General features: G+C 32.9%; 8 protein-coding genes and 1 pseudogene across 8 annotated transcripts; 2 read left to right on the top strand and 7 right to left on the bottom strand.

Moving 5' to 3' along the window:
• Nucleotides 1-4,485: 4,485 nt before the first annotated feature.
• On the bottom strand, nucleotides 4,486-19,126 carry LOC128192976 (failed axon connections homolog). Its single transcript, XM_052866119.1, has 6 exons — nucleotides 18,869-19,126; nucleotides 18,069-18,192; nucleotides 17,460-17,662; nucleotides 16,278-16,480; nucleotides 5,035-5,151; nucleotides 4,486-4,697 (listed from the first exon to the last, which is right to left on the bottom strand). Exons 1-6 carry the CDS (start codon nucleotides 18,976-18,978, stop codon nucleotides 4,594-4,596), a joined length of 861 nt encoding a protein of 286 aa, XP_052722079.1. The 5' UTR covers nucleotides 18,979-19,126; the 3' UTR covers nucleotides 4,486-4,593.
• Nucleotides 19,127-25,852: 6,726 nt separating this feature from the next.
• LOC128192977 (failed axon connections homolog) lies at nucleotides 25,853-31,101 on the bottom strand. The gene is made up of 6 exons (XM_052866120.1): nucleotides 30,782-31,101; nucleotides 29,993-30,116; nucleotides 29,384-29,586; nucleotides 28,040-28,233; nucleotides 26,339-26,455; nucleotides 25,853-26,022 (listed from the first exon to the last, which is right to left on the bottom strand). The coding sequence occupies exons 1-6, from the start codon at nucleotides 30,889-30,891 to the stop codon at nucleotides 25,919-25,921; spliced, it is 852 nt and encodes a 283-aa protein (XP_052722080.1). The 5' UTR covers nucleotides 30,892-31,101; the 3' UTR covers nucleotides 25,853-25,918.
• A 7,719-nt stretch (nucleotides 31,102-38,820) lies between these two features.
• Nucleotides 38,821-46,159, bottom strand: LOC128192975 (failed axon connections homolog). The gene is made up of 6 exons (XM_052866118.1): nucleotides 45,951-46,159; nucleotides 44,978-45,101; nucleotides 41,783-41,985; nucleotides 41,261-41,466; nucleotides 39,301-39,417; nucleotides 38,821-38,990 (listed from the first exon to the last, which is right to left on the bottom strand). Exons 1-6 carry the CDS (start codon nucleotides 46,058-46,060, stop codon nucleotides 38,887-38,889), a joined length of 864 nt encoding a protein of 287 aa, XP_052722078.1. The 5' UTR covers nucleotides 46,061-46,159; the 3' UTR covers nucleotides 38,821-38,886.
• Nucleotides 46,160-58,956: 12,797 nt separating this feature from the next.
• Nucleotides 58,957-72,503, bottom strand: LOC128192974 (uncharacterized). The gene is made up of 17 exons (XM_052866116.1): nucleotides 72,241-72,503; nucleotides 70,098-70,335; nucleotides 68,783-69,005; nucleotides 68,550-68,672; nucleotides 68,198-68,423; nucleotides 67,866-68,004; nucleotides 67,343-67,776; nucleotides 62,144-62,532; nucleotides 61,497-61,711; nucleotides 61,052-61,216; nucleotides 60,804-60,954; nucleotides 60,549-60,706; nucleotides 60,278-60,405; nucleotides 59,882-60,006; nucleotides 59,612-59,767; nucleotides 59,437-59,496; nucleotides 58,957-59,331 (listed from the first exon to the last, which is right to left on the bottom strand). Exons 1-17 carry the CDS (start codon nucleotides 72,315-72,317, stop codon nucleotides 59,138-59,140), a joined length of 3,201 nt encoding a protein of 1,066 aa, XP_052722076.1. The 5' UTR covers nucleotides 72,318-72,503; the 3' UTR covers nucleotides 58,957-59,137.
• A 336-nt stretch (nucleotides 72,504-72,839) lies between these two features.
• LOC128191922 (vacuolar protein sorting-associated protein 26C-like) lies at nucleotides 72,840-78,732 on the top strand. The gene is made up of 9 exons (XM_052864294.1): nucleotides 72,840-72,936; nucleotides 74,527-74,673; nucleotides 74,901-75,050; nucleotides 75,555-75,641; nucleotides 76,302-76,376; nucleotides 76,472-76,552; nucleotides 77,192-77,288; nucleotides 77,578-77,703; nucleotides 78,007-78,732. The coding sequence occupies exons 1-9, from the start codon at nucleotides 72,883-72,885 to the stop codon at nucleotides 78,087-78,089; spliced, it is 900 nt and encodes a 299-aa protein (XP_052720254.1). The 5' UTR covers nucleotides 72,840-72,882; the 3' UTR covers nucleotides 78,090-78,732.
• Nucleotides 78,733-80,363: 1,631 nt separating this feature from the next.
• On the bottom strand, nucleotides 80,364-84,435 carry LOC128191923 (haloacid dehalogenase-like hydrolase domain-containing protein 2). The gene is made up of 7 exons (XM_052864295.1): nucleotides 84,123-84,435; nucleotides 83,444-83,652; nucleotides 83,035-83,119; nucleotides 82,609-82,691; nucleotides 82,101-82,234; nucleotides 81,190-81,253; nucleotides 80,364-80,859 (listed from the first exon to the last, which is right to left on the bottom strand). The coding sequence occupies exons 1-7, from the start codon at nucleotides 84,272-84,274 to the stop codon at nucleotides 80,756-80,758; spliced, it is 831 nt and encodes a 276-aa protein (XP_052720255.1). The 5' UTR covers nucleotides 84,275-84,435; the 3' UTR covers nucleotides 80,364-80,755.
• Nucleotides 84,436-84,448: 13 nt separating this feature from the next.
• On the top strand, nucleotides 84,449-95,566 carry LOC128191915 (uncharacterized). Its single transcript, XM_052864287.1, has 9 exons — nucleotides 84,449-84,626; nucleotides 86,599-86,783; nucleotides 88,128-88,240; nucleotides 88,455-88,534; nucleotides 92,248-92,437; nucleotides 92,731-92,832; nucleotides 93,397-93,525; nucleotides 93,652-93,748; nucleotides 94,316-95,566. Exons 1-9 carry the CDS (start codon nucleotides 84,571-84,573, stop codon nucleotides 94,423-94,425), a joined length of 1,062 nt encoding a protein of 353 aa, XP_052720247.1. The 5' UTR covers nucleotides 84,449-84,570; the 3' UTR covers nucleotides 94,426-95,566.
• Nucleotides 95,567-102,038: 6,472 nt separating this feature from the next.
• On the bottom strand, nucleotides 102,039-104,373 carry LOC128191924 (brevican core protein-like). Its single transcript, XM_052864296.1, has 4 exons — nucleotides 104,325-104,373; nucleotides 103,791-104,063; nucleotides 103,164-103,364; nucleotides 102,039-103,073 (listed from the first exon to the last, which is right to left on the bottom strand). The coding sequence occupies exons 1-4, from the start codon at nucleotides 104,371-104,373 to the stop codon at nucleotides 102,844-102,846; spliced, it is 753 nt and encodes a 250-aa protein (XP_052720256.1). The 3' UTR covers nucleotides 102,039-102,843.
• Nucleotides 104,374-116,151: 11,778 nt separating this feature from the next.
• LOC128191927 (brevican core protein-like) lies at nucleotides 116,152-118,193 on the bottom strand (annotated as a pseudogene).
• Between the last annotated feature and the right edge of the window lie 2,084 nt (nucleotides 118,194-120,277).

Raw genomic sequence — 120,277 nt, 5'->3', positions numbered from 1 at the left:
CAATAATGCATGCATTCGCGTTTATTTTCTACATTTATTTTTATACTATTGACAGATTATTAATTCTAACTCGGGACAGTGTTAAAATCTTTAGTTAAATTTGACTTAAAGAACAAAATACGACGCACTGTACATCCCTTCTACGTTTTGAAAAAAAATCTTATGCATGTATATGCGATAAAGGGCTGATATTAAATGCAACAGATATTGCTAAAAATAAAAGTATTTCCAATTGCAAGGAGAAAAATACATTTAAAACAAACTGTCGAAAGCCAAAAAAAGTTGGTAAATTTCCAGTCAGCTGCATGCGCAACTCGGACGGGCGGGGGCGACCCTGTAAAATTCAAATGTATCAATTTCACAATGAATATTTGCTTAAATATGCCTCAGTCTCCGATAAAAATAAAAAAAAATTCTTGTTCGGCGCATGAGCTGCAACAAAGGGAATTTAGGTCAAGTGCATGTATATTAGATTTTTATCCCTGCCAGCTTCTATGAATATCCAGGCATTTGAGGTTTTTTTTAAATTTTATATAATAGGTTAAGATTTTTAAACAATAAAGGCACGAGAAGTTGCGATTGATAATTTCACATCCTTTTATTAATCTATATACGTTATTTCTATGATATTACAAATAAAATCATAACTTGATCTTCACATTTTGTCATTTGTTAATTGTTACCAACATACACTGTATATAAATATTTACGTACATGTATGAATAAATAGACAACATTATTAACTAGCTAGTGAAACGCAGACTCGTTGAAGCTCGTAACTGAAACGAACATACGTGTACGTTAAAGAACATCATCAAACTGAAACTTTTAATTCTATTCATACTTATTTTACTCGCTTCTTCCGCCATTTAAATACCAGAACCAAAACTATTCCCAATATACCAGCAATGCAAATCTCTTTATATTGTGTTTTCAACAAGTTTTTAACAACTTCCATTTCGAGACGCAGATTTGGTTTTGCCAATTTCTACTGACATCTATAACTATTATTACATAAGAACGTTACGAAGGCTTGTTCATGTCATAACTCATCAGATTATGGCTAATAAAGCTGACATGTTTTCACAACAGCATATGGTATATTTTGCTATATTACATATAGATTCGACCGCTATTCAACTGCCACTGGAGTTAATATATCAGTCGAGAAAGTCCCGATCGGTTGCTTTCCGATCGACACATAGCCATTTAGATTGCATGGACTTTCAAATGCATAAACTCACATTGAAGAAATATGTTTGTATAAAAGAAATAAAGAACTACGATCAATAAACATTTAAATATGTTATATTTTTTTGAAAGAATTTCCAAGGTAACCGTATTATCTTGCACAGATAACTAAGGCATCTTCGCTAGCAAAGGATGACTATATTGGAGTCTGTTTTGTTGCGTCTTTAATTGAATAGTGCTTACGCGGTTTTACAAATATTTCCGTCCAATGGAACGAAATTCCCGAACGCTGAAATTCTTGACTTTGATAAGGGTTTAAAGTTCTTCATTAAACAACTTCTACACAAAGATTAATTCAGTTCACACGGGATGAACATCACTGATAATTATGTAATTCAATTCGTTTTGCTTGCACAAGAAAAGCTTGATTTTAGAAGAGAAAAACCCTCGCAGTATGTCAGTACATTCCTCGGCAATTAAAATTTAAATCATGGATTCAATTATTGTTTTATGCCCATTTATAATCAGTTCACTTGCTCCTTTACATCCTTGACAAACTCATCCTAGATGTAGCATTTTTAAAGACTTGTCTTCAGCGAGATTTTTAAGGTTTATAATCTGCTACAAAATACATTTTTTTTTAAAATCTTTAATGAACATTTTCAAAAATCAATTGTGATATAAAAAAAAAATATTTAAATGCCTCGTGGGGTTCTCATATTCTCAAAAATTGAAGATAAACATAATCATAAGATGAGATAGAAATCACACACTGTTAAAAACACATTTTATTATCAGAGATTGAAAATTAAAATATACACTATATATACCAACAAAGTATGTTGTCTTGAGAATATAAAACAATACATAAAATGTAGGGAAACTGTGCGTCTTTTGTCACAATAAATTTCTCAAAAATTCTACATAGGAAATTTACTTTCCTTTTGACAGAGTTACCTTTAATGTAAATTAAAGATACAACACATATAATGATTTTTCTATTCTATTACAGTTAAGTTTCTCACTAAAAACGATGAAAACTACTCTCTTGGCCATTTCTTCTGAATGTTATTTCGAAATGGTGTACAGATATGATGATGAAATATTATTTGCCTTGTAAATTAACATTGCTTAAAATAAGGGCTATCAAAGTATCAAATGTTAAGTTCCTGTTGCGCTGAAGACTACAAATATTGAAAGAACTTTCAGTAGTAAATTTTTGTTTTAATTGATTCTCATTATTTTACGAACTTGCAGTTCTGTAAGTTGCTGCAACACCTTGCAATCTTCACGGGATCTTTGCATTGTAAACGCAATGTGTGTGATGTTAAAAATGCTAGAAACCAAATTTTTAATAGACAACTTTAATTTATCTTTCTGAAAATGATTCTCTAAACAACCTCTTATAAAGTAAAATATCCATTCATGTCAAAATGATCAACAATTTGAAATTCATTTTGATACAATGAACCGAAACACAGTAATACACATCTATACTACTATATTAAAATAAAAGACTCGAATTTTTGGGCTTTAATACCGAGAAATCGGAAGAGTACTGTCTTTTCTTTTTTTATATATATTTTGAACATCATTAGTACAAAAAGATTTTTATATTTTCTCAATCAAACTTTGCGTATTAATAATCAGCGAACATTCCTTTTAAAAATCCGGAAATCATCTGGATTTTACAATCTTGTGCATGTGCATCACATTCATGCTAAATCACCGGAGGCTCTTTAGTTTATGTTTTCCACAATATCACATTTGCATGGATGAACTCAGAGACGAAATTACAAATACGTGTAAATTTTCATTGAAAATTTGTCGTAATTTTATTCTGTTCATCAAAGAAAACAAGAAAATACGGGAGATAACTCTAACTCAGTGCATCTAATATAAAAAATCGCGAGAGTTCAGAATGTCAACATGGTGTGTAAATAAGAAGCGAGTAAAACGTTGGTGAAAAAGTGTTAATTTGTTCATTAATATAAATTAATTAAATTTTTTAATGAAAGGTATTTTAAAACCTCAAAATGGGTTGTTTTGAATAATTTTACTGGTATTTTTAATCTAGCTTCATTAATTTTCTCTAAAATCGTTTCGGAGCGATTCTGCAATTTTTGGCAACATTACAGGTATATGGAAGGCATTTTAACTGGATGAAGGTCCGTCCCGTAATGTAATGATATCATAGCATTATTGTAGGCTTAAAGCTTCGTTATGTAACTGTCAACAATACGGTGTGTCGATGTATCTATTACGTAAATGTCCGATTCCATATGCAATGTCAACCCGCGCACGCACGGGTCAAGGTCTAGTATTTTTGATATTTTGGGGAAAAAATGAATGAACAGACTACATAATGAAAAATTACAATAATATTATTATAACAAATTGTCAACCGTCTCGAAAATCCAAATAGCTAAATACAAACTCAAAGCAGAGCGAACACGGACCTCTAAAAAGATAGAGGTGGGATCAGAAGCATAAAGGGAGTAAACCTCCCCTGCCGACCGGTTGCACCCGCCATGTGCTCATTGTCATGATAATGAAAAACGGAAGAAACTGTAGTCAGTATGGTGTATAAATAATGGTTTAACAAGTATGAAAATCGTCAATCAGGATGTGTCTTAATAAAAAAAATTGTACCTGCTGACAAGGTCATTATATCGACCATAGAACTAAAAAAGATTATTTTAACCGAGGTTCTTGATATTCTTGTTTCGACAATTTGTATAACGATTTAGCTGAGACACATAAACCCCATAAACAAGTGATGATGGTATATTGTTACATAATTAAGGGGAGTTAACGATGGAAAAATTAAAATCATCACATTTATCATACAGTTTTGTCGTAAGATTACCAATTACGTCTTTTTTTAAATAAAATATCCAAATGTGAAACAGATATCTGAGAATCTGTGGTATCAATAGTTTATTAACGATTTAAGATTGTTATCGTTGGACTGTGTTTTGTTTGTTTCATAAATATTAACCATTTTGATAAAAGTTAAAAAAACAAACTCGCTCTTCACCCCACAAGATTTTACAATTATAGTGATGTCTTCAATTATAAGAAGTGTAACTTATACTTGAAAAATGATAATCCTTGCTGAAATATTTGAAAAGTAAGCTCTAACATAAGAGATTTATTTATAGAGCATTTTTATAAGAGTATTTTATTTCTCAATATTTCTTCTTTATTGTAATGTATCTTAAAATTGATTTATGCGAGGTGGTCCTTATTGTTTTCAGTATTTTTAACCAAAATAACAAACAAAATTTGGAATAGATTCAAAGAAAATTTATTTAAATATTTGTATCATCACACACCAAAATGAGAGAAAAATTCATTCGTCCTTCAACATTTATCTCGATGCAATTTTGCAACATTCAATCACTTGGAAGCTTTCCTCGTCCCACCGTGGGTAATACAATCGTCCCAGTCTGGCCAGAACTCCGCCTTCATCCGTTCACAGTAAGCGCTCAAATTTGGATATTCTGTATTTTAAAAATATCTTAATTTTAAAATAAATCAATTAATAAGACCTTATGTATTTATTATCTATCAGATATCTTAAACTTTGTCCTTTAGTGTAGTTAACATTGCTCATTTTACATTCTAGAGTGCATTTCTACACGTAGATTTTGCTAAAATTTCCTTAATGCGGATACATAATATCCTTTGCATGCAACAGTATAAATGTATTATTATAGACACTCTCCGCAAACTATTAATTCTTACTTTGGTACATTTTCTCTGATGATGATTAACAATTTGCAAACTTCAAACCCTTACTGTTGACAACCTCCCTGCTTATATTTTATTTACACTTACTTTTGTAAAACTTTTCTGATGCACCTCCACAGCCGTGCCAGTGAATCTGAGATAATATTCCAAACACCGCACAATCAGTCTGACTGGCTTCTTCACCCAGCATAAACTTCTTCTTACCTAAAAGTAAAATTGTAGTATTTAAACAGAACATTTGACTAATTATGGTAAACATAAATTACATTAAAGTATTTCTTTTCTAAATACTAAAAATGGATTGTTTTCCTTTTTCATTACCTGTCTTATAATATTAGAATACACATATCTAAAATATTTTCGTGAAATTTAGAACATACAACCACCGTTTCTCTATAGAGGTTGATCGCTGGCACAGAGTTGCACGAACTGTTAGAATGTTACATGTAAACTTCATTTCGAAAGACTTAAAGCGAGAAAATATTATATTGAACCTTTTATTCTAAAGTTCTGTAATTTATTTTGTCAAAAACCAACCCTGTATTTCTTCTTATAAATGTATACTCGTATCTAAAATTCATGTCTGTTCTCCACAAACATAATGATCTAGCTTTGCTCATCAAGAATGGTTATTTTTTTTTATGTAAATATGTTTATGACTTAAGCCTCATGTGTTAGCGACATAGCAGAAAATAAATATACATTACCTGCGTATGCAGGTTATGTAAGTTTTTCTTTAATGATCGCAACCCTCATAATCCGAATGAATCATCAAAGACAACATTTTATTGTCTACACAGGTATTTATATCTTTCTTGTAATAAATTGTTTAATCATAAAGAGTAGGTAAAAGTAACTCAATTACTGTTAATGTACATCAGTACGTTAGATAAAAGAAATAGCCAAGTCTACTTATATGGAAATTTGAGCCTGACATCTCATGATTATTTCGTGCAATTCGTGTTTTGTTAGGTTGCTGAAAGTTTCGACCAATCGATAAATTGGTTAGAAATTGATCGCGTAGATATCAATCCTGTCAGTATCTATAGCGCTGTGATCATGAATTACAATAGAGGGAAACATACTCAGTGAATGTAAATATAACTCTGTGGTGTGCTGTGCATTGGAAAATTACTGCAGTATATTATTTCAAATTTTGTTCTTTAAGTAAACTATGTTAAGTCAGTAACACCAGTGATAGCGTGAGTTTGTGTTTGATATACACAATGAATAAGTAATTATCATTATAAATGTCACGCCACCTGCTGACTAATTGTTCAAGAGTGGAATGACTTGTTATGTAAAACATGCTGTTGACACAGGATGAATGACCATCTTTAAGTCCTCCTTAAAGATAGCTTAAAGGTGTTTAAAGGTAGCTTAAAGACGATCTTTAAGCCACCTTTAAGCTATATGTGTTGCTTAAAGGTGGCTTAAAGAAAGCGTAAAGATGGCTTAAAGGCAGCTTAAAGACTATCTTTAAGCCACCTTTAAGCCACCTTTAAGGACAACTTATAGGTCCTTAATGTCCAAACTTCTTTAAGCCACCTTTAAGACACCTTTAAGCTACCTTTAAGCCATTAAAAAAAATTTAATTCAATATTGTGCTTAATTTCCAACAAAATGTATTAACTTTATGAAAGAAAAGGTATTAAAACGGTTTTTGTTCTAGAAAGAAAAATAAAAAAAAAACACAAAAAAATCCGGCCATGGCGAGAATTGAACCCGGGACCCTTAGTTTACTAGCTTCACCACAGTTCCTCTGCGCCACGGCAACTTACATAAACCTGGTCTTCAGTGAACAAAAATATATTATACCTAAACGGAAACCGTTAGGTTCACTATAGTAGGCTTTGTAGCAACCTCTAATGATACAACGTCCACTAATGATATAATGTTGCATTAGTGGTCAGGATGTTGACCACTAATGATATAATTTTATCATTAACGAACAACCTAACCGTCCGCTAATGATATAATTTTAGATTTGTATCATTAGCGGTCAAAAACCGTAACCTCTAATGATATGGAAAAAAATGACAAATAAGGACTACCTTGACCACTAATGATACACATTTGCACACATTTTTAATTGCATTAGTGGATGGATTTGCAACCTTTAATGATATAAAATGATATAATTTAATATAAAATTATATATATATATTTGATTTGATTTTCATACGATACTGCATAAGAATTGGTTAATTTTTTTTTTTTGGTGGTGGGGGGGGGGGGGGCGTTATTTGATCATATACATGTATTTTGTCCTTTAAAATACACCATTCTGACATTACCCTGATATTTTGCCTTTTTACTTGAACTGAAATAGTCGCATACAGACAAAATACATACCATTTATGACTTCGTCTGTTTACTTGAAGATCCAAATTGATTATCATTAATCAAAAAGGAGTTGTGCTAAATATTTTTAGTTGAAGAGAGTTTGAAGAAAAGCAATTTTACGATATTAAAACATTATTGATAAACTTTTAGCGGGATTTTATTAACATGAAAAAGGTCCAATTCATAAGACTTATTCTGCCTGGTGCAGCAGATAGCTAACCTTGCACAACGCAAACAAAAGTCACACGAGTTTCATATTTTATTTTGTGTGGAAACCTTGCCGTCATGAATAATATTGGTAAAAAACTACAACAAATAGAAATAACAAATTACTAAATAGGAAAATATAGAATTTAACTTTATACCTTTAACTGTAAATTACTTTAAAGACCATAATGGTGTGCCATACTTTTAAGAATGTTTTATCTGTAAAATAAATTTCCATCTGTAACTATACTTCAAAAATACAATTTAATACTAACAAATTTGAGCAATTACTTCAATAAAAAACTTAAAGACTTACTTAGTGGTTCGAGGCACGCATCTAACAAGATTGAAGACGATTGACAAAGTGAGACCGGACTGGTCAGTAAGGCTGACAGGAAGTGAGTGATTGACCAGATATAGTTAACTTGTACCAAAAATGATTACCGGGTATATTAAACTCAAAGTGGTTAGCTTGTAAAAAAAATATTTCTGAAGAATTTTAAAATTAAACCATATACAACACAAGACTATTTGCTATTGTGGTCTGTAGCACAATTGAATCACTAATTTATTGTTAAGTTGAATATGTGGGTTTGTTAATTATACCTTAGAACAACAAAGAATATGAAATAATATTGGTTGAATTAAAACTTCTTCAACAATGGTGATTATGTCGGTGTAACAAAAAATGTTAACCCGGGTTGAAAATTGACCCGGGTTTGATAAAATTATATCATTAGTGGTCAACATTCTGTCCACTAATGCAACATTATATCGTTAGTGGACAGTGTATCATTATATAAATAGTGCCTGTTTGGGAGGGTAACAGTTGAAATTGACACCCCGAGAGAACCATTGTCAACCGACGCGAAGCGGAGGTTGACAATGGTTTTCGAGGGGTGTCAATGTCAACTGTTATCCTCCCAAATAGGCACTATTTATTTTATTATACTGAATGTCTTAATTTTAAAGAAATTTTTCTGCTTTTGTATAGAAATGACGTGAATTCTACGGCGAACTGTACGCGCATAATTTACGCGCATGTAACAATTCGTTGTGTTACCCGTTGCCAAGTGTGTTGCTAACGCTGAGGGTAATAGTACAAATTATCAACTGCGTCTAAACAAATCAGATTTCAGTATTTAACATGAAAGTATAATAAAAGAGGTTGCTACATACCACGTTTTCAGTCAAATGAAATATTAAATGATTGAAGTCAGAAAAATCAACCTTTGAAATGTCAAATTACCCAAGACGGCAAATATAGCGGATAGTATGAAAGAGTTAAAGTTTTGAAACCGAAACTTTTAAGTACACACATGTACAATTAAACTGTGAAGAGCAAGTTACACTTCTGTTCAAAGACAGTTCAAAACTCTGAAGTCGGAGTCAATTTTCAACAGGGTCAGTTTTCAACGTGTCGATGTCCTTAGAAGTTTGAAAAATATTTTTCAAGCTGTTGAAAACTGACCCCAGGTATAATTTCACGACTTTTGGTATCAATTTTTCAACGTTGAAAAATGATATCCGGGTCAAATTTCAACCCGGGTCAAGATTCCTCGTTACGCCGGCGAATGCGTCATAAATGTCCAATACTCCCTAAACACACCCACGAAAAAGTTTCTGTGTAGTGTTTGTATCTGTATTGAACACATTTCAATATTTTTTTCTGTCAAATCAAGATAAATAGCTTATTAATCATAATTTTGTTAATCTTGCAAGTTTAAGAAAAGTTATTGTTAAGTTGAATTAATTAAATAATCACTGATCGCGACTTGTCTGATAAAAATATGAAAACTGCTCATTATTGTGCTGTCAGCTGTTCATGACTTCTCAAAATAAATTAAAGTTGAAGCGATTTACCGGAAATATAACATAAACGGCCGGTATTGGTTTGACAATCTTAGCAAACCACGGTCAACATGAATAATCATGGTGGAGAGATATATATATATAAAAGGACACCGGACCATGGCTTGAGACGATGTTGTTTGACATATATTCCTTTTAGCTCTATCTACACAGTTTAACAACAAGAGACAGAGTTCTTAGTCTTAATAACAAACTGTTGCTATCGGGAAAAAAAACCCAAACAAAAACAAACAAAAACAAAAATCCATATCGGCATGAATATCGGACAATATTAGGAATTAAAACATTGAGCTGAAATTTTTTATCAGATACAAAATAATTAGGTAGAGCAAGTTCCATTTCAGAGACAGTTCAAAAACCTGTAGTTGGTCAATTTTCAACGTGTGAGGTCATCAGAGATTAGAAAAAAAAAACTTTTTTGAGCTGTTGAAAAATGACGTTTGGTCGCAGTTTTAACGTTAGAAAAGCCCCCGCCCTCCTCCCCCCCCCCCCCCGCCCCCCAATATCCCAAATCAATAATCAATGTTGAAAAATGAAATCCGGGTATACATTTCACGACTTTTGGTCTCAGTTTTCAACGTTAAAAAAGCCCCCCACCCCCACCCCCACCCCCTCCCCGAATCAATAATCAATGTTGAAAAATGAAACGCGGGCCAATTTTTAACTTGGGCTAATATTCTTTGTTACAACGACATGATCCCTATTGTTTAAGTAGTTTTAATTCAACCAACTTTAATTGATATTCCTTGTTGTTCTAATCTATAATTAACAAACCCATATATAGATATATATATATATATATATATATATATATATATATATATATATATATATATATATATATATATATATATATATATATATATATAATCCAAAATGAGTAAAGTTAATCCACACAAGTATTAAATAATTTCTTTAAAATTAAGACATTCAGTATAATAAAATAAATAGTGCCTATTTGGGAGGATAACAGTTGAAATTGACACCCCGAGAGAACCATTGTCAACCGACGCGAAGCGGAGGTTGACAATGGTTTTCGAGGGGTGTCAATGTCAACTGTTATCCTCCCAAATAGGCACTATTTATTTTATTATACTGAATGTCTTAATTTTAAAGAAATTTTTCTGCTTTTGTATAGAAATGACGTGAATTCTACGGCGAACTGTACGCGCATAATTTACGCGCATGTAACAATTCGTTGTGTTACCCGTTGCCAAGTGTGTTGCTAACGCTGAGGGTAATAGTACAAATTATCAACTGCGTCTAAACAAATCAGATTTCAGTATTTAACATGAAAGTATAATAAAAGAGGTTGCTACATACCACGTTTTCAGTCAAATGAAATATTAAATGATTGAAGTCAGAAAAATCAACCTTTGAAATGTCAAATTACCCAAGACGGCAAATATAGCGGATAGTATGAAAGAGTTAAAGTTTTGAAACCGAAACTTTTAAGTACACACATGTACAATTAAACTGTGAAGAGCAAGTTACACTTCTGTTCAAAGACAGTTCAAAACTCTGAAGTCGGAGTCAATTTTCAACAGGGTCAGTTTTCAACGTGTCGATGTCCTTAGAAGTTTGAAAAATATTTTTCAAGCTGTTGAAAACTGACCCCAGGTATAATTTCACGACTTTTGGTATCAATTTTTCAACGTTGAAAAATGATATCCGGGTCAAATTTCAACCCGGGTCAAGATTCCTCGTTACGCCGGCGAATGCGTCATAAATGTCCAATACTCCCTAAACACACCCACGAAAAAGTTTCTGTGTAGTGTTTGTATCTGTATTGAACACATTTCAATATTTTTTTCTGTCAAATCAAGATAAATAGCTTATTAATCATAATTTTGTTAATCTTGCAAGTTTAAGAAAAGTTATTGTTAAGTTGAATTAATTAAATAATCACTGATCGCGACTTGTCTGATAAAAATATGAAAACTGCTCATTATTGTGCTGTCAGCTGTTCATGACTTCTCAAAATAAATTAAAGTTGAAGCGATTTACCGGAAATATAACATAAACGGCCGGTATTGGTTTGACAATCTTAGCAAACCACGGTCAACATGAATAATCATGGTGGAGAGATATATATATATAAAAGGACACCGGACCATGGCTTGAGACGATGTTGTTTGACATATATTCCTTTTAGCTCTATCTACACAGTTTAACAACAAGAGACAGAGTTCTTAGTCTTAATAACAAACTGTTGCTATCGGGAAAAAAAACCCAAACAAAAACAAACAAAAACAAAAATCCATATCGGCATGAATATCGGACAATATTAGGAATTAAAACATTGAGCTGAAATTTTTTATCAGATACAAAATAATTAGGTAGAGCAAGTTCCATTTCAGAGACAGTTCAAAAACCTGTAGTTGGTCAATTTTCAACGTGTGAGGTCATCAGAGATTAGAAAAAAAAAACTTTTTTGAGCTGTTGAAAAATGACGTTTGGTCGCAGTTTTAACGTTAGAAAAGCCCCCGCCCTCCTCCCCCACCCCGCCCCCCAATATCCCAAATCAATAATCAGTGTTGAAAAATGAAATCCGGGTATACATTTCACGACTTTTGGTCTCAGTTTTCAACGTTAAAAAAGCCCCCCACCCCCACCCCCACCCCCTCCCCGAATCAATAATCAATGTTGAAAAATGAAACGCGGGCCAATTTTTAACTTGGGCTAATATTCTTTGTTACAACGACATGATCCCTATTGTTTAAGTAGTTTTAATTCAACCAACTTTAATTGATATTCCTTGTTGTTCTAATCTATAATTAACAAACCCATATATAGATATATATATATATATATATATATATATATATATATATATATATATATATATATATATATATATATATATATATATATATATATATATATATAATCCAAAATGAGTAAAGTTAATCCACACAAGTATTAAATAATAAAAAATAACTGAGAAATAAGTACTACCTTGACCGCTGTTTTGAATCGGCTTTCTGTTATTTTTTATTATATATATATATATATATATATAAATATATATATAATCTTTTATCATGTTTTATCATTAAAGGTTTCAAATCAATCCACTAATGCAATTGAAAATGTGTGCAAATGTATCTCATTAGTGGTCAAGGTAGTACTTATTTCTCAGTTTTTTTTTCCATATCATTAGAGGTTACGGTTTTTGACCGCTAATGATACAAATCTGAAATTATATCATTAGCGGACGGTTAGGTTGTTCGTTAATGATAAAATTATATCATTAGTGGTCAACATCCTGACCACTAATGAAACATTATATCATTAGTGGACGTTGTATCATTAGAGGTTGCTACAAGGCTTTCTCAGTTAATAAATTTAAACCGAGTAGATATACGTTCATCTAATTTATAGCTATAACAATGTAAGAAAGAAAATGAAATCATTTTTTTTTTATTAAATGCATTGATACTATTAGGGTATTTGTTCAATTTCCCGCAATTTCCCGGTTTTCATGATCGCGGCGCCGTTCCAATATGTTTAAATATTTACATGTAATTGTATGTACATGATTTTTAAACTATCAATTCTATAACAAACAAAATTACCAATTACCGGTGACGTATTTACTGCATGTGGCAATTGCAAATGACTTGTACATACAATTGTATGATGTGCCAGGCCGGGTATATTTGACATATTTACCCTTATACATATACCGGTATTTAAATAATCAACCCCTATTTATGATCACCGGTACACTAATCAATTAGCCTCAAGATTTTACTCTTACATACATGTATCGTTAATTTGTAGACGTAACATCTTTGAAACCCAGAGCTAGGAAATAATACTTTGAAAATGAATTACAAATGTAAATTAACTTTTATTCACTAGACTTATCGTATACTCGTACATGTACATACTAAGATTCAACGCCTTTAGAAACCCTGACGTGCACCTGGGCACACGACACACCTGTTGTGTATATCTTGTATATTCTGTGTTAGTTCCAGGGGTTTTCTTAAGTTGGACAAACAATAGACTTTAATTGGATATACACAAACATGCACCTGGGCACACGACACAACTGTTGTGTATATCTTGTATATTCTGTGTTAGTTCCAGGGGTTTTCTTAAGTTGGACAAACAATAGACTCTAATTAGATATAAACAAACGAACAAAACTATGTCTAGACAAACAAAGCAGTAATATCCTGCCCGATATAACAAAGGCAGTTGAGAGTCTTTTCATCTTTAACATGTATCTAGCAGATCTAGAGTTAGAAATAATGAAAATTGAAAAAAAAAATACAAACCTTCAACCGATTATCAAATTAAATCATGCATTTTTGGTTCATTATCTTTATTTTGTTTAATAACCGGATGAACTGAGAGAGAGAGAGAGAGAGAGAGAGAGAGAGAGAGAGAGAGATTTTTCACCGATTAATTTATATAGGAAACAAACATACTTTAATTAGTTTTATGCACATATTTAGATACAGAGACTGCGCTCATCCCTACAATAATTTTGAAACCCCCCAAAAATTATAAAGAATTTTCTAACGGCAATCTGTGTCCATCGGAGCGGTGCTGATGATAGCGATATGTGTTTAATGGAGCGACGATTAAAACCGCCTGGAACACCCCCCCCCCTTCCTTGGAAATTATATTATCACTCGGATGACCCCCTCCAGTGTAAAGAAAGCGTAAATGCCACTTAATGATACTTAAAGGTGGCTTGAAGAAGTTTGGACATTAAGGACCTATAAGCACTTGCTTAAAGGTGACTTAAAGGCGGCTTAAAGGTTGTATAGCCTTTAAGCTCCTTTAAGTCACCTTGCAGGTTGCACTACAGCATTAAATTCTACTATATATTCTTACCAAAATTGCACAACTTTACATACAGATTAAAAATTCAAAACGAACTTCTGGAAAAAATCCTCTTGACATCTTTTTAAACAACGCTTCATTTACAAGTTTCTAGCAAAATACACACGTGCATCCAGCAAGGCGTGCGACTTTGTTTACATCGAAGTTACACATGTGCTTGAAAATCAAGCCCGGGACTTTTCACCCCCCTCCAGAAACAACGCGCATCAAAAATTCAAATGACCTCGCATTATTACAAAACTGGGATAGTTAGACCTCTTACACATTGTTTTTCATCTCATACAAAAAATCAGCTCCTGTCTCGAGCGGAACCGCCCCGAATTCAAAGGAAAATTCGGGAATTATTTTGGCTCAGCCATGTTTTGACGTGAACCTTCAGTGAAATGCTGTTATGACACCTGCAATATAACTCATTTTTTGTTATCGCAAAATCAACATTAATAAATTGATTAATACTCATTGTGTTGTGTGACTAAAAAAAAATTATGAAGATATCTACTCATTTCAGAAAGTTATGAGCGATTTTTAAACACCACGGTGTACACGGTGGCCACTGATTTATGAAAATATGATCAAAGTTATACTGTATGCATTTACACGGTGTTTTGATATTCAGTGATTTTTTGGTTTTAAATTGACAAGTGATGTATGAAAATGTATAAAATGACGCAAATTAATTAATATCATGTGGACCCCAGAAATTATGTCGGCCAAAAATTCAATGACCCTGCCTCTGGGGGGTGGGGTAGAGAAAACGTCATTATTTCATACAATTTATGAAAATGGTGAGAACCTTTGTCCAAAATAGCATGGTATTGTTCTAATCTAACTAACATGAGTGATACATCTCAGCTGTTTTCCGCTTTCGTATCAATATTTCTCAATTTTGGACATAAATTGAATATTTCTTACTGTAACACAAGGGCCTAAACAACCGATTTTATTTGATATTCACACCCCGTAGAATATTTTGATGTTTACGACGATGAATACTACATCGTATTTGATCTGCTAAAAATTTTCCGGACAGTTTAGACGGTCCGATCTACTATAAATGGCTCATTGTTTTGAGGCAGTAGAACATTTCAGAGGAAATCTGGGCTAATTTTGTATGCATCATTAAAAGCAAAATAAGCGTGCTGCTGGCTACAAAACCCCATTGTTTGTCATTTTTCGTCTAAACACACTGATTTAACACCTAAAACACAGGTAAAACAATTTTCAACATAGCAAACCCGTTTTCCTGCAGGTTGCACTACAGTATTAAATTCTACTATATATTCTTACCAAAATTGCACAACTTTACATACAGATTAAAAATTCAAAACGAACTTCTGGAAAAAATCCTCTTGACATCTTTTTAAACAACGCTTCATTTACAAGTTTCTAGCAAAATACACACGTGCATCCAGCAAGGCGTGCGACTTTGTTTACATCGAAGTTACACATGTGCTTGAAAATCAAGCCCGGGACTTTTCACCCCCCTCCAGAAACAACGCGCATCAAAAATTCAAATGACCTCGCATTATTACAAAACTGGGATAGTTAGACCTCTTACACATTGTTTTTCATCTCATACAAAAAATCAGCTCCTGTCTCGAGCGGAACCGCCCCGAATTCAAAGGAAAATTCGGGAATTATTTTGGCTCAGCCATGTTTTGACGTGAACCTTCAGTGAAATACTGTTATGACACCTTTAAGCCACCTTTAAGGACTTGCTTAAAGATGGTTTTTCGCCCTGTGTGATACCGTGAATTAATCTATTGAAAAGATTTTTTAAGAATTAAGAATTTTCATTATTTTAATTTACTGCAAAGTTATTACCCTGTCTACGTCACAATGATGTTTTCAATAATTAGTTATTCTAATTTAGTATTGAAACATTTAGCATTTATTTATAATTGCAATGAAAAAATCAAACGTTTAGTCCGTAAATGTCTTTGGTGTTGTTACAATTTTGGTGAGTTCCTCATTGATTTCAGAATTAAACGAAAAAGATATACAATTCTACAACTTTTCTCCGTATATTAAAATGATGATACCTAGGAACTTTGACAGGGCATGTAGATCTTCATCCATCACTTGCAACACTTCTTCCTCGGTATGTCTACCTACTCCCTGTGCATAACTCTGTTTCTTTGCAAAGAAGACTCCAAGGGACATAAACCACGACGAAAAACCCAGCTGTTTTCCGACATCAATTCCTTGCCTGGGGTCATAAACCCAGCGTATTAAGAAGAGGGGCCTATTTAGACAAAGATTTCATATAAAAGATAAATAGTCCGGTTACACTATCATGGTACTAGTTTTGTACATGTATTGATTTCAAGAGATTTATAGTCATATTCAATAGACTAGTACTCCTATGCTCATCAAAAGTAATATCTAATCTTACATGTATCTGTGTAAATTTTTGCCCTCCTACTGTTTTCATCGATTTTTCAATTTCATTTAAATATCGCGTTTCGCCAGTAAGACCCTATTTTCAAGCGAGATTGATGGTAGTGGAAATTTTTAGGCTATATTTACCTTTTTAGGCTATATTAACCTTTTAAGGCTATATTTACCATTTTTAGACGATGAGCTCTGTTTAAAGATAAAGAAAATGTTCAAATTTTGAAGCTGAGATTTTTAGATTTTTTCTTTACTAAGTCATTACAGTTTATAGCCCAAAATGATTATGATATTCAAAATTTTATGGCAGATGTGATGAATATTTATTTTTTACCTTCTAACCACCTTAATTTAGATAATGGAATTTATGTTGAAACTTTTTAAACGTCCAAGGCAACATTGAAACTTGTTTGTTTCTATAATGTACATGTTATAAAAATAGAAATGCATAACATAGCCATTATTAATTTTGAAGAAAAATAGAGACACATTATTACATGTAACTACAGCAAAAGTGTCTGGAATACCCACAAAGAGTGGACTACAAAATATATAACTCTAAAACAAAAGGGGTCACTCAGCCACAAAAAATGCTATATAATAACTAGTACACATACTAAAAACTGCAAATTCGAATACAATAGAAACAAAAGTGTAATTAAAAAAGAATGTATGACGAATTAAACTTTACCCAAACAAATGTCCACATCTCTCTTATTTAAAGCTTTACTACATATTAGTATATTCAAATTTTACATTTCCGAAGCTTTCTTCTTTAAATGAAATGCGTTATATAGAGACACAAAGAAACATTCGCCTTCATTCCTTACCAGTATAGATGTTCATCTACCATCCTTTGAATTGCTCTACCTGCCCCGATTTCCTCATCAGAAAAGTTTTTATCCAGATCAATGTTGAATGTTTTGTTTATAAACTTGATACAAAATTCTGAGTCTGCTATTTCTTGTCCATTGTACTCTATCCAGGTCAATTTACCTTTAGAACTTCTGTTGGTCAGACTATCATGTTCATTCTGGAAACGGAAATATAAATTTTGGTTTAAAAAATACCAATACACAATTTTCTTTTGGATTGTCCAAATTGTATTATTTTCGCAGTTGAGTATTAGGTTAAGTAATGGGTTGCAGTATGGTAAGAGGTAAAAGAAAGGCTTAAAATATCAATAGCAGACCCCCAAGTAAACCCATAGCAGACCCCGAGCGCACCCCGAGCATACCCGAATTTTTTAAAAAGGAGACCCCGTGCAAACCCAAAGATGACCCGGGCCGGAGTCAACTTTATGGGGTCTGCTTTAGTGTTAGGTTATGTCTGGTCGGTACTGTACCTTTTCGCACCTCAGTTATAAATGTGGGTAAACCCTTAGCAGTAGCAGTATAATTTTTTGAATTTATGTGTTTATGGAATATGTTAGATACTACCATAAATGGGACTTTTGTCATCCGTAAATAAGTCTCCAGCTTCACGGCAAACGGTGTTATACTTGGAGCATAAGGTCCTCGGCCGATCTGGTGGTGAATGATGGTGTTCGGTGGATAATTCTTCCTAGTAAAAAGTAATGAGATTCTTGGAGTCATCTAAGTTCTAATTGAGAAATTTGTTTCTATAGATCTTTCTTTGTTCTCTAAAAGTATTTATTGTTAATCTGTGGTAAAATAATTGATTTTAGTTAGATATTGTGGTCATTTTAAGGGGGCTGGTCAACAAATTAACCATCAGATCAACCTAAACTTTTAAGATATGATTTGTTTAGCTATTAACTATTTTTAAGGAAGAAAAAAATCCATTTATTTTGCCTTTTTAATTTTGATGTTTTCCGATGTTTTTATATAACGCTCTTCTTTTAAGGACCAATAGTCTAAAATCGAGTTTTCTTTATTCACTAACAGGCCACTATACCTACAGGAACAATAAATCTTCGGGAAAATTTAAAAGCCCGTGATCTGAAACAACCAGAAGCCCGCGAAGTGAAGTACACAAAAAATGCATACGTCATTCTATGTACTTTCAAATAGCAGCCGCGTAGATAGATAGATAGATAGATAGATAGATAGATAGATAGATAGATAGATAGAGAGAGAGAGAGAGATAGAGAGAGAGAGAGAGTGAGAGATAGAGAGAGAGAGAATTTTATCAATGCATGTAGCTGCACGTAGCTTGTAAAACATAAAATGTTGAAGGACATCATCAAACTTGTACTTTAAATTATATTCTTACTTACTTTACTCGTTTCTTCCGCCATTTGATTACCTTCACCAAAACTATCCCAACTGTAGCAGTAATGCATATTTCCTTATAGTGTGTTTTCAAGAATCTTTTAATATCGTCCATTTTGAGACACAGGTTATGTTTTGCCACTATTTTCCTACTGCCATTTATAACTGACACGACATCATAAAGTTATGGAGGTTTGTTCGTGTCATTACTCCTCAGACTGCGGCCTAAAGATGACACATTATACCTCTCAACTGTTACTGAGGTCTATATACGGGTCGAGAAAGTTACGGTCGGTTGCTTTCCAATCGACGCATTCAGGCTGCACGGACTTCTAAATGTATGAACTACACATTTAAGTAATATGTTTGTAAACAAGGAAATAAATAAATCTACGATCATAAAAAAGTAAAAGAGATTATATTCTTTGAGAGAATTTTAACGGTGTCTGCATTATCTTGCACCGATACTATTAGTCATTTAGGTCCAATCAAGGGTGTACGGGGATTTACCCCGGGTTGTATTCCTTACAATATATGTATGGAATACAACCCGGGGTAAATCCCTGTACATCTTTGGCTGGAGCTGGATAACGAATTTATTTCTTATGTTATACAAATTTTAATATTATATTGTTTTAACAATGAGATAAGTTTGATATAACGAACCAAAAATTTATATTAATCGAAATCGTGCTGATAATCAATTATTCATACCAATAGCCAAATTATTAAGAAATTGGGATTTTGACATATTATTTAATCACTTACTTCATTAAACGTTAAATTATTTTGACCAAAGATGTAAACAAGAAGTGCATTGTGACGTCGAATTTTATTTACAACCTGCTTCGGAAAGTGATACGGAAATTTACACCCGGCTTGTTACCCAATCATATCTTGCGTTAAAAGCGACGTAGAAAATACATGTAAATGTTGTGCTGCGTTACTTCGCTTGCACATCGAACAAGTGTGTCGTTTATACAGAGTGAATAATTATAAGGTCTACATCTTATTCTAGACGTCGGTTTCCATTACATCCAACCCAGTAGATAAGTGATAGTAAATCCAAGAAAGTAACAATATTTTTATTAGTTTCTACAAAACACTCCTTTTTTCTGTAGTTCTGCTGTCACTGTTTGATTTGCTACAAAGAGTGTACGTTTGCGCAGGTGCAATGTTATTACAGTATGACATAGGAAATCGAGGATTTTTGAAATATAACGGTGTGTCCCTGGATTTCAGTCTATCTTGTTTCTTCTTTCATTGGATATTCCTTGACAGTGCATGATAAGTGGTTGTCATATTTTTTTCTAAAACGTGTTTTTACAAACCTTTCCGTCCAATGAACGTGTTTGGGTGAATGAAATACCTGTGGTGAAGCATAAATAGTGCTCTCGGCCTTATCTAAGAGGGTATAGCGATCGGCGCAACAACTAAAAAGGCGGTAAATGGAGATACAATTGTAGAAGTGAAATAATGCGTGTTTATAAATTCATGTCAACTTGAATGTATTAGCCAATCTAATAGAAAAGTATGCACTTTGATCAAGGATTAAAAATGATGCATCTGTTTTCTGCATTTAACAACCTTTTTGACAGGGAGTATTCAGTGCACACGTGTGCTGGCATAACTTCTAATTAACTCATAGAGATACATTTTAATCCATTTTACTTGCTCAAGTAAAGCTTGATTTCAGACAGAAAATACCTCGCACTATGGTTGGTACATTCCTCAGCCATAAAAACTTATATCATCAATTGAATTATTCTTCTAGGTCCATTTATAATTTATTCACTAACACCTTATCTAATCATTTGGAAAAGAAAAACTATTAAAAAGAAATTTTGTACTGAAGAAACTTATTTTCAATTGATTTTTTATAGATTAAAAGCAAAGGAGGGCAAATCTTCAAGAACAAGAAAAGGTCATATATAAAGAAATTTCCCGCTGACACAAGAAAAGTATGTCTATGTAAACTGGGTATTAAACCCATATATATCTGTTATGCATCAAAACTTACTGAATATAGGGCTACATGTACTATCATGTGGATTATTCAGTACTAGCTCAAGCAATGGGTTCCTTCATGTACATGGTGAGAGGGTAAAGGTTAAGGCTATACCATTTCTGATTTGTGATGGTTTTAGATTACAGATAAGGAATATATCAATGCGAGTTTATCATCATGGTGAACAAATTTAAAATTGATTTTATTTACTCTTTATGAACAATTATCACCCTAGCCCCCTTCAAATACTGCAAAGGAGTCACGTGTGTGCACTCCTCAATTCTGTTCACAAATATCTGGACATAATTAGATATTGATGTTTTGCCTTTGTATCAAATGCGTAAAAACGAGCATTGATATTAGATATTAAGACATATTTGGTTTCCTGAATTCATCATCGTTCAAGTTATGTCAAGTGATCGATTAAGATTAAAAAAAATATAATACAAACTTATCTACCTTAAGTTTCCATGCCTTGATAATAAATATGGTTAAACCATCAGCTGCAGTCGAAATGTCTAACTGTATATGATTAAAGAATATGTAAGATACCTAGTCTACCAAAAATGGGACTTTTGTCATCCGGAATATATAAGATACCTAGTCTACCATAAATGGGAATTTAAGTCATCCGGAAATAGGTCTCCAGCTTGACGGCAAACGGTGTTTTACTTGAAGCATAAGGCCCTCGGCCGATCCTGTGGTGAACGATGGATAATTCGTCCTAGTAAAAATTAATGAGTTTTTTTTAGTTATTTAAGCCTTGAAAGATTTGTTTTCACAAATCTTTATTTATTTTTTAGAAGTATTTAATAATAACTAGAGTCGCTGACGGTAATTATACAAATAATTATACGTTAATTAAGAAAATATAACCCAAGAATTTGTCTAAAATTTGAAAATAATGGATACACATTTTTCTTCTAGTGACCTAGAACTTGTTCAAATGAGAATAGCTCATATAATATTTTCAACTTTTTATTTCAAATCATTCACCATTACAAGATAAGGCACCGATATTGCGGGATGAATGATTAAGAAAGTGTAGGGCAAGTTCATTTTGCATCGGGCAATCACTTTGGATCGGCCAACTTTGGTTTAAAATAAACAAATACTAGTAAATTGAAGAAATAAAATAGGCTAATTCTTTTTTTGAATGCCTGATTTTAGTTTTGATGGGAAGAAGATTCCAGAGCGTGGAAATCGATTGACTAATTGCTAGTAACATCATGGCGGAAAATGTTGGGCAAGTTCATTAAGCGTCGGGCAGATACCTTGAATCGGACAACTTTGATTTTAAAAATATCAAACAAATATGCATGTGTTCTCCTCTATTTATTACATACATTTCTTAAACCATTGACAGATTATGAATTCTTACTTGGGACGGTATTATAAATCATAGTGACATTTGACCTTAAAAAATTTTTTTTAAAAGAGATACGACGCACTATACTCCCCTTCCATGTTTTGAAAAAAAATCCTTGTGCATCTACGTATATATATGCGATAAAGAGTTGACATTAATGCAAAAGAAATATTATTTCCAGTTGCAGGGAAAAACTATATTGTAAACAAACTGTCGAAAGCCGAAAAAGGTGGCAAATCTCCAGTCAGCTGCATGCGCGAATCCGAAGGGGGGATCCTGGAATGTTCCAATGTATTAAATTCACATTGAATATTTGCTTAAAATATGGCCCAGACCTCCCAGGAAATTTATTTTTTTGATCGGTGCATGAGCTGCAACAAAGGGAATTTAGGTCACATGCATGTATATATATTATATTTTTATCCCTGTCATCCAGCAAGTTGTATTTCGATTTTAATTTTATAAAATAGGTTTAGATTTATCAAAAATGGTCCGAGAAGTTGCGATTAATACGTTTACATCCTTGTTATAAACTCATATATGTTAATTCTATGATATTACAAGTAAAATCATAACTTGATCTATACATTTTGTCGTTTGCTACTGTAATTGTTTTCAACATTTTGTTTAGACACATTTACCCACATGTATAAATAAATAGACAACTTTATTAACTGCGCAGATACGTACGTAAAAGCTACTGAAACGAACATACAAGTACTCTAAAGAACAGCATCAAACTTAAAAACTTTAAATTCTGTTTCCTACTTACTAAACTCGCTTCTTCCGTCATTTAATGATTAACCAGAACCAAAACTATCCCCAATATGCCAGTAATGCAAATCTTTTTATATTGTGTTTTCCAGAAACAATTCCATTTCGATACGCAGATTTTATTTTGCCACTTTCTACTGACATTTATTACTACTATTACAAAAAGTTACGGAGGCTTGTTCGTGTCATAACTCATCAGACTGTGGTTTATAGCTGACACGTTTTCTCAACAGCATATGGTCGCTATATTACATGTAGATTCGACCGCTGCTATTCAACTGCCACTTGAATAAATGTACCGGTCGAGAAAGTTCAGAACAGTTGCTTTCTGATCGACGCATAGCCATTTGGATTGCACGGACTTCCAAATGCATAAACTCACGTGGAAGTCATATGTTTGTATAAAGGAAATAAAAAAAACAACGGTCAATAAAAAGTTAAATATGTTATATTCTTTGAAAGAATTTCCAAGGTATCCGTATTATCTTGCACAGATAAACAAAGCATCTTCGCTAGCAAAAGATGACGATCCTGGAGTCGTCTTTCATTGGATACTGCTAACGGGGTTTTACAAGTCTTTAGTCAAGTAGAGCAAAATTCCTAAACTCGGTGAATAGTGTTCTCTCGGTCATATCGGGGGGGGGGGGGGGTAGCGATGAGCGTAAGAGTATAATATGGTGGTAGTCGGAAATATAAAAAAAATGGTTATTTATAAATTTATCTCAGCTTATGTAGCATATGATCATACTAGAATAGAATGTACTGTAACATGTTAGACAAGGAGTAATTCAGTTCACACGTCATGACATCACTGATAATTATGTAATTCAGTTCGTTTTGTTTGTACAAGAAAAACTTGGTTTTAGAAGAAAAAAAACCTCGCAGTAAGTGAGTGCATTGCTCGGCAATTAAAATTTAAATTATTAATTGAATTATTGTTTTAGGTCCATCTATAATCAGTTCACATGCTCCTTTAATCTACCGTGACAAAAACTATCCTAGATTAATAGCATTTTTTAAAGACCTGTCTTCAGCAAGATTATTAAGGTTTATAATCTGCTAGAAAATACATTTGTTAATATTCTTCTAATTAACATTGTCAAAAAGCACTTGTGATAAATAAAAAATATCTGAATGCTGCTTGTGGTTTTCATATTTTCAAAAATTGGTGATAAGCATATTCATAATATGAGATAGAAATCACACACTCTTAAAAATATATTTTGATATTAAAAATGATTAAATGATCATTAAAATTAAATCATTATTATTATTAGATTAATTATTAGATTAAACATAAAAATAAACACTATATATACACCATGGTGTTAAGATAATATAAAACAATGTAGAGAAACTCTTTGTCTTTTATCTCAATATATTTCTCAAAAATTCTACATAGGAAATTAAGTTCAATTTGCCAGAGTTCATGAAAATCAAAGAGACAGCATATATAATGATTTTTCCATTCTATGACAGTTTATTTTCTCACTAAAAACAATGAAAACTACTACCTTGCCATTTCTTCTGAATGCCATGTCTAAATGGTGAACAGATATGATGATGAAATATTATTTGTCCTGTAAATTAACATTGCTTGAAATAAGGGCTATCAAAGTATCAAATTTCTGTTGCCCTGAAGACTACAAATATTGAAAGATCATGAAAAAAGAAAGAAACCGTAGTTAGTCTGGTGTAACAATAATGGTCTAACAAGTATGAAAACCGCCAGTCAGCAAGTGTCTTAATAAAGATTTTACCTGAAGACAAGATCATTACATCGACCATAAAACTTGAGTAAAGATGATTTTAACCGAAGTTCTTGCTATTCTTGTTTCGACAATTTGTTTATTAGAAGCTTCCCTCGTTTAAGTAAATGTTCGATGTAGATCATGCTCTTGCATAACAAATAAGCTGAGACACATAAACCCCATAAACAGGTTATGATGGTATATTGCTACGTAAGTAAGTTAATTTAACGAAGGAAAAATTAAAATCACGTTTATCACATAGAAATGTTGTTAGATTACCAATTACGTCTTTTTCTAGCAAAATATCCAAATGTTAAACAGATTTCTTAGAATCTGTAGTATCAATAGTTTATTAAGGATTTAAGGTGGAATAACACATCGTCACAAAATGGCTGACCTCTGTTGGAAACGACATTTTGTTTGATTAAAAGGATTTTATCGGCGGCAACAAATAACTTACCTCATAGCCGAGTGGATAAAGTGTCGGGTTTGTGATCCGTACATAATGAGTTCGAATCCCTCAGGGGCTTTTGTTGTTATTTACTGAATTGATTTTTTTAGATATTCATTTTTTATTTCCAATTTGCAAATTTTTTGGTTATTTAACATATGTATAGTTTATTTATCATTATATCTTTCATAATCATAATCAAATAATTTACAGTTAATTCGAATGACTTTTTCCACGTGTGTTATTCCACCTAAAGATTGTTATCGTTGCACTGTCTTTTGTTGTTTCAAGAATATAAACCATTTTGATAAAAGTAAAAAAACACACTCGTTCTTCACTCCACATGATTTTACAATTATAGTGATGTCATCAATTATAAGAAGTGTAATTCATACTGGAAAATTTACCATTCATGCTGAAGTATTTGAAAAGTAAGCTTTAATGTAAAAGAGACGTCATTTATTAAAACAGTATTTTATTTCTCAATATTACTTAATCAGATAATAATGTATCATAAAATTGATTTATGCAAGGTGGTCCTTATTGTTTTCAGTATTCTTAACCAAAATAATAAAGAGAATTTGAAATAGATTCAAAGAAAACTTATTTAAATACAGGTATCATCACACACCAAAATGGTCATAAGGAGAAAAATTTATTCGTCCTTCAACATTAATCCGAGTGCAGTTTTGCAATATGCAATCACTTGGAAGCTTTCCTTGTCCCACCGTGGGTAATACAATCGTCCCAGTCTGGCCAGAACTCCTCCTTCATACGTTCAGTGTAAGCGCTCAAATTGGGATATTCTGTTTTTTTAAAAAATCAATTTAAATAAGACGTTTTGTACCTATCATCTAACAGAAATCTAGAACTATGTTTTGTTATTGTAGATAGCATTACTTATTTTACATTTTAGATTTCATTTCTACATGTATATTCCGTTAAAATTTCCTTGATACAGATACATATAACATATATCCTTTGCATGCAATCCGCGTATCCTTACAGACACCCTATGCAAACTGTACACACTTTCTTTGGTACAATTTCTCTGATTATTAACAATTTGGCAAACTTGAATCCCTTACTGCTGACAACGTCCCTGCCTACATTTACACTTACTTTTGTACAACTTTTCTGCTGCACCTCCAAAGTTCTGCCAGTGAATCTGAGATAACATTCCAAACATCGCACAATCAGTCTGACTGGCTTGTTCACCCAACATGAATTTCTTCTTACCTAATTTTTAAACAAAAATGCATCTTATTGTTGACAATATTTGATGCCCTCATTTCAATATTATATATAATATTCAGTATTTAAGTCTTCAAGACTCTCTATATACTTCTGCAAAAAATTGTATCACTCAAACAAAAGCATACATGTGTCTTTTCCATTAGGAGTATACTTCTTATACTAAATACAAGAAATGGATGGATGCAAATGTTTCCTTTTTATTACCTATTATTATAATGTTAGATTATATGTATTTGAATATTCTCGAAAAACTTTGAACAAAAAAATCACCGCCTTTTTATAGAGGTTGGTCGCTGGAATAATCAAACTGAAGACGAGTTGTAAACAATATTAGTTAGAATGTTCAACTGAATACAATAGAGTTCTGTATTTTTTTATCTAATACTATCTCTGCATTTCTTTTTAAAAATGTAATACTATACTCGTAACTAAAATCCATGCCTGTTCTCCACAAACAAAACCATCTAACTTTGCTTATCAGGAATGTTTTTGTATATTTATTTATAACATATTATGTTAAGATGGCTTGTACGTCTTGTTCTTGCGACTTTGCCAAAAAAATGCATAACCTGCATAAGCAGGTTATTAAAGTAAATTTTGTTACAGATTGCTACCTTAATAAACCGCATTAATCATCAAAGATATATTTTCTTTTCTTCTTGGGTAAAAGTATTTATATTATAATTGTACATCAGTACATAAGATAATAATGACATCAAAGCAGTATTTTAATTATTATCATAATTTTTTCGTGCAGTCTGTGATATATACTGTAAACAAGTTTTTATTCGCAGCGACTTTGTTTCGCAATTAACTGCCGATTAACTGGTTCGCGACCAAGCCTTATCCAGACCTGTTTTGTTATAAATCTATATAGACGAAGGATTGGTTCGCGTCGAGAAATATTCGCGACGACAAGACTCTCGCTAACCTCGCAAAAATTTCTCGCACGCGAATACAAGTTGTTTACAGTATGTTGAAGGTTTCGTCTAATTAAAGTTTCGATTGATCGCGTATATTTCGGTCCTGTCAGTATCTATAGCGCATTGAATAACAAAAAAGGATAAAATATTCAGTGTGCTTTTTGAAATTTATGAAATTGCTACAGTATATGATGTCAAGTTTTGTTCTTATGAAAAACTATTTCAGGCAGTAACACTAGTGATACCGTATGTTTGTGTTTAGTGCGTACTTAAATAATAAATATTAATGTCAGGCTACCTGCTGACTAACTGTTAAAGAATAATGTAAACTGTTTACTATAACAGTTTTTTGATAATGTGACCTAAACTTTTGTAAGAACTAAGAATCCTTTAAATTGTTTACAGATACCGCAAAATTATGACCCTTCAAGATCTACGTCACCATGGAGTTTTCAATTATTAGTTCTCCAATTTTAGTATTGAAATTCAACTAGAAATGGTAATTAAAAAAATCTAACGTTTAATCCGTAATGTCTTTTGTGATGTTATTATACTAATAAGTTCCTCATTAAAATTTCCTCATAATTCAACGAAAAAAATATGCAATCCCACAACTTTTCTCCGTAGATCTAAATGATGATACCTAAGAACTTTGACAGGGCCTGTATATCTTCATCCATCACTTGCATCACTTCTTCCTCAGTGTGTCTGCCTACCCCCTGTGCATAAGTCTGTTTCTTAAACATGTTTTCGACTCCAAGAGACTCGAGCCACGACAGGCCCAGGTGTTTTCTTCCGTTCTTCGGGTCAAAAACCCAGCGTTGTAGAACCAATGTCCTATTTAAACAAATATTTAATAGATAAGAGCACCATATTCCATTATACTATTGCAAACAGTGATATTCATTATATCTCTTGTACTCTTCTAAACTGTATATATTGTCCAATCTTGTCTATGCAAATTTACCCCAATATTAGTAGTATATCAATGACTTAGATATCGCTTTTAACAGGTAAAACACACCTTACATTTAATATAAAAATTGGAATGTATTTGATGAAATCTCTCAACCTTCTTAATCACATCTTCGCTAGCCAAGGGTTTTCGGTCCACTTTGCTCCCCATAAACCCTTGGCGGATTTCATTACGAAAACTCGGTGATGTGGTGGCGCTATCTAGCGAGCAACTTGAGTTGCGTCCCTTGCATATTTACATTTTAATCGAATTAAACAATATGTTATATACACACTACGTTATTAATACAACTTGAAAACATGTTGACTACCGAATATCGGAACATAATTAACGATGCTATTAAATACGAATTAAGTTATAACCTAGGGAAAGCACGGAATGTTTTATTCATAGTGTTTTGTAAGGACCTGAACCGAGAGTGAAATGTCGCCGATTTATATGAAAGCTTTCATGCCATAAAATCAGGTATCGTTGTCGTGAATATTGCGGACCAAAGAAATTAAATAAAACAGAGCTCACTGAACCTTTAAAAGCAATAACCATAAGCAGGAACGTATATACTAACGGGATAGGCAACTTCTACATTCGCCATGTTTACTTCCCATGCTATCACGCGAGCCTTGACAAGTTTGTAGAACTATGGTCAACCCCAGTAAAATATATAGGTTTTTAAAACGATCTGGTTAGATCATCGTTGGGAAGGCACTGTACTCGAGAACTTGTGTCTCAATTTGTTAAAAGCACCGAATGTTTTACCAAAGATCACACATGTGTTTTCTTTTAAAGTTTATATTTACAAGCACTGCGATTGGATCAGCTACTCGCAGCTGCAGCCAATCATAAAACAGATCTTGTCACCGAGTTTTCGTAATGAAATCCGCCAAGGGTTTATGGGGAGCAAAGTGGACCGAAAACCCTTGGCTAGCGAAGATGTCTTAATCAAAGGCTCACACATATTCAAAACAGATCTCATTTTACATTTTCTAAAACATATTCGCCTTTAGTACTTACCAATACAGATGTTCATCTACCATCCTTTGAATGGCTCTACCTGCCCCGATTTCCTCATCAGAGAAGTTCTTGTCCAGATCAATGCAGAATGTTTTGTTTATAAACTGGATACAGAATTCCGAGTCTGCTACTTCTTGCCCATTGTATTCTATCCAGGTCAATTTACCTTTAGAACTTCTGTTGGTCAGACTATCATGTTCATTCTGGAAACGGAAATATAAATTTTGGTTTAAAAAATACCAATACACAATTTTTTTTTGGATTGTCCAAATTGTATTATTTTCGCAGTCGAGTATTAGGTTAAGTAATGGGTTGCAGTATGGTAAGAGGTTAAAGAAAGGCTTAAAATATCAATAGCAGACCCCCAAGTAAACCCATAGCAGACCCCGAGCGCACCCCGAGCATACCCGAATTTTTTAAAAAGGAGACCCCGTGCAAACCCAAAGATGACCGGGGCCGGAGTCAACTTTTTGGGGTCTGCTTTGCTGTTAGGTTATGTCTGGTCGGTACTGTACCTTTTCGCACCTCAGTTATAAATGTGGGTAAACCCTTAGCAGTAGCAGTATAATTTTTTGATCTTATGTGTTTATGGAATATGTTAGATACTACCATAAATGGGACTTTTGTCATCCGTAAATAAGTCTCCAGCTTCACGGCAAACGGTGTTATACTTGGAGCATAAGGTCCTCGGCCGATCTGGTGGTGAATGATGGTGTTCGGTGGATAATTCTTCCTAGTAAAAAGTAATGAGATTTTTGGAGTCATCTAAGCTCTAATTGAGAAATTTGTTTCCATATATCTAAAAGTATTTATTGTTAATCTGTGGTAAAATAATTGATTTTAGTTAGATATTGTGGTCATTTTAAGGGGGCTGGTCAACAAATTAACCATCAGATCAACCTAAACTTTTAAAATATGATTTGTTTAACTATTTTTAAGGAAGAAAAAAAATCCATTTATTTTGCCTTTTTAATTTTGGTGTTTTCCGATGTTTTTATATAATGCTCTTCTTTTAAGGACCAATAGTCTAAAATGGAGTTTTCTTTATTCACTAACAGGCCACTATACATACAGGAACAATAAATCTTCGGGAAAACTTAAAAGCTCGTGATCTGAAACAACCAGAAGCCCGCGAAGTGAAGTACACAAAAAATACATGCGTCATTCTATGTACTTTCTCTTTCAGTTAGCAGCCGCGTAGATAGATAGATAGATAGATAGATAGATAGATAGATAGATAGATAGATAGATAGATAGATAGATAGATAGAGTGAGTGAGAGATAGATGAGAGAGAGAGAAAGATTTTTATCAAATGCATGTAGCTGCACGTAGCTTGTGAAACAGAGAACGTTGAAGGACATCATCAAACTTGTACTTTAAATTATATTCTTACTTACTTTACTCGTTTCTTCCGCCATTTGATTACCTTCACCAAAACTATCCCCACTGTAGCAGTAATGCAGATTTCTTTATAGTGTGTTTTCAAGAAGCTTTTAATATCGTCCATTTTGAGACAGAGGTTATGTTTTGCCACTATTTTCCTACTGCCATTTATAACTGACACGACATCATAAAGTTATGGAGGTTTGTTCGTGTCATTACTCCTCAGATTGCGGCCAAAAGATGACACATTATACACAGTTTCGATTGCCTCTCAACTGTTACCGAGGTATATATACGGGTCGAGAAAGTTACGGTCGGTTGCATTCCAATCGACGCATTCAGGCTGCACGGACTTCTAAATGCATGAACTACACATTTAAGTAATATGTTTGTAAACAAGGAAATAAATAAATCTACGATCATAAAAAAGTAAAAGAGATTATATTCTTTGAGAGAATTTCCAAGGTATCTGAATTATCTTGCACCGATACTATTAGTCATTTAGGTCCAATCAAGGGTGTTCGGGGATTTACCCCGGGTTGTATTCCTTACAATATATGTATGGAATACAACCCGGGGTAAATCCCTGTACATCTTTGGCTGGAGCTGGATAACGAATTTATTTCTTATGTTATACAAATTTTAAAATTATATTGTTTTACCAGTGAGATAAGTTTGATACAACGAACCAAAAATTTATATTAATCAAAATCGTGCTGAAAATCAATTATTCATACCAATAGCCAAATTATTAAGAAATTGGGATTTTGACATATTATTTAATCACTTACTTCATTAAACGTTAAATTATTTTGACCAAAGATGTAAACAAGAAGTGAATTGTGACGTCGAATTTTATTTACAACCGGCTTCAGAAAGTGATACGGAAATTTACACCCGGCTTGTTAACCCATCATATCTTGCGTTAAAATCGACGTAGAAAATAAATGTTGTGCTGCGTTACTTCGCTTGCACATCAAACAAGTGTGTCGTTAATACAGAGTGAATAATTATAAGGTCTACATCTTATTCTAGACGTCGGTTTCCATTACATCCAACCCAGTAGATAAGTGATAGTAAATCCAAGAAAGTAACAATTTTTTTATTAGTTTCTACAAAACACTCCTTTTTCTGTAGTTCTGCTGTCACTGTATGATTTGCTACAAAGAGCGTACGTTTGCACAGGTTCTATGTTATTACAGTGCGACACAGGAAATCGAGGATTTTTTTTTAAATATAACGGCGTGTCCCTGGATTTCAGTCTATTTTGTTTCTTCTTCCATTGGATATTTCTTGACAGTTCATGATAAGTGGTTGTCATATTTTTTTTCTAAAACGTGCTTTTACAAATCTTTCCGTCCAATGAACGTGTTTGGGTGAATGAAATACCTGTGGTGAAGCATAAATAGTGCTCTCGGCCTTATCTAAGAGGGTATAGCGATCAGCGCAACAACTAAAAAGGCGGTAAATAGAGATACAAATGTAGAAGGGAAACTAGAGCAAAGCTCGTTGCGAAGCAACGAGTGGGTCTTCCGTTAATGTCGGAAGTAAAGCCGGAAGTTCCTGTAAGAAGCAGAGCTCTTAAACCAACAACAAAAGTAATTAAAATAAAAATATGAAAAAATCGAATTATTCCTGGTACGACTTAACAAAATCCGAATGATTTTAAGTTCGAATTAACAAAAACCTTTCTGATTTCAAGAACGACTTGACAAAAAAAATCCGAATGTGTTCAAGTACGACTTAACAATTATTTTTGGTACGAATTAATTTTACTTTGAACATTACGCTATATTTTAATCCAAGGACGCGGAATCAAAATTTCCGGAAAAATCAATTTTTAAACCCCGATATCTCTGTAATGCATCGTCCGATTTTCAAACGGATTTCAGATTTGAATTCACCATAGCAAGTTCTATAAGACTGTAGTATTGTCTTATTTTGTCCAAAAAAATGAAAATTTCCAAAAATTGGAACTGCTTCCGGTTTTGAGCAAAATTGATGAACAAAATTTTAAACCCCCCAGTACATTATAGAATTGATACATCTATCATCAGTAAAAAATTCAAAGCGATATCTTTAAAGTTTACGGAGATTTCTTCCGGACAAAAACACTTTTTTTAAATTTAAAAATGGTCGCCAAATTTGAACGGAAGTGACGTAAATGCTGAAACTTTAATATCTTTTAGGTACGGTAACTTTACAAAAGCTCTGGAAATTTCATTGAAATCGGATGAAAACTTTTTGAGATATAATGTCAAGAAGGAGTCAGAAAAAAATAAAATAATAATAACAAGAAACCGAAGAAAAACAAGAGGGTCTTCCGTTGGAAACGGAAGACCCTAATAATGCGTATTTATAAATTCATGTTAACTTGAATGTATTAGCCAATCTAATAGAAAAGTATGCACTTTGATAAGGGTTTAAAAATGATGCATCTGTTTTCTGCTTTTAACAACCTTTTTGTTGGGGAGTATTCATTGCACACATGTGTGATGACATAACTTATAATTAAGTCATAGAGATATATTTTAAGCCGTTTTTATTTGTTCAAGTAAAGCTTTATTTAAGACAGTAAATACCTCGCACTATGGTCGGTACATTCCTCAGCCATAAAAACTTATATTATTAATTGAATTATTCTTCTATGTCCACTTATTATTAGTTCACTCGCACCTTATCTATTTATTTGGAAAAGAAAAACTATTAAAAAGAAATCTTGTCCTGGAGAAACTTTTTTTACAATTGATTTTATGTAGAGTAAGAGCAAAGGAGGGCAAATCTTCAAGAACAAGAAAAGGTAATATATAATGACATTTTCCGCTGACATAGTGATACTTAAACAAGAAAAGTATGTCTAAGTAAACTGGGTGTAAAACCCATATATATCTGTTATGCATCCAAACTTACTGAATATAGGGCTACATGTACTATCATGTGGATTATTAAGTACTAGCTCAAGCAATCGGTTCCTACATGTACATGGTGAGAGGGAAAGGGTGAAGGTTAAGGTTATAATACCAATTCTGATTTGTGATGGTTTCAGATTACAGATAAGCAACATATCTATGCGAGTTTATTATCATGGTGAACAAATTTAAAATTGATTTTATTTACTTTTTATAAACAATTATCACCCGAGCCCCCTTTAAATACCGCAAAGGAGTCACGTGTGTGCACTCCTCAATTTTGTACACAAATATCTGGACATAATTAGATATTGATTTTTTGCCTTTGTATCAAATGCGTAAAAAACGAGCAGTGATGTTAAATATTAAGAATATTTGGTTTCCTGAATTAATCATCGTTCAAGTTATGTCAAGTGATCGATCAAGATTAAAATAAAAATATAATACAAACTTATCTTCCTTAAGTTTCCATGCCTTGATAATAAATATGGTTAAACCATTAGGTGCAGTCGAAATGATTAAAGAATATGTAAGATACCTAGTTTACCAAAAATGGGACTTTTGTCATCCGGAATATATAAGATACCTAGTCTACCATAAATGGGAATTTAAGTAATCCGGAAATAGGTCTCCAGCTTCACGGCAAACGGCGTTTTACTTGAAGCATAAGGCCCTCGGCCGATCTGAAGGTGAACGATGGTATTCGATGGATAATTCGTCCTAGTGAAAATTATTGAGGTTTTTTTTTTGTTACTTAAGCCCTGAAAGTTTTGTTTTCACAAATCTTTATTTTTTTTTTAGAAGTATTTAATTATAACTAGAGTCGCTGTCGGTAATTATACAAATAATTATACTTTAATGAAGAAAATATAACAAGAATTTGTCTATCGGAAAAGAATGGATACACCATTTATCTTTTAGTGACCTTGAACTTGTTTAAATGAGAATGAGAAGGTCGGGACATATTTTCAACTTTTTGTTTCAAATCATTCACTATTACAAGACAAGGCACCGATATCACGGGTTGAATGATTCAGAAAGTGTAGGGCAAGTTCATCTTGCATCGGGCAATAACTTTGGATCGGTCTACTTTGGTTTAAAATAAACAAATACTAGTAAATTGAAGAAATAAAATTTAAAGCTAATTCTTTTTTTGAATGCCTGATTTTAGTTTTGATGGGAAGAAGATTCCAGAACGTGGAAATCGATTGACTAATTGCTAGTAACATTATGGCGGAAAATGTTGGGCAAGTTCATTAAGCGTCGGGCAGATACCTTGAATCGGACAACTTTGATTTAAAAAATATCAAACAAATATGCATGCGTTCTCCTCTATTTATTACATACATTTCTTAAGCCATTGACAGATTATGAATTCTTACTTGGAACAGTGTTATAAATCATAGTGAAATTTGACCTTTAAAAAATTTTAAAAAGAGATTCGACCCACTATTCTTCCCTTCCATGTTCTGAAAAAAAAAATCCTTATGCATCTACGTATATATATGGGAAATAGGGTTGACATTAATGCAAAAGATATTGCTTAAAATAATAACAATTCCAGTTGCAGGGGAAAAACTATATTTTAAACAAACTGTCGAAAGTTGAACAAGGTGGCAAATCTCCAGTCAGCTGCATGCGCGAATTCGAAGGGGGGGATCCTGGAAAGGTCCAATGTATCAAATTCACATTGAATAATTGCTTAAAATATGGCCCAGACCTCCCAGGAAATTTATTTCTTTGATCGGTGCATGAGCTGCAACAAAAGTAATTTAGGTCACACGCATGTATATATATATATATATATATATATATATATATATATATATATATATATATATATATATATATATATATATATATATATATATATATATTAGATTTTTATTCCTGTCCGCTTCTCGAAACATCCAGCAAGTTGTATTTCGATCTTAATTTTATAAAATAGGTATAGATTTATCAAAAATGGCCCGAGAAGTTGCGATTGATACGTTCACATCCTTGTTATAAACTTATATACGTTAATTCTATGATATTACAAATAAAATTATAACTTGATCTTAACATTTTGTCATTTGCGAATTGTTTTCAACATATTGAATAGGCATATTTACCCACATGTATAAATAAATAGACAACTTTATTTACTGCACAGATACGTACGTAAAAGCTACTGAAATGAACATACATGTACGCTAAAGAACAGCACCAAACTTAAACTTTAAATTCTATTCCTACTTACTTTACTCGCTTCTTCTGCCATTTAATAATTAACCAGAACTAAACTATCCCCAATATACCAGTAATGCAAATCTCTTTATATTGTGTTTTCAAGAAACAATTCCATTTCGAAACGCAGATTTTATTTTGCCACTTTCTACTGACATTTATTACTAATATTACAAAAAGTTACGGAGGCTTGCTCGTGTCATAACTCATCAGACTGTGGTTTAAAGCTGACACGTTTTCTCAACAGCATATGGTCGCTATATTACATGTAGATTTGACCGCCGCTATTCAACTGCCACTTGAGTAAATATACCGGTCGAGAAAGTTCCGAACAGTTGCTTTCTGATCGACGCATAGCCATTTGGATCGCACGGACTTCCAAATGCATCAACTCACATGGAAGTCATATGTTTGTATAAACGGAATAAAAAAACTACGGTCAATAAAAAGTTAGATGTGTTATATTCTTTGAAAGAATTTCCAAGGTATCCGTATGATCTTGCACAGATAAACAAAGCATCTTCGCTAGCAAAGGATGACGATTCTGGAGTCGTCTTTCATTGGATACTGCAAACGCGGTTTTACAAGTCTTTCGTCCAGTGGAGCAAAATTCCTGAACTCGGTGAATAGTGCTCTCTCGGTCATATCGGGGGGGGGGGGGGGGGGGGGGGGTAGCGATGAGCGTAAGAGTAAATATGGTGGTAGTCGGAAATAAAAGATAAAAACGTATTTATGATTTATCTCAGCTTTAATGTATGATATGATTATACTAGCCAATCTAACAGAATAGTATATACAGTTAACACGTTAAATTAATTGACTTTGATAAGGGTTTAAACTTTTTCATTAAACAACTTCTAGACAAGGAGTAATTCAGTTCACACGTGATGACATCACTGATAATTATGTAAGTCAGTTCGTTTTGTTTGTACAAGAAAAGCTTGAGAAGAAAAAAAACCTCACAGTAAGTACATTTCTCGGCAATTAAAATTTAAATCATTAATTAAATTATTGTTTTAGGTCCATCTATAATCAGTTCACATGCTCCTTTAATCTACCGTGACAAAACCCATCCTAGATATAGCATTTTTTAAAGACCTGTCTTCAGCAAGATTATTAAGGTTTATAATCTGCTAGAAAATACATTTTTTTAATATTCTTCCAATGAACATTGTCAAAAAGCACTTGTGATATATAAAAAACATTTGAATGCTGCTTGTGGTTTTCATATTTTCAAAAATTGATGATAAACATATTCATAATATGAGATAGAAATCACACTCTTAAAAATATATTTTGATATTAAAAATGATTAAATTATTATTAGATTAAATCTTTTTTTTTTATTAGATTAATTATTAGATTAAAAATAAAAATAAACACTATATATACACCATGGTGTTAAGATAATATAAAACAATGAATAAAATGAAGAGAAACTGCGTCTTTTATCTCAATAAATTTCTGAAAAATTCTACAGAGGAAATTAAGTTCATTTTGCCAGAGCTACCTTTCATGAAAATTAAAGAGACAGCATATATAATGATTTTTCCATTCTATGACAGTTTATTTTCTCACTAAAAAACAATGAAAACTACTACCTTGCCATTTCTTCTGAATGCCATTTCTAAATTGTGAATAGATATGATGATGAAATATTATTTGCCCTGTAAATTAGCATTGCTTGAAATAATGGCTATCAAAGTATCAAATTTCAAGTTTCTGTTGCGCTAAAGACTACAAATATTGAAAGATCATGAAAAAAGAAAGAAACCGTAGTTAGTCCGGTGTATCAATTATGGTCTAACAAGTATGAAAACCGCCAGTCAGCATGTGTCTTAATAAACATTGTACCTGCATACAAGATCATTACATCGACTATAGAACTTGCGTAAAGATGATTTTAACCGAAGTTCTTGCTATTCTTGTTTCGACAATTTGTTTATTAGTAGCTTCCCTCGTTTAAGTAAATGTTCGATGTAGATCATGCTCTTGCATAACGAATAAGCTGAGACACATAAACCTCATAAACAGGTTATGATGGTATATTGCTACATAAGTAAGTTAATTTAACGAAGGAAAATTTAAAATCATCACGTTTATCACATAGAAATGTTGTTAGATTACCAATTACGTCTTTTTCTAGTAAAATGTCCAAATGTTAAACAGATTTCTTAGAATCTGTGGTATCAATAGTTTATAAAGGATTTAAGGTGGAATAACACATCGTCACAAAATGGCTGACCTCTGATCGAAACGACATTTTGTTTTATCGACGGCAACATATAACTTACTTCATAGCCGAGTGGATAAAGTGTCGGGTTTGTGATCCGTACATACCGAGTTCGAATCCCGCAGGGACTTTTGTATTTATTTACTGAATTGATTTTTTTAGATATTCATTTTTTATTCCCAATTTGCAAATTTTTCGCTTATTTAACATATGTATAGTTCATTTATCTTTATATCTTTCATAATCAAATAATTTACAGTTAATTCGAGTGACTTTTTACAGGTGTGTTATTCCACCTAAAGATTGTAATCGTTGCACTGTCTTTTGTTGTTTCAAGAATATAAACCATTTTGATAAAAGTCAAAAAACAAACTCGCTCTTCACTCCACAAGATTTTACAATTATAGTGATGTCGTCAATTATAAGAAGTGTAATTTATACTGGAAAATTTAACATTCATGCTGAAGTATTTGAAAAGTAAGCTTAAATGTAAAAGAGACGTCATTTATTAAAACAGTATTTTATTTCTCAATATTACTTAATCAGATAATAATGTATCATAAAATTGATTTATGCGAGGTGGTCCTTCTTGTTTTCAGTATTTTTAACCAAAATAATAAAGAGAATTTGAAATAGATTCAAAGAAAACTTATTTAAATACAGGTATCATCACACACCAAAATGGTCATTAGGAGAAAAATTTATTCGTCCTTCAACATTAATCTGGATGCAGTTTTCCAACATGCAATCACTTGGGAGCTTTCCTTGTCCCACCGCGGGTAATACAATCGTCCCAGTCTGGCCAGAACTCCTCCTTCATACGTTCAGTGTAAGCGCTCAAATTGGGATATTCTGTTTTTAAAAAAATCAATTTAAATAAGCCGTCATCTATCAGAAATCTAGAACTATGTCTTGTTAGTGTAGATAGCATTGCTTATTTTACATTTTAGACTTCATTTCTACATGAAGATTCCGTTAAAATTTCCTTGACGCAGATACATATACCATATATCCTTTGCATGCAATCCGCGTATCCTTACAGACACTCTATGCAAACTGTACACACTTACTTTGGTACAATTTCTCTGATTATTAACAATTTGGCAAACTTCAAAGCCCTTCACTTACTGCTGACAACGACCCTGCCTACATTTACACTTACTTTTGTACACCTTCTTTGCTGCACCTCCAAAGTCCTGCCAGTGAATCTGAGATAATATTGCAAACACGGAACAATCAGTCTGACTGGCATGTTCACCCAACATGAATTTCTTCTTACCTAATTTTTAAACAAAAATACATCTTATTGTTGACAATATTTGATGCCCTCATTTAAATATTATATATAATATTCAGTATTTAAGTCTTCAAGACTCTCTATATACTTCTGCAAAAAACTGTATCACTTAAACGTAAGCATACATGTGTCTTTTCCATTAGGAGTATACAAGAAATGGATGTATGGATGGATGCAATTGTTTCCATTTTATTACCTATTATGATATTAGAATATATGTACTTGAATATTCGCGTAAAATTTAGAACAAACAAATCACCGCCTTTTTATAGAGGTTGGTCGCTTGAATAATCAAACTGAGGACGAGTTTCAATACCAGTTATAATGTAACATATCTTTCAATCGAGAAGTTTTCTTAGCAAGAAATATTATGTTCAACTGAATACAATAGAGTTCTGTATTTTTTTTTTGTCTAATGCCAAATCTGTATTTCTTTTAAAAATGTAATACTATACTCGTAACTAAAATCCATGTCCGTTCTCCACGAACAAAACCATCTAACTTTGCTCATCAATCATGTTTTTGTATTTATAACGAATAAAGAATCATTCTTTCAGTATTATGAGGTGATAATTTTGGTCGGGGCGTTATCAAATCCAATAAAGCCCAAAGGGCTTTATGATAGATTTGATCACGCCCCGACCGAAATTATCACCTCATAATATTCAAAGAATGAATCCTTATTACTTATATTTATATAATTTTAAGCCATCGTATGATTAAATATTAAAAATATAAGTAAGCAAACCCCGCTGACGCCTCAATTTGGCGTCATTTGTATTATGGGTTATATAGTACAAAATCGACACGTAGTGTTATCACAGGCAAAGACACTGGGAAATATAAATATTTATTTATAACATATTATGTTTAAATGGCTTGTGTTTCTTGTACTTGCGACATTGCAAAAAAAAAAAAAAAAACATAACCCGCATAAACAGTTATTAAAGTTAAATTTGTTACAGATCGCTACCAAAAATAAACGGCATAAATTATCAAAGATATATTTTCTTTCCTTCTTGGGAAAAAGTATATTCATATTATAATTGTACATCAGTACATAAGATGTTAATGACATCATAGCAGTGTTTTAATCATTATCATTATTTTTTCGTGCAGTCTGTGATATATATGTGGAAGGTTTCGACCGATTAAAGTTTCGATTGATCGCGTAGATTTCAGTCCTGTCAGCATCAATAGCGCTGTGAATAACAATAAAGGATAAAATATTCAGTGTGCTTTTTGAAATTCATGAAATTACTACAGGATATGATGTCAAATTTTGTTCTTTAAAAAAACTACTGTGGTTTCATCAATATTCGTTGAAAACCAATTTTCGTTGATTTCGTTGTTAAGTTTATCCTTGAAATTAAATATTCATTGAACTGCAATTTCTACTAATATTTTGTATTGATAAGGTCATTGGCCACGAATTTACGTATCCTTGAAACTGTGGTTTTCACTTTATCCACGAAAATTGATACCCTTGAATATTAATGAAACCACAGTATTACAGGCAGTAACACCAGTGATAGCGTATGTTTGTATTTAGTGCGTACTTAATGAAGAATTTTTAATTATTTAAAGATACCGCAAAATTATGACGCTTCAAGATCTACGTCACCATGGAGTTTTCAATAATTGGTTTTACTAATTTAGTTTTGAAATTCAACTATAAATGGCAATAAAAAAATCTAACATGTAATCCGTAAATATCTTTGGTGATATAATAATACTAATTAGTTCCTTTTTAAAATTTCCTCATAATTCAACGAATAAAATATGCAATCCCACAACTTTTCTTTGTAGATCTAAATGATGATACCTAGGAGCTTTGACAGGGTCTGTAGATCTTCTTCCATCACTTGCATCACCTCTTTCTCGGTGTGTCTGCCTACCCCCTGTGCATAACTCTGTTTCTTTATGTTGTTTCGGACTCTAAGAAACACGAGCCACGGCACTCCCTGGCGTTTTCTTCCGGAGTCAATTCCGTTCTTCGGGTCAAACACCCAGCGTTGTAGAGCCAATGTCCTATTTAAACAAATATTTAATAGATAAGAATACCATATTCCATTATACATGTACTATGGCAAACAGTGATATTCATTATATCTCTTGGATTCTTCAAAACTCTTGTCCAATCTTGTCTTTTCAAATTTACCCCAATATTATTAGTACATTAGTGACTTAGATTTCGCTTTTAACAGGTAAAACGCACCTTACTTTTAATATAAAAATGGGAATGTATTTGATGAAATCTCTCAACCTCTCTTTTTCAAAGGCTCACACATATTCAAAACAGGTCTCGTTTTTCATGTTCTAATACATTTTCGCCTTTAGTACTTACCAATATAGATGTTCATCTACCATCCTTTGAATGGCTCTACCTGCCGCGATTTCCTCACCAGAGAAGTTCTTGTCTAGATCAATGCAGAATGTTTTGTTTATAAACTGGATACAGAATTCCGAGTCTGCTACCTCTTGTCCATTGTATTCTATCCAGGTAAATTTACCTTTAGAACTTCTGTTGGTCAGACTATCATGTTCATTCTGGAAACGGAAATATAAATTAGAACTTCTGTTGGTCGCACTATCGTGTTCATTCTTTAAACAGAAATAAAAAATCTCGTTTTTAGTCAATAAATACCCCAACTAGATACTAGTATATTATGAAAGTCAGGTTTACATTGTGTTTCCAAACTGAATGATTTTCGAAGAAAAAACCTGGTATGAGCAGGGGGTTAGTAAGAGGGTAGAGTTAAGGTGTAAAATACCAATTTACAAATTCTGATTTTGTATGTTTTCATAGTACTATCATGGAGTGAAATTTGAGTAACTGTTATCTATTCATAAATATACCTTTCCCTTTGTACAGGACAATAATTCACGTCAGTTTTAATTGCTTAATTATGTTATTAACTCTTACACCTCACCTTTGATTTAATTGACTCACTCATATTGAAGTTTTACTCTATGACATATGTCACTCGTGCTTAAGTGCTTATTTCTATTGTTTTCAATTCTTATTTATATTGTGTTATAAACCATTGACGAAAGAGAGGAATTAGGTTTCGGATTGTTCGGGTGTAGTTTTTGGATTCCCAGAAATCACCCATACCGACCTAAAGTTCAAATAAAGTGCTTTTTAACATCTAGAGCATTTTAGTCTTTTTGTCGCCGGATATATAGAAACACCTTATTTTTCACAGTGCAAAATTGACTGTTCTATAATTATCTTTATTTCGGACTTCACTTTTCAAATACAACATTTATTTTGTCATATATTCTTAGAATTTAATGTTTACAAAGTGAATCAGCCATTGACACTCGGCAGACTCTTTATTTAATTGTTATTACAAATCAGACAGATGTTTCTCCCAAGAACTGCTAATCTCTTGAAACAACATTGCGTAATTATATGCCTTTCATGTCTTGGCCATCAAAGACTCATTGAGTTAATCTAATTACCTAATACCTGTGAATCTTTCACTCAATTCATTTGATGTCATCAAATTGTCACTTTTACTCATTGTTTAGATTCTTATATATACTGAATTGTATTTGTCAATCTTCAGTTCGGAGGCCTGACGCATTACCGGCCACTTCCGTCTGTGTCGCTTATTTGTTTGTTATTGTTCATCTTTTAAATTCGATTGATAATAAATACGGAATCCTTCATCACTTGGTTTTACTTCTCTGGAATTGCATATTGGTGGACCCTTGGGAATACGGCATACATACCTTCGTTTTTAACTTACGGCCCACAGCGCGCCTCAACCATATAACTTGTTACTTTTACGCCAACATTCCCTCACCCCGTCCGTACTGCACACGACGGATGCAGATCCAGAAGAATTTCCCTAGTACCGTAAAATCTACACGGTCACAATTGGTGGAGAATATTATCATGGAGTGAAATTTGAGTAACTGTTATCTATTCATAAATATACCTTTCCCTTTGTACAGGACAATGATTCACGTCAGTTTTAATTGCTTAATTATGTTATTAACTCTTACACCTCACCTTTGATTTAATTGACTCAGTCATATTGAAGTTTTTCTATATGACATATGTCACTCGTGCTTAAGTGCTTATTTGTATTGTTTTCAATTCTTATTTATATTGTGTTATAAACCATTGACGAAAGAGAGGAATTAGGTTTCGGATTGTTCGGGTGTAGTTTTTGGATTCCCAGAAATCACCCATACCGACCTAAAGTTCAAATAAAGTGCTTTTTACCATCTAAAGCATTTTAGTCTTATTGTCGCCGGATAAATAGAAACACCTTATTTTCCCCGGTGATAGTACAGATACAACGAATATAAGCAAGTTTATGACTTGAGAAAAATGTTTTAATAAGAAATCAATAATCCTCCTAATAAATTATTATTATTCCAACCCTTTAACCAAAGAAGACGTGTGTATACATTTTTGCATTTTGTTTGCATTTTGTTTTGTCTAAAACGTAATTAAAAAAAAAAGAACGTTTTTGTTTTTCAAGCAACAAAAACAAGTATTGTTGTTAAATATTGGGACATATATCACCGTACAAAATTCACTGTTTAATTATTACTTTATTTTGGACTTTTCTTTTAAAATTCAACATCTGTTTCGTAATATTTTCTCACAGTTTATTTCTTACAAAGTTACTTATTTATTTAGTGATTGACACTTTTCGGACTCTATATGTGATTTCAAAGAGACGGAGTGCCATGTCTCAAGGACTGTTAATCTCTTAAAACAACATTGTGCAATTATCAGTTTTTCATGTCTTGGACATCAAAGACTCATTGAGTTTATTTAATTATTGTATATATGTGAACCTTTCACTCAGCTTACTTATGTCATCACCTGTCAATTTATACTCATTGTTCAGATTCTTATAAATAATTATGTACAATTGTCAATCGGCAGTCTGGAATACGGCGGCCAGCCTCGGCCACGAACGACTCACCCAGAGTCTTGAGTCCGGAGGCCACTACTGGCCATATCCAACTTGTTTGTAAAATGTCTGTCTGTTAAAATGTTTTAATGTTGCCATCGTTGAATCTCGGCCAATTAATACGGAATCCTTCATCACTTGGTTTATTTCTCTGGAACTGTATACTGGTGGACCTTTGGGAATACGGCAAACCTACCCTTCGTTATTATCCTACGGCCCACAGCGCGCCTACACCTTATACCCTTTACGCCAACATTCTCTCACCCGGTTCGTACTGCACACGACCGATGCAGATCCAGAAAAATTCCCTAGCACCGTGCAAATCTACGCGGTCACACATACATCATTTGGCTTGCTAAATTCATCATCGTTAAGTCTGTATGTCAAGACATCGACTGAGCTTAAAATGTAATAGATATTAAAAACCTATCTAGAACCTTTTCATGCTTAAATTATACAAAATTTTAACCTTTTAATTATCGGTAGCAGTAGAATTTTCTAACCATATGTGATGTGGAATATTTAGGATACTACTGTCATGTTGTAAATTTTGTATTTACACCCATCCAGATAATTCAAAATTTACATCATGACTCTACCATAAATGGGACTTTTGCCATCCGTAAATAGGTCTCCAGCTTCACGGCAAACGGCGATTGACTTGGAGCATAAGGTCCCCGGCCCACCTGATGGTGAATGATGGTGTTCGGCGGATAATTCTTCCTTGTAAAAATATGATAAGATTTCTTTTTCTTATTTTAATTATATCAGTTCTAAATGAGAAATTTGTTTTCACAAATCTTTTATTATTCCCTATATTAAAGTACATGTACTTAATTATAATTTTTAAATTCGTGATAGGATAAATATTTTTTCTAGATATTACGGTCCTTTTAATTCACTACGACACGTAGGCTGCAAGTACGTGCAGGGGTGCTTGCAGATGAACAACAAATCTTCAAGTTGTGTCCCATAAAACTTTATATCAGCTATGTTTAATTTATATCAATAACCTTATCAAAACCTCTAACATACACATCGTCCTTGTTTTGTGAAGACTGTGATGAAAATAGAGGATTTTATGATGAAAACTGTCCACCAATTTCCGTTGACTAACAAAGAAAAATTCCGATATCATCAGTATCAGGTACCAAAGAAATACGTTGACGTCCCATTTTATGAACTTAAGGTGGAATGCTACACCAAAATTTTATTTTATGGATCGTTAGATTATCATATCTTAAGCAAGATTGCGTTGTTCAAAGATGGATATATGCCCTTAATTTTTTAAACGAATTTTTTTGTATTTCTTACGAAAAAGTAGAAAATCTATTTTGGTCGCAAGTAACGCACTGTAATACGTTAGTTTTTTTTCGAAATTTAAAATTAAACTAAACCATATATAATCTACCCTTTGTAATGTGCAAATCGTCATTATTTGAAATATAGAAATATTTAGCTAGTAACGCATACATGTAGCTAGTAAAAACACAGACACGTTACAAGGAGGCATAAAATTGTTAGAATAAATACAAAAAAAACCTTACGTGAATTCTCTCAATTCTTACTTACTTTTCTCGTTTCTTCAGCCGTTTGATTACCAAAACTGCCCCCACAATGCACAATGCAGCAATGCTCACCTCCTTATACTGAGTTTTCAAGAAGTTTTGAATAGCTTCCATTTCGAATGATCATATATCACGTTTCGTCACTGTCTTTCTACTGACATTTACTTATGACCGATACGGCATCTTAAAGTTATGAAGGCATGTTCGTGTCATCGGCTTTATAAAGCTTGCTGATTGAAGGAAAACATCCGCCACAAGCGGAAAATTTTGCCTAAACCAAGACGAAACTGCCGGGGTTCATACACACATTATCGAGTAGGATAGCAAAAATGTTTTAGTGATGATTTTGGACAAACCAGCCTGCATTGTATTCAAAAATATGAATTGTCCAATGTCGGACAAATAGATTCCACCCCTCTACAGTTTCAGCGAGCAACAACCAAGAACTGGGTAATGAATGTACCCCTCACCCCTTTGACATAATGAAGCTTAAGGTTGATAATGAACTATAAATACGTTTTCGGGCTCGTTCTGCAGCAATGTGTGTATATGAATGTCTATAGTAATTTCTTGGTAAAATCTGCGACCAAAAAATTTTTCATGTAGGAAAATGAGCTTGCATGTTGGAGATGGTAAGTTTCATAAATTGTTGAAGTCGACGCAAAGACATCGAAGCTATACTACAGAATTTCCACCACAATGCACTACGATTACGCCTGGTTGACCAAACTTGCCGACCATGTTATGCAGAAGGGTTCAAGGACCTCCCAGATCTTGCCTTCTTTGACGATCCATCTGACAGCAATATTTTAACTTTTAAGGGCTGATGTGGTGGTTACCGTAGTTCTCAATGGCATGTTCTGATGCATTACGTATTATGGAACTTCCAACTATCCACACTGACGTATGACCTTAAATCCTGCTAATTATTAATAACAAAACAAAATGAATATCTTATTAAATGAACCTATCATTAGATTTAATCTGCAAATGAGTAATCGAGTACGTAATCAAATGCGAATGTACGAGTATATTGCTTTCGATTTCCACGAATACATTGCGTTCGATTTCCATCTTCTTTAATTCCTTTAAAATTAGCTTTTATTTCCTCTACCGGTACACCAGTAGAACACTAGAATGCAAATGAGTTGCGCAACCGATGCGGAACGAATGGGACTTAAATGTGGAGGTGTCTAGGTGTGTTACCTTTTCGTCTTAACTGTGAAGTACAGGTATAAAAGCAGAAAGGCGAAATGGGAATTTCTTTATAAAACAACTGTAAAAACAGATATTGAGATGTTTTGATAATAAATAATTACACAGATAAAAATAATGATATTGGAAAAATGAAGAAAAATCAATATAATGTGGAATATAAAAAAAATGTAAGAAAGTACATGTAAAAGATTCATTTTGAAATTTAATATTACAATAATAAGCCAAAAATTGAACTCACTTGTAGTAAAATTGAATTTACTTCACGAATACAGCGATTTAAATGTAAAAACATTTTTTTAAAAAGTATCTTTTCATCTTTATGATGACTGTAGTGTATGTCTTTTATTTTCATCAATTTTTTTTATCCAAAATTCATAGCCGATTTGTATAGATCATTCTTATTGTGGAGCTATATCAATTCTTCATTCATTCATTCTTTGTTTCCCTCCTAAGAGGATTATGAAGTAATAGTATTGGTATTAGTTCACAGAAATGGTGTAATGTACAAGTCAAAGTAAACAATGAGGAGGATATAGAGAGAGGATGATATCCGGACATACAAGGATGTAGAAAAGGATGTGAGAAGAATTCAAATTATCCTAAAATTGCTTATTGTTGATCAGCTTGCTTATACTAAAATATCAAAATGTTTATACCATTGTTGATCAATTTTAGCAAATCATGTGAATGATAAATACCGGTATTTTGAACAATAAAACTTTTCACATATTTATATCAGTGCTTTCTGCAGTACATTTTTACAAACTTCTTTATACTTTATTCAGAACAAACACATTTAAATAACAAATATTATTTACCCATTTATATGTTTATACAAGCTCCGACTTCGCCTTAATTCACCTTAAAGCCTACTTAGACGAAATGGGAATACCAACTTTTACAGTTAAGACAAAATGGGAACAAACCGGTGTCTGAACCCAAGAATTTAATTGCTTTGTGTAAAACTGACGTAAATTGGTAGGAAGTGAGAGGTTTTGAATTGATATGGCAAAAAGAGGGCCTTGAATAGATGGTCTAATTGTAAATTATTGCAAGATTGATTGAATTAAATTAGATGTGTCTGCATTGAAGTCAATATGAATTGTAGAGTCCGCGAAGTGTTGATCAGTTTTGGAACTGCGTTTTGTGACCGTTATTATGAATTCCGAAATGGAAATATCGCTAAAGGAAAGAGGAGTAGATGTTTTTGCTTGTAACAGTAAGCTCGCTGACCCGTAATAAGGCGAAAAATGTTAATTGCATGAAATGCAACACGACTTCGTATGAATTTCTGCACACATGTAGTAATATTGACGTTATCTGACTTAACAGAGGAAGAGTTAAAGCTAGGGGAGCGGACATTATTCGATGGATTTAATATATGTATCCTTTCTAATAGTTTCTTACTAATTAATGCCTTAGTGGTGTCTTGTTTACCTTGAATTTGCAACTGATAACTGATTGCTCTCAAATAACACCGGCCGGTGGAATGAGAGCACGAGTTTGCAGAAAAGTATGCTATAATATTAATAATCTCATGAGGCGAAGGTGGCCATAGCGCGGGAGCCAGTGTTTACTTCTAAAAGCGCAAAATGAATCGAGTCCTTTCTGATAATTTAAGGCAGTATTGTGCGAGACAGCAGCGGATAAGATATGGTCTAGATGAGGCCAAAGCGAGTCAATTATGCAGAAGGTATCTAGGTCGGAAAAGGTTCCGCATGTGGAGCTAGAGTCCTAAACCTCTGCCACTGAAACCGAGAAATTGAGTCTGCTATCGAGTTTTTATATCCTCTAATGTCGGTACCTTTGATTTGGATTTGCTTTAAGGTGGAATATCCCTCTGATTAGAGAGATAACTCCTGTAGAAAAAAATCTCAATTTGTTTCTCTGCACTCACAATTATTAAGGCATGTAGCAACAAGGGAGGCGGTGATGGACCATAATTCATGTTTTGAAGGCGATATTTAATCAAATCCAAATATAAAAAAAAAAATTAATGGAACGAACTGTACTCCAACTTTTAGCAGGGGGCAAAAGTAAAGAAAGCCTCTACAAAAAATTGCAAGAAGCGAATCAAATTGATCAAATTTGTATGAGCAATATCTACAAAATGTACACGTATATCCCCACTCCCCCCCGATGGATTAATTCCTTTAAAAAATATACATGTAACTTAATTTTATGTACTAGTTCAGTACATGATCAGTACACATTTGATGTTTTGGGCCAGAGAATTTTTGGATGTAAAAGTTTTATATCTCTATTTATAGCTCGTTCACAAAGGTGAATGGATTATAATTGGGAAGAGTGTGATCAAGACAATTGCGAACTCTAGACTTATAGTAACATATCATAATTTAAAACTAAGTTTTATAACATTTTATTTGTTTAAGGAAGGAGTCTTCTCGTTATCAAACATACTTCTTATGATAAGAAATTCATGAAATTTTGAAACCATTTTCAAACAGATCATATTACCAAATGTTTAATCAAATTTGACCTTTTTGTTTTCGCATAAAGGTCAGGTCAAGGTCACTACCTTTTTCCTCAACGTTAAGGATGTTAAAAATAAGAGTATAGCTCTTTGAAATTCTGTAGACATTTGTTTCAGTTTTAAAGATTCTATTCTTCAATGAAATGATAGAATATCAAAACGTCTATCAGCTTATACTACTAAATTCAAATAAATGTTTAAACTAAAATTGATATTGCCTAGCCCGCATTTCCTTTAATTTTCTTAAATTTTGAAGAAATTTTGATTATTTTTTTTTATGCTTCTAATGATAAAATATTTTTGATTTTTATGTATAATGGAGACTTTATATAAAGATATAAATTGACAGAAAAGCTAATATATTGACCATTTAATAAGAGAGAAAAACTGATTTTAGTGATCTTTTCACAAAAATCAATGTATAGAATGGGCGCTTTAAAAAGCTTGTAAAAATGTAATTTGATAGGCAAATCATATTTTAAAAACATATTCTTTAACACAAGTATCATATCATTAGTTCACATTAGTCATAAAAATTTAACATTAATGTTATTGCTTTTAAAATGCTAAAACAAGCTAATTAATCTGCAGAATCTCTTTATTGCGAAACATGTGACATTTTCGTACGTCAATATTACGCCAAAAATATAGACCTTGTTAGATTCTAAATAATGACTACTTTTTTTACGCCAAGGTGTATGATAATAAAAAAAGAAAGAAAATAATTATACTATTTTAATTTCCTTTCATCTTGATTTAATTAATAATTAATCAAATATACGTTTGACAAGTCGAAAATCAGAAAACTTAAAGACTCCTTCCTTAAAACTGAACATAGGGTTTTCTATTCTGAGAGAGCAAATATGGGAAAACGAAATTTAAAAACCAATGTCACATTTTATTCAAGACAATATATCACTATATTAAGATAATACCAATTACTGGAAGACCATTCATTTGATCTCCTTTTATGTTATAACATAATGGCCTGATTTACATTTTTAGCATTTCTAAAACATAATGATATGGATCCTTTTAATATCAAGTTATCAAAATTTTAAAGCAGAAAATCTTTTCTGAAAAATTAGAAACTGTGGCAATTTATCATGTGTATGTAAAACATGTATGTTATACCTTCTATAGTCTATGATAAAGAAAGGTAACTCTTGCTGACTGAAGCAACTTTTGATACAAACCTATACAACAAATTGCTATTCTGAGCTAAAAAGCAGCGCTTCACTATGTTTTGTAATATGAATTGAATGTATTTAACAAAGGAAGATTTTCATATAAATTCAATATCTTTAATTTTATGCTGCGGTAGTAAAATTTTGCTTTTTTTAATCACTGTCTACTTTTTTTCATATCATGATTTGACACATTGAAAAATCTAGCAGCGCTTCATCACTTCAATTTTGTTTCATCTGAATTTATTGATACTGACTTTGGTGAAAATCAATATGAAACATTTTAAAGAATATATGGTGAAATTAATAGCAGAGGGATATCACACCTTAGAACTATTTTAACAAGAGCTTAGACTTTAGGTAGTTGTGTCAAACGGCAATGTGACATGGGCCTGTCTATTTCATTGTAGGCCACTCAGCCATGGCTCTTTGAAATCAACGGGATTTGTTTGGCTTTGAGTGAAGGCTACGCAATCGGTGTATATCTCACTTGAAACCAGCGCCATTTTAACTCGTTTTGACCCAAGAAATGGATCGTTACATCCTACTGAAAGTCCAAGGTCTTGTTAAAAAGGTTCTAAACAAATGAGCACAAGAGGCCTAATCAAGGACGTAACCCTCTCAGTCTTACTTGACTTGGAGTTGACATTGTAGACTAAGGCCATGTTGTCAGTATTTATCAATAATTATTTGGCTACAAGGAAAGGTTTGAGTTCTAAGTAGGTAATGTCTCTGCGCAACTCTAGGTCCCATATACTAGGCCTTACTATAACAGTCCAATGATTGTTAAAAATGCCCCTCCACCGCAGGAGCCGCAACTGTCGGTGAAAAGTTGTAAAGTAGCATTGTTGGACCAAATTAATTCTGGAAATGGAGTTTTACTTTTAAAATTTTCCAGGAAATCTAACCACACACAAACATCCTTTTTCATGGGATGTGTGTTTTTTATGAAATGGTGAGGCTTTTTTTTTATTAATACCTATTGTTGCGTTGTAGAATCTGCTATTGAATGCTCTACTACCGGGGAGTGCTTTACCAAAAAAATTAAGAAAACCTATAATAGACTGCATTTTTCTCAAAGGAACCTCTTTGCATTTAGTACGTAAGTTTTTTTAAGTTCAATAGATATGTCATCATATGCCTAACAAACAGACGTCTGAAGGATGGATTGGTATAAGTCGGAAGGCGTTGAACAAATCCATTTTGTAAAGTTTAGAGCCCTTACCCTGAGACAATATTATTTGTATTGCTTGATCGAAAGAAGAAAACGAAACGAAACATAATTCATGCTCAATACTGTTGTTGACACTAATACCAACGGGTGCTGATAGATTTGTTATAAGCCTCCTGACACCATCTTTCTGGCACTATTACCAACGGGTGCTGATAGATTTGTTATAAGCCTCCTGACACCATCTTTCTTTGGTAGCCAACATACTGGGTTACACCTTAAATTAGCCATAGGCGGATTTTAAAATGGTCCTGACATTTGCTCCAGATAAAATTCTTTCTGGATAATACTTAGGAGTTGGGGTTTATGAGAAACTAATGATTTTAATATTTTTGTTATAATAGAATCCTTACACCCGTGAAATGCAGGTAAAACCCTTTTTGAAACCCATTAAGCAAGGAGGTAGCAATATTTTTACAGGGATAGCCCATTTTTTAAGGTTGTGAATATTAAAGGGAATGACCTAGGCCCAATATATCTCTGTCTAGGGAGTTGTAATTGGAATCTAGGTCTGACGGGACTTTGAGAGGGATTACGCTGTTTACGTGACTTGAATTGCAAGTTTAGCTAGGTAATATTGGTCTGAGGAGGTCTTTCCTGTCTGGAATGAATATGAGGGTGAATTTTGTGGCAGTACATTCTTGAATGTTGATATGAACATGGGTACTTTTCGCTTGAGCCCCTGAAGTTATAATCGTAACATTTCAAACTGGAAGGAGGCTGAGTGGTCATTAGTACTTTTGATGACATATAAAACAGCCAGAGTTCAGCATCGACTGAGCCCTAGTGGATGGACGTTAACTCGGACATTTTCAATCTGAATTGCCTGTCATACTCAATCCAGTTTGAAGAAGGACTGCGATTGGCCCCCAAACGTATAGTTTGCATGTACTTTAGAATATCCTGGGCGTCATTACGATACTTTGCAAGATAGATACTGGCAAATATTAATAATGCTTCGGTCCTTGATTGAATTGAAGTGATTTTGTTTTGATTGGGCTTCGGTTGTAGAACCAACTGACCTTGAACTATAGCAATTTTTTGTTGTTCCCCCGAATCAATATCGGATTGTACAACTTTAATCAACTCGACGTAGTACTGTTTTTACCATATTTTGTCCTTTGTTTGCGGAACATAAAGGCCAAGGTTATCGGATACACTTACACATGTACAAGGGGAGTAGGATTACTGGTATTGAAACCTAAAGGAACCGCTGGTACAGATGTGGGAATGCCTGAAGACAAGTGGGGATAGATAGCAGAACTTGATGGAATCCCGGAGGAAGGAACATGTGCGGATCCTGAGGCAACGCTTGAGGGCGAGGATTGTGGCATTGAAACTACATGTACATTGGCTGCGGGGTCAAAGGAGGGCGCGGATCCCAAGGCAACTGCATGGCGATAGCAAGAGGCAACACTAGTTGGCCCTGTTTGCGTCGCTGACACTGAACTGGCTGCAGAAACGCTGGGCATCGTTACTGTTATGTTGCATTGCTGGAAGTGGGCCGGGTACCACGCGCTCTGGACGGGCGGACATATTGCATGGACTTGCGTTTAGCTTTTAACATGATGTCTTCAGGGAAACAAAAAACGGAAACTTAAATATTTTCCACGTGTTGTTAATTCAATCTAATTATATCACCCATACTTTTCTTATATATGATAAATTATCAAGAAATATGGATTTTTGTAGAGAAAATGAGCAAATAAAGATGGCCAAATAAAAATAGAAAAGAAAGAAAAAGTAATATTAACTTAGAAATTGCCTCCGATGATGATTCCAGTAGATTGGATTATCGATCAGTTTCTGCGTCTTATCCCGGCCAGTGTCAGCAGCAAAAGGAGGTCGTAACGCGGAACGCGGATACCGAAACTTCCTAATATGGACATTAGGGGTTTACACGGAATATTACACGGGCCATACCAACAGGAATTATCTTTCCTGGACTGGCTTACTCTGTTTGTCTCCATAAAGGGACTTAACGCATAGTGAGATAACTAACGTCTAATTATCCTAAATGTAGTGTCTATCCTTAATGTGCTTTTCAAGACGTCTTTCTTTGTCTGATTTTTTTAAATTAATTTCTATCGAGTTGAAATCACTGAATTTTCTAAGGAAGCATTTTCATGACATAGCTCGTTGGTTGTCAAGTTGGTATTAAAGGATGGTAGACATTTATGAATTCGAACAAAACCTTAATACGATAAATTATTGTCAACATTTTCGATGGTGGTCCATGCAAGTATGAGAGTAGCTGATATCTATTGTGGTTTTTTTTTCTATAATATCCACAAAGAAGATTGGGGGATAAAATAGCGCAAATGCCCATTTGGTTTAGTCGTAAAGTACAATTTCATTTTTTTCCCAATTCTTCTATAATAATAAGGTTATAATACAAGTTTGCAAAAGCACAATTTCTTACTGTATTAAAAGCTTTGAATATTTCAACAAACAATATAATAGGATATTGCATTAAGTTTAAGTGGTAGCGAACCCACAACTTAAAAAGAGTATCTAATGCCATTTAAGGTCTTTCGATTGTCGCATGACGTCATTGTGAGCATTCCTGAATATTTTACCGTTATCAGTTTTGATATTAGTGTTACATGTATATACTGCATGGTTTTGCCAGTATTTCTTGATTTAACTTGTGTTTCACACATTTTAAGCAATGTAAAGTGAAATGACACCAATATTTAACAATTAATAGAGAGTAGTTTGAGTTGAAATCGCTGAATTCAGTGAAAAACTGATAAAACCGTACATAGGAAAAGTTGACAGAGACTAGAATTCAACATTTTTACCTGGCAAGGTAAACATTTCTTTGCAGATTTCGATAGGAGATAATATGTTTTACGGTGCGACCGTTGGGGCGAGCACAGCATGTGATCAAACAATGAGTTATAATAAATTAATAAAATAAAATTAACAACGTGAAATTTAAATGCCAAAAAATAAAACATACCTATTTTTCAGTAAATTTTCATTATTCATAGTTTATAAGATTTGTTATAATTTATTTATTTATATGTATAACAATAGTTTAATCTCAGATACAATGTTGTTAAATGATAAAGATTTTAATATATAAATCTTCATTGCACTGCATCTCCTCTTTTAAAGTGATTGTGATTATGATTGATTGATTGATTTCCCCCTTTTTTTTTGCAGTAGACATTTTTTCTTAAACTTACATATAAAACTTGACTCATCATAGAGCTCCCCCCATGCTAAAATGTTTTTCATTTTTGTCAATTTATACATAGAAAATCGACCTACCATGGATTTGCCCCTCCACTTAAAAAAAAATTAATGTTTAATTTTATTTTTAATTTACGCTTAAAAATATTTGCTTATCATGTTAAAAGAACATGGTGTTGCCCCCCCCCCCCCCCCCCTGCATGTAATAAATGGAAGTGAAAATAAAGTAACCATTGAACTGCTAAAGAGCTGAAGGATTAGAATTTTCATGATTTATTTTTCTTTTTGCTTGCAAAGATTTTTTGGATGAGGCTGCAATTATAGCGAGCGCAGCTCGCCGGCGCGCAGCGCCGGCGAGCGAAGCAAGCTCTAAGAACCAGTGTGCGCGGGAAAAAGAACGAGTTAAACCTACAGTTCATCAAACACATTTTTTTGTCTACGTCCCATAATGCTCTCTAATGTTTTCACCCGTGGTGCTATGCCAAAAATGGCCGACTTTTAACTCGTAATTTACAGTGACTTAAAGTTTGAAGACACGTTTTGAGTACCGCATATGCTTTGGCGAGACTCAAAAGATTTGTTACATGCTTCCATACCTCCGTAATGAGTCGAGAAACGTAAACAAAGACGAACAAAGTCATGGATGACGTCACAGTGCACTCGCGGTATATTTCCCGCGATAAATTTAGAGGTGGATCAAACATCTGTAATGCGTGTACTAGCTATTTCAGTAGACTGCGATACCTGCCTCATTGACGTATGATTTGTTTTTAATTTTTTTTAATATAGAGATTTTATGTATATATACTAGCAAGAGCCATACTTTACTGTCATATCGATCCATTTTTAAGCTAATTGTGCATGAATGAGTAGGGAGGAAATAAACAATAGGACATTTTGAAATAAATCAAAAAGGAATAAAATAAAAAAATAAACAGTTAAAAAAATTATGTAGATATGGGATATAGTCAGACCATTAAATTTAAAAGTGGGAAATTACCCACCTACAAACAGGTACCGGGCTCTCTCTCTCTCTCTCTCTCTCTCTCTCTCTCTCTCTCTCTCTCTCTCTCTCTCTCTCTCTCTCTGGGAAGTGGGTTGCGCTGTATGTATCATAACCATTAAAATTAGTACATTTGGCATACGTATTGTAGAGCAATATACTCTCTCAAAAATTCTTTGACGTTCGTTGATACCTAAATAAAACTATAAGTTGACAATGATGCAAGGTATGTGTATAATTCTTGCTGCGCTCGCCAGAACGGTAGCGGCACCGTAAAACATATTATTGAATAAAATATTAGTGAGCATTCATCCAAATTAGTGCAATTTACAACTGTTTCCTGTATCTGAAGAAATGTCCTTATTCGTCAGCTGTTCTTTATCTTAGCCTTTGCAAGATTTTGAGAGGATTTTGGTCATTTCAGCAGATTTACAATAACTTCAATTAGAGTAATTTCCCCTTATCAGTGCTTATTGTGACGTCAAAGCTGACGTTGGTTAAGTGTCGTCTTACTCTTTAAAACTCCCCTGAGAAATAAAAGTATGCGAAGTATACTGTTTTATTTACTTAAAAAGCATGATGTTCTTAAAATTACACATCTTATAAGCTTTTCAAAGGTTTTACTTTGATTCTCGGGAGAACGTGATGTTGGAACGTGAGGTTGGAAACCATTGGTACTATGAATTGTGGGTCAAAATTTACTGACTCCGAAAAAATATATCGGATCAATGTGTAAACGTTTGTGACGTCACACGATTATTTTTGATTGAAAGTGTACTGAGGTGAACTTTAGAGGTAACATTGACTATGTCGCTTACATCGTTATTGTTTTTACTGTCTAAATTTGTCTTGCTAATTCTCGTGAGAGTGTGAAGTGATAAAAATTGCCATGATTACAGGGAACTACTGGGACGATTAAAACGATGCATTACTGGTCCGATTTACTGACGCCAAAAAAATCCGTTGAATGAATGTGCAACTAGTCCGAATTTTCTATTCACACACGCCTTGCCGGTAGAGCTCGCTTCGCGCCGGCGCTGCGCGCCGGCGAGCTGCGCTCGCTATAATAAGTCACAAATGTACCAATTTTTAGTGAGTTTGAACCATTATTTCAAAAGTTATCTATTAGACGTTTTATGTTGCTAATCTGTACTAAGTCTTATTCATGGTTTAAAAAAATGTATAAAAATGCACTTTAAATGTGATACCTTTCATACTGGCAAGTTTAAATGGCTTTAAAATGTTAAAATACATAAAATAAAGCATTGCGATTAATTTCTATAAAAACTTTATCTTTTATATAGAAATCAGTAAAAAAAAAGTATGTGATGTTTGATTGGAGAGCAGTCATCGCTTTAATTGCCCTTAGAGTGTACCTGTGTTAGCTCCTACAGCATGAACAAAATATTTGCAACATAACGATATTTAAGTTCATTTTTGAATGTTTACATATCAATCTTCAAATTTAAACAAATATTACATGGATTCAACCATAAAAACATCAAATGTGGAGAAACCTTAAGTCACAATTATGTGCGTTGAATGAATAATTGCTATAATTTGCAACTTTGACAGCGAATTTACGGACTTATTTGGATACACAATGATACTTCTAATGTCTAGAGGGTTATCTCCCCACATTTTTGTTGATTAAAATCAGTTTGTATATATTTCATGATATTTATTAGTTCTATTATAAAATCAAACATATGGAGCACATACCCATTTCATAAAAAAAGATACATTGAAGTTCTAAAAGATGACACTATTCGGAGGTTTTGATACGCCAGTTTAAATCGATATATTCCAAGTATTTAACATAATTAAGAGTGACAAATCAATGCCATGTAAATCATACATTGTTTTGAATGATTTTTTAAATTGAAAAATAATCAGATTTGTTGATATTTCAAATCTACAGTGTCTTTTCCGTCCTCACGCAGGAATTTCAAACACCTTACCCACCAATGTCCTTCATACTTGCATGAACCACCTAAATCATATCATTGTTCGAATAAATGATTTACTTAGCTGCAAAACCTAGTAAAGTCAGTCCTAAGTAATTGCTTCCGTCACTTTTTGATGATTTTTATTAAAATACACACCCATGTGAAAGAAATACAGTTGAAATCGATACAAAGGGAATATAGCCATGCTATCTTCAATTATCATTTTTCACTCATAAAAGTTCCCAGGGACTAAAACAAATTTTTACGGAGATTTACTAGTATAATGGGAAATATTGACATCTTTTTCCATTCGGAACTCAATTGGAATGCCTCGCACAATTTTTCAACGTTATTATCCGGGCTATTTAATGGCTGATGTAATGCAAAATCTACATAGACTTTCTATTTTGGGATGTGTATTGAAATCTGAAGCGGAAAAGGGGGCGTTTCAAAACAGATAACCTGGACATTTTTCATATAAGTGGATGAACGCAGTTTTAGCATTAAGGTATTTATAATTATTGAAATATCAATCGAAAAGTGGTGGAAGTAAAAACTCGCGACATGACAGAGTTATAAGTTATTAACAGTTATTATAAGTTATAAGTTATTACAGAGTGTAGAGATACATGACTGTGCAACGGTTCCAGAAGAAAACTATTCAGCTTCTCAATAGCCACATCATTGAAATATTGCACATATTACAAATCAGGTAAAATAATTGTCGTTTGGTAGTTATTATTGGTCTCTTTTATTCGTTTGTAAATACAATAAACAACGATTTAAAAACAAAATCAACGTATTTAAGGTTTTTTGTGGTGATCTTGGACATAAAGGTGCAAATCAATAACACGCATCAAACAAGTGTCAAGTGTTCATAATAAATAAGATAAGGATAGGTTGAATATTTATCCAGACACTCGCTTGCACGTCCAGGATCTAGCTACGCATGCCTGGAGGTTGTTGTCGAATTCTAAATTAGCGGGACACGGTCTGACGAAAATGCCACTTGGGGCGCAGGTAAGGTAACTATGGCAGTCAGCGCAGTACTGGTGATCTCCGATCCCAAGGTTATAACAGTCATTCTGGTTACCACATCCGGCTGAAATTGAAATAAAAAACGTACAGGATGCAAGAGAAATTATTAAGAACATCAAGCACTAAATGACTTTTTTGTTTCATTCTTTGATTGAATGAAATTACTTACTCGTAAACAATATTCCGTTTACCACCTGTGCTCCTGGTAAAGTTGGGATGACTTTTGTTACTGTAACGATTGTAAAGATTTTGGATCAGTATGGAATTAACTTAAGTAAAAATGATAAATAGTGTATAACAAAAACATTACTAAAATTCAATTCGGTAAAACAAGAGAGCCTTACATGTTGATGGTTTGAGTGTCGTGGGTTTGGTTGGAGAGACAACGGGGCTAGTGGAGCCGGAGTTTGAATTGCTACCACTGGTGGTACTGGCACTTACTGTGGTAGTCTGGCTGTTTGGTGGCGCCTGAGTGGTGGCGCTGTTTGGGTTAGTCCAAACTAAAGAAAAATGTCAGCTAGGTTTATCATCTGGGTACATCATATTAATAAAACAGATTAATGTCTAGCCATTATGGAAAATATAAATAACAGTGTTGAAATGATGCAACTCACACTTTGGCTTCTCGCAGATGAAGTTGATTTTGGAGGTACAGTCTATGTCGTTCAGCTCGGCGTTGGAGAACTCCCCACAGTGTTCGTTTTGTTGGTAGTTGTCAGGGTTACCGCTCTTCCAGGGTCTGAAATTACCAAAAATTCATAATTCAGTCAGATTCCTGCTACACCAAAGTGTTATGAAATGACATCAAGATCATACTTTCTTTGGCCAAATATTTTAATTCAATACTAAATAATCTTTGATATTGAAGCCTTGATCTATGTTGTAGTGATAATGTTTGATTTATAAATACATTGTACAATGTAGTGTTAAAAACATATCAACATTGTTTGGTGATGAAAGCATAGGATTTTACGACTGCATACCAATAATACACATTAGAATAAGCTTACACAATATTTGTGTTTAGAGATGATCCATCTGTCCAGTGATAATTCTTGCTGTCTCGTCTTGGAAGGTTATTCAGACCAATCCATACTTGAGAGAATTGTTGTTGTTTTATTTCTTGAATGAGCCAATCCTGTATGAAAATGGGCAATTTGTTATCTTCACTATTATTGATATAATTTTGGTAAGAATAATACATTCTCGATAGTGCTACAAATAAGTTTTAATTTTTAACAAGTTTTAATAAACGTATACATGTAAGTATGGTTGTAATACCCTTTCTTGAATTGAGTCGATCTTGACCAGATCGCCCTGCTGTTGCTTGCAGCGTTGCCTAGCCTCTCTCCAGCCCAGGGCTTGATTAGTGGTTATCAAATAACACGTTTTAGATCCGGGCCTCTCCTTCCAGCCCTTTGGGCATTGGCCATATGGATCTTGATTATAATGATATGATATAAAGTTTTAGAGAGGTTTACTAATAATTAAATCTGATTTCAGCATGTGGAAGATTCGAGAATGTCTGTGATTTACCTGTTGTAGCTCTACATCCTATGACGTCAAATCTCAATGCAATATGCGCTGACCACTCCAAAGGTTGTATACGAATGTATTTGGCAATTATGGGGCATCCAAACATATTGATCATCTCCAGTTCTTCGTCTTTGGTATTTCCAATATAAACCTATATGAAAGATACACCATTTTGTTGCGTACTTCACAGATTTTTAAAAACATTTTTTTTTCAACTGGCTTTTAGAATGGTAAGCAAAAAGTCTTACAACGTCATTTCCGTTGTGGTCCTTGACGGTGTTGTAGGTGACCCCATCTACACTGTACATGACCTTGTACTTGGTGACCTTTTGGTGACAACATCGGTCCTGAGTGTTGACGTTTCGACCTTGTGTGACCACGCCTCTAATTACACTGACGTCATTGAACTCCGCCTAGCGATAATTAACGTTTCAAGAATTCGAATATCATCTACTTAACTAACTTGGTAAAAGTACTTTATGTACCATTTAAAAACTGTGTTTTTGAATTTCTTTAAGCATAAAAAAGATCAACTTGATGTTTATTGAGCAAACCTAAACTTTGCATGCAGTGATACATTATATCTATACAAACGTTTTAGAATTTGTATGATAGGAATAATGCACTTAAACATACTCGACTTCTCGCATTTTTCAGTAGTCATTTAACGGTGTGTATATTTACAACTAATACCTGAATATATTGCTGCTTATCATTGACGCCCGCTACCCATCCACCCACCAAATAGGTTCCGTTACCAAAGTTAAATCCGGAGTTAAAGAGCCGTGCACGGTATGGGTGTCCGTCCTGATTGGATGAATTTGACCACGTGCTTGTGGCTGTGAGCTTATTATCGGGTATTCCATTGCTTCCCGATATCAGATATTCGTGACAAACTTGTGGACCGCCTGGAAAGATAATGATTCCAAAGTAACTTGTATAGGGTAATCATAAACAAAAACGAAGGATTAACGTAATACAACTTGGCATATCTCACATAATGACGTACTAAGTATCCGGGTTATTTCATGTGATCAATTTTTTTTCTTCAAAAAACGGGATATACAAGTCCATAACTATATATGGACTTTTGGTTTGCGCAAGTTAATTTTTTTTAATTTTAAAAGTTTTTAATTGCAGAAAAACAGCTACTGGTATTTATTTCTGCTTGTTGTATTTTTTGCGATGAGAAAATGATAATCGAAAATTAGATCATCGCGAACATAACCAGATATACATAATATGCAGAAAATCTATTTCCGGATACAGTAAAGAAGCTATGATTACAGAAATATAAGGAAATTTCATCATTTTTGTTGACTATTAAATTCCTGGCTGACCTGCGTTAGGACTAGCAATTGAAGCTGACTGAGAAGAGGACGAGGTCTGTGACTGGGTGGTAGGTGGCGGCGTAGTAGTCGTGGTGGTAGTGGTAGTGGTTGTGGTGGTGGGTGGGGGGTTACAGTCGTACTGGACGTCCAGATATTTGGACGTCCCGGAGCAAGGGTCCTCGCCCAGACTTGTGGAAGATGCCGTCAGCTGACAAGAGTTCTTGTTATTACAGCTCCTGGCAATGTTTGCAGTCACTTTGCCGGAGGAGTAGCAGTATGTGTTGGGGTCATTGCCGCAAACAGTCGGGCTCGTTCTTCCGAAGTTTATGGACCGAATTGTAATGACGTCATTATTTGAACAGGTTAGGCTATCGGACTGGTTTTCACAAATGAATTTGCTTTCTAAAAATTTAAAAGTGATAATAAAGAAAATCTTCTTGTCAAATAATCCATTTACTAATATTTCATTTCTTTTTTTTACATCTTATTTTAATTAATTTATTTTTTATTTTTGATAAAATCGAAATGAATTGATAATTAAGGCTTTAACACAAATAACCATTTATTAATCCATCGCATTAAATTTAAAAAGACTTACGTGATTGTGAGAATACGTGCAAAGGGAAGACTATAAACCAGAAAAAGATTAAGATATTATTTGAAATAAAATATTTAAATTAGAATTTACTATTATAAAATAATTAAATCAAAAAAGACTTTTGGATAAGAGCTAAATGCAATCACACAAAAAAATTCAAAATGATTTTTAAAAATTATCAAATATAAATTTGTGGGTTTTTTTTTTTTTCTAAAATAAACATTGCTACATCGATTAAAACCCAAACAACTTACCGAGGAGTATTGTAACATAGAGATTTAAGCACATTTTTCTATTTTCTTTCTATCACAAAATCTAAGTGTTAAGTCAATGTTCTTCGTAAAACACCCAAAAAGAGAACTGCCGACTCTGATCTGAAAGACTCCTTTTTCAACTCTCGTTACTCCATCACGGAGATTCCACAAAATGAATATTATATGGTCCAACAACTTTTTTGTGGCCGTCTATGGAGAGCTCCAAGACTTTTGAAGGAGCGAAGCACACCCAAAATCCATTAAAATAAGGATCCTGTTTGTCTGTCCGCGAGCCTTGTTTGTGTTTGTTTTGATTCTTATTTTCATAACAGTGCATTCCCAGCTAAGGCCGATCGTCATGCAGAGCTTGGACACGAGACGTGGACGCCATCTCTTAAGACAACGCCATGACGTATGAGCTCCGAAAATGTGTTAAGTATGGCTCACAACGAAAAAACAAACTGCACACAAGACTTTAAAGTTAATTTCTGTTTTTGTTAAGGAATTGTTCTTGTATGAATCTTTTAATGTCTTATCACGACTTCGACTTTTCAAATCATGATGCCTTTGGGATCAAAGAAAAAATACCCTGAAATTTTTATGTTTATTTTTATTTTTTCATTCTTTTTATCTTACACAAAGTAGGCTCTTAAAATATTTGCAGTTGTATTGCTAGAAGATTCCATCGAGTTTAATGGTTTGTCGCTATAAGGTTATTTGAGAATTGAATATTTTCAAAACAAATATTAAAAATTATTAATTTTGTTTACAATATGGGTTTGAGTCTTATCATGGTAATTTAAAAGATAAGTTTTGATGCAATCAGGTATGATATATGCTCAGTATATTAAAAACAATGCATATTGTTTAACGTTTATTTCGTTTAATTTTAGCAAGGTGGAGATTACTCAATTCTTTTCGAGAAATAAAACAATGATTGTTTGAAAACACAGGTTAAATAAATTCACACCCCGTGATTATAACAAGCACGAAATGTTGCAGACATTTTACTTTTTTGGAACAAAAAACAATTGACCCGCTCTCAAAATTCCACACGTTTGGTTCACCTCAGACACGGAATACCGTAACCCTTATCCGAGTGGTTGAGAGTCTGATCTCCTTGTTTGCATTGAGAGCTATTATAGAATCTGAAACCATAAACAGATAAAATAGCTGATAGCCGATTTGACAAGCTGAAGTGCAGTTTGACCGGGTACTATAGACCTTGTTTTGTTCATCTAAATCATTTAAATAGATTTTGGGGTCGCTGTAAATTTCACCAACTTTAAGTCACTCGTATTTTGATTTAAACAAGGCCGCTGGAATAATGCCAAAGTTGTTTCGAAAAATTGTTTCTGAAATACCGGTATAATCCGAAAATGTAAAGCTGTGTTGCATGCTTATATTTTAATTAATCATGATACTTCTTGATTGATAAATGCTAAAAGGTATGAATTTATATGTTTATTATCATAATACCATTTCTTGTACTGTTTTTTCGTAAAAACGTTTATCAGTTGTTAAGAATGCTAGATGTTCAACGAATTAACCATCAGATCTTCCTTGAAGTTTTAAATATGATAATTTTGGTAATAAACTATTATTTACTAAAGATAATACACAATATTTAGCACTAAAATTCAAACATTTTCCTATATTTTTATACAGAGCTCTTCTTTTTAGTGAGGTAAATTATAGCCCTTAAATGGCCAGTACTATCCAGCCCTCTTAATACCGAGGTATTTATATACCTCGTTATTATTACCGAGCGATATATATATATATATATATATATATATATATATTTATATATATATATATTCGATTTTCGTAAATTTCTATGAACCTTTTTTTTATTAATATTATAAGAACGACAATAAAATAACATCAATTAGCGTACCATTTTTTAAAATGTTAAATTCTGGAAGATTGTTTCGCCTAATATGCAATACATGTCCATTACATGGCGGGAACTATTAACATTACTGCTTTCTTCTCCTGAACTACTATGCCAATTATAACGTTAACTAAACGTGGTACAGTGCCTCCTCTTGTGAAGAAAATATTTAAATCTGAATTTTTTAATGTCATATTTCTTTTAAAAGTAAGAAAACCATCTTGAAGATTTTTTTAAAAGATGCATTGTGTTTTCATAAATACAATTTATATATTTTTTTTAAATATTCCAAATGTTGTAAAAAAAAAAATTAAAGAATGTTTGTGATAGGTCGATATGAGATATCGTAAAGTATAAAGTAAGTATAGTGCGTTCATAGATCCAGATCCCCACCAGAGATTAGAGTCATCGCTGGTTAGGTAAGTCTAGAATAATTATACATGTATGAATGCAGTACAGAACTCGTCTCGTACAGAAAATCAATATTAAGTTTGTCGAATCAATATATATTGTTAATTTATATAATGCCATTTATATTGCAATGACTTGCTTAAAAATATTTAGCTGATGTGGTCATAATTAAGCATTGTCTTTCGGATGAGCGAGTTTGCCAAAGGACCTATTGTTTATATTTGATATCGTTACATTAATGTTGAAGGCACATGCGTACCATTTAAAAACAACATCTTTTGTTAGTTTCGAAGCGTTTTTTTTCTTAAATGTCTTTGAAAGTTTAGCAACATTGATACAGTCCTATTACATCTGATCTGGGATGGGCATTTAAAGTCATAGTAAGAATGGGCGATTTCAAACTGGTAAAAGGGGCATGGTCACGATTTTGGTCAAAAATTATTTTTCCAATTTTAATTTTTACCATGCTTCAGAAAGCGCCTAATAGGCAACAGAAACTTGAGTACCATTTGTTGAGTTATAAGCGAGTAACAGAGCGTGAAAGTCTTCGCTATGTAAACAAAGCATATGTTTACATTTTGAACGTTGAAATAAAACTTCCAGTTTTAAACCTAAAACGAATGTGTTAATCGTTAGGAACTGTTTATCTATGCTTAAGATAAATAAAAAAGATAGACAAATAAGCTGGAAAAAGATTTTTTTCTGGTATCTTGAACCTATGTAAACAAAAACAGGACACGAGCCTTGTTTACAATTACAAAGAATTGTGAGCCCTGTGTCTTGCTTATAACTCTACGAATGACTCTCACATTTTATTTGATCATTAGAAATGCATTTCTAAAGCATGGTAAATAATAAAAACATAAAAATAGAATTTGACCAAAATTGTGACCATGCCCCTTTAAAGTCTTAAAACTATATTGAGTAAACATTTAATCAAAATTCAATCCACAAAACGTTATACGTGTAGTTGAACTAAGTTTCTGGGGAGACGGTAGGAGAGGATGTTAATTTGAAAGGTCTCTTTTGTCGTTTTTTTTTCAACACTACTAAGAGAGAGAACAGGAGAATATTTTTCTAACATACTTCGCTGTGATTTGTTTGTTTTCAGGTTTTCCGAACTCATATCAAACCCTCAAATCTCAAACAAAAAAACTGTGCGTAATTTGATGTCTGTTCCCGTTAATTGTTCTCCTCATCTGATCGTTTTTTCATCAAATTGTTAAACAAATGTCTTCAATTCTACGGTCCCTCTTCTTTTTTTTGTATGCTTTACTACATTATTATGCATATCAGATGCTTTTTTAATATCCATGAAAGTACGTACGTGCCTGACCATTTGTCTTTTTCTATATTTATTCTAAAAAATTATTTGTTCTTTTTGTACCAATATGTTTGCATGGTTTGAGCGAATAAACTAAACTTGCACTCCATAAAACATGATTGGTAAATACCTAATAGACCCTGCTCTAAAGAAATTGAAATCCTCGTTACTATTGTACCGATAGAAATTACAAGAAAAATGGAATAATTCAAGGCTTATAACAAAGTTTAATGATATAAAATTCAAAAACATAACATGTATAGGCTTAATAAACATTTAGCAGTCTGAATCGAGCAAATATGATTATCACTCACAGATAAATATTATGTATACCGAGCAATACAAAACATCAATAAAAGATGGACAAATGAAAAAAAAAGAAATATTTGTATATGTCTCAAATAAATACTGAAATCAGGTCAGTATGAATATGTTAGTTGAAAATTATTCTTTACTATTATGTTAAAATGCATGAAAGACATAAGATAAAAAAAGTTACAAAAGAAAAATGAATTATAAAATGTATCAAACAAAATTGTGTTTCAAAGGCACAGTGACATATACACTACGTTCTTGTCCTATCAAAGACTTTATCACAAGATGGAGACAAAAAAGTGGTATGTGCAAAACTTGGATCATGCTATGTACCTGGTAAAAACAACAGTACAATAAGGCAGCCCACGTGATCCCTCTGAACATGCGCAGAAACAGTGCTTATGCTTACTTAGCTGCCACTATTCTGGCCGCCTCTAGCTCTTTCTGTCGTCTGAGTTCTTTCTGGATAAGATATATTTCTGCTCTACAAGGTTTGACCTTTGGTTTCTGGTATGTTTCATTATGGACAGTACTAAAATCCATTGCACCGTCACTTTCTATGGGTCTGTTTTCTGGAAGGAATGGTCTGGTCGGTTCCCATTTCTTGGGTGTGAAGGTTGTTTTTGTGGTACTGACGCCGTCAAACTTCGACTGGGGAGGAATATACGGTCGGTTCTCGTGAAAGTCGCCATATCTTTCTCGTTTAATTGCGCCATAGTTCTTGAAGAACTCGCCGAAACTGGTTCTTCCGTCAAACTTGACGTCAGGTACCCGGATTGTTGAATGTGGAACCTGGGCTTTATAGGTTAGATTGGCAGCGATATCGATAGGCTGGAAGTCTCTCTGAAATAACAAAGAGAAAACCTTGTGAAACTATCAACAGTTGGCGGGACCATCTTTTATCTACATTTCTTATGAATTTTGTTAAATACCTTGTTTGAAGTTTCTGTCTCAAATTTCACGGAAGGTGGGTTAAATTCCTCTATATCGTGTCTTATCGGTTTTTGCATCGGATTCTGTCGAATGTCATGTCCCTTATAGATAGAACGTTGTTCTGTTTGAAAGCTTCTCCTAAAATTGATATTTCAAAAATGTGTTCATACGACTGTAGCCGATATGGTATACATGTAATTTACTCTTGAGATAAAAAAAACAGCAAAAGTAAAAAATTATAGATCTTTGATATGTCAAAATATATTATTTTTATAAAAACGATAATTTATGATCGAAAGAAAATTTGAGAATACCGTAATTATTAACTTACTTGTTGTCAAATCTGAGGTCGATGGTTTCTGGCGCGGGTTCGGCGAGTTTGGCGGGTCTTGCCCCTGCATACTGCGGGAAATCTCGTCTGTTCTGTGTCTCCGTCTCGAATTTGCCCAGTTTCTTGGAGGTGCCCAGTGTGGGTTTCTTGACGATACGTTCCGCCCGGTGGTCCCCGTAGATCATCTTATATGTGTCATTGTTGGTTGTTGTCATCTGCATATCACCTATAGAGTAATGATACATTACAAGTATTGTTTTTCTAGTAATTAAAATATAGTTATGTGTATTGTTTTTATTTGGTTTATATCATTATGTTCGGCCTATCGGTTTGTAATTTAATCCAAACAAACCTTCCATCGTGATGTTGGCGTCTGCTAACCGCACAGCTTCGGGACGTCTGATGAATTCACCACGAAACTGTTGCTTTGTTTCACTTGAAGGTAACTTGTTTTTCCCAGGAAACAAAATGGAACCTATGGAGCAATTTTATAAATGTAAGGCTATGCTGACGTCAACATTTTATTTAATATTTCATGAAGACGGACTACATGTATTTGCGTGGTCATGTAAATATTTTCTGAACCTGTAAAGCTAGGAAGCTCTTGGAAATGCATCGTCGGCTGCGCAATCCACTGCTTAAAGTGGTCCTTGTTTGTCGTGTGTCCGTCAAATTTAACATCCGGGATCTGGACCGTGCCCCGGGGCTCCATCCTTCTGAACTCGGGCTGGGCTTGTTTGGCCGTGAACTCCTGATTGTACGACGTCATCTTTTCGATGGGAACGTTGAGGGGTTCGTAGTTTTCTTCCTGTGGAGAAAAAGGACAGAATGTTATTGATTTTTCCCCTATTCTACTGATTTATTTTATTAAAGTTGTAGAGATTTACGAACAACAGACGGGCGCTTCAACCCTTTTTTTATTTTTTCAAAAAACATTACAAGACTGCTTGATCAATATATTGAATATTGCCAGGATAATTCTAAGTGCAGTGCGCCTTCGCTTATTTGCTTAATAACATTAATATTTTCCACATGTGAATAACGATTTTCAAAATATTTGATGACAATCAATAAAATATTTCAGTATACTGGTTATCACGATGTTACCCATTGTTCACAAACGTGAATATTCTCGGTTGAATTTGCAATTTATTTTTACCTACTCATTGTTTTACTGAGTTCCCGCAGTTAAATAAACCAATGAGCAAATACTTGAAAGATTGATTATCAAAATGTTACCATATTGTTCACAAACATAAAAACTATCGTTTGAATTTTGCAATACATTTTAAGGTGGTATGGGACACTTCCATATTGTGACGTACTTCCTATCGAAATAAACAATAAAGCCAAACATTCTTTTGTTTTCTTCAGGCCAAACTTAAAAATTGATTCGTTTGATGCACTCCGAACGACCCATTAAAATTGCCCTACCCACTTAATATTTTTCAACATTTGAATTCGATTTTTTTTTATTGTCCATGTTATATTAAAATACATTTAGATGATGCTTTTATATATATAATTAAATAATGGATTGGATTTTTTTTTTAGCTTTCTCAGTATAGAAAAAAGGTGTGATTATCAGATTATCAATGCTGGCCTTAAAAAATTGTTACCTGATCGTAGCGCAATGGGTAAGAGCGTTAGCTACGAATCTGTAAGTCATGAGTTCGAATCCCGCAGGGTCTTTTATCCATTTTGTCTTTCCCATAATTTTTAAAACACATTTTAGTCAAATATTGCAAATTTGAAAATTCTAAGACAGCGAAAGTATTTTGATTACAATGTACATTTATCCACATTAATAACGACAGGTGTCCCATACCACCTTCACTTTTTCAATGCTCCAATGCTTCAATGCATCAAAGAGTACAGCACTGAGCAATGGATTATATACCGGGATGATTGGCTTGGTCCGTGAGACTGCACCAGGTGACTTGAAGTCATCCCTCTGGTTCGTGGAAAACATCATCGGGGCCGAGTGTCGATCCCTGACCGTGGGGGAGGGAGGGGGCCTCTTACTTGACCGGGGCCGAGGGTGCTCCACGGCCTTGAAGGTGCGGGCGTAATCCGACTCCGGGAAAGGACAGGACTTACGGGGAATCGGTACATTTTGCTTCCTTCGCTTGTGTTTTCTGTTTATTTCAAAAGCAGCAAGTTTTAATACCCAGTATCAATGAAATTAGAATGTACATGTAGTTCTGCAATGAAATATAATGTATACCCACTTCATATTTATTATAAATGCCAAAGATTTTCGAACAGCATGTGTACAAAAATATTTGTTATTCTCTCTTTTCGGAAAGGACTTGCCAGTGCAATTCGTCTTACATGTGTAAAATGGGTCAAATTTAAAAGTCAAATTAGAATGTTATCTTTTCCAGTCCTGTGGGTTTTAATTATTACAAATCCGTCCTTTTACACACCTCTTATATTTTGAAATCCCTTTAGAAAGTTATAGATCAAGGGATTAAGTTCTGAACTTTGGTAAATATGCTACATGTGTATCACATCTTCCCTGTTATTTTGCTATTTTGTTAAGAAAAACAGGTACGTGAAGAAAAGAATTTTTCTGTCTGCCAGTCCGTATCCCCTCTCTCTGTCTGTCTGTCTCTCTCTCTGTCTGTCTGTCTGTCTGTCTGTCTGTCTCTGTCTCTGTCTCTCTCTCTCTCTCTCTCTCTCTCTCTCTCTCTCTCTCTCTCCAATTACACATACAAGTCAGTCAAAGATAATCTAATAAAAAATCGATCCTCACTCGATTATGATGACATAATTTTCTTTTTATTTAAGAGTCATTTAAAAAAACAAAATACATGTAAAATTTTAAAGATGTCTACATGTGTTAGTTTTATTATGTTTGGTATGATTTAGGGTTTTTTTTCCCCTATCTCTTTTTGTAGTTGTTAATAAATTTAATTTTTATTATTTTGTTTCACATGTATGTTTGTTGAAAGAAAAAAAAAAGATTTTCTGGACTAAATCATATTTTATTTCAAATTTCTAAAATATAATTGAGTTCATAGGTTTTCCATGATGTAAGCATTTAAACTTCTTTAAGTTATTTTATCAAACCCTATGCTGTCTTAAATTATCTAACATTACTACCTTAGAGCACTGCAGTATTTGTTCTTGATATACATGTTGAGGATCTGTCATAAATCGTGGGCTACTCGACATGCTGAACGTTAGTGTTTGTGAAGTATAATCAAGTACCCCATCACAATGGGGACTTCAATTATCTTCACAACTTGATAGAGCAATAAACACAAAATATAACACAAACAGTTTGTCAGGTAAAGTGTTGGGGTAAATTCTAGAGAACATGTGACTCTTTAGAGAAACTAGGAGAAGAGTTGGCTATATAGCTCACATACTAGTAGTGGTACAACAGAGGGTACAACAAGGTCAGGACAGATGAAATTCTGTATCATGCAAAGTTTTGTATTAGTTTAATTGTGGATTTAGTGAAACTTATGAGGTCCATCAGTTCTCACCTTACAGCTGCACAGTTAATTTGTCTGTAATGCAATGTTTAAATATGTATACATATAAAGAAGCACATTGTATATACATTACCGTGATGAGGGGTTTATTGTTCATAACACAAATAATATGCATGTATGCATATGAAAGTGTAATTGTACTCACAACCTCTCATGTTAATAATGATAAGTATGCCCATCAGCCATTACTTGCAATACACAGCATTCCTGCATGTGTCAGTCTAATCATTTTTATACGTGGATATCATAACAATATAACTTATTATATGCAGAAACATCAGATTATGTCGATCTACAAGGAATTCTATGATAGATCCGATGTGAAAGTTATTATACATTTAGCTGTAAGTTGACTTCATTGTAACCTGAATTACTTTCACAACTTAAAAGGTTTTTACAGTAAACTACATGTATGAATGACACAAATATGACTTATCTGTTCACTTGTAGATATACACGTATAGGCTAGTTGTATTTTTCATTTGTGATGGCTAATTTACATTGTAGTACATTGTAGTTGGAATCCTTCCTACTTACCCGCAATCACACAGCTCACTGATTGATACATTGTCAGGAAACTGCTCTGTCAGGAAATCAACATCACCTGCAGCCATCGTTTACAGGTGTGTAGGATGTTCTGGATAGATATCACGTGAAAATTATAGTTATCTTAATTATGCATACACCATTACTCGATCTTCCGAATCGAGTGACAATCCACAACACCGGGTATATATTCCACAGTACACTGTACAGGTGCAACCCACAGGTAAATTCCCCTAGCGACGTTTGTAGTAACAGCTATTACTTATACCGCCCTCGTACTAAATGTTTTCTACTTCCACTTACGGTCAAACAATAGATATTTGAAACAATAAAACGGCAGAAAATAGCCAATTTTGGCTTTAAAAATTACAGTTTTATTTCTATGACTTGTACATACTTTTTCAAAGAAAAATTAAAAGATAGGGAGGTATTTGTAACAGCACGCCTCTTATATCAAATAAAAATTCTCTGAGGGGGTGAAATGATTCATAACTATGATTTATTATTACTTATATAAAAAGTGTTAAAAGTTACAATATTATATTTTAAAGAAAATATGTCTTCTTAAAAGTTATTCTTACTTTTATTTTAGTTTAAGGCGATGTAGGGGGTACCGAGTCACATGACTACAAAATGGCGACGCTAGACATCAAATTGAAAAAGGCAAATAAAGTTTACAGAGAAGGGGTAGGTTAAACTCGAATGCCATTTTCTGTCTCTGTGGTACATAAAGTTCTAAAAAGGTATAGATCTTGGTATATCTTGAATAGTATTCCCTCTAGATGTATATAGAGAGGTGGACAAGCATCATTTGAACATAGTTGAGGGTTGTGCCTGTCCACATCTCGAAAGAGAATACTTGTATAGAAGCCCATGGATCCCTTTATAATATCACACGTTTACCCAGAATCAAAATAGGATCAATCAGTATAATGTCACAGTTTCTGCTCTTTATATATATAAAGATTTCATGAACCTTTAGGCGCCTTTCATTCACAAGATTTTGCTCTTAAGCATGTCTTTATCCTTTCTCAGAAACGCGTACCTGTATTGTTAGTAAAGGTAGCTGCATGGCCATCACAAAGCACTGGCAAGCACCGGGATCATTGAACAACATGATCAATGAATGTGTGGTCAAAGAAAAAAGTTCAAACTTTGCTCATTTAACCCAATGTATATTTTGCAGTCAGAGTCAGACCAACATTTCCCAATAAATTGCATATGGGTTCCGATTAAGTGTTCTTGCAGGAACCAGTTAAGATGTATTGCAAAAACATCATGCATTGAAAAAGTTTCACATAAATAAAGCATCCTACTGCTGGTAGATCATTCTTGAGTTAATCATGAAGGCAGACAACACTAAACTTAATTGCCAAAATGAATTCTGATATCATAATCAGGGTAAAAAATCTAGTATAATCATAGTATGACATTGTATCAGAAATAACTCAACTGATAATTTTAATTAAAGTAAGTTCTCCTCTTAATTAGATCAATACTTGTGGTATTGTATTTATACTACTGTGTAGAATCGCACATAAGAAGGCTGTGATTGATGTACCATTGGGGCCGTGAAAGCACTGTAGGTCATCAGCCCCCTACACCACATCATGCAAGTTTTCGATCAAATACTCCTCGTTCATACATGTGAGATTGTTTTCTCTTATAAATATAGGTTTTCTTTTCACAGGAAATGATTTTAGACGAAAATACATTGCAGTATAAGTATTCGAAATTTTTAATAAAACACCCTGAAAATAATATGTGGCGCCTACCTTACCTGCATATTGTCAAAGCGTTTGAGCTTTTCCAAAGATATTTCAACTCCCATTTTACTAGAAGTAGTTTCTCGATAATCACTGTCTTCCATGCAATAATTTTTGTCAACAAAATTGATTTTTATTAAACATAATAATTAAGTCTTTGAATACTCGATGACCTACTTTCACCGCTTCAAAATCATGACCCCCACACTACATGGATCGCGGCCCCTTTATGTGCGATTCTACATTGGTGTAAACTGGAGCATAAAATTATTTTTCCAAACCCCAGAAAATTGTAATTTATTTTGTTATCAATTTTTTTCTCATTGACATATTGTATCCAAATAAACCATGGTAATTTGTTAATTTATATCCATGTATTAAAATGAAACATATGTACCTGCAGGTTGTTCATTAACTTTCTTACTTGCTTCGCTTGCTCGGCTGCTGGGCAAAACAAAGTAAATGTTACTATAATGCATATTTTAGCAGAAATCATACTTTTTCTTACCAGGAACTAGTGAAGGGGGCAATATGTGTTGATGCAGGAAAAAGTGAGATAGCACATCAAGGCATCACCTTGGTGATGGAGGGATCAGTAAACTTGCAGCTCAGTGCCAAGAGTGTAGGACTCTTTGAGGCATTCTACAGTTCACTGAAGGTTAGAATCAGAAATTGCAGCTTATAATTTAAATTACCAGTAAGTCTCATGTCTACTGGATTTTCTGTTAATGATAGGTCTAATGAATGATATTCTTAAAGAGCATTTTTTTTATTTTAATGTTTATCATTTTACCTTAAATTTTGATTTGAATTAGGAATGTAAATTTATCCTGAAAAAAAAAATGGGAGTAATATTACCGGTAATTATTATTTTTACACTTATAGCCTCTTCAGCTGATAAATTATTCCTTGGATATAGCTAAGCCTGGAAAACTTCCTAGTGGTAGAACCGAAATTCCCTTTGAAATTCCATTAAAAGCAAAGGGTTACAAGGAACTATATGAAACTTACCATGGAGTGTTTGTAAACATACAGGTAAAAGGATTATATTTTTGTACAAAATATCATAAACCAAACTTTGAAAGCAAACTTAGAAAAATTTGAGTTTTTTGTGTCAGGGGCACATGGTATTAAAAAAACCCATTTCAAAAGTACGGTTAATTGATTTTTTTCATAGTTAAGATAATTCATTGTGCATAGATATAGTTAATGTATTCATTATTTTAAACATACATATGTAAAAGCATAAATGATATGATGATTTATGTTACATGTAACTTTATTTAATATTTCCAATGAGAAGATTGAGCCTTTAAGTTTTTGTGTAATATATCCTGTGGGAAAAAAAAAGTTATGAGTCCATTAATTTGTTTGACTTATCAGAGTTTGATATTACTATGTCGTGAGTATGAAATGTTAAGAATGTTACCAGGAAGCCTAAATAAACTTGATTTGCTATATATATTCCCTTATATCCTTGTTCATATTTAAAAAATGTACAGTTATTATTACCGATACATCTATTACCTTCTATTTTAGTACTCGCTGAAAGTTGATATGAAGAGGCCCCTACTTGCAAAGGATCTACAGAAAACCTGTGAATTTATTGTAGAATATTCGGACAAGGTGCGTACAAGTGTACAAATGACTTTATATTTTTAACCGGGTTTTCCAACTGAAAAATCAGGTTATTAAAATGGTGAAAATGGCGGGCGGGCGGGCGGGTGGCTGCCAAAAGGGTACCCTCATTGTACGGATAACTCCTCCTACAGTTTTCAAGATAGGAAGTTGTTCTTTTGCAGATCAATTGTACATATATCACAGGTGTGCATATTGCTAGGATTTTGATTTCTGATAATTTATGAAAAAAATACCAGCTTTTGTACTTAGTCATTTTTTGGCAAAATATTGCATATAGGGTACCCTAATTGTACGGATAACTCCTCCTACAGTTCTCAAGATAGGAAGTTGTTCTTTTGCAGATCAATTGTACATATATCACAGGTGTGCATATTGCTAGGATTTTGATTTCTGATAATTTATGAAAAAAATACTAGCTTTTGAACTTAGTCATTTTTTGGCAAAATGTTGCATATACATGTAGGGTATTCCATTTCACTGGATAAGGGTTGACATGGATTATTGATACATATATGCATGCAGTTTTCATAAAAGAAAACCCGGTTTGCTGTCACATTGACAGCTTTTCACTTGTTACATTATTGATGTGGAACTTGATAGATGCATGTATATTGACTGTGTTGTGTTTATGATTTGAATTCACAGGATAAAGCAGAGAAGGCAAAACCCAAGCCTGTTCAGTTTACCATATCCCCCGAGACGTTAACAAATGTAAAAGAAGTAAGTCAAGCAACTTATAAATAAAAGCAGAATTTCTCTTTTGTTCTTCAAGAGAAAACTTTTTTTTTAAAATAGCTAGGTCTTGCATATTTTAGAAGCAGAACGTGCCAAAGTTCAAAGTCAAGGGGAAATTGGAGTCAGCTGTTTTATGCATCACGAAACCACTCAAAGGGGAGGTAAGATTATCTGAGAATTTAGTTTTAGTGTTAATAAAATTATGATTTTATCTTTCAGTCCATGTTCTAATATAACATGATCATGCATTTATTCCATTATATGATAAATTTGTATTATAGACTTAATTTGCAGTAATTAAAGTTGTGACCCCCCACCTTTTTTGGAAACTTTAGACAATTGATGTTACGTACAAGCCTTTCTTTTCATTCTCTGTACTGCCTGTTATACAAAGTATATGATGGTATGAAAGAGGAATCTCTAATTAGAAGAAACATCAAGTGTCTATACATGTACATATAGTGTGTATATACATGCAATGTAAATATATAATGTTAATGACACCTGCATGTATTTATAATGATGGATGCACAGGGGTCAAGCCCTTGGCCCCTGTGGATGGATGTACATGTATTTTGCAGTAAACATTCCAGCAAACTCACTTAGAAATGAATATATCTTTCTATATATGCTTATAACCAATCATAATTGGTTGTCGTTTACATTTTCCTTTAAGCTTGTTTTACTGTAAATTAGTCATAGTCACCAATGCAGTTACCACATTTTTGCTGTTTCAAAAAAATGTACAAGTACTTGCAAGAATATGAAAACACCTATTTTACACCAAGTTTTATTGACAGCTGATGGTAGAGCAGTGTGACACACAGATCAAGTCCATAGAGATTCAATTAGTGCGGGTAGAAACATGTGGATGTGCTGAGGGATATGCTAAAGACGGTCAGTTATTTACCAGATATATTGTAGAGTGAATGATTATTGCTTCAATTCCAGTAAGTTTTGTGGAAAGGATTATCATTACCCGGCAATATAAACAGGAGTTATCAATCTGCAACACCAGCCCCTAAAAAACTAATGATTTTTTTTTAGCAGTACATTGCTTCCCAGGGTTTTTTTTTCACAGCTAGTAGTATATAAAGTACATGTATTAATTGAATTACCTTTGAATTTGAAAACTTTTTCCAATGCTGAGATTTGTTGAATGAATACACTCCTGTACTTTTTACAGCCACAGAGATACAGAACATACAGATAGCTGATGGTGATGTGTGCAGGGGAATCTCTATACCCATCTTCATGATCTTCCCTCGTCTCTTTACATGTCCGACACTTTCAACCAATAATTTCAAAGTTGGTAAGTATGTGTGTTATTGTTTGTAAATTATAAAGGATCAATTGTCTATTACAATTAAATTGACCTTTAGGGTCAGTATTGGTTTCTGTCTTCACAAATCTATCTCCAATGTTGGTCAATTGAATTGTTACATGTATTTGCAATAGATCCTTTTCTGGATTTTGTATATTATATATAGGTAGACAAGGGAACAATTAAATGAAATGAAGCATTCTCTGCTTTATTGGCTGCATGATGGTCTGCAATGCCAATTTGAAAGAAGTACGTGTACTTGCATTTTATTCTGATTGATTTTACTTTCAGATTTTGAAATCAACATAGTAATTGTGTTTCAAGACAATCATTTGGTGACAGAAAACTTTCCTATCAAGCTGACAAGGTTTTAGAGAGCTAGGGTAGAAACCTAGAGATATATGGCCTCACAAACAGGAGTATATGATATTGTACAGCAACAGGATGAACTGGATTTCACTTCCATACATTCAGAACAGCTCATTCATAAAATAAAGTATCATTTAAGGTACCTCACTACACCCAGACTTATACTTTTTAAGACACTACGTCACAAGATGGCGATTTAAATGTTTTGTTAAACTGTTTATATTGTTCGATTCGGTTGTATATCTGGTCGTAGCTCACTTGTTAAAGTAACCGCAGATCACGAGTTCGAATCCGCCTGGAGCTTTTGTTCATGTTCACTGAATTAAATTTTCAAAAGTGTAATTTTTAATCCAAAATTGCACATCTTTTGCCTATTTGACTTAAATACTTCTTATCCAATATGATATCTATCATAATCAGGTAATTTTCTACTGATTTGAGAAAATATTTCAAGGTGTAGTGAGCCACCTTAACGGGAGATAACTTTGTGTCCAAAAACCCATGTAAAGCTTGAGTATTGATGCAAGGACATGTATCTTTTATATTTACACAATTGTGTATATGTAAAAGTGTTTATGTAAAACATCTGAAATGTATACAGTGCAATATTTATTTTATGTATAAAATAATAAAAAAAAATCATGTATATTTTGGTGCTTAAGACGTTTTATTTTTCAAAAGCTTGTGTGAGCTCAATAATTTCAAATACATGTAGTTTGTGTGGAAATAGCTCACAATTAATGATTTCCATATTTCTTGATTATTAGCTCACCTGGGTGAAAGCTCAAGAAATATCATAACCTGCATCTACATATCTGTCTGTCCTACCATCTTAAAATATTCAACATTTTCTTTCAAACAACTGGGCCAATGAAATATTGTATAATGAAGTCTTCAAGTTTGTTTTTATTGATAGCCAGTCCTTTTCTTAATGGAAGTGATTAGGGAATAATGAAAATAGAAAGGGGGATGCAAAAAATATTCCTCTTAAGAACCAAAAAAAACCAGTAATATTCCTAGATAGTACTACAATAGCTTTATTTTTATAACAGTCAACCTTGTTTCATGTATCTTGAAGTGAACAGGACTGAAATTTTGTTTCAAGAAATTGAAAACTGTTTTCTTTTGAACATATTTTATTGACTAAACAAAAGGATCAGAAACAAGTTCTAACAACTTACAAGTTCCTCTCCTTAATTAAGGACTGTGCAATTCAATTACAATTGAAAACTGTAGTTGGGACTATCAAGTTTCTTCAACATATTCATGTTATTCAAGAATTTGGTGATATAAAAGTTCAACTGTATGTAATAGATTAAAGTTTGAACTAACCAAGCATCCAAGCATATGATCCTCTAGGCAAATACTAGGCTCAGGTCAAACAGATGACACAACTGGAGAGGGGGGGGGGGGGCAGGGGTGGATTGTTCCAATTCAACAAAGGTAATTGAATGAAAAAATTATTAACAAAGAAAAAGAAGACTGTTATTTGATAAAGTAGAAAGATAAGTTGAATATGTTTTATTTTGTGGACACTTTAATCTATGTGGTCAGTGGTAGGTATCTTCTGTTGGGGTACAATTTTACATTTACATAGAAGTGCATAAAAAAAAGACTTAATTTTCTGTGATATTACGATGTAAAGCTATGATGAAGTATCAAGTTTATTTTTATTATCATAAGTGCCTTAAGAATAGAGAGAGGCCTACATTAGGGTGGGGTCCAATTTTTATTATTTACAAATTATTTACAAAAAATAACTCATCAGACAATCATGGAGAGAATGATCGTTTTGAATTATTTCTGAAGCAATAGATACATGTATTACTCTTTCGCAGGTACGTATACCAGAGAGGGCTCACTATTGCAGGGTTCCGTAGATGTGTTGCCTGCTCGGACATTATTGCGCAATGAACCATGTGGCCCATGGGCCTATTATATTTTTAAAATAGCAACATGTATTGTCATTCAGGGGTCAACTTTACTATTTAATGAAACCAAATGGTCTTCAAATGGTACATGTATATGTAGGAGCTAAGAAACAAAATAACTACAACATAATGTGTCTCACATGAACCTTCATGTATAATTGCAAGGTAAACAAAAACAATTATCACAGAGACATCCTTAAAAATACTCTTTTTTATATGTTTAATTCATAACTGAATGTAAACAAAATCTCTCTCTCTCTCTCCTCTCTCTCTCTCTCTCTCTCTCGCTGGAGGAAATGGTAATATACTTGGATTGTTAAAACATGTACCAGTATACAGAAAACTCACTACTCCAGATACATGTACATGTACTTGAAAACTTTCCATTTACATGTACTACTTTATTAGATACATACATACTATTTGTATGCATTCAAGTACTGCATGTAATTTGCTTTGCAACATCATCAGCCACTTTAAAAAGATCTACTATTCCCCTGCTCATGAAGGCATCCTCACTGTCTTGCCAAATAATATGCTGCTCTCAATGTTCATAAATACATGTATAATGATCAGAGCTCTGGACTAGAAGAACAAGTTAGACCTCTCCTTCAAGTAGTAAACAGATTAAACATGCAAATAAACAACATGTAGATACTAATTATGTGCCAATTTTTGCAGTTCACATAAGAGTGGTCTTTTAACTTTATAGTAGATTTATATAAATAAATCTCCTCGTGTCATGACGAAGTGGATATAATTTTATCAACTGCCTCTGAAAAGTTTCTGACAGTCAAAAATGGCTTTGGATCAATTTTGTCTTCATCATTGGGTCTGTATTTTCCTGAAAAATAAAGAAAACATGAAAAAAGAACATTTTTTTTAGCTTCCAAGAAAATTGTTCAAAAAGAAATCATAAAACACTAAGTCTTGAATTAATTGATTAATTGGGTCATACATATATTAAAAATGTACGTGTTTTTGTTTTTTTAGACGTCTAATTGAATAAGCAAACCTTGATATTTAATCACAGAAATAATAAATTTGCTATGAAAATATGATACTACTGCTTTAATTATTGAGTTTGATAAGTAGTAAATTCAAAACAAAAATATTAAAAGATGTTGCCCCCCCCCCCAAAAAAAATCATATCAATAATATGAATTGAGCTTACCAGTCTGTACAAGGATACCCAGCATTCCACAGCCCTGTGCTCCATGGATGTCATCTTTCACATCCTGAAAAATTTATATTAATTTTAAGTTTTTGATAAAGCCCCCCATTCCAAACTCCCCTTTCAAAAATGTCTCCCCTTGACTTTTACATCAAACTTTTTTATACCCATAATTCTTGGAGATCAAATAATTTTTTTATATGAAAGAAGCAAATTTGCCAATACCGTATATCAGGTTTTTTCCGCGTGTATCCAATTTCCGCTTTGTTCGTGACAATTTCCGAATCGCGGAAAATAAATCAGTGTAAATTTGATACAAAGTTTTGTTCTTGTTATTGAGTCCTCGCTTTCCTAAAAAAGGAAACGGGTAAGTCACAGTACCCATGAACTGTGCTCAGACAGTTTATTAGAGGTAAATATAGCGGGATGGGAGGACAATCACCAGATAACAGATGTGTTACAATTAAGCCTCGATGTTTATTTAATAATCCATTAACATGCTAATTTAAACAGTCACTTTTCTTGCGTAAACCGATGTCTAATTAAATGTATACATGATCAGCTACTAATGTATGTAACGGTACATGATCTACTGATATTTGACTGTATGCGACTCTAAAAATATTTATCAATAATTATTTCACATTAAGAAAATCGTGTAAATGGTTTTATTGTTCGAATTTTTCATAATAATTTAGTGTGACAATTTAAATACGTTTTCCCTCTTACTTCGCAGATTTAAACAGTCAAGAATTATATTTTAACTATATGACTTGAAATAGTGAAAATTTGATTTGCGTAAATTTTATAAACCGTTCTAGGTTCTGATTCGCGGAAAAAACATGACGCGGAAAAAACCTGATATACGGTATTATTATAACACATTGTAATAATAAAATTCAATGAATTACATCTCCAATCATAATGCATTCATTTGGATGACACTGGAACTCTTCAACAGCAGACAGGAAAAATGCTTTCTCTGGTTTTCCTACTACTTCAGCCTTACAATCTGCTGCATATTCTAGTCCAGTAACAAATGGTCCTAAAAATCATAAAGATGCAATAATTATCAATGGTATCAATTATTGTAACTGAAACAATTATCTATCAATCAGACATCCTTAAAAATACTCTACTTCATATATTTAATTCATAACTGAATATATAACCTTAGATGTAAACAATCTCTCTCTCTTTCTTTAACTAGAATTCTCTCCCTTTCTCTCTCTCACTATCATTGTATCTTCAATTATCAGGTATTGCAAGGATTTTTCTGGATTATGTAGATTGAATTTGACTATACTTGAAGTTTTTTTTAAAAAAATATAAATACAAATACACACTTTTTAAGACAGAGAGACTGACATAGCATAACAAAATAACAAATGACCTTTAAAGCATCAAATCAAACATTACCTGGACCTAAGGATAACCCAGAACCTGTTCTGTAGTACCTGGTTTTGTGTATGGCTATAAGAGGGGCCCCATCCATCAAAAGTCTAAAAGTAATGTGTTAAAGACAGTTTATCAACTTATTTTCATAGCATCAAAATCAAAACTTGCTGACTTTTTTAATCATCATAGGTTTAATTACTGGTATTTACATGTATTGTTGCTTGAGCAGTCCCAATATTAATACATATATTATTTTCTGTCAAGATCATATTTTACATATTTTTTTTATTTTATTGTGCCTTTCATTTGACATGCTGTTCAGGAGACACTAAGTCTTTGGTTTATCTACTACCTCAGTCTAATAAAAAAAATTACCAAATTAATTCTTTTTTTAAAACTAAAGAAATTGGGAGAGGGGTTATGTTCTCTCAACTAATATTCCCTTACCTAAATGCTTGATTCAAGGTGTTGTACTGAAACTTTTCTGGAGCAAGTCCAACAACAACTGCATTTGCATTCTTTGTTTCAATTCCTTACAAAAAGAAATTAAGCAATCTCTTTCAATTTCATTATTTATACTATATTTAATAGTTGAATATATTTCATATAAGTTTACATGCATAATATCATAACGAATGCTTATAAAATATCACCTCATTTGAAACTCTAGTCAGTTGCTCTACCAACTGAGCTATCTGGTGCCAGTATTCCGACCGGTCTGACCGTCACACATCAGACCTCTTGTACATTTTATGATCAATACATGCATGCATGTATTACTCCAGATGATTTGATTAAAAATTTTATCTAAAACTGGAAAATATATAGTTTAAGTTATGAATTGATGCTTACCTACCTTTGAAATCCTCCAGAGATCTGTCATCAACCATCAGGAGAGGTCGGTAAGAGTTTTGTTTGATCAATTTCACAGCAGCAGTTAAAGAGGTGAAAATTTCCCTGGATTCAATATCAAATCCAAGATTCCTCAACCTCTCAAACAAAAGTCTTTGTGATTCTTTTGTAGTGTTTGTAACAAATTTAACATTTAATTTTGAATTCCGCAACCTGTAAAGGTGAAAAGGTAGGTCACAAGCCATGATATATATTGTTTATACAAATAATTTACATGTTCATGTACCGGTACCTATATGCAGCCTATTTCTTAATTCATTTGATTAATGACATTATACATATTAAATATTACATATATCATATTATTAAAAGGTTGACTGGTGTGAAATTTGAACAACAGTGCAAACTGTATGTACATGCAGTCAAACCTTGTTATCTCAAACTTAATTACCATGAAACTTCTACATGTAGTTCATTCAACCAACATACATATGTAGGTGTTATTAAATATTGAGTTGATCATGGTAAAAATACAGTTATCAGTTGTAGAACTCATGTGAACAAGTTAAAGTTTGTCAAGTTCTCTTAAATTAGTATCACAAGTAGCTTTATCAAGCTATTTCAAGTGTAAAGAGAAATCTTAAAGAATAGAATTGAATCACCGGCCAGTTTTCATATCTTGCCTTTTCAAAGCTTCCACCGATCCTGGAATTTCTTCATTCTCAATATGAAGCGTACCACTCAGGTCTACGAGGATTGTTTTGATTTTGTGTTCCATTAAACGTGTAGTATGTCGATGTCGATTTATACCGTTATGAATGAAGATGCTGTACATACGGACGCCTGTGTGGACTTAAGTTACTGAGATTATCTACAACCTTTTTCGAGGTTGTATTCGTTGTAATTGTTTGGGCTATTTGGTTTCACCGTGTCCTGTACCTGTAGTATATTTTTCACCGCTGACATTCCGATTCGTATACAACCAGTTGTGCTTTGCCCTCTCCCGAAAAATTAAATCGGGCTCGGTAGTCAAATAACGCATGTTGACAGAAAACAACTTGCAGCCGGTGGTCACGGGAAGTTAAATCAGCGGAGTTATGTGAAGGAACCGTAACATACAAGATACCAAATATGCTGTCGAGGAACCTATTGTCAAGACCATTAATTCTCTCTATACAGCCAAAAAGGTAAGGATGTAGGATTTTGTAATTGACTTACGTCAGTTACGAGGAAATTCGGGATCATGAAGTAAATCCTAATTTTACAGCACAAATGATAGAGTTACGGAAATTTTGTGTTTTTCTTCCTCAAATTCTGGCTGCATATCTAAGGAAGGTAGTTTTGGACGAAATGAATGTATTTCCAAACATCATGTACAATTTTTCAATTCTAAGAAAAAAAATCCTCATAAACTTTTACTATACAGATGTCGTCATTAGTGATTCTATTTCTGCTCATAATTTAACATACTTCACTTTCCAAGGTTGGTTAGCGTGTTTATGAGAAGGTCTGAGGTAAGCTTAGCAATGACATCAGTAGTATTTTTTCTGATAAATTTAGTGTTAATAAATAGTAATTTCCACGTGCCCATCATTTGTGTAAAAAGAAAGTTATATATCAGCCCCAATTTTGCACAATTTTTTGTGCACTATAAATTGCAGGATTTTAGCAATTGTAAGCTAGGAATTGATACACTTTTTGCAAATTTATACATAGCAAACTTAACTTAAAAAATAACAGGTAATCAACAAGGTGTCAACTGTGCTACCAGTTATTACTGGGATTGTAATTGCTTCCGATTCTCATTAGCAGAGTTTATTAACAGAGACAGGCTGGCCAGATGTGGAAATTTTAGAAATACACATTAGAAAAATGACAACGGGATACTAGCTAGTGTCGAATTGACACTCTGCAGCAAAATATGACAATATACTAATAAACGGCTTATAAATGGAAATAAGTATTGGAAATATGGCATTCCTTTTTTAATCACGTATGAAGTTTTTAAGCATGGAAAATACACCACCAAAGCCAAAAAAGAAAAGGTATGTCTGCAAGTACCTAAATTCTTGGAAAAAGGAAGCAGAATTCCAAGGTTGGTTAACAAAAAGTGTGAAAGGCGAAGATCATGCTTTCTGCAGACTATGTATGAAAAATATAAAGATTCCAATTCTTAGTAAAATTGCTCAGTCTATGTGCTGTATCCCAAATAGCAATGCAGATTGTGAGAGGGTGTTCTCCCTTGTGAGAAAAATACAGACAGAACAAAGAGCTTCCATGGACAATCAGACACTATGTTGTCTTCTATGTGCTAAAATAAACTGTTAAGAGGAATGGCATCAAGTGAAACCTTCTAAGGACACTCTAAAACTGACTAAATCAGCAGCTTACAATTACAATAAAGAACATTAAAGTGTATGATTTGTTATTTCTTAGTTATCAGTATGAACTAAAAGAATGCGCGATGATTTTTTACTATGAAAAAAGGTCGTCGCGTGTTTTCTCCCCCCAAAAATATTTGGAATGTTGACAGGTATGGCAAAGACCTTTTTTTTGCTTGTCAAAATTTTTAAAAAGTCTAGCCTTCCCCCCCCCCCCCTTTCAATTTGTTTCTGACGCCACTGTATATTTTTGTTGAAAATACTTGTTTTGAATACTTACAAAAGGAGTTAACTAAATTCTTTCTGTTTCCAAAGTGGAAAAATCGACTCCCCCATACTCTTTGTCGACTCCCCTGCGTTAGGGGTTGTATACAATGACTGAGGTAAATTTACTATATTAGAAAGTAATCAACATTTTTGTATTTTAACTCTTTAAATGAGTGTGTGAATGTCATTTCAAATTTGCCAGTTTAAAGTATATGTAAATACTACAAAATTTAAGCGCAGTAACAACTTTCAAATGTCGATTGCCCCTTTCTCGCATTTTTGGACATTTTCATTTGGACAATTCTGTCCACCGTTTAAATGCCCAGTAAACTCGTATGTTTATTACTTCTTATAAGACATATGAGAGGGTTTTGGGCATTTGCAACAGCTTATTCCCCCAGATTCTTTATGCTCAAATTCAAAAGAGTGAGTGCTATGGAAGGTAGAAATCTTTCATTCATTACCAGCCTTCATGTTGAATATTAAATTTGTATTTTTTTTTCCATTACAGCACTAATGTTCTGTATATTCCTCATCAAAATGACCAGAATAGACAGAATGCAGTTTGCATTAGGAGATACAATTCATTTGTTGAAAGTGTAAAGAATGTGTTTCACAGAGGGAAAACTATTTACTTGAAGTTTCTAGAAAAGCGTTTCCCCACACTCTACGGTTACCAGATGCAGATACTAAATGGTACGTAGCTAACGTTTTGTAACATGATACTGTATACAGGCTTATTTTCACCTTTCTTCACCTGCAAAAGTTGTGTTTAAAGAGATAGTTCGAGACAATGGAATTCTCACTTTGACAACAAGGGCAAAAGTGGAAAAAATAGAACGGTGCGAATATTTGCCTGTATACATTATATTTACAAAGCATCATATGAGGCTGTGATCATTATTAACTGCCTGTAAACGGCTATGGACACAACAGTAACTTTAAAATTACAAGGGATATAGTTTCATTATTATAAAAATATACACATTTGTAAAACTTAATTATAGATTGAATTGTGCCCCTAGAGTTATTCTCTTGAGATTATGAAGGCATACCCTGTTTCAATTTCTCAGAGAGAATAGAACCTGAGCATCCATGACTTGAAGTTCTGTTTTCAGTTTTTACTGTTAGTGGTCTGACTGGGTGTATGATGGTTTCTGTAATGTCACATGGTCACAGTGGCTGGGTGTGTTCATTTAAGAAATAAACAACGTTATTTAGTGAACATGGCGTTATGAATAGCAATTGCTCTGTTGGCATATTCCATGATGCGCATCATGGAAAATATGCCAGCAGAGCAGTTGCTATTCATAACGCCATGTTCACTAAATAATTGTTGTTTATTACTTATGTTTGCATTTTACCACTTGCAAATACCTTGTCTTAGCGAAGACCTTGACATTTAGCTATTGCATCAAAAATAAACATTCAGACTGTAATGTATCTTTTTAATTCACATAGATTTGTTAACAGAATCAATGATATGTTATAACAGAAATTCCTTTAAAATGTTATTATAAGACATGTTTGAATTAAATACATCAATTTTATGGAGTTGGAGATAAAAACATGATGTATCGTATAGTGCTTTAAATCTATAACGTCATGGAAAAGTATACGACGTCACACCTTTATGACGTCATAGTATGCAGACAGAGCAATTGCGATTATAGAAAAAAAATTGAAGTTCCTGCGTATGGACTTACAGTGGGAAAGAACAATGGATATGCAAATATTGTCATATAAACATTTATAAACAAAGTCATTTTCAAAATTGTGTGTCTTTGTGTTTGTCTACTCAGAATCTTTTATGAAGTTTTGTAAAAGTGTCAACTGAAATCATTTTTTTTTGGTTCAATAGTGTTTTGCAGGTTTACTCTCAGACTGGTTTTTAAATTCAAGCAGATAAAATGTTGATTGTTCTTTCCTAGCTGAGTTTGCTATCAGTTTCTCCTATGTCTCTGCTGATGATTCAATAATATACTTACAATTAAATGGTTCACTATTTAATGAGTATATTGTGATATTAAATATTTGTAGGTGCACTGGGTCTTAAAAGAGATGCATTTATATGGGCCAGAATGGTTGGAGAAATGAAAACTGGTAAAAGACTGAGTTCATACAGTAAAACACAACTCATGGCTTACCTAGAGGTCAGGAACCATCACTGTAACTGATGATTATAATAATATTGTGAAGCTTTAGAGAAAATTTGGAGATGACAGACCTGCTAACCACATTATTACAGAAAACCTTTTATTCAATACTCGTAACGATTGCACAATGCTACAGTTCTGCAGCTTAAGAAACAGTAAAAAATTTATTACTCTAGTTTTCAAATTGCAGTTTTGTTAACTTCATTTACAGATATCACAACAGAAGATCAAAGCAGTTCCAATAGTATTCATCACTATGTTGCCATTCAGTGTGATGTTTTTACCTCTTTTGTAAGTTGATAATTTACACAATATTTTACTAAACTGTTAACAAGGTCGGGTCTAATTTGTTCTGCCCTAGATTTTTGAATGAATTTTTTTTACATGAATTTCTACTGATATAATTATTATTTTTAGATAAAAAAATAAGACATTTACCACGCTGTTTGTTTAAGGGGTCATCTCAAAGTTTGTTAATTTTTAACATAGGACTCTATGGGATTTTGCTTGAAATGTATCAATTTTGCACATTTTGCACATTTTTTTAAAATGTCTGCCCTAGGGATTTCTTTTTCTGTTCTACATATGAAAGTTATTGCTAAAAGGCATCAAATGGTCAAATAAAAAACCCTTTTACCTCCTGGTTTGTTCCAGGGGTCTTATCAAAGTTGTTTTTTGTGTGCCCAATTTCCCAGATTTGTGGGATAATGGCTATTTTTTATTTGACAAAAGCTGAAATGGTGATCTTTATAGTATTATTAAAACATTCAGACATATTTAAATAATAAATAAATATATAACATCACATATTAAGGGTCATTAATATAAAATACAAATCGGGTTTAGAGGGCTAGGCTTGCTGAACCCTCTTCACGTTTTCAACCCGAGCCCAAATATAGCTTATACTTCGAGACATTTATGTTTATTCCACAATATAATATCGTTTTTACGCATCAAACGAGCTATTTTCAACAAATTTTGCTGAATATCTGCAGTTGAAACTATCACGCCATGCCGTCAACCAAGCAAAAAGATGCTCTTCTCTATATGTTGTTTTATGATTTGTTTACATTTTTAATATTTAATGTATTTTGATGGCCGTGGTAAACAAATGATTTTTAGCTCACCGAGACGAAGTCAGGGGGAGCTTATGCTATACCCTCGGCGTCGGCGTCGGCGTCCGGACCTGGTTAAAGTTTTTGTTGCAGGTCCTGTATCTAAGCTATTACTTGTCCTATCTTCACCAAACTTGCATGGATGATGCATCTGGACCTACTTATGGACTTGAAAGACTTGGATGCTGAATCTGAGTCCTAAATTTCAGATGCTGGAGGAGGTTAAGGTTGTTGGACCAGGTTAAAGTTTTTGTTGCAGGTGCCCTTTGATAGCAATATCTAAGTTACTGCAGGTCCGTACTTCACCAAACTTGCATGGATGGTGTGTCTTATGATACTGATGCACCAGACATGCTTGAGTGCTAAATCTGAGCTATAGGTTTCGGATGCTGGAGGAGGTTAAGGTTTTTGGAGCAGGTTAAAGTTTTTGTTGCAGGTGCCCTTTGATAGCAATATCTAAGTTACTGCTGGTTCATACTTCACCAAACTTGTATTGATGGTGTGTCTTATGATACTGATGCACCAGGCAGGCTTGGGTGCTGAATCTGGGCTATAAGCTGCAGATGCTGAAGGAGGTTAAGGTTTTTAGAGCTGGTAAAAGTTTTTGTTGCAGATGCCCTCTGATGATTATATCTTAGTTACTACTTGTTCTAACTTCACCAGACTTCCATGGATGGTGCGTATTATGATACTGATGCACCAGACAGGCTTGAATGCTGAATCTGAGCCATAGGTTTCGGATGCTGGAGGAGGTTAAGGTTTTTAGAGGTGGTTAAAGTTTTTGAAACAGGTGCCCTCTGATGATTATATCTTAGTTATTACTTGTCCTAACTTCACCAGACTTCCATGGATGGTGCGTCTTATGATACTGATGCACCTGACAGGCTTGAATGCTGAGTCTGAGCCATAGGTTTCAGATGCTGGATATGGTTAAGTTTTTTGGAATAGGTCACATGTTTAATAGATAATGGTACTTTTTCAAACTTGCATAGTTGATTAAACTGTAATATGAATGAATCACAGAGGAAGCTTCAGATGCAGAGCTTGATCTCCATTATCAAGGATGCTAAAAAATATATCTTAGTTATTACAGGTCCTAACTTCACCAAACTTGAATGGATGGTGTGTCTTATGATACAGATGCACCTGACAGGCATGGATGTTGAATCTGAGACAAAGGTTGCAGATGCTGGAGCAGATTAAGGTTTTAATTGCTAGTGCCCTCTGATGATGATATCTTAGTTATTACTAGTCTGAACTTCACCAAACTTGCATGGAGATGCGTCTTATGTATACTGATGCACCTGACAGGCTTGAATGCTGAATCTAAGCCATATGTTTCGGATGCTGGATGAGGTTTTTGGAACAGGTCACATGTTTTATAGATGATAGCTTGCATAGTTGATTTAACTATATTATATATGAAATGCAGAGGTTGCTTCAGATGCAGAGCCTGATCTCAATTATCAAGGATGCTAAAGAAATCTCCTACCTCACTCAAACTTGCCCAATAGATAGATGTGTTTTTTGATAAATGATATAACATGATTCCTATGATATAGTATTGTATGGTATGAAACAATATCGTTTAATATGATACAATATAATATCTTATGTAATATTATAAAAAGTTATATGATACGATATGATATTGTATCAATTTTTTGATATTTTATGTTATGATATTGTATCATGATATCGTTATATATAATATTGTATATTATGATACAATATTGTATAATATTATATTGTATTATTTATTTATTATTTTATCACATGATACTATTACATAAGATATTGCAAAATATAATATTGTATCCTATGATACAATATTGTATATTCTATAATATTGTACCATACGATATTGTATAATATGATATTAGTTTCTGTTATATAGAATTATATCACATGAAATTGTATAATATGATACTATAATATTATATAATATCGTATCATACGATATTGTATAATATGATATTGGTTTATAATATGATATATTATCACATGAAATTGTATTGTATGATATTGTAAAATATATTATTGTATCATATGATACAATATGTATAATATAATATTGTATGATATAATATTTTACTTTATTACATAATATTGTATCATTTGATATGATACAATGTTGTATCAAATTATATTGTATCATATGATACAATATCATATTATGTATAAAAAATGATACAGTATGGCATACAATATCATACTATATTATACAATATAATATCATATGTTTCAATGTTATGATGTATTATGTAATATGATATTGTAATATAATACTATATTGTTTTATATATTATGATATTGTATTATGTAATCAAATACAATAACGTATAACAAAACAATGTCATATCATAGGTTACAATATCATATCTCATCATTGTTTATTATGGTATGTTATTGTATTATATGATATATGTTGTAAATATGATAGGATGCAATACTTAATTTTATATTATTGTAATGATTAACATATGAACATATGATTATCATACAATTTTTTAACAGATGATATACGATATTGTGTCAAAACAGAATCCATGAATATCCAAGATCATAAAGTATGATTTTCATTTAATATGATAAAGGTGGTCTCATAAAGGTGAAGTCTCATAAGGGTGATGTCTCGTCTCGGTGAGCTTTGTAATCTGTGATTACCTATGTTTAGGATTTTATTTTTAACTTGCTTCCAGTCAATTTCTCAGAAACTACCACTCTGGGACAAAACTCAAACCAATTAGATTGGATTAAAACTTTAGTTTTGCTGCAGTCCTTTTTACTTCCAATAATCCTGGAATAAAGCAGACAGGAGATGATGTATTACTGATATGATAATATTCACCATACAAGTTCCTATTGTTTTTTTTGAAATTTGTTTAGATTTAATTGGCCTGGTATTTTCCTGACTTCTCACTTTATGTCCGAGGCCCAGCGAACGAGTGTGGAGCTAGATAAACTGGAACACAAGTTGATTTACTGTGAGCGAGTGTTGGACGATTTTGCTTTAAAAGTTGAAAAATTGCCTACCCATACACGTGCCAGGAAAGCTGCGGAGGAAATCATAAATAAGGTTAGTGATTATATAAAAATGAAGTTAAACTTTGAATTCTAAAGAAGATTCCCCTAGTAGGAACTCAATTTTCCTGCAACAAATTTTGATATTCCTTTCCTTTATTTATCATCAATACATGAACATGCCTTGAGAATAGCAATTTTATATTTTAACCTTTTTATGTTCAATTTGAATTTTTAAAAATAGATGGTTTTGAAAAATTTAAAGGTATGCAATGTATGCAACTTGTTACCTTTTTTTTTCAAGTAATACATATATCCATGAACTCTGTTTTTCTTAATATTGTACAGATGAATGATGGAACTAGCATTCGCCCAAATGAAGTTATTAGCATTGCAGAAATGTTTGAAGACAGACGATATAGTATGCACAATATACCATATAGATACAGAGTATGTAAATTCTTTTGTGTATTTATATATATACATGTAACTTTCAAACATTTCTTTAAAACTTTTATTTTTAATGCTTCAATAAACATTAATGCTAGACCATTGAAATATTATTCTGTGAGCAATAATTTTTTAAACTCTACTCTGAAATGTTGGGGCATTGAATATTTTTACCCATTTTATATAAGTTTACATACCTATTTCTATCCTCCAAAGCATTTCAAATATTACTGCATAGTTTTTACAAATTAGTGGAAATATACTTGATTTTGAAAATGATCCCTATGAATAAAATTTGATAGCTGGACTGGATTTTCTATGTTGTAAAAATTAATAGAAACTAAAATCTACTCTTTGACCTAGGCTTATAGAAATAATTTGTTTGTGAAGTTATATAAACAATAATAATAACCACTACCTTTATTTTGTATATTAACTGGCATAACACCTTAGTTATTAATGATTGTTTAGGTTTTTCTGCCTAGGTTATGATAAAAAAAAACCATAAGGTTGTTTTACTGCTTTATTGTTGCATAGTGCATACACTGTCAGTGAATCTTTTAGATGCATCTAGCACACTGTAATGAACTTAGGATCAAGAACATGACAAAAGATTCTCAAATCCAGTTCCTCATCAACAAAGCAATGGCCACAAGTGCACCATCAGCATTAACCGACTCCGAACTGAAATGGGTGAGAGATAACCGTACATGACAATACTCTGAAAAATAATCCATATTTAACAGGTCTTGCATTGTATCAAGTACATGTACCTGCATATGATGTTAATTTTCACATCTTTCTTTTATCTCCATTTAGGTTTGCTTTAAACATGGAGTAAATCCAACTCTGATGACTAGAAGTGAACAGTTGAACTTTTTGAACAGATGGAATGAATTTTCTAAGTTTATTAATGGTATGTATATACATTCAGTTTTTCAAAATATTATATTATGAAATCAAGTTACAAAAACTATTATGTTTATTGTGAACTACACAGAAGCTTTTAGCAGACTGTAACTCCAGAAAAGTTTCTGCAAATTGTTTTTACTGACCCTTGTATATTCCGATTGTGGTAGGTAGAGATTAGACATTACCACTTGTGATTTTAATGAGAGAGGTAGTCATTGAAGTAAATTATAAGTGATGCAGCTTCTGTGTGGTTGACTATATGTCAAAGTTGAAAGGAATAAAATTTCAATGAAAGGAATTCATTTAAGAATCTTAAGTTTGAAATTTTTGAAAATTATATTGGTCACATTAATGTTTTGTACTATTAAATAATAATAATAAAATTATGAGGTTATTTTTCATCGATCATTTTTGGGAATATAGATGTAGAACAATTTGAACCTTTTATACACATATTTTTTATTTCATTTTCAATACAAAAAATCATCAAAATTTTGTTTACAAGGTTGAGATAAAATGTTTGTTGATGACTTTTGCATCTAACCTTGACTGTATCCTTCAATCATTTCAGAGACCCATATTCCTTTACTGCTTCATGGTGTTGTGTTCCTTGGTTACAATCACCCAAGTAACAGGAAAATGAAAGAAAAACTAAAGCTCAAATGGAAACGGAAATCCTGAATCTAATTAATTGCCTTAAATTTTTTCAAAAATTGTTTTTCCATTAAGTGGACAAATGCTACATGTACAAGTACTAGTTTCTAGTTGGTTTTGCAGACAAGCATAAGAACTTTGTGTGTATAAACAGTTCAAGCAACGTTCATTTTCTCTTTTCTTAAGGAGTCTGGTTGTAAACAATGGGTACAGACTTTGACCATATACATGTAGCTTATTAAATTTACTTTAGGTATCTCAGTTAATATCTTGTCACAATAGATATCAGACTTGGATTTAGAGGGAGGTGAAAGGAGGTCCAAAACAATTATCCACATCAGTTAATTCTTTGGACAACCCCTTCCCCTCCCTCCAGGGGGAAAAATTTTCTAGATCCACACAATCATCACTAATAATTGGTTCCATTTCCATTCTATACACATCAGAATATAGAGGAAATACATTGACTTTCACTTTAATTGAGGAGTAATATGTAGCTTTGACCATCTTGTCTCCTTAACAGCTTGTTTTTTTTTTTTTTACCGTAATGTCTCGTGTATAATACGCACTCGTGTATAATACGCACCCCCAAAGTTGACCAAAAAATGGCGAAAAAACAGCAGGTCCTATGTATAACACGCACCCAAAAAATGGTAAAAACAACGGCCGCCATTTTCCCCCAAACTATCGATGTTTCATGTTAATTTTATAATCCATGCGCAATTTCTTTCATTTTGAGATCGGAACATAGCACAGACGATGAAAATCGACGGCCGCCATTTTCCCAAATAACTATCGATGTTTAATGATGATTTTTTAACCCAAGCGTAATTACTGTAATTTCGTGATCGGAACATGGCCTAAGCGAAATTAGAGTCAAAGTTCTTACACTTTTAATTAAAAAGGACGGTACGATTTACATGGGCGGTATCAAATATCATTTGACACTTCGTAAAGAGTTTCTTACAACATCGGAGAAGTAGAAGATCATCATACGTAGAGAAGAACGGCAACCGAGCTTAGTGCTTAAAAGTGATAATGTTTGCAGACATAAACCAGAAATTATTTAATTGATTAATTATAGTCAAACCCTATGATTGTTGTTTAAATAAACATTGTGAAGAAACGTTCGTATGTCGTATATCGTCATTATCAAGTCGTACAAATGATCGATGTAATTTTACCAGTGTCTATGTAAAGCAATAACGTTTAACTGCATAAATGGACACAAAGTAATTAAGTTTAATAAAATCAGAATAATTGCTTATCTACATGCACTTGAAAACACCCTGTGAAGTCCGACACCAGAGAGGTGCATGCTTCTGACACCGGAAATTGTTAAACAAACATTGACCACGCGCCGAGTCAACAGGTGGCTGCTTACGTAATGGCGAATACACTGGCGATATTTAAACTTGTTTGATGCAAGAAATAGTGTTAAGAGAGGATAAATATTTCAATACATGGGGAAAAAAATTAAGAATAAGGTATTTCTGATGCAGTAAATTTAGTATACACTCATTCAATTTGCATAACACGTTATATCGGCAGTCACTACTCCCGTGGTATCAAGAATCACGGCTTGAAAAAATGGGGTACAATTTTGGTCTTATGTATAACACGCACCCCCCACTTTTGATCAAATTTTGGCCGAAAAAAAGTGCGTGTTATACACGCGACATTACGGTATATAATTTTATTATTCTAATGGCATGGTGTAATGCTATTTAAATAACTGTAGCATATGTTACCCTCTTCCCCTTAAAAAAACCCACAGTATTACATGTTCTTTTTTAATTTGATGCAAACTCATCGGTACTGCGTTAATTGTATTGATATGTTGATAAATGTTTTTATTTTATATTCATATTTTATGAATAAATAACGCATTTTGATACATTTTTTGTTTATACCTATTGCATAGGAGATGTATGTATGTGTGATAAAGTATTGGAGAAATTTCTTTGCCTTTGTCTTTTAGAGTCCATTTGTGATCACATGTCGCACAATGTTGACATGAAAAATGTATATCCCAAATATAGAGAATGTGACATTAAGGTGCTTTACCAAGACATTTTACTTTAGCTCATATTACCACTAAGGGTAATTTGTTAACCATCCTAAAAATAAGATATCTCCTATTTTACTTATTCGGCAGAACAAATAGCAAATCATTCTATGATTTGATACAAGAAATTATGCTGTATTTTGTCCCCAAAAATTGTTATCTGATCACTCCATGCACTCAGTGTTGTCCTACATATACATGTTGTAGCTGTAACAGTTCAAAGCAAGGTTGTCTGACTGGAATTATTACTAATTCTAATCTTTAGAACCACTGGGGCAATTTTAACTGAAAACTTTGAGCAACGCATTTTTAAAAAATCTAAACGGGCACACATGTACAGTATTTTCAAAGAGTATATGATACAACCATTTCTTGTAAGTGTCACAAGAATGAGTGCAAAAAATTGCCATCCTTTTGTAGTTGAGATCTTTACACTACGGACACTTGTAGGGTCCCAGTAGGTTGCAAGTTCCGCATAGACATAATAGGGGACAGATATTTAATCTTTTGACGACAAATTATTGAAAACGTAGTCCTTGGACCAGTTACGAGGTCACACGAGGGGTTCGTCATAGAAATATAAACAAAAAAATCGGGGGGGGGGGGGGGGTTTAACTTTTATTTTACCAATTACCTTCTCTTTGTTTTAAAAATACAGCATATGTATCACGATGTAGAGATCCCATAGAGGGTGAAACGATGCATGTTTCTTGGTTCCAGACGACGAGTGTCACTCATTTCATATAAGTCGAGAGAAACCTCAGTGGATATGAAAATGTAGTAGTTAACAGTATTGAAAACTAGTTTTCTGCATCTTCATTTTGTTGTTCGCATCCTCGGAAACCCACTGTCAGTCTCGCATACGTTTAGTGTAAGCGTATGCCAGACTGGCCGTTGGTTTCTGACGATGGTTGTTCGGGAATTCCCGAGAAATTAAAAGTTTCCCTAGCTGTACTGTTCGAGATTGACTAACCGGATCAAGTTTTGAAAAGTACAGTTCTGTATCAGACTTTGGCCTCAGCCGTTCATTTTTTCGAGATATTGATTTGGATCGATTTCCTCTCGTGATGACGAATAGGATTCGTTTTGATTATATCCACCAATATTTATTAACTATTGAATTTGATTAATTTCAAATTGAAATGGAAATAGGTTGGCAGAAAACTGTCGAGAGTAAACATATACATGTATCACCTCAAACACTTACATAGGTCTGAAAACAGTATCGGCGCTGGTGCAGTAATGTTCATTAATGTGGACAATCACAGTCTATCGGTCGAGTGTTTTATACTGGTATATTTAGAACCATTTTAACAAGAGCTTGGACTTTGGATAGTTGTGTCAAACAGCAATGTGACGTAGGATTGTCTATTTCATTGTAGGCCACTCAGCCATGGCTCTCTGAAATCAACAGGATTTGTCTGGCTTTTGAGCGAAGACTACGCAATCGTTGCATATTTCGCTTGAAACCAGGTCATTTTTAACTTGTTTTGACACAAGAAATAGACACCTACGTCAAACCGAAAGTCCAAGGTCTTGTTAAAATGGTTCTATCTTGATCAATTCCCAAGTATGTAGGCAAATGCTAGTGCTTGAACATTATAATGTAAAAAAATTATTTTATATTCATGCAGTCACATAACATTATGAAGTTCCAATCTTTTCCTGTGCACAATTTGAGTAAAAAATCGTGCTCATTTTGAGTAAAAATAAACGGAGTCTTGAAAACAACCGACTTACTGCTCAATTACTGGTCAAGTTTTTTCATAGCAATCCTCTTCATCAATAAATTGTGATTCATTTTGATTGATGTAAAATGAATAGTATACTGGCAATTTTAAAATATTTTATGGATAAAAAATAGCTTTTGATATATAAATTCCAGGAAAGCATTTATTTGCAATCCGTTTTAATGCAAAAAAGGTCTTTCTTTGGTTACGGTTATGTAGTATAATTTTAGCCTATATGATTCCATTATTTTAATTGATGATTGAAAAAAAAGTCATCAAACCTCGATTAGCCATTTTAAAAGATTGTTGCCTTATATATGTAATTGAGATTTCGACATTGAATATATGATTGAGATAAGAAATCAATTTAAATTTTCAGTTTCTTTATTGCAAAAGACATACGTCTTATAGCACTTATAATGGTGCGCAATACAAAAATATAGGCAAAAATGGACGGTCAGTCCTTACAAATCTTATCACTTGCGTACAAACTCATATGTTTACAGAGTTATTTTTCTTTATTTGCACAAGACAAACATTTTATGGCATAGGTTATTACATATAAATAATAGCAATATTGAAATAATGGTATGGTACATGAACATGTAAAGGACATTGACAATGTATATAAAATAAAATTTTACTAACAGGCAAAAAAACCAGAGAAATTATTCTTAATTATCATGAATATTGAAAGCTGAAAAGAAAACTGGTCAATAATATGCTTGTAAAAATAACATCGAGATGAGGAATTAATCTGTTCTACAAGTTGTTGAGTAAATTGATCAATGATTCTTTGCTTAATTAAAGGAAAATAGGTTTCACAATGTATATACCCCTGTTCATACCATATATGTCCTACACCTATTTCAAAAAGTTTATTCTTAATTACAGTAACCCAATTTTCAGCAGGTGCCAAAGACGATTCACACTCATTATACAGCATTTTGTAACAGGACTGCAAAATACAATTCTGACTTTGTAACAATTTGAACCAAAATTTGAATATTCTAAACATTCGTATAGTTTTCATAGGTAGCCTCCCAGTTTCAAAATATACAAGTGCAGTGTTTGTATTCTTCTTCACACTTAACACAAATTTAATATATTCTAAATGCACTATGCTATATTTATATTTGGAGAATGACACAGGTTACTGAAAATACACACAAAAGTAACATAATTATATATATATTGATACATGTAGTAATAATTAAAATCAGCAAATGGCACAATGTAGTTCAAATCATTCTGAGTTTGAGGGCTTTGTTAATGAATTTTCGTTAATTAAACAATTCTTTGATAATGTTAACACTTACTTTACAATGAAATTAAAATAAGTGTCTACATTGTCACAACATCGTAAACGCTGCATACGTATTCTTATCTTCCACGTGTTTCACTTCAGTGTTCAAGCATCAATTACAAAGTTAGGAAGGGAATTCTGCTCAGCCTTAATAAAGTTTGCATCATCAATGATTTTCTTTGATCAAAACCAGCGTAATTTAGAAATAAATAAATTAGGGTGAAACAAGTGTTTAAGCATTTGTCTTTTTCAAATAGATAAAAAAGAATGTTGATCTAAGTTGTGCGGAACAAGAAAAAATGTCGAGGCTTCAAAGTTCATTTCTTTTTAAATATTAAAACACTTTTTTATATTCATTCAAGCGACCTGAGTAAAATGTAAATAAATAAATTTACTAAAGTACCAGTACTAAAAATATTTATTTGATAAATTATCATAATTCAAATCATGTTTGTTTTCAAAGCAGACATGACGCTGAAATGACAATCCAAATATGAAGTCGGGCGCTTTCAAGTTTCATTTTCTGTGATTTTAAAACACAATGTAATTTAACACCTTTTGATCGAAAATATCAATTTGCAGCTTTTTAAACCAAATAACAAATATACATGTATTTCAGAAGAAAAATGAAAACATTTTTAGTTCATGTTTTTTTTTATTAAATATATGTAGTTGTGTTGTAGTCAACCCAATATTAAGGCCCTGTCACACCAAGTTGCGTTCCCACGGCGTGTTCACGGCGTTTTAAAATTCATGGAATCGCCGCAGGATCGCAAGGAAAAATCAGAAAAAATGTACAATTTTATTTTAAAATTTTACAAATGGAGATGTCACGGCGTCCTGACGGCGACCGAGGCGTTCTTACGGAGCTCCCACGGCGTGTAACTGCGTTTCAACAGAGTTCTACTTGGCGATTGACTGCGCTCTCGCTGAGTGTCCACCGAGCGCTCAGGACGTGCTAGGAGTTTTTACCGCGCGTCCACGGCGTGCTCTGCACGCTGACTACGCCCATAAGACGTTCTTTACTTCTTGGTGGATTAATAATAAGTTGTACAGTTGTATGGGAAACAAACAAGAATTTACAACTAGTAAATAAGTGATAAAAATTGTTTTGTTTTGATGAATAGGTACATTATTATTGAAACGTAACTACTTCTAAATAATTTGCGAAGGACTAGGACAAAACTCTTAGTAGTTAGATCTACAAAAAAGATCCGTTATTAGTTGTAGAAAAACATAGAAAAGATGTGAAAACATCGGAACCAAATGCCATGAATTTCATCCATGTCCTTTGATAGGTCCTGGAATATTACAAATCAGTGCTACTTTTTACATAGTCATCCACATCCAGTTTGATAATTACTACATCGCTTGCTATTAAACATCAGTCATTTTTCGAGTTTTCGTGGTCTTGATGACAACGCACTAAAGACGCCGTGAGAGCGCGGTACAAACGCTAAGCTAATAAACGCAGAAGAAACGTGAGAAGAGCGCGATGAAAGCAGCAACAGCTCTTTGGGGTCGCTGTGTGAACGCAACCAAATGAAAAACAACTTGTTAAAACGCCGTGGATGCGCAGTAAGAGCGCGATAGAGACGCAGTGAGATCTCAAAGGACTCCGATTACTGTGTCTACACTGCGATTAGCTGCGTTCCTTGAGCGCGCGAACAGATCTGTCGTGGCGCAGATGGAGACCTTACGGCGTTGTCACTGCGACCACACTACGCTTCTACGGCGTGTTTATCAGAACGCAGAGCCATGGCGCGCACTTTGTGCATGTTCAAAGTGCACGCCGTCGCATGGCATTCTAAAATTTTCTAGGCAATCCCACCGCGACGGACGAAGATGTCGTTCCGTTGTTACGGCGCTCTAGGAGACTACGGCGTTTACCTTGGCGTTTTACATTATTTAAGGACGCAGCGGGATCGCCGTGAGGACGCAGCTCCGGTGTGACAGGGGTTTTACCGGTGACACGTCGAATGATTTGTACTTCAGCTATAACTGTCGCAATAAATAAACTCAAAAAAGAAACTCTTTTATGATAAATGATACAGATGTTGATACATGCACAATACATGTACATGTATACACGCTTGATAAATTGAATTCAAGCACTGAACTAAAAACAACACAAGCATAATTTCTAGGAATAGCTTTCAACTTCAATTCCCGTATAGTAGCTTATGGAGTCGCTTAACAGAACAGAAAAAATCAATTGCGAAGTTAACACGTGTAACTTTGTTCAGAGCTAACTATAAGTTAAAAGTTAAAAAAAAAATCATCTCTGAGTCATCAGTCCGCGTTTCTGGACTAGATTTTTAGGGGGAAAAATACATATATTCATGGTATGGAAAATTTAACTCCTTTTTCCTGTTGTGATAATGATAACTTCATTTTATGGTCAGATTCTTTATAAGAAATACTTTCAATTATTTAGTATCATTGATCCCGCACCCACCCCGTAATGAAAATAAAACAAATTTCTCTTTAAATTGAGAACAAATTGTTCTGTCCTTAATCTTACCGGATGCTACTCTAAATTATTTCTGCTCCAATTGTTTTTATTTTTGTTGTTGAAACTAAAGTTTAAAACAATTCTAATTTATTTATATTACCATTGTTTTGATTAAACTAATGTTTAATCGATATTCATTCATACGATTGTGCATTCCTTTCATAAAATATACCTTTAAACATCCTCCATTTCCATTCTCCTGTTTCATGCCAATAAAACCCATAAAAAAGAAAAAACAATTAAAAATAATAATTAGCATATGTTCACTTAAAACCGAACAAACATTTGATAGATTATCACATCAATAAACATAAAGAAATAATGATAGTGTGTTAAACAAAGTGTAGTACCAACAATTTTAACTTTAAGAGTTTAATAATACACGTTATATACTTATTGTTTGAGTGCAGCCTCTTCCTGTTTTCATGAATTATTTTATTTTGTTTAAACGCTCCAAATATGTTGTACTTATAATTCCCAAGAATATTTTAATGTTCAGCCTTCATTGCTCTTAGGTGTATGACAATTTACAAAATTGCGTATTTTTTGCCTTGATCTCGATGCGAAATGTGAATATTTCATCCGATCAATTAAAACCTAACTAAAATATATTATGATAATGTTCAACGAATAATACATATTTTAACAAAAAATCCTCGAAAATTCATACCAAAACATTAGTTGGTAAAGCGACATTGATATGTTACATTAATTTTCAATTGCTGAAATAAAATTTTGTTCGAAATCGTCAATCTAATACTTAAAAAAAAATGAAGTCATACGTATATACATTAAAGATATATTTGAAACAAATTAATTTACTCCACTAGTCAAATTTGATGTCTTTTTCGCAAATACTGCCATGAGTCCAGGTAGCATTGATATCATCCCATTTTCCTTGGTGTCCAACTCTCAGTGCAATAGATGAAGCTCCATCAATGAAATTATTAGCAGGCTCCCCAGGGTACCAAAAAAAGACTGTTATTGGTGTGCCATCTAAAAATGTCCATTTTCCACCAGTCTTTTTGCCATCGACGCGATATTTAGATATGGACTCTGCAACAAAAAATACTGCCATTTATATAGAAGGAAAAAATTGATAAATGTGGGGAAAAGTACAAACGAGTATAAAGTAAATTCAATTACCTGTCTTTTCTAATCTTAAGTTCTCGACAAGTCTCTGCTTTCTCTCTGTGTCTATTTGTAAAAGGTGTCCACCGGATTCACCACAAAACGATACAGCTTCCACCAGTGTCCTTGGACCTGGATCAATTTTGTAACAAACCGGAACGGTCTCGTTATAAATGTACCCTGGACTTTTCCCACTGCACAGGTATTGGGCATACTCTTGTTAAACGATAAGCCACATTTATAGCGTGATAAATAGACAACAATCTGCTCCAGGAAAATTATATTTAATTACAAAAATATTTCTATGAAAATACTTGTGCGAAGCTTTTGTTTTTGAAGATGCCTGACTAGATATATCAATAACAGCTGTTTTCATCCTTTTAAATTTTTGAAAATTAATACTGATGTTAAGACATGCTCGGACCGCGGACCTATGGGGAAGAAACGTTAAAATGAAAATGAACATAGTAAAATTACCAACAACCACCCCCACCGCCATGCATCCCGACAAAAACAATTATTCCTCGGAGTAACCTTGAAAAAATAGTTCTGGGTCCGCGCATTAAAGATACAAGTTTTCTGAAAATTGCATATTTTAGGATATTGTGTAAATATTTAATTTTTCACTAAGTCTGTATTTACCAATGATATCCCGATGAACCGTTTTGTTCAAGACCTGATGATATATTTGGTTAATAGTGATTTCTTCCTCAACTGTTTTTCCTTCATAGAGTGAGCACTTCAAGGTAACGATGTCAAATACCAAGGAGTCACATGGTGGCTGGTTGTGACATTTGTTGATACAGGCTTGGAAAGTGGGAACTGTGCTTGACAAAATCGGGGTTGTCCCGTTGTCATACGTAGGATTAAGACGCCTTTGATAGACCGTGTGTTGGTAGACAAGGCTAGTAACCGCTGAAAAATAAACAGAAATTGGTATTCACTCATAAAAAATGAATTTTTTGGCCAAAATTTCAAATTCACTTAATTTAACTAGATGTATAACTAGATATATAACTCTACATGTATATCCAAATAATGAACAAAGATATGCTTGTAATCTATTTTCTACTTTATAGATTTATTGTTCGCTGATATCTACATTGTTTACTTGTATATCTAAAGTACTCTAAATTGATATGGAGAAAATAAAATAAGATCGTAATTTATACATACCACATTGATATATTAGCCAAAACCAAATTAAGGAACGAACGTACGACATAGTTACCCTTAGCCACAAATAATTAAAATGATTTTTAAAGGTCTTTTAAATTCAACGGAATTGCTCTCTCTCTCTCTCTTGCCATTGGTTAAAATAGAGTTGAAAATATGACATAACAACTGTGTTTAACATGAAATCAATACTTTAGAACATTACATAAGCATAAGAACGAAATTAGCGTTAATTTGAATTGTAAAAACAATGTTATTTCTTAATTTTTCAATATTGTCTTGAAATACTGCATAATTATTGCTGAGACACCGCTTTTGAAATGTACATCTTTTATCAAATCCGTATCTTAGTTAAATAGCCCGTTTTTTTTATGCAAATATCTCGATGATGTAGAGAATAAAAGCTTCTCAGAAAAACGCAGTTTGACTGTATCTATACTACTATTTTGAAATTATAGACCCGAATTTATGGCCTTTAATACCGATAAATCGGAAGAGTATTGTCTTTTGTTTTATAGATTTTTAAAAACATCATTGGTACTTGAAATCATCTGGCTATTTTGGATTTTACAATCTTGCGCATGCGCATTACCTTTACTATAAATCACGGGAGGCTTGCCAAGGTGTTCAATTCAGAGAAGACAAAAGCTGATATATATATTTGTTATTTTATAATTTCTCTCATAAGAAATCATAAAATTTAAAAATATATGAGAAGAATATATATATATATATATATATATATATATATATATATATATATATATATATATATATATATATATATATATATATATATATATATATATATATATATACACACACACACACACACACACACACACACACAAACACATATATATATATATATATATATATATATATATATATATATATATATATATATATATATATATATATATATATATATATATATATATATATATATATATATATATATATATATATATATATATTCCAATAATTTCCAGTCAATAGAACCTGACTGGGGGATTTACATTTAGTATCATATATAATATTTACATTTTCTGAATACACAGCAGTCAGTACTGTTAATAATTATCGACCAGACGTATTACGGGGATATGGGCATAAATTTCTATCTACAGTAATGGGAATGATCACATTCCTACATTAGATATCGTTACTTACACCTAATATAAATTGTTTTAAGCTGGTCTGTTTCGTATTAAATTTTTAGTATGTTTTTCAAAATTAGTTGTTCATTTTGCATAAACGTCTTTATTACCCTATTCGTCGCCCATACATAGGAATATATAGCAATTTTTTAAAACAATCTTCTCTAAAACCAATACGCCAGAAGAGTTGTAACTTATCATCCTTAGGTGGGTAGATTCAAGTTTGTTCAAATCAAGATCATGATCCTTGGGGATAGGGTTGGGCAACCATCGGGGGGGGGGTCAAATTTTTACATAGATATATATAGAGAAATATCTTAAAACATCTTATTCTCAAAGACCAATTTTGTTTAGAAGCATTTAAAAAAAATCTTCTTTTCAAAAACAAAATGGGCAGAAAAGCTGTTACTTGTGTGGAAGCATCTTCAGGTAGGGAAGATTCTAGTCTGTTCAAGTTATGATTCCCGGGGGTAGAGTGGGGCAACAATGGGGGAGGAATCAAAATTTCACATAGGGATATATATTAAAAAATCTTTAAAAATCACCTTCTAAATACATGTACAATTTGCTCAGAAACGCTGTAACTTTATTCAAATCAGATAGTGTAGATTAAAATTTGTCATTCTCATCGGGAGTAGGGTTGGGCCACATGAGGAGGGGAGGGGTCAATCTTACAAAGGAAAACGAATTATTCACACAAAAAAAATCAAATGTTATGATGGATAGTTTTACTAATATGCAAGCATTTTACAACACATTGTTGATTCTTTAAAAATATAAAGACTCTGGCCCCTAGACAATTTTTGGGCCTCACAAGGGGTTCAAATTTTAATGTTGGTCTATAATCCATAAATAAACAGTTGTTTAAGATTTTCTCGAGAACTGCAATGCCCAATATATGACATGAATGTAAAGTCATCCTGTTACATAGGGGCTCAATGATATAAACATACGATATGTAGGGAAATTTTTTTATACAAGAATGTATTATTTGACAGTGTTTAGATATTTCGTATGTGACTCCACTCCATAAAGCTAACTTTATTATGTCTATTGCTGCTCAGGTGAGCGATATGGCCCATGGGCCTCTAGTTTACATATGGATTTCTTAGAATTCTTTCATTTCAAATATATGCATCATATGTGCTTAGATTTGATTGATTTACACGCAATGGTGCATTTCGAAATTAATATTTCATTGATAGAAACCTCCTTTTGCTAAAATTCAAAAAAATATTTTATTGCAATCCTATCCTAATAAAAATATTGTTTAGAAAGAAACAAATTGTTTTAATTTAAAATTCAGAAAATTATTTTGAAATTCGCTGTAACATTTGTGATTTATTTTGATTTATATTTACGCGATGACCCATTTTGATATCAATATTTTAGTAAAGAGCAACGGAAATTTTTGAATTAAAATTCAGAAATTGTTTTTGCGATTTTCATTTGTGAAATTTTGATTCATGTATACACGATTTGAAATGAATATTCCATATAGAAAAACATGATTGATTAAAATTTATAGAACTCTTTGCATCTGACATCAGTGGTCTACTTTAAATTAAAAAGCAAAAGAAGATGAAAGACAACAAGAAAAATAATTCAGAATTGTCTTCAAATCTTAAATGTATAAGAACACCATGTGCATGTATAACACAAAATGCGGGATGTATACTACATTGTACGTTATACAAAGCGTGTATACTCGGCGAAAAGGAGACCAAGCATCGATTTTTTTCTTATTTCTTCATATATAGACATTTCACCAGTAAGAGCGTGTTTATTGGTGAAATGAAGCATTCATTTGGGAGAATGTAGACACGTCTGACTCCATCTTACACGTTCTAGTTATCTCAAAACCTCAACACAATTCTGTCAATCAGAGCGAATTTGACCATGACATATGTTAATGATCAATCAATAGGACAAAGTTGCTGTTTTATATAGTTTTTATATTACTTACAAATATAATCTGTATATGATTTTACATATATCGCCAAAGGTAAAACACACAATAACAGAAACGATGGTGTGGATTTGACACACAAAGAGAGAATAAGCATTAGTACCATAGATTCATTGCACGATACGGTCCTCTGAACAATGCACGAAAAAGTCTAAACACACGCACGCACGCAGATACACACACACATATAATTTAAAAGAAAATATATCCAGAATAAAATCACAATCCGATCAGACTGAAAACGTGTTAGTCATTCCTGGCTCGTCAGGCAGTTGCGTACAAATGATAATATATCTACCTAACATATTAGTCATCTGTACGCAATTTCATACCAGTGAGTCGGTATTTCGTGCGTCGTACGTATTCCTAAATGTTCTTAAGCTCAAATGTCACTATAATTTTTGTCACTGCTCCAAATAAGAATTTTAGATAAAACACTGTTTTGAAGAAAAAAAAACTGCCCTTCCCCATTCATCTTCCCCGTTTTATGCATACATTATTTAAATAAATAATATTGACGTACAACACAAAATATGTTCTTTCTTTATAAATTAATGTTTAAAGGGTACCTGCAGTGCCGGTCAATTTTTGATATAATGAAGATCTATGTGTAAAAACATTATCCTGAAAATTTTACAGCGACCGCATAAGTAGTTTTCGAGATATTTGGGGAAAACCCGATTTCACACCTGAACGAATTTTGAATCAAGCCGATTTGGCGCGTGATGAACTGTGACGTCATGGGGTCAACGCGGCTGTATGAGAAACAGGAATATCGTATGAAAACAGTTCGTTTTCTTGCATTGTTTTATCGATATATGAACATTTTTTTCTGTTGTTTTATTTCCTTATCAACCCTGAATGACTAAATTTACTGTTGTTTGAGTTTAAACCCGTATTTTATCGAACAAAAATGCAGAATTCGGAAAATTGTTTGCTTCATGAATTTAGTCAAATGTGAAACACATTTTGCATATTAATGCAGAGCATATGTAGCAAAATGGCAATTAATCTACCTTTTGTTTTAAGAAGCATATTTTGTTAATATTGTCATTCTTTCGAATGATTTTTCAGTGACATTATTAACTGATTAATAATATTGATGATACATATTTCGTAAAAGGTAACGCTGGGTCTATTCCTCGTTTAAGGCATAAAATTACAAATGATTTCGCCCGATTATTCAATAAAATTGATACAGGACCAATAAAAATCAAAATAGCATGCATTATTTAACAAACAAACACGGGATTATAAACGGATCAAGGCGAAAGTCCAAGATGGCTGCATGATTAAGTCTGTCTCGTATTCTTCTAAAAATACAATAATGGAATTTCATTTTACATTTATTTACATCCTTTGTCACAATGTTCAAGTTTATTCAGATTTCATAATGATTTGTTCTCAGTATAACAATTTAAGTAATGTGGAGTTAAAGCGTTAAATTGCTGACCATAGCGCTCGAAAGAAAGTTACACTTGATTAAATAAGAAATTAAGACCAACGTACATGTAATTACTTCCGAAAAATTACTTGATCACATAAAAAGGTTTAAATTGCTGAATTGTAAATTTGGTCATTATTTAATTGATTAGATAAGTAACAATAAAGGCATTTACTTCGAACATAAATTTTACTATTTGATAGTCTCGTGTATGATTCTTTAATCACTGATTGACGGACTATACACATGTATTAGCTTACGAATGCTTGATTTCACACAGTCTAATTTATTTTTCTTTTTATTGTTCAACAATTGAGTAGCTAATTATACACAAATCATTTACCAGTCCAGAGGTGTGAAACCCTCTCTTTGTTCACCAGACTCGTGTACCATGTGTATACATACCCCAGATACACGTGTGTCTGGAGCAGTGGCTTCATTAGTTTACCTGTTTACCTGTGTCATTATCTCGGATCACTCATGTGTGAAAGGATATTATTTAATCAAAAAATGAATAATGAACATAAATCCGCCCATGCAAGCGTTATAAGATATCGTATTCATCAGTAAAAGGGCGACGAGAATAGCAAATTTTAAAATCCTTTAAAAATAAATCTGACTGTAATAAAATAATTACTGATACAAATTTCTAAATCTACAATACTTAAAATAACTAGATACGTCAAAACATCACACCTATATTAATCATTTCGGCTGAAAAATCGAATTTAATTTGTATGGCTTTGTAAAGAAATTTCCCTCCTGTTGACCTCGTGACGTCACTTCCGCTGAAGCCTCGTTATCGCCTAATTCTGTTTTCTTGATTAGATTTCCCAAAGCAGGTAAAAATAGCCTCTTTGAAGCGGCGTAACTCCGTTATTTTTGCATCGATTTCGATGCGGTTTTTTGCATTAAATTTTGGTAAATAAACTCTTTGACATATGTTTCACATCGGTTTGGCTGCAGGTACCCTTTAAGGTTTACTACCAATCTGTGATGTTAAAAAATGAATGGAATTAAAAAAAACACGCTAGTGCATGCATACATGTATCTATTTGCATATTTTAAACCAAAGTGTTCACATAAGTATTTGCCCAATGGTTACTCGGTCCCCACTTTCTTCCTCGTTAATTAGTCTGACTGCCTCGTTCTGGAAAGTTTTACCGATTTTCTCACACCAGAGATCTATCCATCAAAACTAAAATCGCGCATTCAATTTATTCAACATTTGTCAAATCTTAATTTCTATGTATACCCTAGATAAGTTCCCAGTAAATATATTCACTCTTTTCGTAATCGTTCATTATTATTTCATTGCAAGTATATAATTTGATGCAAACTCACACTGATTTGGATCCATCAAAGCGTGTCCACCACCTTACTCTCATTTTTAAAGCGCTAAGCATATCTCAGCGCTTTATTGTCGTTAGACGTCTGCTTTCGGTGCATCGAATAACCGCCTCCTATGAGCAGAAATATGCATCATTTAAACTGGTTAGAGAACCATTTTCATGGGTTTTCGCACATAATTGCACGGGCTATTGTTGTTCGGGCTATTGTGAATCTAATGTGCGGTACTTACGTACATCACTGAAGGGGCTGCCACGAAGTGATAAGGAAATATATTGCGCATACCGAAGCTGAAATATAGAAATATCAAATCGAGTCTTTTTAACTAAGCTTGCACAAGGTGAATTTCCTTTAGAACCAAGCTAGGTTAGCGCTTTTCAGTACTATCTGTACTTTGATTGCTATTCCGGGCTGGTTTGTTGAAAATGGAAGTAGGTTTTTGATTAATTTCACAATAATTACTTTACAGTTTAAATTTAATTATAGCTTACGAACATCATCACACATATGTTGAAATGCCAAAGGTGTAAGAATTCATTAGCTCACCGAGACGAAGTCGGGGGAGCTTATGCTATACCGTCGGTGTCGGCGTCCGCACCTGGTTAGGGTTTTTGTTGCAGGTCCTGTTTCTAAGTTATTACTCGTCCTATCTTCATCAAACTTGCATGGGTGATGCATCTTGACTGTTTTATGAACTTGAAAGACTTGGATGCTGAATCTTGGCCGTGAATTTCAAATAATGGAAGGGGTTAAGGTTTTTGGAGCAGGTTAAAGTTTTTAGGGCAGGTGTTCTTTGATAACCATATTTAAGTAACTGCTGGTCCTACCATCACCAAACTTGCACCGTCTTATGCTACTAATGCACTTGGCAGGCTTATTTTCTGAATCTTAATCAAACGTTTTGGATGATAAATGAGGTTAAGGTTTTTGGAGCTGGTTAAACTTTTTGGAGCAAGTGCTCTCTTATGATTATATCATGATATTTATTACTTGTCCTAACTTCACCAAACTTGCATGGAATGTGCATTTTATGATACTGATGGCTTGAGTGCTGAATCTGAGCCATAGGTTTGGGATGCTGAATGAGGTAAAGGTTTTTAGTGCTGGTTAAACTTTTTGGAGCAGGTGCCCTTTGATGATTATATCTTAGTTATTACTGGTCCTAACTTCACCAAACAGATGGTGTGTCTTATGAATCTGATGCACTTGACAGGAAAGGATGCTGAATCAGAGCCATATGTTTCAGATGCTAGAGGAGGTTTATTTTTTTTGGAACAGGTCACATGTTTAATAGATAATAGTACTATTTCAAACTTGCATGGTTGATATACCAGTAATATAAATGAAATATAGAGAAAGTTTCAGATACAGAGCCTGATCTTCATTATCAAGGATGCAAAATAATCCTGCCTTACTCAAACTTGCTTGACAGATGTTTGCTGTTTAATGATATAACATGTTTTTTTTTTTAAATACAGTACTGTATAATATGATACATTATTGCATTATATGATACAATATTATATCATATAATTTTATATTGTTAAAAAAAAACATGTGATTTTGTATCAAACATTTTGTATTTCATAATATTGTATCCTGATTTTGTTATATATAAAATTGTATTTTATGAAATGGTATTGCATAATATGATATTGTATTATATAATATAGTATTTTATCACATTGTAATATAATAGTGTATCATATAATACAATATTGTATTACTTTATCATATAATATCATATAATTCAATATGGTATAATATGATATTGTATTATAAAATGCATTATTGTATCACATAAAATTGTATCATATGATAATGTAAAATATAAGATTGTGACATATAATATGATATTGTCTAATATGATATTTTATTATATAATATATAATTTTATCCCATGCTATTGTGTCATATGATATTATATAATATGATAAGATACATTGTGTATCATATTATATTGTATCATATGATACAATATCATATCATGGTTCAATATCATACGATAAAATATCATCTGTTGTGATGAATCATGTGATAGTATATTGTATCATATGATACTTTATTATATTATATAATAATATTTTATTAATGATATTTAAGAGTTTATAACAATACCATATTATTTATTTTGATACAATATCATATCTTGATACAATGTAACAATATCATATTGTTTCATTATATAATACAGTATTATATTGTATCATATAATGGATCATATGACACAATATTGTATATTATCATAGGATGCAATATCGTATTTTATATTACTATATTGAATCAAATTGTATATTACAATATGGAATTAACATTTGATTATCAGACAATTTTTTACATATGATATATGATATTGTGTCAAACCACACTACAGTATCCATGAATATCAAAGATCATTAATTATAAATTTTAATATAATATGATAAAGGTGATCTCATAAAGATGATGCCCTGTCTCGGTGAGCTTTGTAATCTCCGATTACCTATGTTTTTGTATTTTATTTACAAAATGTCTTAATTCCTAAGTATAGATGCTTTTTCGGGTTTATTTAATTTACATTGTAGTTTTTAAATGATCACGCTTGATCTGTGCTTGAGCAGTGCTCCTCCTATATTCTTATTGTAACAAAGAAAAAAACTTGATATAATAATTTTCTCATGTAAATAATTTTAATAATGTTATGGAAGAACATTTGAGTAGCAAAATTGTTATATCTTCTTTTGCTAATGAAAAACATTGTTTATAAAGTAAACTAATTTTTGGCAAACTGTGGTCTGTTTACTTTGTCGGAATTACCTTTCTTCTTTTGTTTGGGAAAGGGCGTATTTTGATTTTTTAAGCTTGCTTATATGAATTTTAATGGAAATAGGCTGACTGAGTATCTTCAAGAGTAAACATATTTCCCAAACACTAGCACAGATTTGAAATCAGGACATGTTTTTAATAAGCAGTGGTACAGTAACGTCCATTGCTGTAAAAATGTGAACATACCACCATCGAGTTTATTAGTCTTGTCCTTTTTATTGTTTATCTTTATTATTATTTAACAAGTATCTAAACAATAGCTTGTGTTTGAAAATAATGTAATGAATAAACTCCTAGCAATACATGTAATTTCAAGTTTCATTCTTTATAGGTGCGCATTTGAAAAGGCTGAGCCACGAAAACCATCTTCTGAGCAATGATTCGTCATGTCCTCCAAAGATATCCTCAGTGTCACTAAAATTTGATTGCTGTACAGTGAAAGGTACATTGTGAAATTTATTTTTTATTGAAGAAAAAAGTACTTTTTACATATAAATTTCATAGATTGTTTATAGTTTTATTTGAAATATTTGCACCATATGTATCTGATTTACACGCAACGGTGCGTTTCAAAATAATTATCTTAATGATAGAAATATAATTTTTTTCTAAATTAAGAAAATTATTTTATTGCAATACTATTATTTTATCCTTCATCTGTGATTTATTTATTTGATGTACATGTAATTATCTTAAGAGAAACACACATTTATTATTTATCATCAGATATCGTTTTTGCTTTTGATACTCGCTGTAACATTTGTGATTTATTCTGATTGATGTTAATGCAGTTTATTTTATTTTTGAGAGTTGATTTTAATCAACTCTCCTATGTAGTTATTCTGGTAAACCGGAAGTAGAACAGTGTTTGGACCTAAGCACAAATCATTACCGCTGACAAAACGTAGTTGTTGAAAATAATCGATAAATTCGATGTATTGTATTAAGAAGCATTGTTTTTGAAGGAATTATTTTTATAAATACCTTTTAAATAGTCAGATTCTAAATGGTACGAACAATCTAGATATTTCTGTACTCGTATGTATTTCTACGCCAGAGTTTGAATACTGCATTGGCGTTTAGAATCAAGCACAGACTTGCCAATCTAATGATATGACCAGTACTGACGTGGACTAGTCTTTACTATAATTTGTTTGATTAAAATTGCTTTGATACCCCTATCAAGAAATATTTCGTTTACTGCCAGATATATAATGCATCGTAGATATTGATAGCGTTAATTCTATATTTGAATATTACATAACGTGATTTATATGAGAATTTCCGTTTTTGTCGTAAAAACCAGAAAATTCTTATTTTAAAAAAATATGCTAATTTTTTGTAATATAGCTAAGAAACTACATGTACATGCCAAACAAAAACCCCGAGAATTCATATTATCATATTAGAAAAAAAAATAATGTTTATTAATCAAATAGAACTAAGAAACAACTTGATATGCATAATAACATATAACGTTGATATTAAATCTTTTAAATAAACTCACGTCAGTACTTCTGTACGTTGATTTATTTTATCATTATTTTTTGTCTTTTCTATTTCTTGAAATTCGCTTCTGTGATATTTTGATTGATGAAAATATATCACGAAATGATATATTTTGAACTTAATATCAAATAGAAAAACGTAATAGTTTGATTTAAAATCAATAGATTTTTTCTTCGCATTATTTGTGCTCTACGTTGATTTTCAAAGAATGGTATACTTTAAAATGATTATCTAATAAGGAAAAACACAGTTCTAAATTTGAAATTCAATTTATTTTAATATGGCACAGTTTGAAATGAATATCTTTAACGTTAAAGAGAAACAAAAATATCATAAAAGTATGTTAAATAAGATATGTGTATATGAACAATTTCAAAGAAGAGCGAACGTGATAAAAGAAAAAGCATGCACAATAGAGCCTTAGTCACCCCTGCGAATGTGTTCGGAATGTTTTCTTGATCGTTGCTAAGTATATAATAAAACCAGAGGTGCTCGAATTAAAGTTCACGAGACTTCACCGAGATTAGTTCAGTTCCTGTGAAATTTCGAGCGGAAGTATATGTGTTCGGATAATATTCTAAAAATACGTAAGTTTTGGTCGTTTTTCATATCATATTCTTCTTTGTTTAAGTTAAAACATGAAATCTCTTAAGATGTATGGGGTTTTTTTTTCACCATCTAGCGGTTATTTAAATTAAACGATGATATTCAGAACAGAGTTATCGTTCAACCACGTTTAGAGTGATTGAAAATATAAAAATTGGGTTGCATTAAAAATGATAGCCATGTTTGATGCTTGTTGTGTGCAATACCATGTTTTAAAAAAATGGGTGTCTGTTTTGCATAAAAACTTAGTATATCGAGACATTTTCAAGGAACATTCTGCATAAAATAGTATATTCTGTTTCACTATTGATGCTATTACTAGGTCAGGGGAGGATCGAAAACTAATCCTCGGGGGGATCTCTACAAGCATGTTAATTGTTGCAACAGCAAACAAAAACAATTTTTTGTATTGTCACATTTATTTCTAGAACACATTTTTTCCATCAATTAATGAAGATAAAGTTTAAAATCAATAAACCTCTAGATTTTATATTTGACTACAAGTACCTAGATTCTATATGAAATAGGTTATAAACACGAGGCACGATTTTTACTGCGAGACTGAAAGGGTCAAATAAAAAAACGTGGTCTAAAATTTAAATGACAATAACATTCGCAGGGGTGTTAGTGACACCACAACTCTGTCAATCAATGTCTTTTAACAGAATTTTCACTAATCATAAACAGTTCGTTTAAAGAAACAGACTCATCTTGTTATTATGAAATAGAGGCAATCTTAATAATACATTAGACATTTTAACACTTTCTTAAACTAACCTGAAAACGCATTATGTACGGTAAAATCAAAAATCCAACATTTTCATTTTGAATTGCTTGAAATATTTTGTGATTTTTGTTTTATTTTGATGCTATTTTGATGCTATAGTAAATAATACCCCCAATCACTAAAACCTTACTAAATTATATGTTATGATAACAACGAATAATTCATGATCTAACAAGTTTTCCTTGAAAATCGATACCAAACCACTCATTTAAAATGCGACATCGATATGTTACATTAATTTTGTTCGGAGTCTTCAGTCTAATGCTTAAAACAGAAGTCATTCTTTTTTTTAAAATCCTTTGATAATAAATTGATTTACTTCACTAGTCAAACCTGATATCTTTTTCACAAATACTGCCATGAGGCCAAGTAGAACTTATGTCGTCCCATTTCCCATGATATCCAACTCTCAGTCCAATTGATGCTTTTTCATCAATAAAATTATTTGCTGGCTCTCTGGGGTACCAATACAACTGTGTAATGGGCGTCCCATCGAAAAATGTTCATTTCCCACCAATCTTTTTGCCATCGATGCGATAATTATATATGGACTCTGCATTAAAATTATTGCCATTTATGTACAAGTAATTGTTGATAAATGGGAGAAAAAGTACAAATGAATATCTATTTAAATCAGTTACCTGTTGTTTCTAATGTAATGTTCTCTACAAGCTTTTGCTTTCTTTCTGTGTCTATTCGTAAAAGGTGTCCTCCGGATTCACCACAAAACGATACAGATTCCACCAGTGTCCTTGGATCTGAATCAACTTTGTAACACGCTGGAACTGTTGCGTTATAAATGTACCCTGGAGTTTTCCCGCTGCACAGGTATTGGGCATACTCTTGTTAAACGATAAATTACATTTATAGCATGATAAATAGATTCTAATAAAATGAAGTTTAATGTTGAAAATAATTTCAAAAAAATCTTTGTGTAAAGCTCTTGCTTTTTTTAAAATCCTGACTTGATGTATTACTGATATGTTCCTCCTTTTAAATTTTATAAAAATATAATCTGATGTTAAGATATGGGAAAGGATGGAAGTCCAACATCTTAAAATTTAAACCAAACATAATATTATAGATTTAAGAAAAAATCCCCTCTCCACCCCGGCAAACGCATCCCTCGAAGCATCCTTCCAAAAAATTCTGGACCCGAGATACATGTATATATAGCGAGAGAGAGAGAGAGAGAGAGAGAGAGAGAGAGAGAAAGAGAGAGAGAGAATTTTTACACAAAAAATATTCATCTGAGGCGGGTATAGCAGTTTATAGTGAAACATTTTGTAAATGCATGTACAGATGTTTGATCCACCTCTAAATTTATTGCGAAAAATATAGCGCATTATAACTACGACGTCATACGATAAAATCCATAATCAATTATTCACGTTTTTGACTTAATAGAAACGTGCATAAAATCTCTTGGGTCTCATCAATGCTTGTTCGATGCTTAAAACGTGTCTTCAAACTTCAAGAAAACGTAAATTAAGAGTTGAATATCAGCCATTTTTTGCATAGCTCTTCGGGAGAAAGCATTATTGAGCAATATGATGTTGCCAAAAATATTTTCTTGATGATATGAATGTTAAGCTTGTTCTTTTTCGCGCACACTGGTTCTTAGTACTCGCTTCGCTCACCGGCGCACAGCTGCGCTCATTATAAGTTTCTCGTAAATTGCCCATTTTATAATATCGAGTAAAAAAAATTTTTTTATTTCATTAAGACTACGCGTACGGCAGATATCATTATAACACTGCATTAAATAGCCGAAGATTACCAATGAGATCCCGATGAACCGTTTTGTTCAAGACCTGATGATATATTTGGTTACTAGTGATTTCTTCCTCAACTGTATTTCCTTCATAGAGTGAGCACTTCAAGGTAACAGTGTCAAATACCAAAGATTCACACGATGGCTGGTTGTGACACTTGTTGATACAGGCTTGGAAAGTGGGAACTGTGGTTGAGAAAATCGGGGTGGTCCCGTTGTCAGACGTAGGATAAAGACGCCTTTGATAAACCGTGTGTTGGTAGACAAGGCTAGTTACCGCTGAAAAATAAACAGAAATTGATATTCATTAATAAAAGAAAAAGGAAAATGAACATAGCATTTTCCCAATATTTCAAAAGTATCTTATATAGATAGATAAATTTGAGAGGAAACAATATATGATTGTATCTTATACATACCCCATTGATGTATTAACCAAGACCATATGATGGAACGAACGTACATGTTTATCCTTAGCTGCAAATATGACTATGTTAGATATCTAAATTTTTAGATTTAAAATGGTTTTTCAAACACAACGGAATTTTTCATTATTTGCCATTGGTAAAGATTGTGTTGAAACTTTGACATTACACTTGTGTTTAACATGAAATCAATACTTTAGAATATTAGATGAGCAAAAAAGCTAAATAAGCGTCACTAATTATTAATATGGCACTCCCTCTGATATGTGAAAACACACACCTTTGTTAAATTAATTTTGCATTTTAATTGTCTTAACGAAAAAATTAAATAACTGCATAATTTACAGTTCAAACGAATGGAATAACAACTATTTATCAGGACAAAATAAATAAGAAAAATTCATCGGCCGTCTCCCAAAGCAATTTAAAAAAACAAATTAGTTGACAAATTAAAGAATAAAATATATATATATATTTATTTTTTTTTTTTTTTTTTTTTTTAAATTTTTTTTTTTCAGTTTTCAAATTTGTTCATACCCTTTGATACATACGCGGACGTTTCTGATTTGTTTTGGGTTGGTTTGTCCAATTGCAATCATTTAAAATTAAGATTAAAAACTTGGTATCATTATACGTTGAGTTTTGAACTCTCTTTCAGCAGAAAATGAAACCTGTTCTACACGGTTTAAATGTACATGTATACTGTAAATTCCTAATTAAAAGCGAGGAATTAATTACCGCGTAAAATCGCAGGAGGAACATCCGTAGTAATCAGCAAGTGAGACCTTTTAAAAATTGTGGAATTCCCATAAAAGCCGATAGCTGCATTGTGGGCTTGCTGTTTTGAGTGGGATCAAACAGATCATTAAATAAAACAGCAGTAGTTCTTTAAAAAAGCTACTTTTCAACCCCTGCAAAACTTTACAGCCAAACTCATTCATGTTGCAACAACATACGACTATTTGATGATGTTAAAACATGCATTATATAGATCTAGATCATGAAGAACCGTGCCAGCGATTGCTGAATTAAAACTGAACTCGTCCAATCCAATATCCTGTTTGTTCCGGAAAACTTTGTTTTTCCAGTGGGTGCCAGGTTGCACGTTTCACTGAACTACAGATAACTATTCATTGTTAACATGCTTAATCATCCTTCTATAAGTTTTGAAGAGGATTTTGAATTATTCATGGTATCTTTATGGTTTTTAAAATTTTGTTCTCTTTTTTATATATATTCATGCTTGACCCTATATTTGAAATTGTGCATTTCGTGTCAAATAATACATAAAATAATGAAGGAAATCTTGATAAATTATTTATTATTTATTTTTCTTGAAGTAAAATATATGTATCTTTGTTATACCATCAAATAGTTGTAGCAATTTCACTGAAAATATAGTTTAAAAGAAAGATGAAAGGTTATATTTAGTATACGTAATTACAAACCTATCAAAGTATATCAGCTTGAATATCCGGGAGCATCACCTACCTACCCACACACACTTCTATACTCTGTCCCAAGATATCTCGATTCACAAATGCAATTTGCTTAATTACTTAATTACCCGAAATTTATAAATACTGTATCTCGGAGTTCAAACGATGTAATAGAATAGTGTATGAAAAATATAAGATTTCTTCTTTGAACACCCCCCCCCCCCCCCCCTTTTAGCTTGTCGGGTTTCTATACTCAGCTAAAACTGCATTATAAAACTGCTTTGTGGCATGAAAGTTTTCAGATAACGTGAGGAAATTGTGCGAGGTATTCTGGGTTACATCCATAAGAGAAAAATTGTGAACATTTCCCATTAGTGGCCATTATAAATCCTCTTAAAAACCATGTTTTCGTTCCTGTGCATTTTGAGTGTAAAACGATAATGTTTCAATGAAGAAATCTTGGAGCTTTTCTCTTTCATCGATTTTAATTGTTATTATTTCATAGATATATGTATTTTTATTAGAAATCGCCCAAATATGGTCAAGATGTCAAGGAAGCAACAACTTTTGACCGATTATAGTATATTGTATCAAAGGTCTTTTATCCAGAAAATATTTATTGCCTGTAACATATCTTCAAACCACTCGAACACCAAAAAAGAGCGTTTGATTTTTCACTGTTTAT

Source organism: Crassostrea angulata, chromosome 7, assembly GCF_025612915.1.
Source record: "Crassostrea angulata isolate pt1a10 chromosome 7, ASM2561291v2, whole genome shotgun sequence".
Lineage (NCBI taxonomy): Eukaryota > Metazoa > Mollusca > Bivalvia > Ostreida > Ostreidae > Magallana > Magallana angulata.
This window is presented reverse-complemented; position numbering and strand designations above follow the sequence as displayed.

Excerpts from the sequence above, each read along its gene's own strand:
- LOC128192976 (XM_052866119.1), bottom strand. The coding sequence starts at position 18,978 with ATGGACGATATTAAAAGATTCTTGAAAACACACTATAAGGAAATATGC. Across the intron at positions 18,193-18,868 it reads TGGCGGAAGAAACGAGTAAA|GAAGAATTATCCACCGAACA; the intron begins GTAAGTAAGAAT and ends ACTTTTTACTAG. Across the intron at positions 5,152-16,277 it reads TGCCCTGTCAAAGTTCCTAG|GTAAGAAGAAGTTTATGCTG; the intron begins GTATCATCATTT and ends TTTTACTTTTAG.
- LOC128192977 (XM_052866120.1), bottom strand. The coding sequence starts at position 30,891 with ATGGACGATATTAAAAGCTTCTTGAAAACACACTATAAAGAAATCTGC. Across the intron at positions 30,117-30,781 it reads TGGCGGAAGAAACGAGTAAA|GAAGAATTATCCACCGAACA; the intron begins GTAAGTAAGAAT and ends ACTTTTTACTAG. Across the intron at positions 26,023-26,338 it reads AGCAGAAAAGTTGTACAAAA|AATATCCCAATTTGAGCGCT; the intron begins GTAAGTGTAAAT and ends TTAAAAAAACAG.
- LOC128192975 (XM_052866118.1), bottom strand. The coding sequence starts at position 46,060 with ATGGAAGCTATTCAAAACTTCTTGAAAACTCAGTATAAGGAGGTGAGC. Across the intron at positions 45,102-45,950 it reads CGGCTGAAGAAACGAGAAAA|GAAGAATTATCCGCCGAACA; the intron begins GTAAGTAAGAAT and ends TATTTTTACAAG. Across the intron at positions 38,991-39,300 it reads AGCAAAGAAGGTGTACAAAA|AATATCCCAATTTGAGCGCT; the intron begins GTAAGTGTAAAT and ends TTTTAAAAACAG.
- LOC128192974 (XM_052866116.1), bottom strand. The coding sequence starts at position 72,317 with ATGGCTGCAGGTGATGTTGATTTCCTGACAGAGCAGTTTCCTGACAAT. Across the intron at positions 68,673-68,782 it reads AGAGCTTCCTAGCTTTACAG|GTTCCATTTTGTTTCCTGGG; the intron begins GTTCAGAAAATA and ends ATTGCTCCATAG. Across the intron at positions 60,406-60,548 it reads TCGACTCAATTCAAGAAAGG|GATTGGCTCATTCAAGAAAT; the intron begins GTATTACAACCA and ends ATTTTCATACAG.
- LOC128191922 (XM_052864294.1), top strand. The coding sequence starts at position 72,883 with ATGGCGACGCTAGACATCAAATTGAAAAAGGCAAATAAAGTTTACAGA. Across the intron at positions 74,674-74,900 it reads CATTCTACAGTTCACTGAAG|CCTCTTCAGCTGATAAATTA; the intron begins GTTAGAATCAGA and ends TTACACTTATAG. Across the intron at positions 77,704-78,006 it reads AACCAATAATTTCAAAGTTG|ATTTTGAAATCAACATAGTA; the intron begins GTAAGTATGTGT and ends TTTTACTTTCAG.
- LOC128191923 (XM_052864295.1), bottom strand. The coding sequence starts at position 84,274 with ATGTACAGCATCTTCATTCATAACGGTATAAATCGACATCGACATACT. Across the intron at positions 83,653-84,122 it reads TCGGTGGAAGCTTTGAAAAG|GTTGCGGAATTCAAAATTAA; the intron begins GCAAGATATGAA and ends TCACCTTTACAG. Across the intron at positions 80,860-81,189 it reads GGGTATCCTTGTACAGACTG|GAAAATACAGACCCAATGAT; the intron begins GTAAGCTCAATT and ends TTTATTTTTCAG.
- LOC128191915 (XM_052864287.1), top strand. The coding sequence starts at position 84,571 with ATGCTGTCGAGGAACCTATTGTCAAGACCATTAATTCTCTCTATACAG. Across the intron at positions 92,833-93,396 it reads ATATACCATATAGATACAGA|ATGCATCTAGCACACTGTAA; the intron begins GTATGTAAATTC and ends TGAATCTTTTAG. Across the intron at positions 93,749-94,315 it reads ATTTTCTAAGTTTATTAATG|AGACCCATATTCCTTTACTG; the intron begins GTATGTATATAC and ends CAATCATTTCAG.
- LOC128191924 (XM_052864296.1), bottom strand. The coding sequence starts at position 104,373 with ATGTCGTACGTTCGTTCCTTAATTTGGTTTTGGCTAATATATCAATGT. Across the intron at positions 103,365-103,790 it reads GGTTCATCGGGATATCATTG|AGTATGCCCAATACCTGTGC; the intron begins GTAAATACAGAC and ends TCGTTTAACAAG. Across the intron at positions 103,074-103,163 it reads CTTAAGATTAGAAAAGACAG|AGTCCATATCTAAATATCGC; the intron begins GTAATTGAATTT and ends TTTTTGTTGCAG.